Genomic DNA, 121896 nt, shown 5'->3' with positions numbered 1-121896 from the left:
CAGTCATTTTCCCTTGTAGTGAATGGCTTTCTTGGTAAGAAGAAGAGTGAAAATTTACAAAGAACTAATTGATAAGTTGGTTGAAAATTTCAGAAAAATGGGGTGCAAAATGACAATAAAGTTTCATTAATTGCACTCCCAACTAAATTTTTTCAGACCAAATCTGGGCACTGCTAGTGAATAGCATAAGGAGAGATTCCACTAGGTCTTACAGTCAATGGCAAAGCAATACCAAGGATGGTGGGATGAATCCATGATGGGCAACTATATCTGGTTCTTGGTTCAGGATAATTGCACCGATCACAAAAGATATTGAAGTATACATTTTTAAGGAATTTTTTTTGATTAGTCCAATGAGTGTTTCTATTTTTTAATTTGTTATTTTTTTTAGCCTGCTGTTTACTTGTAGCAAAGATACTCTGCTCTGTGCAGAAACTAGACAGTGTTAATATATCTGATATAGTATTATTACATATTACTAAAATTTAGCAAGTGCAGTAATGCACTGTTTTACGACAGTGATTAGAAGCAGCCAAGGCGATTAACAAATGTAGCAGATTCATAATTGTAGTAGATTAATAACAACAAAAATATGATATCATTTTAGCATTTAAAAACCTGTAATAACAAACTCCTTTCAATTGTTTTTAGTTATGTTATTTGAGATAGCTCTTCATTTCTTTTATATTTAAATATTTTTACTATAAATACATTAAAAAGCATAACTGTATGTGTGAGAGAAAAGAATGATAGAAAGTGTCCAAAACTGACATAATACCGAAACTGCAAATGAAGATTTATTTCATTAAATTTTTGTTTGATATATTTAAAGTAAATTAATTCTAAAAAAAAAAAAATCATGCAGAAAATCATCTGTGAATTGCTGATGTTCTGCATACTGCATAACCAATGAAAGTTTCCCATTTTTGTCTGTTCTATTTTACACATTGCTTTGTTAAATTTTAAAATGTTGACAGCATTGGATTCATGGTACCTGCCAGTGCACATCACTAGTACATTGTTCCATTATTCATCCCAACATCATAAAATATTTGGATAATAACAGTAGTTAACTTTTCTTAATTCTGCAAACAGCTGCATAAACCATTTCTTGTGGTCAGTGTTATTACCACAGCAGTTACTTCCTTAAATATTAGAATAAAGCATTTTGCATTGATCACTAGTAATGATATAATGGCAGGAATCATAAATCTTTTTATTTGAAAAATAACATCTATGTATGGTTTTAACTGCATAGAAGATAATTTACAGAGTATAGAATACTGTTTTTAAAGTGACTTTAAACATTTTATTGTGTTTTATATGTTTACTAGTAATAAACTACAGAATGCTTTTTTCTGCCTTATTTATTAAATTATACAATAAATTTCAACATAATAATTCTTTTCATTTATGTACAATTAAAATTTTTATTACATTGATATGTCCTAGTTACGAGGTTTCATTAAAATACTTTCACCTTCCTTCTATATTACAAAAGTAACTTTGGTTTGTACATATTTCTGAATTAGTAAAACATATAAATATAATTGGCATTATACCTATGAGGTTTTGCAGCTATGTGATCGGAAGGCATCTTGATGTTCTTTAGTAATGAAATGGATCTATTCCAAATGCAGTAGTGATATCTTGGAATAGACTGAAATGTAGAACATTTATACAGTGCTGCTTATTAAGTTGATTTGTTGGGATTGAACTATGTACAGAGAGAGAGAGAGAGAGAGAGAGAGAGAGAGAGAGAGAGCACCATGATTTCTATACAGTTGAAATTTTGTACACTAATTTCTAATATGGGTTAGGTTCCAGAACGTACAGCAACCGCTGCTACTAAAGCTGCTCCTCTTCCACTTCCATCTTCTGACAACATTAAGTCAAACTTCAAGAGAAAAAAGAAAAGTTAGTCATTTTTGCATAGACATCAAATTTGTAAATTTAGAGAGAGAGAGAGAGAGAATAAATCTTTTATTGCACAAAATTCAATTGTAGCCAGTTACAAGATCCCTTCACAGCCAAAAAGCCAGGGGTTATGACAATTCAAAGGGTGATACTTTAATGAAACAATTCTAACTATTAATTTATATGGTTAAGTTTGGTGGATTGTGGAAAGGAAGGAATTACAATAATAATGCAAAGTCATGCTTTTGTTTAATGCCTGATAACCCTTCAGAGTTCTTTAACCCAGCAGTGATCGTACCCAAAATCATAACAGAATCAGTCATGTATTACTTGGCAAGTGCCCAACATTCTTTTTTATTTCAGGAAATAGATTTCAATTGTTTGGAATTATACTTGAAATATAATACTTGATCTTTTACTATGGATTAAAATACTCATTAAATGTAATTTTTTAAATGAAAATTTCAAAATTTTAAAAAATTTTTTACACTTGCTATTTTCAGCAAAATAAAAAACTTTTATTCAACCAGCTGAAAATAAAAAAATAGATATGTTGTAAAATATTAACCTGAAACATATAGACACTTCCAATTTTCAAGTTTATAAAACTATTAAACATGTGAAATTTCAAAACTGCACATGCACACATATTTCTGCTTACATGATTTAATATAAAAAAAAAAAATTAAATAAACTTTGGACAAACATGTACTTATTATGAATAAACATTTTATTGGGTATGCATCTGTTTATGCTTATGTAATATTTTATTATTTTTTAACACTGAAAAACTCTGTAGCTATTTTTTAAAATTCAAACAGCTATAATCCCATAACCATTCAGAACCAGATGCATTTATATCAATTGTTTTCAATCCTGAAAGTAAGCCCCACAAGTTATGAAACTTCCCAATAAGACACTCTTAGTTACTACCACTTTCAAAACTGTTGAATGCTGTGAAACTATTATAAGGGCAATTAACTGTTATAAAACAGTTCAGAGCTTGAATTTTCAAATTGGAATGGCACCCAGAGATTCTTCATGAGAATAACAACAAAAATGGCCACACAGAACATAACAGATGCTCTCCACATATAATTCTAAGTAAACAATAGCTATTCACTACTGTTTTCCTGGAATTATATTTTTGGAAAACACCTGTCAGGTACCACTATAAACAGTAGCGGAACCTGAGAAGTGCTTTCCATATACAATTCCAAGTAACAATACATATTCACTTACAAAATTAATCTAATAAAACTGCCTATATCTAGTAAGGTACATAACATTACAGCCATTAATCTTAAACTAACAATTAATGTGCAATCTATATTTGGGATGTCACCCATCAGGTCATGAACAACCACTGCTGGATTAACAGTACTTTGGAATACCATGACTTAAGGTAATCAAACATTCTGAAAGTTTCATATTAGTAGTGGCAAATGATGCAAGGAAGCAAGCCTATAGAGCATCAATAAAAAAAACACTACCCACCTCACCCGTGTCCATCCCCTCCAAGAATCTGTCTTAAATTTATTCAAACTACCCACTGACTGAAAGCAAACTTCCACACATCTATCTACAATTATCCTTCCTCAATTTGAATTTATGCCTCCTCATGTGTGTGTAGTCTCAGCAAGAGGAAAAAAGCATCAACATTGTATTTATTTAATCCATTCAAGGCTTTAAACACCTTAAGTTTGGTGTCTTGTGGAAAGGAAAGAACTGAAGCATTTCTTGGCAAGAGCACTCGTTTTGCCCTTCTCTGCACCCATTCCAGCAGATCTTCATCCTTCCTAAAATGGGGTGCCTCCGTAGACAGGTGGGAAGGAGCAGCAATGCGTAGCACATGCTTCTTGATTAGACCGGGGTTCGAGTCCATCACCACCAAATACGGAGGATGCAGAAAGGTCAGGGAATGACCACCGCATATCCTGGAGCAATATGGCCTTAGTTGCTAATGCTCCTAAAAACCAACCAAACAACAACAACAACATTCCTAAAATGAGGCCTCCAGACCTGTATATGGTACTCAAGATGCAACCTAATCACAGCACTGTACAAAGGGATAATCATCTTATTCCTACTAGCAAAGTTCCTGTATATCATTTACAAAATCTCATGAGCTGTCTTTTCAGCCTGTCTGTACTGCTCAGAGAACTTCATATCTTGACTGCACAATTACACCCAGGTCTTTTTCATTTTCTACTATGCTGAATTTAGTACCACGCAGTTGGTATGTTAATATGGGATTACTGCTTCCAATATGTAGTACCTTGCATTTGTCAATGTTAAACTTCAATTGCCATTTCTCAGCCCATTGACTCAATTTTTCTAGACCTTGTTGCAGTAGCCTACCTCGATTACTGTCATTAACCACCCTGCCAAACTTTGTATCATCTGTAAATTTAGACATTAAGTGTGCTACACCTTCATCAATATGATTAATAAATATTGAAAACAACAACAGCCCAGCACTGAACCCTGGAGAAATCCACTAATAACATTAGTCCTCAAAGAGCAGTGCCCATTGATAATCACTCTGTCTTCTCCCACTCAAGCATCCCTTTATCCATAGCAGTAACTTGCCCGTAATGTCAAATTGCTCCAGTTTGTACAACAGTATCAAAATCCTTCCTGAAATCCAAGTATATGGTATCAAAATTATTTTTTGCATTCAGTTCCTTTGTTACTGCATCATAATATCTAATCAGATTGGTCACACAAAGCTGCCCTTAAATCCACACTGTGACTGCAGTATAACTGTATTCCTATGTACTATTCTTATTACTAACCTTAATTTTAGTATTGACTCCGATTTTAAAGTTTATTTTTGGAATATATATAGGATCTTTAGAAAAAACGAAACTATTCTCATGGCAATTAAGTCTTTACGCAACATGTGTATGAAATATCTGTAAACAATGTTGAATGTATGATGCTAAATACAAATACTGATTTTTAATCACATGAATCACCAATATCCATTACACTCTTAGATGAGTAGCACAGTTTTTCACAGCTATGGCACAAGCATTAGTTAATACTCTACACAGTTTTGGTTTCTGTTTTTCAAGTCTTGAATTGCATGTCGGTTTATTTCAGTACATGTGATCACTTACAAATACTATAAAAAAAAAAAAAAAAAACACTATTAAACTCCCCCTCCCCCACATTTATTCCTAATCATGTAATATAGGGTTCTATTGTTTGTGAAGAAAGAACATATACTAATCACCATACTATCAAAAAGGAAAAATCTAATAATCCTATCCTACACATTAAAACACCTAAAAGTTTACAAATTTAGATTTTGAGGAGGTGTTTCTTTTATTTCAGAGGATTTTATGAGGCCCATATTTTTATATATTTATTTATTGAAGTCAGTGAGATAGAAATGTGCCTTGTCTATGAATAAATTGATTTATCCACAGAATTTTGATTCACAGAAAATAAACATTCATACAGAACTTTAGACTTTTGCCTTTTTCATAAAGTATGTATTTCATTATATATACTAACATTAATTTTTAAATCTGTTGTTCAGAAAAAGCAAGTTACAGCAAGTTTCTTTAGGCTGCTTGCAGTACATCAACTTTTTCTTACAAAACATTCTACTTTTGTTATCTTTTACATCACCAGTTCTTGCAATTTTTTTTTAACTTGTCACTAATTTGCCTGGAGCTATAGCATGTTTGAATTCATTTCAGAATACACTGAAACAACCAACTATCCCTTAAATCCTCTCTGCACTAAGATCATTAAATTTGCTATTGTAACATATGCTTCTAACCAAGTGGTTAATTACATGAATTCTTCTTAGGTTTCCTTATTATCTTCGAAATACATTTTAAAGCTGTTAACTACTAGATTCAAGAAATTATGTCAAATAAAAATTTGTCCCTTTTTTTTCCACACTCTACGATCAGTCATTTGATGTGTTCAGTTTAATTTTCTATTGCTGCTCTTTCAAGGATAAATATTCTCCTTTAGCAGCAGAGGAAGATTTTACCAACTATAGAGAAATTACTCTTTAAAGTGTTTTTAGTAGAACTGTCAATAGTGCAAAATATTTACAAATATTTAGTTAATTTATTAAAAACATCACTTCCTTGCAAGGAAATAGTCATTTGTGGGCTATTTGATATTGTAAAATGAGCCAGCAATGTGAGTGAATTTATTTTGAATATGAAATGATAAATAAGGACTGGAGGAAAACAGCCATCGAAGTGATCACCATAAATGGCAAGCCATTGTGTCATATACAATGGTATCAAGAGTGTAACAGAAATGGCTTGCAGCTTGCATAATTAATCAATAGAGACACCAATCTGATTAACCATTATATTAACCAATAATCTCACACCAGTCTCTAGTGCCCTCAGGCATTGGCCTGGGGACATTAGAGACTGGTATAAAATTTTATTGGCATCACTGCCTTCGCTGGCTATTAATATGGTAGTACAAATTTGGACTATAGCAACAGCAATCACATGTGAAGTGTATGAGAGGAAGCAGTAAAAAGCTATATGTAAATGGTTAATTTTATATGTTTTTCATTCATTTGCATGATAAACATGTTTTTATAGATTTTTGTGTGGAGGAAAACTTCTTTTGTTGCCATGGAAGATAAAAGAAAAAAGTAAAAATAGAATAAAACTGAAATCATTAGCTATTTTTTAATAAAGTCTAGATATGCTCAAAGTTGCTTAAGGTAAGTTATCGTTATCTCACTTAAGCATATTATTATTATTAATTTCTTTATTATCATCATAAAAAATAAATACAAACACAAAGTGATATCTGAGAATGTGGGGGGGGGATTTACAAACACTGAACATTCTCACAAATGTTCATTGGTTTGTTGCATGTAAATCCTACAACAAGGTAAGACACATTTACTTATGTTTTCCTTTCTGATTTGAAGCATGTTCTTAACAGATTTTGACTTGCAGTGACTGTGTTTAATTGAGTTTAGCTAAGTATATAAATCTTATAAGATATGTTTACATATTGTGTAAACTATGCATATTAAAATATCTATGCAGAATATTTTAATTTTGCTTCCTGCATACAGGAAACTGCACAGCAGTAATTTTACCAAAAAAAGCCTCTTGCATCAGAAAAAACCATAGTATCACTTTCTTGCATGTAATGCCACTATGAGTGAGGGCATTGAAGTATACAAGAAAGTAACAATTTCTACTTATTTATTCAAGAACCAGTATACCTTAGACCTGTTCAAAAGAAAAGGGAAATCCAAATGCAAATCACATTTAATTGCACAACACAGTCACCAACTCATTATTTAGAAACTTCCAACTAATTGAGTTTCACAATTTTTAAGAGCTCACTAATTTTGGCATTTAATAAAAGCTCAACTATACAGTCTAAACCAATGAAATGAATCTCAGTCCTCAGCCATGGGTATGAATAAAACATGAAGCCACTTTTTCATTATACTTGGTTCAGATGTGCGGGTTCATGGAAAGCAGTTATGTGTGGGATGTAAATTATGGATTCCTGATAGCCACAAAATGAAGCCTAAATGCAGAGCTTACATAATCATTATTACAAGCATGATGACTTTCTACTGCTTTCCATTTTAATGGCCACATCCAGTGGGATAAAGCTCTATACTTCGCTTGTACTCTCTGTTAGGATCAGAAACATCTGTTCAGAGTTATATACCAAGTGTAGACTATAAAAAAGGTTGAGAGGCTATAGAATGACACCACAGAAAAAGGATCGCTAACATGAAAAAGTATATTTATTTTTCTAGTAGTGCTTGTTTAGAACTACATTTCATAAGTCATTTCTAATAAACTAGCAAATGGATAGGTGGATATGAGGATATGTGGAACAGGACCCGGGTATGTCTGCCCCTGGCAGACATACCCTGGTCCTGTTCCTGGTCCTGGTCCTTTTTAAAATAAAAAGGTCAAGAGACAAGTTGATGATGTTGTAGGGCAGATATCATCTTTTAAAGGCACAAAAGGTGATATTGTTGTGCACGTTGGCACTAACGACCTTAAGAGTAAGAGATCTGCAGATTTAGCATTAGCATTAGCATTAGTAGAGGCATATGATGCAAGAAAGCAAGCTTATTCAGCATCAGCCAAAAAAAAAGAAAAAAAAAAAAAAAAAACAACCACTACTCCCATTTCACCCCTCTATTCGTTCGAAATACCTGTCCAGCTGAGCCTTAAATTTGTTTAGGCTATCAACTTCAACAACAAGCGATGGAAGTCTATTCCACAAACCAACTGCCCGCTGGCTAAAGGCGAATTTCCGCACATCTATCCGACATCCGTCCTTCCTCAATTTGAATTTATGCCCTCTCAGGTGATTATTCTGAGCAAGAGGAAGAATTCCATCGGCATTGAGCATGCTCAAGCCATTCAAAGCCTTGTACACCTCTATCAGATCACCTCGGCGATTTACTTAAAAAGGACAGATCAATGCTGAAAAAGAGATGAGTTAAGAGTTAAAATTTGAAAGTGTCTGCAATTCTGCCCAGACACGATAGGAGGGAGTATATGACGAGAGCCTTGTCGATCAATTTGGCCCTGGAGAGACTGTGCAAGGCTCATGGGGTAGAATTTTTTCAGATTGGTCTCTGCTTGTTAACAGGAGAGATAGTTTCTACAGGGATGGGATACACTTAAATACAAAAAGGGTGCAAGAATATTTGCTGATGCTATCGAGGCAGCATTAGGTGGGCCAGAAAACTGCTAGCTTGGGGGGGGGGAGGATTCACACACTAATAGATTAACAGTAGTCACAGGCAGAGGTGAAAGTGATTCTTGAACTGCTTCTATTTAATGAGCAGCAGCCTAGAGGGCAAGTTGCTAGGGATTTCAAGAGCTGCTGGTGTAATCATGGAACAAGTAAATACATGGACTGTGTTAGGGTAACTAAGAGTAACAATAGGTGCATGTATACTTGCATGTACACCAATGCTAGAAGTATAGTAAATAAATTTGAAGAGTTTAAAGTGCTGATCAAGACATCAAAGGTAGATATTGTTGGTTTATCAGAGACATGGTGTCACACAGATATAAGCAGTGCAGAACTGGAATTTGGGGAGTACAATGTGTACAGAAAGAGCAGAAAGGGAGGAGGGGTTATGCTGTTAGTTAAGAAACACAAAATCTAAGGAAGGACATCCAGTTGACATGGGTGGACAGTGAAATCTTGAGTCTGTTTGGGGTGACATAAACACTGGGAAAAGTAAAATGAGAGTAGGAGTGTGTTAATAGGCCTAATGACTCTGATGAGTACAATGAACAGTCGTGCAGAGAAATAGATTGGGACAGTAAATCAGAATGTCTTGTAATGGAGGATTTTAACTTTCCAGATATTGACTGGAACTTGTGGGCTGGTCACTCGAATGCTAGCAAGACTTTTTTCGATTTTTCTATAGCAACAGGTTCAAGGAGCAACCAGAGGAAACAATACCCTTGATCTGATTATCAGCAGTGATTATTCATGCATTAAGAATTTGCAGATAAAGGAACCACTAGGTGACAGTGATCACAGTACACTGATGTGGGATTTATTTAAAGATGTAACTACAATCTTTAAGTAGACAAAAACAAAAAGGATTATTGTTTTCGTAAAGCTAAATACAGTGGTCTCAGACAGTTTTTAAATTCTATACAGTGAAATCAACTGATGATGTTACCAATGGTGAATTCTAAATGGGAAGCCTTCAAAGACTTAATCATGGAGGCTACTAGGCTTTTCATACCAACTAAGAAATACTGATCAAGGTTCAGGTCTAAATGGATATCAGATGAATTAATGAGGCTCGTGGCAGAGAAGAAAAATGCATGGCATGCATATAAATTATCAGGCGACACAGATTTCAAGAAATCTTTGGCAAAGGATGCAAAGGAAAACAGCAAAGAGTTCTTTGCTTATGTAAACTCTAGAAGGAAGAGGATGAATCAGATTGGTCCACTTAACATAGATGGTTTGACTATTGATGATCCTGCTCAAGTAGCTGATAAACTGAATGAGTATTTGGCATCTACATTCACACATGAGGAGTTATTCAAGGTGGGGAATGCCATACGTTTATCAAACTCTAACAGGGAGCTAAGTGATTTTCTAATAGCTGAGAGCAAAGTGGAGGAGAAATTGTTGAAGTTAAACATAAAAAAGGCACCTGGAGCAGATGGAATCTATCCAGTTATATTGAAGGAGGCAGCAAGGGAAGTAAGAAAACCTTTAGCCATAATTATGAGAGCATCCTTAGATTTAGGGACTGGAAATGTGCCCCATGGACTGGAGATGTGCAAATGTATCCCCAATTCACAAAGAGGTTGCAAAGGGTGACAAATAATTATAGACCTGTTAGTTTAACTTCTGTTCTGGGGAAAATAATGGAGTCACTGGTTAAAGAGGCGATACAGGATCACCTAGACAAGATTGCAGTAATAGTTCAGATACAGCATGGGTTTGTTAAGGGGAAGTCTTGTCTGACCAATTTGATTAGATACTATGATGTGGTCACAAAGGAACTGTATGCAAAAAAATAATTTTGATATATACAGTCGATTCCAGTTATTTGGGACATATCTGGACTAATACATTTTGGCCCGATTAAGCGGCTGCCCAATTATGCAAAGTTTGACAAAAATAGTTAAAAATACAGCTTTACGATTGATTTTTTTCTATACGATCAAATCACTTTATGATGAACTCACCATAGTAAAGTACCGTTCACTATACGATATGTAGTAAGTGCTGGTCATTGTGATCACGTTTGTGAATTAAAGTTTAATTCTATTAACAGCGATTCTAATTGCGAAAATAGGAGAATTATTATCCACAGGCTATAAAAGTAAACATATACTGTATTAAGTACAAATTTACACTTTATTACCAACAAAAAATTAAATGATACATGAAAATTGGAAGAATATTTTCCACAGGTTAGCAAAATAAAAATAAATTTACGCTTACGTGCATAGCTTAATTAATACATACTGTAATATGTACATACTAACTAGTTGAAATTTCTGTTCACAGACATTTGTGGGTGGGGATTAAAATTTAAAACAGTAAAAAAATAAGCAATCAGTAACAAAGAACACAGCAAACACAAATTGCAAGTAACGTGATACGCGCAAGTGAGAACGGAGTATCAAGTTATGAAACTTAAAAAATAGGAATGAAGAGCAGATTATGAAAATTAATTTTTTTATATGATTGAAGCACTAACAGAAAAGCCCAATAAACAGGGGACCGTTAATTGTTTTTATTGTTTTCTGGTTGTGACCTCCAGAAATCTGACCGAACCACGTGGTATGGTCGGAGACACTCATAGGGTAATCTCAAGTGCTGCAGTCTCCAGCCCCGATTACACAGCATGTTGTCCCAATTAAGCAAAGTAAACCCTGGCTATTTTCTCAATTTGGTTCTGTTCTTTAAGATTTGTCCCAAATAAACAGCTGCCCCGATTAACCAGTGGCCCAAATAAGTGGAATCCACTGTACATGGACTTCAGGAAAGCTTTTGATACTGTTCCACATGGAAGACTGCTGTACAAATTGGAGCTGTATGGCATTAAGGACGAGTTGCTACAATGGATAAAGGGACGGTTGAGTGAGAGATGGCAGAGTGGTTATAAATGGACATTGCTCTACGTGGACTAATGTTATTAAGTAAAGTGGAGTCCCCCAGGGTTGTGTGCTGGACCCATTATTGTTTTGTGTATTTATCAATGATATCGATGAAGGTATATCAGGCCTAATGTCCAAGTTTGCAGATGATACAAAGGTTGGCAGGGTTGTTAATGACAGTAGAAACAGTATGCTATGGCAACAGGATCTAGAAAAGTTAGGTAGATGGGCTGAGAAGTGGCAACTGAATGTTTAACATTAACAAATGCAAAGTACTGCATATGGGTAGCAGTAATCCCAACCATGTAGTACTGCTACAACCATGTAGCAGAAAAGTACCAACCATGTAGTACTACACTCAGGGAGGTGGAGAATGAAAAAGACCTGGGGGTAATTGTGTAGTGAGATATGAAGTTCTCTGAGCAGTGCAGACAGGCTGCCAGAGCAGGTCATGGAGTTTTGTCAATGATATATAGAAATTTTGCTAGCAGTGACTAGGAGGCGATTACCCTCTTGTATAAGGTAATGGTCAGGCCACACGTTGAGTATTGCATACAGGTCTGGAGGCTTCATTTTAGGAAGGATGTAGAGTTGCTAGAACAAGTACAGAGAAGGGCAACAAGATTGGTGACAGAAAAAAAGGCTTAAGTTTTGCAAATTGCAGCGCCTGAAGAGTAGGCACCTGCGAGGTGATATGACTGAGGTGTATAAGGCCTCGAATGGTTTGAGCAGGCTCAATGCTGATGGGATACTTCCGCTTGCTCAGATTAAGAACCTGAGGGGGCATAGATTAAAATTGAGGAAAGACAGTTGTAGAATAGATGTGCAGAAGTTTGCCTTTAGCCAGCAAGTAGTTGATTGCTGGAACAGACTTCCATCTGTTGTTGTGGAAGCTGACAGCTTAAATAAATTTAAGGATGAACTAGACAAACATCTAGAGTGACCAGATGTGTGAAATGGGGGTGTTTTTTTTTTTTTTTTTGGCTGATGCTGTATAAGCTTGCTTTCTTGCATCATATGCCTCAACTAATGCCAAGGATATACAATAGAGATCATTTACCATAAGTTAAAAAATATGTATATTTTTTAAAATTTTTTCACAACATGAGCATAATTAAAAAAGAACAAGAAGGCAAATGGCTTTGCCCATTTATATTGTTTGCAATTGTTATTCATTATATGCATTACGTATTAATAAAATTTCTGTGATATAAAAATTCTTACTTTGTAATCTGGAACTGCTAGCTCCTCAATTTTTTTCTCCATAAGATCATGGAAATGAGGATGATATTTGTATACTGATCCATCAACACCAACAGTTGTATGAGGCCGTTTTATTTTATTCAGAATTGTTGCAATGGCTGTAATCAAAGGTATAACAAATTAGATATTTTATTTTTGAAAATTTAAAATAAAAAAGGTCAAGGGTTGTCAGTCTAACATGAATTATAAATAAAATAGTTGCAGTTGACAAAAAATTCTTTGTGATTTTTACTCCTTATAAACTGCCTTTACTCTCTCACATGACAAATATCTTCACAATTTATTTTTAAGGTGTTCTTGCCTTTCTTGAAAACAAAATTTTAGAATACCATGTAAAAACAGGTAAAAGATCAAGATCCTTTAATTTACTGAAAATAATCATTGTATTCATTTTCTTATTAAAAAACTTTTGCTAATTTATTTTTTTAAGGGAAAGGATTTTTATTCAGCTATTTAAGCACCAGAAGCTTGAACTGTCATTGCTAAGGACTTTTAAGTAAGATTTTATTAATTTTAAAATTTGAACCACCATGTTTTATTACATATGTGATACATGGCAGTTCCAATAAATGTTGCCAGTTGTTATTGTGCTTATCAAAGGAGACATGCATTTGGGTCTTAAAAGAACAAATACATACACTCTCTAATGAACTATGAACAAGGCAAACTGAACTATGCATAATAATTCGCATTCTACAATAATTTGTAATAAACAGATATTAAAGTTTAAAAAATGAGCTGTTTAACAGCTCCTTTCTACTAAAAGTCTGAATGAATAATTATATAGGGCAAAGGTAAAGAAAGCCAACATGAGAATGACGAGAAACGTCAGATAACTTAGGTGGAAAATTAGTTTCCTGATACGGCACTCTAGCGCTGCTCGCTCAGTAAACAGTAGGTGTTGTTGTTGTTTGTTTGGTTTTTAGGAGCATTAGCAACTAAGGCCATATTGCTCCAGGATGTGCGGTGGTCATTCCCTGACCTTTCCGCATCCTCCGTATTTGGTGGTGACGGGCTCGAACCCTGGTCTAATCAAGAAGCGTGTGCTACGCACTGCTGCTCCTTCCCACCTGGCTACGGAGGCGCCTAACAGTAGGTGTTATAGTGCCGAAATTCAGGATATATTGATTGACTGGTTGGCATTATAATGGGTATTTATGAGTAAAGAACGGTGCATAATAGTTTTGTGATGAATGGTAAACAGGTAATAGCACTGATGAATCTTTTAAGAATGGAAGAAATTTGTAAGGAAAATAAAACGGTTGATTTTTTGATGAAAACTAATTTAATAAAAGTTTCGTTCCGTTCATTTTTATGTTTTTCATTATGTTTTTTTCTCATTATTAAAAGCAGATTTTTGGAGTTCATGAGTGTTTTTACTATATTGTTGATTTAGGTTTGGTTAAGAAAAAAGGAAAAGGTTTCTTTATTTTTTGTTATATTTCGAACCTGACCTTAAATGCTAGGTTAGGAAATAATAGAAAACATTTCCTTATATTTCATAACCTAACCTTAAATGTTAGGTTAGGAAATAATAGGAAAAGAAAGAAAGATTCTTTTTATATATATAGTGAATAGCTATTGAGGTGTTGATTGACGTTATGATACGTGTGTATCCGCACGAGTGTCTTTAAAAATAAAAGTACAGTAATAAAAAATTAATATTTTGTTAATAATACTAATGGCAAGTTACCATTAGTGCTACTAAAGTGATACTAAACCAATGTTATCGTGTGTTGTGTTCGCGCACCAATCAGTATATCATTTGCCATGCCTACCTGTCAATCAATATATCGTTCTCAATTTTGCTCCAGACTGATAACACCTACCATCTGTTTACCGAGCGAGCAGCACTAGAGTGCCATATCGCGAAACTAATTTTCCGCGTAAGTTATCTGACGTTTCTCATTGTTCTCGTGTTGGCTTTCTTTAACTTCACCTATATAGTTATATATGATATAATGAATAATTATTAATGTAAAACTTAAGCCCATTTGTAAAAAAATATGGGACTGCCCATAAAAAATTCGATTTCTCATATTTCCCTTTACAGAAGTCCCCAACTTACTGTAAAGACAAGTATGACAGTAGCAAGTTTTTAGGATTCTGTGATGAATAAGTTTATTCCACACTGGTATTTTGTTTAGTTTCTGATATATAGGGTGTTTCAGTTAAATGGCATTGGGGCATATCTGAACCATAAGTTTATTTTTAAGTTTAGACTAATTTTCATCTGGACCTTTTTATTGTATTAGGCTGAATTTTTGAATTTGTTGTTAAAATTGGGTTTGTTAAAATTGGGCTAAGCATTACCACTTAGTTTTTTCTAATTTCTAAATTTAAATTCTGTCTAATCAACTGCTTTTCCTTAATGAGAAAGTTGTTTCCCACCTCTGTTTAGACTAAAAATGCCATTGGTGTACTTCTGAAATGAATGCAAACCGATTTTATTTGAAGAAAAAAAATAAATAAATAAATAACTGTATTTGATATTAACCCTTCAGTGTATGTTTAGCCATGTAGAAGAGCTTACTGCAAGGACAGTTATGCAATGCATCTCCTCATACTGCAATCATTGTTTATGTTTTTCTTCAAATAAATTTTGTTTATATTCATTTAAGAAGTACACCAATGATATTTTTAGATTAAAATGAGAATAGAGAATGACTTTCCCCTTGAGCAAAAAAAAAAGCAGTTCATTAGATAATTTAGAAACTGAAAAATCCAAATCCAATTTTAATATTAAGTTCAAAAATTTCAGCCCATATAGGATAAAAAATGTCTAGACAACAAATAGCATGAACTTAAAAATAAGCTATATATGCCTCAATGCTTCTTTTTAATGAAACAACCACAGGTAAAAATATTTTTTTCCAAAATTTGCCTTCTCAAATCTCAGTGCACCTTATAATTCAAAAAAGATAGTAATTATCTTACTAATTAACTGATAATGTAAAAAAGTAGCTATTTTCACTTCACTGCATACCTAGCAACATAATACAGCAGGCCCCCATTATAACGCGGTTTGCTTTACGCTGATTCGCTATAATGCTGTTCTTATATTATAACCCATATCTGACTATAATGCTGTCACAGATCACTATAACGCTCTTTTACAGATTGCATTTTTGCATATTTAATGAAATCGTTTCATTTGATGGAATCGATAGCTTGAAAATGAATAGAAAAACAGCATTAAAACGTTTCCCACGCAGACTTGAGAAATTTTCCCATGCTCAGTGAAATTTTCTCGCACGCCAAATTAATTGCAGTACAGTGACTTGTTATGTAGTTCCGAGATAAACATTTTAAAAAATGATCAAGTATATTGCTTGTAATATTTAGCGTTATATGCATTTATCCAAAGACTAGTCGTCACTCAGTACAGTATTAGACATCGTGCATAATGGACAGTTTACTCGAACATTGTATCGTAATTAATGCAACCAACGCAGTTACATTTTCGAAGAGTTAATAATGGCCGATAAGAATGAAAAAGCAACAACATCTGGGCGCAGTATGAAGACTGTAAATGTAACAAAAAGACTGAATTTGAAAATTAAATTAGACGTTTTGAAGCGAATCGATTCCAGTCAATGACAAGCGGTTGTGTGCCATAATTTAGGACTTGCAAGTTTAACTGTAAGAACAATTATAAAAAAAATAAAGAATTAATTTTAGCAGCGGGAAAGATAGCTGTTCCACTGCAAGCAACTAGGGCTAGGTCGTCTATTAGGATTGAAATGAAAAGACTTTTAACTAATTTTATTGAAGATAATATCCAATGCAGAATTCAGTTAAGTTAAATAGTTAAGTTAAACAGTTATTAGCTGGATGATGGAGAAATATATTGCGGTAGTTAAAGGTAAAGGCTTTAATTTCAAAAAAGGAAACTATGACAGGTTAAGGCACTACATGGCATCTATTAATTGGGTGGATTGCAGAAGGAAGGAAAATACATTAGAATTATGGAATATCTTTAAAGAACTAATCACAGGAACCATGAATACATACATACTATTAAAAAAGATAGTAAGAACAGGATGCCAAGATAGATGAATACAGAATTAGCCAGTCTATCCAATAGTGCAGAAAAAGAGAGCATGGGAAAGTTAGAGAGAGAGAGAGAGAGGGAGAGAGAGAGATGAAAAGTACTGAAGTCCACAAAAGTTCATCTATAAACCATGGATAAGGTTAGGGAGGCCAAGGCTGGGTATGAGAAAACACCAGCTAAGAGAGCAAAGAATGGAGACAAGGGATTTTTCATGTATGAGAACACAGAAATGAAAAAAAATTAGATCAGACCCTTGTGTACTGGGAACGGGAAAGTTTTAGATAACCAGCTTATGTTGCTAATGAATTAAAATTACATCCAACATAATAGCAGGGTTTCCCCCCCCGCATAAAAGATCTAAAATACCCTGTTATGTGAGATTTCCCAAAATTCTCTAACCATGTTAGGGCGAAACCATATTATATAAGTACTGTGTTGTACGAAGATTGCTGCAATTTATCAATCATGTTAGAGCAAAACCATGTTGTAGAGGTATCCATGTTATACGGGGGTTGCCTGTACATGAAATAAAATAAAAATTTCCCAATTTCTTTTCATCTGATTTTAATGCAATTTCCAATGGACCAACAAATCCTTCTGAAAGAGATAAATGAAATTTTTAATTTAAAATCCATCTAATTCACAATATGTAGACAGATCGACAGAAGTAATCCATGTCGATCAACAGATCGACATGGATTATTTCTCCCTGATTGGGGGAAATAATACCACTATTATATACCACTAGTAGCAGTACCCGTCCACTCCATGACGGGTACTGCTACCAAGTACACAGGGTGGTTGTAATGTCTGGTGTTACTGTTGGTCAAGGAAATCTCTGACTATCTATCCTACAGGTGTTCAGGATTGCGACTTTCTGGAGTTCCTTGTAGGTGTTCTCTGGGAGACCTATTGCTGCTAGGCTGCTAGGTAGAGTCTTTGGCACCATACCAGTGGTTGACACGATGATCGGGATGGTCGATACGTCTTCCATATGCCACATCTACTTGACTTCATGTCTCAAGTTTGTGTCCTAATTTTTTCCTCGTGGGTTTTCTGGACATTGTTAGTGTTGGGAATCAGATAGGTAGCCTTGTCCACAAGGATTATGTCCAGTCTGTTGTGTGGGATGGTCTTATCCGTTATTATGGCGCGGTCCCAGTACAGCTTGTGGGTTCAGATCTCTAGTCTGGGGTTCGTACTTTTGGTATGGTACACTTTCTTTGGTCAACTGGTATTTCCTTGCTAGCTCCTGATGTATTATCCTGGCTACCTGGTCGTGTCTATGAGTGTACTCAGTCTGGGTGATCACCTTGCAACCCGCATTGATGTGTTGGATCGTTTCTGAGGCCAGGTGGCATTGTCGACACGTGTCATCTGACATTCCGGGCTCCTTTGCGATGTATTTTCTATAGTGTCTGGTGTTGATTACCTGGTCTTGGATGGCGAGCATGAATCCTTCAGTTCTGGGGAAGAGCATCCCGCTTGTGAGCCATGCATTGGAAGCAATGTTATCGATGTGATCTTGATGAAGGTCATTGTAGTGTTTGCCATGGAGTGTCTTCTTTGCCCATCTTTCTAACTTCATTTCTTGTACCGTCTGGGCAGGAGGGAGGGTGCCTCGCTTAGGTTGAGTGGGATATACCACTTATCTATCTTCCTTATGGCCTGGTGGAGTGGTGGTGCTGTGTTGTTCTCGAAGTAATCCTTCAGGTTAACTATTGCTATTTTCTGTTGCTCTATCAGGTCTATCAGGCCCCTTCCTCCCTCTTTCCGAGCTATTGTTAGTCTCTCCACTGCTGACTTCGGGTGGTGTTGGCGGCTCTTGGTCATCACTGTCCTTGTCTTTCGCATGATATTTTCTAGCTCGGTGTTAGTCCAATCTATGACCCCAAAGGTGTATGTTAGTACTGGAGCTGCATAGGTGTTTATGGCTTTAACTGTGTTCCCTCCATTCAATTTTACTTTCAGCAGGCTTCTGAGTCTCTGATGATATTTTTCGGTCAGGCACTTCTTGATTTCCTTGTGTTCTAACTGCTCAGTTTATCTTATCAGTCAGCAGCTGGTAGTTTTGGCCGACTAATTTTCCTTGGTGCAGTCTGTGGGTCTTGCATTTTTCTAGACCAAATTCCATCCTGATGACCTTGCTGAATTCTTTGGTGATCCGGAGTAGTTGCTGGAGTTGCTTCTCGGTTGCTGCGTAGAGCTTGATGTCATCCATGTACATCAAGTGGGTGAGGGTGTACAGGTTCTTTCCTCCTTCTTTGAGGTTATATCCATACTTGCTGCCGTTGAGCATGGTGGATAGTGGGTTCAGTGCTAGACAGAACCATAGTGGGCTCAGAGCATCTCTCTGAAAGATTCTTCTTCTAATGGGGATTGGCTTGGTTGTGATGTTCTCGACCTTAATGGTGGTACTCCAGTTCGCCATTGTTGCTCCTAGGAAGTTTGTCATTATTGAATTGACCTTGTAGATCTTCAGGGTCTCTATTAGCCAGCTATGAGGTACGGAGTCGAAGGCCTTGCGGTAATCGATGTAGGCCATGTATAAGTTGCGGTGCTTCTTGAAGGCTTGCTCCATAACTGCGGCATCTATAGTTAATTGCTCCTTGCATCCTTTGCTCTTCCACTTGCATCCTTTCTGCTGTTCGGCCATTATGTTCTGACCTTCTAAGTGGTCTGATATCTTCTTAGTTATGCAGCTGGTCAGGATCTTGTACATCATTGGGAGGCATGTGATTGGTCTGTATTTCGCCGGGTTTCTTGTATCTTCATCTTTAGGCTTCAGATATGTGACTCCTTCAGTGAGAAACTTCAGGATTGTCTCCGGGTGCCTTATCATTCAAGTGAACTGCTCTGCTAGGAGCTTGTGTGTGCAGGTGAGCTTCTTGTACCAGTAGTTGTGGATGTTATCAATTCCCGGGGTTCGCCAGTTGTGGGTGTTTCTGACCGACTGTTTTACTTCTTCTTCTCGAATCTCCCATCTCTTTTATATCCTTTGTTTTCTTCCGTTTTCCTTCTATCCAGGGTGCTCTGCTGTTATGTCTTACTTCACTGCTCCAGATATTTCCCCAGAACTCTTCGATCATCTTATTGTCGGGTGGTCCATTTCTTGCTTTCTCATGTTCATCCAGTTTCCTGTAGAAGGCTCTTTGGTCCTCAACGAAGATTCAGTTGTTTATTTTCCTCTGGGAGCTCTCTTTGTGTCAGTGTAGTCTCTTGCTGAGTGTGAGGAGGTTCTGCTTCAGCGTGTCCAAGTATTCTCCTATTCTCTGATATCTGGTCTCATGTTTGCTGTGGATGCTGTCTCTTTTGAGGATGCTCTTCACCTTTCCAATCAATTTCTTACTTTTATTACCCTGTTGGTACTGGGTCAACTGACCTATCTTGACTTAATTCTTTTATCTTCTGCTGAAGTTTTCTTTCCGCAAGCTGGCAGTTCCTTCTGTTTTCGGTTCTTCTGCTGCTGGTCTCTCGTTTCTTTTCCATTAATCCTAGTGGCTGCTATGGCAGCACAGTATACGGTTGTGTGGATAGCCTCCAGCGTTGCACCATTGTTGTCAAGGTAATGTGGCATTATTTGCCGATTGAGGTGATCTGTTACTCTTCACAATATTTTATTTGGCCTCTGCTTAGGTATCACGTGGGTTCTTGTGGGGTCCATTCCATCGAATTCTGTTAGGGCCTTCTTCCACTCTTCTATTCTGGATAGCACGACTTCATCTCTTTCCACTTCAGCTACTCTGGGTTGTATTTCTTCTTGCTGTTCCTCCTCTGGTTCCATATTGACCATATTCTTTGTGCTTTTTAGCAGATCGCTGACATCCTGCTTGATTTTTTCCAAGCTGGCAGGAGCTATTAGGTTCTTCGTGATGATGGTTCTTCTTTGGTCTGCTAATCACTGTTCGGTGAACTGAATATCCGGGTATCGTTCCAACCACTTGATATGTAGTTGCGATCTGTACATTGTCAGATAGGTCTCTAGCCTGGTTATTTCATAGTATGCTCGCATGATGTACGTATTCATTTCAATGCTCCACTTCATGCATTGGCGTTTTCTTCATTCCTGGGTGGTCACTAGCGCAGTTGCGCAGGAAACACTTCCAGTTGGTGGGTCTGGATGGTCTTGCCCTTCTCTTGTGATAGCCTTATGGGGGGACAGCGCCACTTGCTCCATTGTCTTGCTCAGGAGACAGTCTCCAACTTTTTGAACTAACCCCTCTGCCTAAGGCCTGAACGCGAGTGACTTTATCCTGCGCCACACTAAATGCAGTATGAATATTTATCTGCGACATCATCCATCTATGTAAGTAGACTTGTTTAGCCTCGGCTTATGTCCAGGGGTTTATTTATTTATTTAGTTCTCATGAGTGACACCAGATGGCACCACTATCTGCCACAGCTGTCGTTCTGACCTTGGGGAAGGTAAGTCCAATGGGGTAACTTACAGCATTGGGTAACTTTCGCGATGTTTTTTTTTTTTTCTTTTTTTTTATATATAATTTAATATAATTAATATATCGATCTCCCAGCGTAATGGAGCCACGTTCGCTTCCACCAATGTGAGATTCAAACCCTGGTCCATCAGGCTGGTAGTCCAGTGTCTTAACCACTGGGCCCTCGCTCCCATCTTTATTAGTCCAATCTATGACCTCGAAGATGTATGTTAGTACTGGAGCTGCATAGGTGTTTATGGCTTTAACTGTGTTCCTTCCGTTCAATTTTGCTTTCAGCAGGCTTCTGAGTCTCTGAATATTTTTCGGTCAGGCACTTCTTGATTTCCTTGTGCTCTAACTGCTCAGCCTGCATCATCCCTAGGCATTTGTAGGTCTCTCCTTCTGTCATAGCTTCGATCTCTTTATTAGTATTATTATTATTATTAGCTATATGGTGCAAAGAAGCCTGAGGCTTATGCTGCACCAGCCAAAAAAAAAAATTCCCGAGTTACCCTGAGAGAGAGAGAGAGAGAGAGAGAGAGAGAGAGAAGTAGAAGGGAAAGTGCATATATATGCAAATGCAAGTAATAATTTGTACCCCGAAAGACAAACAAAGCATTCTGCAAAACAAATAAAATTCAAAAACTATGGGTTGCATATAATGTTATTTATGTGCAATTCGGAGTTTTCAATTTAATGGCATGAATCTATCACTTGACTGCTATATGGTCCCTTTCTCACAATATTCTTTAATGTGACATGCTCAAAAGGATTCAGTACAGAACTGTCTTAAAGTAAGAATTAGAAGACCCATTTCTTTTCCACCTTTCTGAAAAAATCTCTAAGGTGAATACTTTTTGCAAATTACTCTTACTGAAATATTAATATCTCAATGAGATGGCCTTTGAATATAGGAATATTGATCAGCTTTATTTTAAAATGTTCTAATATATTTAAATTCAGATACAACAGTACTACAATTTCTCCTGTTTATATTAAAAGTGCCTCTCCTACCTCCTGACTACTTTTCTGCATATTTGTTTCAGATCTGTTCGCCTGGTGGCATTTTTGAAGCATACCAGTGTTTGAATTGCATTTCAAATACATGCGAGGATATTTGAAAACTGATTTTGGAAAAATATGGAATATTGTATTTCTGACCTCTCTGAGGATCCTGGAAAGACCACTGAAATGGAGATGTGCAGGAAATTAAATGCCCTGAAAAATGCTGATTAAGCCATTAATATTGCCAGGTGAGATGTTTGTATTGTGGCCCAAACTTTATGGAACTATATGCCTCTTTCATTTTGTGCATGCCCACCCCTCCATAAAAATAACCACTAAGCATATTGGTGCATCATTTACTATCAGTAGATGCACCATCACTTTCATGGTTCTAAAAGAAATATGGTCCATAAATTCTTTTGGCACTTATCCCACACCAAATTGTTATATTTAAGTGATGCACAGGCATCCCAAAAAATCTGCAGACTGTGGTAATTTACTTATTATTCATTAACTGAGGTGATAATTTAATTTTCACTGTGATAAATATGACTGAAAAAAAAAAAAAAAAAAAAACGATTTTCAGTCATCATTGAAAATTGTTTTCTATCAGTTGATTTCAGTCCAACATTTCAAGAAGCATAATACAAAAATTTGTTCAGCACTGCTAGTCACTCTTTTAATTGTTAGAACACATAGATTGCATACAGGAAATTATAAGATTTGAGTTCAGTCCTCAAAATTCATCTTATACCATTGCCACACAACAATGGTGACTTCCATGCACTGCAAATAGGTTGTAAATAAACTGGACATTCTCTGGTGTTCGGGTATTCCTTCTGGTTACCTTTTGTCTCCATCCTGGCAAAAGGTAACCAGAAGGACCCAAAACTTCTTTTGAATGCATGCTGCATCACAATTCCTGGTTGGATGTTGATATGCTACCCACTGCTCTTTGTTTTAACTTAACCAAGACATTAAATCCATGAAAAAAAAAAGTTATTTTCAAAAAAATTTAACTTTAGCCTGAACTGATTAAAACAAAACGCATTTTTATAAGCCCTTTTTCTGAAATAAAAATATATGTTTCTGTTGTTTGTTATTTGTTTATTTGGTTTTTAGGAGCATTAGCAACTAAGGCCATATTGCTCCGGGATATGCGGTGGTTATTCCCTGACCTTTCCGCATCCTCCGTATTTAGTGGTGACGGGCTCGAACCCCGGTCTAATCAAGAAGCGTGTGCTACGCACTGCTGCTCCTTCCCACCTGGCTACGGAGGCGCCTATATGTTTCTGTTAAATGTTTTAAATCTCATTATGAGATTAATAGACAACATCTCACTACTCTGTATGGTTTGATGAACTCGAAGTTTTAAAATAAATTAAAGTTAAAAATTGAAAATTAAAATTAATAAAATCCTCCTTTGGGAAAAGCACACCCTTTTCCATTGGTTCATCAGCATTGGTGAAATTAAAATTGAAGAGTTAAAAAAAAATCAGTCAGAACAATAGACTTTCATGACTGTCTTCATTGTTTTAAAAATCTGAATGAGAAATAGGTGAATAGTAAAAAACCAGCTATTCGCGGGGGTTACGTTCCTGAGAAATTTCGCGAATACTGAGTTATGGCTCCCATAGTAATAAAGGGGTTCCGTTCCAAAGTATGAAATATATAAGAAAAACTAGTCTAAAATTTTGTCTATGTATGTATTATATGTACCTTCATAATATGACTATGTACATAGACAGTACATAGTGAAATGCAAGCATATGGCATCGAAATGAAAATAAGAAACAATTTAATATTAAATGTAATATTTATTAGAAATTTCAAACCAGCGTCTTTGCTAGCTAAAAAAACTTATCCCGCCAGTGCTATCACCAGTTTCGCTAAAGTGTTGATAAAGGAGTTTTGCCTTTTCACGAATGATGAGTGAACTTAACGGAATTTTATTTTGAGTTCGGTCTTCTCTCCACAGATTTAAAGCTTTTTCCATTTTTTCTAATTTAACATCACGAGTTACAGAGCAAATTTTTGAAGTAATTAGCGCGTTTTCACAGACACTACGGTGGATTTTTCCTTCCGATTTCTTAATTGATCATACCGTTGACTCATTGATTTTATGTTTTGCCACTGAGGAGACACTTTCACCATTAGAAATTTTGTCTAATAACTCAATTTTATTCACTAATGTCATCACCTTTGATCTTTTCACATTTCCCTTGTTATTCGTAGCCATATTTTTGTACGGGTTAGAAAGAACTTGTCCACAATAAAGTCACTTTCTTCCGTTAACACACTTGAAAAAGTCTGTTTTACACTGCAAAACAGTAGATTTATCACTTTTGTAAGCATATCAATTTATGAATTTATTCAATTTATAAGCATATAAATTAAAAGCAAACGACGAAACCTTCCATGACAAGTGCATAACACATACTGAACAAGGATTAGCGAGAAACATCCACGCTCGCGATTTTGTCACCCCTCTTCCCCCCACCCACTGAGCGCTGTTTTGACCGCGAAAGATAATTTTAGCCATGCCCATGTTTTTTTTATGGCAGAAAATGTTCACGGCGCTTTAAAATTCACATTTTTTCAGGTTTCATTTTATATTAAATCAGCGACCGCGAATACTCGAAACCGCGAATACAGATACCGCGAATAGCGGGGGTTTACTGTATTTGAAGGAGATAAAGGCGAATAAAGCTTTGATACTGCAGTTCACATGTGATTTTTGAGAAAATTTGATATGATTTAGCTGCCAAACTTGCAAAAAAAAAAAAAGTTAGCAGGTAAGTGAGCTTAATTTACCCGAGGAGAACATAAATCAGGTTGTATATGTTAGCTGCATTTTTCTTTGAGGAATTATTATTAAAACTTAATTGGTGATAATATACCTGACACTGTGATGAAACTAAATCTTGTAGATGTGCTTCCAAACCTTGTTAACACTGAATTAAATATATAGTATTAATATCCTGTACATAAACAGCAAGAATAATATTTAATTAGTGAAAGAGGATCCTAGTATATTATAAGGGAAAAAAATTAATGCAATATCTGTTCTAAAATCCTAGAAAAGTTGAGCAGATAGGCTGAGAGGTGGCAAACGAAGTTTAATATTGACAAATGTAAAGTACTACATATGGGAAGCAGTAATCCCAGAGTAACGTATCAACTCTGTGGTACCACACTGACAATGATAGAGAATGAAAAGGACCTGGGGGTAATTGTGCAGGCATATATGAAGTTTTCTGAGCAGTGCAGACAGTCTGCAAGAGTAGTTCATGGTGTCTTGTCAATGATATACAGGAATTTTTCTAGCAGAGATAAGGAGGTGATTATCCCCTTGTATAAGGCAATGGTCAGGCCACACCTACTGTATATAGGTCTGGAGGCCTCATTTTAAGAAGGATGTAGAGCTGTTGGAACGAGTACAGAGAAGGGCAACAAGATTAGTGAACAGAACAGACAAGTAGCAAGTCTATCATGCTGTCACAGAGGCTGCTTGTAAATGTAACATGTTGGAACAGAAAATTTATTTTTCACTCACTTGAAAACTATTTCTGCTTATAGATAGAAAAATTATCATGTTAATTTTAATCACTTTAATATTAATACTTATTTAAATATTAATGTTTTAATCACTTTAATATTAATACTTATTTAAATATTAATGTTTTAATCACTTTAATATTAATACTTATTTAAATATTAATGTTTTAATCACTTTAATATTAATACTTATTTAAATATTAATGTTTTAATCACTTTAATCTATGATATGTACTTCAACGATCTACAACAGTGAACTAAGAATTGGTTAATAAACAAGTAATTGCTACTTTTTCAATTACCAAATACAAATAATACAAATTTATAAGGCAAGATTTGCAAAAGAGATTTCATTACACAATTTTTAGTTCGTAATAATCCAAATATTATAGTAATCATATTATAGTAATCATGTTATACTTCAGCTCAAAAATATTAAAGGAATTTTATATCTTTGGAACAAAAAATTTATTTACCTGCAGATACCAAAAATGCAGCTCGCGTAGATACTCTAGCAGACACTAATTTTACATTGACACAGTCATCATCTGTAGCATGAATTAGGCCGAGACGATTAAGGACATTTCTGGTTTCATCAAAAACATTCCTTCTGTCACTGAAAATTAAGTAATAATATACCAGTCAGCTTACTTATAAAATGAAAGATGATATACTCGTTATAATTTTAAATTATTTATTAATTGATAATATAAAAACATTATATTGTATATCAAGATGTGGTCTGCTATTTGACAATATCCAGAGCTATTTAGTTCTCCATGTGTATAATTCCTTTCAAAATGTAGCATTTGCATTTTTGAAGGGAGTGATATATACTTTCTAACTTTTTAAATTTGGTCCGACTATTTGACTATTTCAATAATTGGGTGTTTTTCAGTTTGTCAATAAGTTCAGTTTTCTTCTATTTTCTGAGAAATTTAACTTTATAGATAGAAAATTTTTCCAATTTTTAGCTACGTTTGTGTTATTTTTCAAATACAGGTAGTTCTCGTTTTGCGCTGGTCTGATTTGCGATCACTAACCACAATGCCATTTTTATTTTTGATTTATTTTTGCAATTTTTTTTTTTTTGCATTTTTTTTTCATAAATTGAAAGTTTAAAATTGTCAGACAAAATTTATTGCCATCATATTGTGCTATGTATCAGATGAACAGTGATTTAGGACAATCTGAGCCAATCAGCAATTAGCGCATTCGTATCAGAAATGAGAAAGATTCCCGCCCTCAAAGTAACCACTCGTGGATGAGGGGTAGTAAAGGTCCATGTGGTGAAGCATTCAGTTGGTTGTTGTTTATGCTATTTACACGTGTTGGAAATTTATTACACTAACATTTAATAATAATTTTTCAAAATTAAGCCAGTACTCTAAGTAGAAAAAATAAAAAAAATTCTTCATTATACACAGATAGTCTATTTTTTTATTAATTGTTCTACTAATAAATCGTGTTATAAAGTTTTTAATTTAATAGAATAAAGACACACCATGTCTGGTAAAAGTAGTTAATAGAATCCTAGTGCAATATTTGGAGGAGAGAATCTGATGAAAGCTGCCCTAATGTGTGTAGAGCTATGAATATGCCTCCATCGACTATTACTACAACTGTAAAGAATGCTAATAAAAAAATTTTAAAAAAATCGATGCAAAGTGGTAGGTAAAAATTTCGGTACCCGGAACCTAACCCTGTGATTTCCGATTGACTCCATTATATAAAGGGTTCCATTTGTGCCTGTCCCCCCAGGAACCTAACCCCGACGTAAATCGAGGGATACCTGTATACAGATAGGACATTCACATAAAATAGCATAGTACTCTAAATAGAAAAAATAAAAAAAATTCTTCATTATACACAGATAGTCTATTTTTTTCAATTATGAACCTACAAATTCAATGATATGTGCTTAAAAACTACTGTTAGGTGGCACTTCTCTTATTTGTTGTTGTTATTTGGTTTTTAGGAGCATTAGCAACTAAAGGCCATATTGCTCAGGGATATGTGGTGGTCATTCCCTAACCTTTCCGCATCCTCCCTATTTGGTGGTCACGGGCTCGAACCGTGGTCTAATCAAGAAGCGTGTGCTATGCACTGCTGCTCCTGCCCATCCGGCTACGGAGGCACCTTCCTCTTATTTAGCCTATGTACAACAACCATGTACTGTTATGTGTTGTCACCCCTTAACATTGACAACACAAAACACACATGTACTGCTATGTGTTGTCACCCCTTAACATTGACAACACAAAACACACATGTACTGCTATGTGTTGTCACCCCTTAACGTTGACAACACATAACAGTACATGTGTGTTGTTTGTTGACAACAACACAACACACATGTACTGTTATGTGTTTTCAACATTAAGGGGTGCCTCCGTAGCCAGGTGGGCAGGAGCAGCAGTGCATAGCACACGCTTCTTGATTAGACCACGGTTCGAGCCCGTGACCACCAAATATGGAGGATGCGGAAAGGTCGGGAATGATCACTGCATATCCCTGGAGCAATATGGCCTTAGTTGCTAATGCTCCTAAAAACCAAATAACAACAACATCAACATTAAGGTGAAAAAATATCTGCACTTTGTATCATATGTTTTGATTTTTATGTGTATGTTTATGTGTTTGATTTTTATAATGAAGGTTTAACTTTTAATATCTTAATTTCAATGCTCTTTTTTTTCCTATAAAATTAACATTAACTGTAGCATTGACAACTCAGATGGGGTTTAGTGCACCATCATTGTTACTGATGATAAATCAAAATACTGGACCAACTTGCAAAAGTAAACAAAATACACAAATGGGTGGATATTTGTGTATGTTGTTCAATGGGTGGAAATACAAAATCAACTTTCAATATGGACAAAACCAAACCATTTTGGAAAAAAAGCACGTTATTACCCTGTATGCACAAAAGATGATTTATGTGTAAACATCTTTGACGATAATTATAACTGTTTTAAAATCGGACTGAAGTTATTAACAATGTTAATAACTAGTGACCAAGTTAGCATCATTTAGGAAGTAGTGGATGTAAACTCACACCCACTATTTCCTAAATGACATAAATATTCGTTCAGCTTACATCGTTCACTGGGTTTACTTCAGTCTGAAATAACAATGTAATGTTTTATGCTCACGCCCACTACTTACTCTACTGAATCAAAGCTAGTGACTGCATTAACGTCATTTAGGAAGGGATGTAATTTGCGTCATTTCTGAGTCACATTTTCATGACCAACTGGTTTTACTTCAGTCCAAAATTTAGTAGGTGCCACCAAAGGTGTTTTCTCATCAAAAAAAGTCTTACAGATCACTCATAGTGCAAGTATATTAATTCTTTTGCTAGAAGGAAATGCTGCAGAATATTTTAAACTTAGGCTAATGCTAGTTTATTACTCCCAAAACCTGAGGGCATTAACACGTTGACTTGCCAAGCTAGTTTAAGAAAAAAAATTACCCAGGGCCAAAAAATATTTAGTAAATAATTTGATTAGTAATTCTAAAATAAATACTGTAATGTCAATGTTATGCCATTTTTTAGCTTAAAATATCAAAAAAAAAAAGAGTTTTTTTTGTGTCGCATAAATGTGGCTGATGTGGCCCAGTAGGTTACTTTATTTCTCGAGAAGCCATGTCAGCCACATACGTGTGCCACTATTATGGCAACATATGAAGGTCGTTTGTGATTAGTTTATTTCAAACGCAGTGCGTGCACTGCAATAAAACTAATTGCCATAAAATAAACTCTCAAATGTCGCAATATTGTTAGAGATTTTGCAAAAACAAGTTCATTAGCGAACTGTATTATCCCCATTATTACTGTGTTGTTTTCTCTGCAAGTTTGTACAAGTGTGTTGTGAAAAAAAAAAAAAAAAATCTAAAAAGCAATGGCTAAAATAAAATTACTAAAAGAAGAAGAACTGAGAAAAATTGCTGAAAATCTTAGTAGTTGTTCTGAAAATGAAAAAGAAGATTTGACTCTGATGATTCGGTAAAAGATCCTGACTGGGATATTTCTTCAAATGAAGAAGGAGATATTGAAATACCAGAAAATATTGAAGAAGTGCTTCAAGACTGGATGGCAGAAGAAAACACTGATGAGCAATTTGAAATGACCAAAGAATCTGAGATTGAAGCAACTGAAACAAATGAAGTTATTGAATGGACTGAATGAGGACACCAAAAAAGATTCGATTTTACAGCCAAATCAGGACTGCAAATAGACGTATCAAGAAACATTATTCACCTTGAGGCGTTTTCATTATTTTTTGATGAAGATGTAATAAATCTTATTGTCAGAAACAAACAGATATGCCGAACACAAAATTCAGAGTACCCGAGCTTCATGGCAGAGTTGTCTAAAAAAGTGAGTTCCAACAACTGCTGACGAGATGAGAATTTTTTGGGCTTCTTATGTGGATGGGACTAGTAAGATTGGAGAGTATTGCATAACTTAGTAACAAAAATTATGTCTCGCAACAGATTTGAATTGATGTTGCGCCTCATTCACTTTTCAGACAATGAAACTGCTATTCCAGGGGACAGGCTCGGTAAGATACAACACTTGATAGATATTTTGCAGATGAAATATCAGAAAATATTTTTTCCCGGCCAAGATTTCATCATTGACAAAACTCTTATTCCTCTTAGGGGTAGGCTGATATCCCAACAATATATACCAAATAAAGCACACAGATATGAAATCAAGCTGTTGAAGTTATGTTCCACTGAAGGATATACTTGGTCGAGCAAGATCTATTCAGGTAAATCTGAAAATTATATAAAATCCATAGGTTTAGCTGAAAAGGTCTGTGAAGAGTTATCACAAGGACTTCTAAATGAAGGTCGCACCTTGTATGTAGACAATTTTTAACCAGCTACCATCTAGCATTATTGTTTCCTCATCAAAAAACTCACGTTGTTGGTATGTTATGAGAGAGTAAAAAATTTATGCCTAAAGAAGTCATGTACTCAAAGCTAAATAAAGGGAAGATGATCGCCAAGGAAGGAAAAAATGTAATTATTGTTCTAAAGTGGCGAGATGCTCGAGATGTGAGACTAACAACAAAGCATGCCCCAGAAATGGTTGCTGGACCCTCCACCAGTAAAGGAAGATGAAAAGAAGCCAAACAAAAACCACTTCTTCTTCTAGCATATAATAAGGGAAAAAGCAGGCATTGATCTGTTGAATCAAATGGGTTCATATGCCACAACGCTAAGAAAGGGGGTAAAGTGGTACCGGAAATTAGCGATAGAATATATATATATATATATATACCATACATCAGTTGTCAATGCCTACATGGTATACAAGAGTGACACGCAAAAACAAATAAAAATAAGAAGCTTTCGGGAAGAGGTAGTCAAGGATTTGCTAAATATAGAATGAAAAGAGAAACGTGAAAAGCCAAAATGTGGTAACACTCATATACTAATGGCAAAATTCTAAGCAAACAACAGGAAAGTTAGAAGAATGTGCATTTTTTGTTACGCAAAATTGAAAGAGTCGGAAGGAAGATTAGTTGCTAGCAGAAAGGGAAAAAAGAGTTTAAAAGTATTGCCCAGATTGTATTCATCAGCCTTTCATGTGGTTGGAGTGTTTTGGACAACACCATAAATCTTTATAATTTTGTAATTATAAAATTCTTAATAATAAAGAATTTTTAAATAATGACCAGTTACTCGCTTATTTTTTCTCATAGTGCCATGCAAATTTCATCACATGTATCACCGGAGGCCACGCTTTTCAAAAATAATGTAAATTTCCAACAGTCATCAGCGCTATACAGCCGACACAGCTCCCACTGAAACAGTGGGTGTCAGCAATATATTTCCGACGCAGCGCCTGAAAAACATAATGGTGTCAGACATATACAGCCGACACGGCAGTCAACAAGTTAAAGGGATACCTAAGGCTAAGGTTCCTGTTCTTGGAAAGCAAATAAGAAAGCCTGCATTACAAAGACAGTTTTTCAAGAATGGCTTGTGGGTTGTTTTTGCCCAGCTGTTAATAAAGGCTGCATCAAAAATAACCTTGTACATAAAGTGTTGCTAGTCTTTGATAATCCGGGGCACCCACAAGCTTCAGAAAATATATCTGAAAATAAGTTAAGGGTGCCTTCCTACCAAAAAATACAAATGCATTGTTACAACTTATAGAGCAGGGTATCATCACAAATTTCAAGAAATTTCACCAATAGTGAACCAGAGCAATCAGTGAAACTGGGCGTGTAATTATTGGCATCTTGGAGGGGAGGGGAAACTCCAGCTCTAAAAAAAAATTTGCAAGAAATTCAACACCTTTAAAGAAATAAATGTAGTTGACAAGGGAGAACTGAAATTTCCTTCAACTGCATGAATGATGTATGAAAAAAAAAAAAAAAAAAAAAAAAAAACAATATGGCCAGGATGATACAAAACTTTAGAGGATTATAAGAAACTGCAGAGCAAACCCAACTGTTCGCAACTAGGCAAACAGTTAGTCTTTAGAGAACTGAAAAAAAGATCATGTTGAACGAGTGATTGCTGTATATGATGAGACTAAGCCGTATAAATTGAGACCACAAGAAGGGGATGAAATTATGCAAAAACTCCTTTGTTGAGCTCCTCTCTTAAAGCAAAGTAGTAGTTTGAATCAATTTTCAAGCATTTAAAGGCATTAAAAAAGATTATCCCCACAAATGATATAGTCACTGAATGAAATGGCAAAGTAAGCAGAAATTTGCAAGTTTCTGTAAAATGTCACAAGAAGCAATATGCTAAAAAGATAAAGGATTCCATTCAACTATCATTGAGCAAATTTGGTACCCTCACAGTCCTGTTGGCATGGCTTCAGAAGATACAGAAACTCTACAGATGAGTACTTACGAAGACTGAACAAATGAAAACTAGTTCGTCTGAATAATTTTTAAATACTATTCATAAAACAAAAACTTCAAGTGAAGGTAATCCTTAAGCTTTAACAGTTTCATTGAATATTTTAATATTCTTCTATTGATCTACATACTACATTTAAATGGAACTGAGGATTGTATGGACGGTACTGTATTTATGGTGCCAATAACTGCTTAAAATAGGGTAATATCAAAATTTGTCTTAATTTTGGATGTTCAGGAATGAATTACTTATTGTATTTATGGGAAAAGAACTCTTAATATATATATATATATATCTTTTCTTCATGGAACCAATTAATGATGTATATAAAGGGATGCTTGTAACTGCATTGTGGTGGCCGATTCACATAAGTTGGCATGGTGCACTTTAGTAATCTTCAAACACATTGCGGAATGAGAAGATCAATACTACATAATTGAACAGAATGAAAAAAATAAATGAAGCAAAGAACTTTAAAATGTTACTTTATCTGTGCAATGTGTTGTATTGATTAATTTGGAAAAAAAATTCATCAAAATCATTCATCTGGCACTGTTCAAATGCTGACAGAATGCAGTTCTAGCTTCAGTTGGATTTCTATTTCCAAAAAGTTGGCGAGTATAATTATGTATAAACATGAAGTAATTATGTACTAACCTTTCAATCATGGAGATGTACTGTGTTTGAAAAGCATAAGGAGTGAAAAGTTGTTTTGATCCTATGCCTTGAAATAAAAGTCCTTTATTGGTCAGGGAGACTAATACTTGTCTCATTAGTTCTCCCATATACATTCCTGAAATCATTTTCTCAAACCTGAAATAAAGAATAACAGTATTTTATAACTTTATTTACAAGCTAAAATGGAATAAAAATACAGTAGAGTGTCTGTTATCCAGAATAACTGATGTCTTCTGGATAGCCAAATTTTATGGATAATCGAACATAAGGTAAAGTTAAATAAATTTAATCTTACCTTACAATTAAGTTAAATAATTAAGATTAATTAAATAAAAAAAATTATAACCAATCTCAGAAACAAGAAACATCCATCAAGTCATTTTTATACAAAACAGGAAAATTAGAAAGATTTTTAAATGCTCTTGGTTTTTTCAACTTACTGATAGTGAGTACGGACAATCTGTGCAAGTAGCACTGGCACACTAGCAATTATAACTTGCTCTTTTGTCATCTTAAAACCTGGTACAGGCATTTCTCTTTTAGTGGCTATGGCATTTCTTGACAATGCTTTCCATAATAAGCCTGTCTCATCAACATTATAAATATTTTCTTTCTCATAATTTGCTATAACTGAAGCAAACTTACAAGGACATTGCTGCCAATTCATCTGCAGAAAGTTTCTTGCCTTGAATATCTAGTTCATGTATACTGTGCCTCAGTTTAAGTTTTTCAGCCAACCTGTGCTTGCCTTAAAATCTTCATTACCTTTTTTGGTTAAAATCCAATGCTTTTTCAGACAAAATTGGGCCAGACACAATTTAGGTGAACCAGACTGGTTCACCTAAACTTTGCTTCTGAAGAAGCTACAAATTAAGTGCACTCTTTAAAGTGGCATTTTCAGATTTTGGCATTGTCTGTTTCCTGCTAGATCCTCCTTCACTATCCATAATCTACACAAATTCTGTTACAGCATTGGAAATCTTCTTGATGTCATAAATTGTTGAAGTCCCCACATTTAACTCTTTGGAAAGATTTCCTAAATTTTCTTAAGATTTCCTTTTTTAATTCTATTAATAATTTCCGTTTTTTGTTACAGTGTTAAAAACTATGCATTTTCTTTTCGTTCATATATTTTACCTTAAAAAAATGAGAAAAACAATAAATCGCACAGTTTCGGGCCGATATTATTCTTACTGAATCTGGAACTAAACTAATCTGAAATTCACTCATGGTTTCAGAGAAAACCCAGTAGTCTCTGTGATATTTTTCTAAAGCACATTTCTGAAGGTCACAACTACACAACAATAAAAACAATTTGCTGTTTTCGGTTTATTGGGCTTTGTTTATACAATCTGTTATAACCGGGTAGTAAACTCAATCTTTCGTTTATTAGAATCAAAATTCAATTTGCAAATGTGATCACTATACTTCCGTTAATAAAAAACAAAAAGATGAAAGATCAGCATTTCAAATTATTCCAGATAACCGACATTCTACTGTAAATTTATTTAGTATAAAGGATTAATACTTTAGAGTGCATCAATTATTCTCATCGTTTGTTATACACACTTTTGAAATAAAATAATTCACCAGATATAAATAATTCATAATATAGACATAAACAAGTCATATGTATTCAAATGAGCCATTTAATAGCTCATTTGAATGAGCTATTAAATTCTACCTACTGAGGTCAAGTTAGCAATTAAACTGCAGGACATCATTCTTAAACAGCTTCTTTATATTACTTTATGAGAAATGCTGTTTGCTTGCAGGGAAAGTCATGGCAATAAAATTACATCTTGAAACATCAGTGCCTACTAAGGGATGATTTTATTCATTGAACAAGTTAACTTCCATATACTTTATAATTCCTATAGTCTTAGAATTCAAAGTTTTAAATATTCTAGGTACATATTTGGCAATTTTAAAAGTGCCTCATTCTAATCTCAAATATCATAGTGGCCTACATTACCATAGAAAGTTTTCATTATGAAAGAATTTCCATTACATAAGGTACCAACAAAAGATACTACATGGTGTTTAGTTAAGCAGCTTGAAGAAACTGGTTGCCTTCTTGATCAAGAAAGCAGGTGCTGTGCTGGATGAAGCCAGACAAGATTTCTTCATATTAAGGAGTCCTAAGAAAAGCTTATGAGAGTTCTCACAAAACAAATAAACTCTACCGTTGTGAATTACCACCACATCCTTACCAACTCTACCGTTGTGAATTACCACCACATCCTTACCAACTCTACCGTTCTGAATTACCACCACATCCTTACCAACTCTACCGTTCTGAATTACCACCACATCCTTACCAACTCTACCGTTCTGAATTACCACCACATCCTTACCAACTCTACCGTTCTGAATTACTAGCACATTCAAGATATTTTGCTAAAATCAAGAAAGAAACACAAATGCATAGTGTTTTACAACAAGATTTCTAGGATTCTTGAAAATGAGCCACATTTTAAATGCAGTGTTGGATTTCTGAAGTCCAGTAACAAAATGCTTGTTACTGAGCTTTAGAAAATCCTTTTACCTTTATTAACAATTTTTTGCATTCTCAACAAGTTACAGTATTCCATACATTTTTCATTATTGGCATTTTTGGACTTAAGTTCATTGAAGGTACTTCCATTTCTGAACATTATATGGATGTTTTGCAGAAAGACTATTCCTTTTTTCGTGGGTTACTGAGTTGACACCACTGAAATGTGGTTCCAACAAGGTAGTGCAAAGCTTCACCCCACAGGTATTGTTAATCAATCTCAATAGATTTTAGATTTTTCAAAGGAATCTTTTGTAAGCAAAGCTCTCTTTCTCTCTCAGATTTCTTGATGTTCATGTGGGAGGTTTCACTCAGCCATCTATATTGCTCATTTTAAACCCACATGACTATTTTCAGTGGGAATATCTGAAACACATGTTCAAAACAAATCTTTTTTCAGTTTGTGATTTTCGATCTTAACAGAAGTTTGCAAAGCTGCACTGACTGTGAAATTTCATTATTTGACTTAGGCATGCCATTTCATAAAGAGGATATATCAAATGTTCTGCTTTAAGTACAATTACTTTAAATAAATAATTAACAAATTATGTTATGGTTTTTTAAAGAAATAACTGAAATAGTTTGAATTAAAAAAAAAAAAAAAAAAACTCTACACAACAACTCTGTCCTTTGTTTTAGTGAATATATTTATTTATCAAAAATTCCATTATATTTGCAAATAGACAAAAGCCCTTGCAGTTTGTCTATTTAGCCTCAATGTTCAGAAACTATTAAGTAGCTTTTTTTTTAAGTATATTGTGACTCTCTCTCATACCAGTTGGCATCTCTCACCGTGATTCAAAATGTCACCAAGTTGTGACTGCTGAACTAATGGATATGGTTATCTGCTGATAAAGTGTAATAACTATCACAACAGCCACCTAGGTAGAGGCACTGCATTTAAATAAATAGCACTGTACTTCTCTTATGAAAGTGTTGCCTATTTAGAGTGTAACACCAAGAAAATCTTGTAACAATAGCATCCCTAACTAGCTCTGCTTGAAAAAGCTTTAAGTTTCTCCCATCCAAATGGCAAGCAAGTACTGTAAATCTCCATGTAAATAGAGAAAATTGATATTACATTGTGTTAAAATAAATGATATGAGTACACTGCAAATTTGAAAAAGGCTAAATATACAAAGATTATATTTCTAGATATGAAACCAACACCTTCAGAATTATATCTGCAATAAGGCCTCTAAGGTTGGGATTATTCATACCACAAATTTAAACATATACACCAACTGTTTATAACTGATTTAATAATTTTGCTGAGGAAGGAGGTAGACACCTCCAAAAGCTTTAATAGTGTTTTTATCGATTTTAAATTTATATTTTAATGCATTTTAACTTATTTACTTATTTTATTTTATTTTTGTTGTTAATTAGTTTTTTGTAAATAATCATATTTTTTGTAAATATTATTTTACAGTCTTTTGTATCATTTTATTTTATTATTAAATCAGTTATAAACGGTTGGTGTATATGTTTAAATTTGTGGTACCTTCAGAATTACTTCTTGAGTGTTTTAGGTAAAAGATATATAAAACTGTTTTAGTTGTTTTCATTCTTCGGAAATAACTTTAAAGTATATTCAAGAAAATTTTTAAACAAATAAATACTAAACACAATTTTTATTGTAGTCTAAAAATAATTTTCTATAATATGACTTTTCCTACTTATTTATTCATCTCTCTCTCTCTCTCTCTCTCTCTCTCTCTCTCTCTCTCTCTCTCTCTCAATACAACTTTTTAATTACTATAAATAAGTAAATATTTAATGAATATTATAATGTTAGAACACATGATTAATACTAACAGCTGCTTTCTAGGATTAAGTGATCCATTATCAACTTCTTCGTCATATATGGTACGTATGAAATTTAGGCATCCATTATCACCAAATGCACCCCATTCTGTATTTACGATAACTTGTGCAGGTTCATAATGATCAGAATCCCAGAGATCCACATTTGTGTCTACTTTTTCCATATAAGAATAGTTTGGACGATTTTCTTGGTTAACGTATACAGTTTCCATGTAACTGGCATTGGTGCCAGTTCCTAAAAAAATAGTAAAAATATGCAATATTATGATAGATAATAGCATTTTCTGTTACACTGATTCCATTGTTAATATTTTAATGTAGTTTTCATTATATGTCTCTAAGGCTAATAACTGAATTTCAATTCCAGATTATCTTCATTTCTAACAATAAAAATTATCAATATTTAAAATAACTGAGCAAACAGAGCCCAAAAACATGGTAGTAGAATACTGGTTTCTTCAGTGGGCTGATATTAAAGCTAGTCTTGAACAAATTTAATTCCTTTAAATCTCAAGCAATATTCTTGAACTCCATGACAAATTTATGCATGTCAAAATTTGCACAAGTACTACCTCTATATTGCAGAGGTGACACTTGTGCAAATTTTAATTTCTTCTGCACAACAAAAATACAGCAAAAGAAATTAAACTTAAAAATTAAAAAATATATAAAAATTAAGTTAATGGAAAATTTGGTATTCCTCCAGCATGGTGGATGTTCAGTCTTCCTCAATGACTATTGGAATTTATGATCATAAAAAATCAAATCTTTACACATTGATGTATAAAATACACTGAGCGCTAGTTCATATAACTAAGTATGAAGCAGTGACCTGTAACATTCACTTTTGTACCACTCTTAAAATAGTTTTTATTTCAATTAGTATCACTGTTTGTGTTGAAGGAGGGAGGGAGACAGATGATAATTTTCTGGATAAACAAGACTGCTGTTGCTAAATATATTATCTGTTTGTGCAACGGTAATGTCAAAATAAAGAATATCATTACAAAACACTTAATTTTAAATATTTTGCTTTTATTCCAAGCACATTAAATGCATACAAAGTGCAACATGTGCCTGTGTGATTTTGTTGGCGCACCTGCTACAAGGTTAATCTCTACCACTAAAGGCAAGGTTAGCTTCACTTCCATTCCTTTCCCCAGTTCTTTAGTGAAGCAGTGGCCTCTCCTTTCATTATGAATTTGTTATTCAGTGATACATTGCACAGTTGTCCTGCAAACAGACTCTATCCCTCATGTTAAACTTCAATAAACTTAAAAAGCTGGATAATTACTTCTCAATCTGTGCTAAATCCTAAAGGAATGATACAGATTTTTCTCAACTTCTGTCACATAACAATTAGAGATGCCCACTTTTAAACTACTGTTATACAATCTGATTGCATAATCTTCCTTCTCTTAGGACACAGAATCTATGGGTATCCTTTTCATAATCACTTTCACTTAGGTAATATTTTATTTTATCTTGATATTGAAGGGGATGGATAGGTGAAATGGGATTTTTTTTTTTTTTTTTTTGGCTGATTCTGTATAAGCTTCCTTTCTTGCATTATTTGCCACTACTAATATTAATACAGTCCATTCCGGTTATTTGGGACACATCGGGACTAGTGCATTTTGGTCCGATTAAGCGGCTGCCCCAATTATCCGAAGTTTCACGTAAATAGTTAAAAATACAATGTACCCCCCCCCCCTCCCCTTTTTACAATTGGTTCAGTGTACCATCAAATCACATTACGATGAACTCAACATAGTAAAGTACGGTTCACTATACGATGTGCAGTAAGTGCCGGTCATTGTGATCACATTTGTGAATTGAATTTTAATTCTAATTAGTGAAAATAGGAGGAATATTATCCACAGGCTATAAAAGTAAAGATATATTAAGCACAAATTTAGCCTTTATTACCTTACCAATTAAAAACATTAAACAATATGTGAAAATCGGAAGAATATACGTGATAATCGGAATAATTAATACGTACTGTAATATATACATACGAACTAGTTGACAGTTCTGTTCACTGACATTTGTGGGTGGGGGTTAAAATTTAAAACTAAAAAGATAAGCAATCAATAACAAAGAACACGGCACACACAAATTGCAAGTAACAAGATACGCGCAAGTGAGAACAGAGTAACAAAGCTTTAAAAATAGGAATGAAGAGAAGATCTGAAAATTAATTTTTTATATGATTGAAGATTTCATGGAAGTGTAAACACATTTCACCATAATAACCCACAGAATTCCAGCTGTCGGTATTATCGCAAATTCAGTAAGATCGAGTTTACTGTCTGTTTATGATAGATTTCACTAACAGAAAAGCCCAATAAACAGGTGACTGCTAATTGTTTTATGGTTGTGACCTCCAGAAATCTGACCGAACTATGTGGTATGGTTGGAGACAATCGTAGGGTAATCTCCAGTGCTGCGGTCTCCTGCCCCAATTAAACGGAATTTTGTCCCAATTAAGCGAAGTAAACCCTGGCTATTTTCTCAATTGGGTTCTGTTTTTTTAAGATTTGTCCCAAATAAACGGCTGCCCCGATTAAGCGGTGGCCCAAATAACCGGAATCCACTGTATAATATACAGTGCAACCTCAATATAATGCATCTCTTATTAAGATTTCAGATATACCACAGGTATAAACATGTCTTCCAAAATGAATTATGAAAAAAAATTAGTGTATTCAAAGAACTAACAATTTCATATTAGAAACCAGAAAAAGTGACTACTCTATATACAGGCAGTTCTCACTTTATGAGTTCCCAGGTTTACGAGTTTTTTTTCCCAAGTAAAAAAAAAAAAAAAAGTAAAGTGCAGCCATTATCAACCCACTGCAGGATGGAAGCCTCCTCAACAATTCATGTTGAGGGAAATGGACCATAATCTGCCACGCTGGTCCAGTGCGGGTTGGCAGATCGACCGTATTCAGCAGTCAGGGGCTTGAACCCCGGTCTACTCAAAGAGTGTGTGCTACTGCACTCCCGCTCCTGCCCACTCGGCTACGGAGGCCGTCCAAGTATCAAGTATCAACAAAATCGAAAATATGAACATTAATTGCAAAAAATGAATGTTAAACATTCATAAATACCGCATTAAAAACCATGTGCATAGATATACAATACAGTGTACCCCGCTTTATGATATTAATCAGTTCCAGAGACACCATCGTATCATTAAAATATCGTAATGTGAATCCAATAACACATTGTGTTTTTTGGTAATTCGTTTCAAGATCTCAGTTGAAATTTTTGCTGTATAACTAAGCTATTTATCTCTCTAAAATGTTTTAAGGTCACGAGTATGACCTCAAGGCCATATAAAAGGTCATGAGCATGGTTTGTAAATTGTATTAGTTACAAATTCAAATCATTAAAATGCACTACCCTTTCATCGTTATCATATGTTCCATTATAAGAATAAATTTTAAACACCTTTCTGATATTTTTCTAAAGCACATTTCTGGAGGTCACGACCATAAAACAATAAAAAAAAATTGCACTTTCCAGTTTATTGTGCTTTTCTGTTACTGCAAGCAATAATAAATGGGTAGTAAACTCGATCTTCTTGCATTTGCGAAAATACTGATAGCTGGAATTGTGTGGGTTTTTATGTTATATCCAGGCATTTTTATGATTTTTATACAAAACAGGAAAATTAGAAAGATTTTTAAATGCTCTTGGTGTTTTCGACTTACCGATAACGAGCACAGATAATCTGTGCATCCCAGTAGCATTTGCACACATAGTAATTGTAACTCATTTTTTTCTCACCTTAAAACTTAGTGCAGCATTTCTCTTTTAGTGGCTAGGGTTTTTCTTGGCAATGCTTTCCATAATAAATGTTTACGAGAGGACATTGTGCACTTCACACAACACTGAACAAAACTGAAACTCAAACGACAAAAGGCCGACCAAATCCCCCCCTGCACACACCGAATTCATCAGAAGTTTTACACGTGCCTTAAAATTCTTGAAAAAGGGTTTAGAACCGCGATGTAAACCTTGATAAAATTCAGAGAATCGGAAATAGAAAATAAACACACGATTGAGGCAATACGTGGAAGAAACGTTCCTAGAAAAGGGGCTGTGAGCTCGCCCGCTGTCCATTATGGGGAGATCAAATTAAGTGCTAATCTAAACAAAACAGTGCAGATTGCCTGTCCGCGTCCGTTACAGAGAATGTCCGCTAGACAGAAGCTGAAAACACATTAAAACCAATAGAGGAGAGTTGGGGAATTTGAAAGTGTCCGTTGTAGAGAGGTGTCCATTAAAGAGAGGTGTCTGTTAGAAGAAGTTTCACTGTATTATATTTCAGTTTAGAAGTTCTTCATACAACAGTTATTTGTTTTAATAAAAGTCGAAAATTAAAAGAATTTGAAAAGAAACTATACCAATGATAAGTCCAATTCTGCATTCTCTGTTCTTATGAGCACATGACATCAGAGTACCAGTTGTGTCATTAAGTATAGCTACTACATCCACTTCAATATCCTGGAAAATTAAATATAATTGTTTTAAAAAAATGAAATAAAAAGAAAAGTACTGGCATATTTGAAACTGCTGGGCAAAACAAGTATACAGTAAAACTAAAATACACATTGTAATACGTGCAAAGCTGTTTCTACCAAATTGGTTGCTCTCAATAACCCTAACACCGCTCGTATCTATTTAAACATGAGGTGGCCAAGATAAGGAAAAGCAATAGAAGTGGTCTGTTTTAATTTTTAAGAGCAGACCAAGTTTAATTTTAATATAATATTTTATTTTTCTGTATCCGAACACCAGTCACTGATTTGGAGAAGTGTGGGCTTGAATTACATCAGAGACCGAAGGAATTCTTAAAGGACTTTTCGATCGGGATTGTAGTTATCTGACCTCAGGAAAAGGCAGTATAGTTTTTTCTTGGAAATCATTCCAGGATTTTAGTGCACACAACATGCAAGTCAGCCTTTTCTTGTACAGGCATACTACACTCAGCAGAATATGGCCTTAGCTGCCATTGTGCTATATATCACATTGGCAACATTGTAATAAAATAAAAAAATTTGCATCGAGTATTAAAATTTTTGAAGTTGACTACTAGACATAAGTAAGGAAAGTGTGTGGGGGGGGTGATGGCTCTTTGTTTTTAACAGACAGCCATATTTCTAGGAACTAGCTAAACTTTCAACTTAAAATCAGCTATTGCTGGGCTATTTTTACTATTACTCATTTTAACTGCTTTAAGGGTTGTAAATTAAATCTCCTGTAATGGAGAAGCATGCTATATGAGTGTCAAACAAATTTGGCAGTTATATAATATGCATGACTTTCATTAGAAAGAAATCAAGCTTACAAAACAAAATAAAATGTTTATCAATATATGGCTTTAACATATTTACTGCCGTTTATATATGAGAGAGTGCATTTCATGTGCCTTTAGTGTAACTTGCAATATTTTTTCTAGATTTTGATTGGATATCATTCTTCAGCCAGTATTTTTAAAAGTATTTTTCCACACAAAAAAGTGTCACATATTTGCATTACCAGCACAGGCAATGAACTTTGCTGAATGCACATTCAGTAACATGCATTCAGCAAAGTAATGATTAGTTATAGTGTTTGTCTTTCCACTTCATGTGAGATGGTTCACATTTTATGGACTTTTTTAACACCATGGTTGAATCATGCAGGGAAAAAACCATGTGACCTTTGGCCACTGCCATGGGTTGCATAGTTTTACCTTGAGGGTACTCAGATTTATCATCTGGCAAATAGGCAAAGAGGCCAAAGAATAATATGCAATTTACAGACAATACACTGATGTACTGTAGCCTTAATTGCTTTGGCAAAATAACAAACATACAAACATCTTGAATAAAATCACCATAGGTTTTGCATGTAAATATTTCTAGTTTATATCAGTTATACTACATATTCAACTTCACATTATATTTCACTGTAGCTCTTTATGATAATTCCCAAAGCAGTCAAAACAAAATGCTGGCTTTTCCATGAGACACTTCTTGTTAATAGTATGTCGTATTTTTCCTGCTGCCAGACTGAAGGCATGGACAACATCTTTTTCACATTACATGTCCCTTCATGTTTAGAGGGAATTTCACAAATGCACAAGAAATGTTCTTCAGCATTCTTCTAGTGACAGCAACCTATGAAAGAGTAGCAGGGTACTCCTGACCTTGTGAGACTAGCTTTCTTTTGACAGCAAGGCAAAAGTCATATAAATTAATTTTTTTTCCTGAGCTTACTAAAGTTTTTAAATGAATTCAGAAGCATAATTTGAAAAATATGAATTGCCAATTTTTTCTACCAATGAATTTCCTTTCTTTCACATTGATAGAAAAACGTCATTTGGTCTTTATGATCTACTCCAGACATATATTTGTTATATTCAGTAATGGCACTGAGCATCATTTTTGTTTGGCCTCTCTTATTTTTGACTTCTAACATTTTGTATCCAAACTCAGCAGAAATTATTAGAACTTCTCTCTTGTCTTTCCATTTTGAAACAGCTACACCATTGGCATTCCTGCATATACTTTCACCAATTTTTACTTTTGATATTGAGACATTCTTTGTAATGTACCAGAACAGTAAGTTTTGGCCTCAAGTACAGGGCCACTGCAAAGGTGAGGTAGGTGTCACCAAAATGTTTTATTACATATATTTTTTTTACTATTGATTTTTAAACATATGGATAGGAAAACATTTTTAATAATAAAGGTGAAAATTTTTCAAATATACCATAAACATAAACAGTGATATTGCACACTTGCACAGAACAGCCCCATCTGTACCACCTTAAAATTTCAATTATTTCTATTGTAGTTATAAATTTTCTCACTAGATGCTAGTGAGACATGAACATGTAACACATGGTATGCAAGTCAGTTGAATCTGATTGGCTAACATTTATCAGTATTCAACATGGTAGATGGTAGGCAAATAATTTATTTGAAATAAATAAGTGAAATTGCAGACCTATGTTAATTTGTTCATTATCCATATCAGTGTTTCATATTTATATTTCACAGTTACAAAATAATTTGTTACTGCTTCATATTTTACTTTTTGATGTGTAAACATCTTTGGCGGCACCTACTAAATTTCAGACTGTAGTAAAACCAATTTGTCGTGATTTTATGAAACGGAAATGGTGTCAGTTACTTTCCGGATAGGGTTTGACATAACTCAGACACTTTCTGGAAATTACGTTATTGACGTCACTTCCTGAAAGTAAATATTGAACAAAATAAAAGAGCATCTCTGACAGTATCTCTGTTTTCTCATTGCGAAATGAATGTGTAGCATTACCATCACATGCTTGTACTTTCTGAGATCCTGAGCCAAGTCACAGGATAGCGTATTATGAGTGGATACTGTCGGATCTCATCAGTACTACATGTGTAGCAGATCTCATCAGCATTGCATGTGTAATTTGTGACAAAGCATGACAGCGTAACATGATCCAAGTGGTATGGTCTCTTGTATTTGTCAAAACAATTCTCTTTCCATCATGTTAACTGAAACAGGCACATTGATCACTTGGCTCAGAATGCTGTATTGTCCATATGCATGTCTCAGATGCCTTATTTACATGAATGGTAAGCAAGGAGAAATAACCCTCTCTATCACTAAATCCAACTTCAGTAAATGCAATGGAATTTCTGGGTAGACAAAACCATTTAACTTACATAGCACTGGAATGGTGTTGTTCTTAAGCAATCCTCTGCAACTATTACACACAAGAATCCCATCGATGTCAACATCAGGAAATGCAGTGCATATCAATGGTACGTCTTTAGCAGCTGGTTTCTTTGTGTCATTTTCAAACCATAGACAATCACAAATGTAGCATATAGAACAGAAATCATTTCTCATAAATATCCTTTCAAACTCTCGATGGATGTTCTTATGTAAATAGTAGTTTGTCTAAATAAAAGGAGCTTGATCATTTAAATTCATCTGCTCCGCAATTAGAGAACTGTTCTGCTGTGCACAATTAACACTCACTTCGGGTACATTGTTGTTAGATAGAGCAGCATTGCTGGTTGAAGGCACTGCTAAATCCAATGCTTGATTTTCTGTTTGCCTTTTATGCAATCTCAATAGCCTTTGTTGTTCTCGCACACTCATTACTGTCTCCATGTTGATACTCTCGACAATGCTCTGTACTTGACTTCAGCATCATTGAACACAAATGTAATAGCAGTGTGGCATTCAGTCCCTTTCACTGCTCAGAAAATTATTGATGTGAAAACATCTATGGAATGTAATGAAAATGCAGATTGTAACAATACAAATACTTGTATTGTTGCAATCATACTATTCAACAAATGGCTACAATGAAATGGGTAATTAGGGTATTGGCCTAACTTCTTCCAAACGTTGATTCAGTAGAGTAAGCAGCGGACATGTGCATAAAACATTACATCATTCATACTAAATATTTCGGACTGAAGTATGCTGCTAATGTCACTACCATTGATTCGGTAGAGTAAGTAGAGAGAGTGAGCATAAAACGTTACATCATTCATGATTTCAGTTCTAGCTGTTCGATTTTAAAATGGTTCTGATTTTCATCAAAGATGTTTACACAAAAAACATCTTTCTTACATATAGGTTGATTGGTGGAACAAACTTCCACCTGTTGTTGTGGAAGTGGGCAGTTTGAATAAATTTAAGAACTAGACAAATTATTGGTGGGGATAGACAGGCAATGTGGGAGGTTTTTTTTTTTTTTTTTTTGGCTGACGCTTTATAAGTTTGTTTTCTTGTATCTTTTACCCCTAATAATACTAATAGTGAAAATAAACACAAATAAATCACATTTAATAACTGAACTGTACTTACTGCTCTTCTTTCTACTGCTTCTTGCAGGAGTCGTACAACATCTTCTCCTTCAACTCCACTACATTTAAATCCTTTGGTCCAGTTAGTAAGGCGAGCACTGTTCAAAGCTTCTTGTTTGCATGGAAAGCTAAATGTGAAACCAAGGGGTAATCGTTGATCTTTAATGTCCAGTTTCTCCATAAATTTTGCCAGGCATTCCGCAATATGATCAAATAACTGTTAAAAACAAACACTGAGATGCTGTCATGTGTTTCAAAATTACTCTCATCTATACAATGGTATAATACATTAGAACCTCACTAATTTAAACTAAAGGGGAAAGGAGTAATCTAAATAACTAAAAAAGTCCAAATTATAAAATATAACTATACGTAAATTTAAGTTTTCAAGTCATATTTCATAAAAACAAATAAATTTATTCACAATTCAGCAACATATGTTAATTTTGATAGTAATTAGTACACAAAAATAAAAAGAAAATTGTATGAAAATGTTTAAAATTAAACATTGCATGAAAAACGGAATGGAATAAAGAGTTCAAATTAAATAATACAATTTTTTAACAATGCATGCTGTTGTTGTTTTTTAGAGCATTAGCAACTAAGGCCATATTGCTCCGGGATATGCGGTGGTCATTACCTGACCTTTCCGCATCTTCCATATTTGGTGGTGACGGGCTCGAACCCCGGTCTAATCAAGAAGCATGTGATACGCACTACTGCTCCTTCCCACCTGGCTACGGAGGCGCGCCAACAATGCATGCCCCACCCCAATCATTCATTTTTGAAGAAATTGAAAATTTTCTCTTGAGAAAAGGTCCTATTGTTTTGCCATTTCATAAAGTTGTTCTTCATTTCTCTTAGAATGTATAAATATTTTTTGAATTACTCCTCAGCAGATAACTTTATTATTGATATTCTTATTAAAAATTTAATAATAATATCAAGGCAACTTCTGCCTTTGTGTTACTTAACGTTTTCTTCTTCACTTTATTCTTCTTTTCCTTCACTTCACTGGAAGATTCTTCCCCTTGAAACTTCTAGCCACCCTCTTACATCTTCCAAATTAAAATAATTTTTGCCACTGTTATGCACCATACTTCTGACACTCTTTATCTTTGATTCCAAATAAATAAATAAATAAGAATATTGCTATCATTCAACAACTTTTCCCATGCATTTACTGCAGTACTTTATTCCAACTTGCAGGCCAACTGTAAACAGCATATTTGATGTTATAATTTCATTTCATACATTTTTCTTTGACTAATACACTTTTCTCCATTCAATGCTAACATTCTTATGGGAATCTGGAGGACTTGACCACTTCTAACCACAAAAAATTTGATCAAAGCACGTTGTTTGCTAATATTGCAACTGGAAAGCGGAGCAGACATGATTACACCCCAAATATATAAAACAGACGCAGGCAACTGGCAATACACATGTAGACTTGTCTAATAACATAGTAGATATGATGACTTTGAGAATGTATTTTGACATGTGGTGTTGGTATTACACACAAATTGCCTTTTGCCTTTCAATTTACTCTCCTATATATATTTTGCTAAAAATGGTGTTTATTTTACTACAAATAGTACTGTAGTCTTATGCTGTATAGTTTGTAGACTAGTATGTTTTGACATGTACATATTAATCTACAAACAATAAAACATCATAATAACCAAGTTTTATTGCAGAGCTTCAAAGGACAAGGAAAATAAGAAAATACTGAATGATGTTATGGAAAATAACTTGCACATATATACAGTCTAACCTCTCAAATATAGGCAACCCTGGACTCAATTCTTGAAAATCTTGAAGTTTTCCAGATTTGGGTGGTTATATTATTATTATCTTTGGAAAATTAAATGCACTAGGCATAATCCTTATGGGTTTTGATAATTAACTATATAATATCGGTGTAAATACACCATAGTTAACCCATATATTAGAGCTACGATTGTAGCGTAGAAGGCATCGTTTTAATTGTATCTCATAATGTGGTTGCCTTCACAACAAGATAGCTACTATTGAATTACTTCAAATAAATAACACTTCTCTAGTAGAGAAGGCTACTGTTATTTATTTTCAGCGGTACCACCACCCAGACGATTGTTTCGAAGCTGTTTGGCTTCGTCATCAGTGGGCGGGCAGGTACCTAGGTAATACAACAAGCCATCTCAGTTGCGAAGTTATATCCACATTATGAGAGATGCCAAAAGGGTGTGGTGGTAATGTATTTGGAAAATTAAATGCACTAGGCATAATCCTTATGGGTTTTGATAATTAACTATATAATATCGGATGTGTTATTTATTTGAAGTAATTCAATAGTAGCTATCTTATTGTGAAGGCAACCACATTATGAGATACAATTAAAATGATGCCTTCTACGCTACAATTGTAGCTCAAATATATGGATTAACTATGGTGTATTTACACCGATATTATATAGTTAATTATCAAAACCCATAAGGATTATGCCTAGTGCATTTAATTTTCCAAATACATTACCAAAACACCCTTTTTGGCATCTCTCATAATGTGGATATAACTTTGCAACTGAGATGGCTTGTTGTATTAGCATTAGTAGAGGCATATGATGCAAGAAAGCAAGCTTATTCAGCATCAGCCAAAAAAAAAAAGAAAAACCCCACTCCCATTTCACCCCTCTGTTCGTTCGAAATACCTGTCCAGTTGAGCTTTAAATTTGTTTAGGCTATCAACTTCTACAACAAGTGATGGAAGTCGGTTCCACCAACCAACCAACCACCCGCTGGCCAAAGGCAAATTTCCGCACATCTATCCAACATCCGTCCTTCCTCAATTTGAATTTATGCCCTCTGAGGTGATTATTCTGAGCAAGATGAAGAATCCCATTGGCATTGAGCATGCTCAAACCATTCAAAGCCTTATACACCTCTATCAGATCACCTCGCCGGTGCCTAGTCTCCAGACTCTGTAATTTGCAAAACTATAAGCCTTCCTTCGTAAGAGCAACCCTTTGTTCCATTCACTAATCTTGTTGCCCTTCTCTGTACCCGTTCCAGCAGTTCTACATCCTTCTTGAAATGAGGCCTCCAGACCTGTATACAGTACTCAAGATGTGGCCTGACCACTCAAGATGTGGCTAGAAAAATTCCTGTATATCATTGACAAGACACCATGAGCTACTCTTGCAGCTCGTCTGCACTGCTCAGAGAACTTCATATCTGCCTGCACAATTACCCCCAGGTCCTTTTCATTCTCCACCACTGTCAGTGTAGTACCGCAGAGTTGATACGTTGCTCTGGGGTTACTGTTTCCCATATGTAGTACTTTACATTTGTCAATGTTAAACTTCATTTGCCACCTCTCAGCCCATCTGTTCAACCTTTCCAGATCCTGTTGCAGCAGCATAGCGTCAGTAGTGTCCTTAACAACCCTGCCAACCTTTGTATCATCTGCAAACTTGGACATTAAACTTGATATCCCATCATCAATATCATTCATAAACACCGAAAACAACAACGGACCCAACACTGAACCTTGAGGAACTCCACTAATAACATTAGTCCACGTTGAGCAGTGTCCATTGATTACCACTCTCTGTCTTCTGCCACTCAACCAACCCCTTATCCATAGCAGCAATTTGCCTCCAATGCCACACTGCTCCAATTTGTGCAGCAGTCTTCCATGTGCAACAGTATCAAAAGCCTTTCTAAGATCCAAATATATAATATCAAAGTTATTCCCTGCATCCAGTTCTTTTGTGACTACATCATAGTATCCAATCAAATTGGTCAGGCAAGACCTGCCCTTAACAAAACCATGCTGCGTCTGAGCTATAACTGAATTCTTGTCTAGATGATCCTGCAGTGCTTCTTTAACCAGTGCCTCCATTAATTTACCTGGAACAGAAGTTAAACTAACAGGTCTATAATTACTTGTGTCAGCCTTTGATCCTCCTTATTACCTGAGTACCTGCCCGCCCACTGATGACGAAGCCAAACAGCTTCGAAACGATCGTCTGGGTGGTGGTACCGCTAAAAATAAATAACAGTAGCCTTCTCTACTAGAGAAGCGTTATTTATTTGAAGTAATTCAATAGTAGCTATCTTGTTGTGAAGGCAACCACATTATGAGATACAATTAAAACGATGCCTTCTACGCTACAATCGTAGCTCAAATATATGGGTTAACTATGGTGTATTTACACCGATATTATATAATTATTATTATCATAAAAGAAGATGAAAAAATATTGCATTTACCACAAACAGTACTATCAAAGTGTAGCTTTTTTTTCTTTGAGAAAGATAACAAACAATATAGTGAAATATATTTCACATTTCGCATTCAAAAAGTACCATACTGTGTAGAGTATATATATTATAATAATAAAATTAATAATAGCCACATAGTGCAAGGACTCGAGTAAATAATACAAAGGTCTTTGAGATAACAGAGGAGGAGAAAAAGCAGTATGTACTGGAACTTAAGAACAAGTTTGAGCTTCTGCAGACTGCTGAGGACCAAGATATCGACGAGGAATATTACAACTTTCTGAAAGTGATAAAGCCCAAGAATCCTATAGGGAAAAAGAAATCCCCAGAAGAAAAAATTAACCAAGAAACACTTGTCATGATGAACCAAAGACGACAAATGAAGAGCAAGAAAAACACTGACAGGGAAAAAATTGAGTATACTGAGTTATGCAAAGCCTTTAAAAAGAGACTCAGAGAGGACATAAGAAGATTTAACACAAGAAAAGTAGAACAAGCATTAAGGGAAAACAAAGGATTTAAATCAGCAGCCATGAGCAGTAATACACAAAGACAAATGATACTCAAACAGAAGAATAGCGATGGTGTACTTATAAACAGCAGAGAAGGCATAATTCAAATAGCAGAAGACTACTATAGAGAATTATACAAGGAGCGAGGGAATGATACCAGCAGTTGGGAAGATGGATTGCAAAGTAGCAACACATACGACATACCCGATATTCTTCCTGATGAGGTAGAACATACATTGAAGAAAATGAAGAATCAGAAAGCCCCGGGGGAAGATGAAGTTACTGTAGAGTTGTTAAAATTGGGAGGAAGAGACATAACACAAAAACTGGCAAGGCTCTTCACAAAGTGCATTAGAAAAGGTGTGATGCCTAAGCATGGAATAATGCAATCATAGTTTTGCTGCATAAGAAAGGAGATAAACCAAAAATTGGAAATTATAGACCAATTAGCTTGTTATCCCACATCTACAAGTTGTTCACAAGGGTCATTACTAACAGATTAGAAAGAATACTTGATGAGAATCAACCGAAAGAGCAAGCTGGCTTTAGGACAGGATTCTCAACTATGGATCACCTTCACGTGATATCACAGCTAATGGAGAAAGCAAATGAATAAAAAACACCATTATGCCTGGCATTTGTGGATTATGAAAAGGCATTTGACTCCATACAGCATAAGGCAATGTTTCGGGCACTGGAAAGACAAGGCATAGATACCCCATATATTATGATTTTGAAGAAAATATATGAGAGTGCTACCTCCTTTATTAGACTAGACAAAGACAGTAGGAAATTTAAAATCGAGAAAGGAGTTCGACAAGGAGACACAATATCTCTGAAGCTGTTTACTGTTGCCCTTGAGGAAGCTTTCAGAAGATTAGACTAAACCATTTACAATTTGCAGATGACATTGTGGTCATAAGCCACGATCCCAAAGAATTAGAGGAAAATCTTAATCAGTTATGCACAGTTAGTAAGGATTTTGGACTAAAGATGAATATGGCTAAAACAAAAGTAATGATGAACAAGTATGCCACAGAAAGGGAAATAATGATTGAAGGAGCAGTAATTGAAAAGGTGGAATCATTGGCATTGAACATGCTCAAACCATTCAAAGCCTTATACACCTCTATCAGATCACCTCGCCGGTGCCTAGTCTCCAGACTCTGTAATTTGCAAAACTTAAACCTTTCTTCGTAAGAGCAACCCTTTGTTCCATTCACTAATCTTGTTGCCCTTCTCTGTACCCGTTCCAGCAGCTCTACATCCTTCTTGAAATGAGACCAGACCTCATTTAAGTTTGCAAATTACAGAGTCTGGAGACTAGGCACCGGCGAGGTGATCTGATAGAGGTGTATAAGGCTTTGAATGGTTTGAGCATGCTCAATGCCAATGGGATTCTTCATCTTGCTCAGAATAATCATCTCAGAGGGCATAAATTCAAATTGAGGAAGGACGGATGTCGGATAGATGTGTGGAAATTTGCCTTTGGCCAGCGGGTGGTTGGTCGGTGGAACCGACTTCCATCACTTGTTGTTGAAGTTGATAGCCTAAACAAATTTAAGGCTCAACTGGACAGGTATTTCGAACAAACGGAGGGGTGAAATGGAGTGGTGTGTTTTTTTTTTTTTTTTTTGGCTGATGCTGAATAAGCTTGCTTTCTTGCATCATATGCCTCTACTAATGCTAATACTTATCTGGGACAAGTTATTAGCTGTAATAATGATAAATGGCTGGAAGTCAAGAGAAGAATAAATTTTGGTTGGATAGCATTCAGGAAATATAGTCACATACTGAAGAGCAATATCCCAGTTTGTCTGAAACGTAAAATAATGAACCAATGTATACTCCCCACCATGACTTATGGAAGTGAAACTTGGGCACTCACCAAAAGAATGGAACAGAAGCTGAGAACTACACAGCAAAGAATGGAACGAATTATATTGGGAATCAGACTGTTAGATAAGAAGAGAAACACATAGATTAGGCAGCAAACTCAAGTAAAGGACATTCTTATCAAAACTAAAGAACTAAAATGGTCTTGGGCAGGACACATAGCTCAAAGACATGATGACAGATGGACTAAGAAAATAACAGAATGGTACCCAAGAGGAGCTAGAAGAAAACCTGGAAGACAAAGGCGGAGATGGATAGATGAAATTCATGAGTTTTTGGGTAGTAAATGGATGGCCAGTGCTCAAAACAGAAGGAACTGGAAAGTTGCTGGAGAGGCCTTCATCCTGCAGTGGATTGAAAATGGCTGATGATGATGATGAGGAGTGCAAGGAAGCCACAGGCTTTTGCTGCTCTGGCCAAGAAAAAAAAGAGTAAATAAGAAAATACAAATTATTTGCTTCCCTCCTCACACAGGTAACTGTCCAGATGACCTTTGAATTAATTAAAATTGTCAGCCTCATCTACCTGTAAAGGCAACCTGTTCCAGCAATCAATGACTCATTGGCTAAAAGGAAACTTCCTGCAATCTAGTCTCCACCTCTTCCCCTGTAATTTGAATTTATGCCCTCGAGTTCTGGAATTCTCTATAACAGTGAAAATTCCACCTTCATTCATTTTACTAACCTTTCTCAGAGCTTTATAAACCTCAATCAGGTCACTTCTGAGGTGCCTAGTTCCAAGCCTCGTACCCCCGTACCAAAAGGTCACCCTTTTGCTGATCTCACCATGTGAGTTGCCTGTCTTTGGACCCTTTCAAGAAGTTCAATGCCTTTTTTCAGATGAGGTCTCCATATACTGGAACAAAGTATTCGAGCCTTATACAGCAAGATTATGACCTCTATATCCCTATAGGATAATGTTTGATAAATCATCAATAGTCAGGACAACATTCATTTTCCTTGCTGCCTGTTTACACTGCTCAGAAAACTTCATATCTGCCCATACTATAAATATCCCGGATCCCTTTCTTCCTCTATTGTTTTTAATTCAACCCCACTAAAGGTATAATTTATTTTGGGGTTGCTATTCTCCAGGTGTAGGACCTTGCATTTGCTGCATTAAAACACAGTGCCACTTTTCTGACCATTCTGGCAGCCTGTTCAATTCATCCTGAAAGAGCACTGCTTGGTACTGATCATTAACTACTCTATCAATCTTGACATTGGCTGTGAATTTTGACATCATGCCTTCTATCCCATCATCAATTTCATTTGTGAAAAACAGAAACAATAGTTTTCCAAGAACCGATCCTTGGGGGATCCCCACTTGCGACTTTACACCAATCGGGTCCTTGAGGTTGTCACAGACATTCTCTCAGATAGGCCAGACAAGCTGTACTTGCTAACTGGGAGTCTAAAACGCTGATGGAACTGATATTCGGGTGACACTCAAGTCAAGTGGACCCAATTTCAGCGAAGTCCAGATGGTCTGTGACAGCCAAATCCTCTGCATGCACCTTCACGATGGTGGAACTGTTAGTAATCCTGGGTATAACCTCCATGCACAAGCACACTGTGGGTGACTACCCAGGTATGAACCAATGTAAGCAGCGGTCGAGGTGTGGCACCCACACCACACGGAGGAATGCTGCACCTCTGTGTTACCAGGCAATACTAGGTGGTAGATGACTCTCATCAACCGGTACAATACCACCACTTTGCTTATTGGAGGCTTGAAGTGGTGAAGCCAATGTTTAGTCTCCAGAGCTAAGTTCCGGTCAACTCTTCCATCATGCAGTATGATTGTGACTTTTGAGGTTATGATGAACATCATGGCAAGATCCAATATTCCTTACATTTCGAGGGTACAGCTCTAAAACGGTGTTTGCAGGCCGGCCGCTAGTTAGTACACCGGACCGAACCTATTGGTAACTCTCTAGGAGGCTTCCGGATCAGCTAGTGTATAATCTTGATACCACTACTCTGCCCAGATAGCGAATGGAGGGAGTCCGAGTAGTGTGTATGCCGGGAGCATTGTCGAGGCCATGCTATGTCAAGGATCTGGGTATATTCTTACCATGTGTTCGCCACATCCAAAAATTTCATTACTTCATACAGCATGTCCCACCCACTATCCACCTACTATTGAATACACCATAAATTGTCAAACTAATAGAGCAAGCTTATCTGTGAAAAGATCTAAACCTCCCAAACACTTCTTAATTCATTTCACAAATATACGTGGTGTCAATTCTAATCTGAACTATGTTCATTTCCACTTGCAGTCTGCCAAACTTCATGTACTTTTTCTGACAGAATCTCAGTTATCGGTTGATTCAAATACTGCTCATCTCAGATGCCCAAATTATTCGCTGTATGATTCCTTTCGCTTCAAAGGTGGTACATGTGCATATGTCCATTCTGATATTCCCTGTCAGAGACTTAGCAATTTAGAATCTCCTCTCTTTGATCTTCTCTGGCTTAAACTCTCTCTACCTCATTGTGTCAAATTCATCTGTTGTCTCTACCGTACTCCCAACTCCACTAATCACTTGGAGCTCTTTGACGTCCTCTCTATGCAACTTGACTTTCTCCAGTCCAACTTTCCTAACAGTGAGATAGGTAATTTTCCTTGGTGATTTTAATGTTCACAACTCCAGCTGGCTTCCATTTTCTAGTCACACCGACCCAGCTGGTTGAGATGCTGAAGCTTTTGCAATTACTAATGACCTTGCACGGATTGTTAATTTTACTACAAGAATACCGGACAATCCTAATCATACAGCCAACACGCTTGATCTTTTTCTCACAAACAACCCTTCTAAGTACACGGCCGAAATGAAAGGTCCTTTAGGTCTTTTCTCCAATGGAGGCTTTATCTCATGGCTATTCCCAACCTCATGTTGTTTGGCATTACAAGAATGCAAAATGGGATGACCTGCAAGATTTCTTTTCCTTGGTCGGATTACTGTTTCAAAACTTCTGATGTCAACATTTACTCAGATCGTGTCAGTGAAATTATTCTTATAGGAATGGAATCCTTTATCCCACACTCCACTTTAAAATCTCGTCCTTTATCTAAACCTTGGTTTTCCAATACATGTGCTATGGTTGCTCAACAAAAGAATGTTGCATATCATAATTGGCTTGTTTCTAATTCTTCAGTTTCATTGTCTACCTACACCAAAGATTGCAACAATTGTAAAGCAGTTATTAATCAGTCTAAACTAGAGTTTGAACAGGCTAAGAGTAGAAAACTTGCTTCTTGCCCTAATAATGGCAGCCGAGCATTCTGGTCCCTTGCCAAAGCTATTGGCCGCAACTTTTGCCCATCTCTGCTTCCACCTCTGTCCAAACCAGATGGTTCTGTTGTCACTTCAGCCAAGGATAAAGCTGACAGGCTAGCATCCCATTTTTCTTCCAACTCATGTATTAATGATCTTGGTAAAACACCTCCCACCATTCTCCATTCAATGCGTCCTGTGGTCTTCCATCAAAAGGATGTCAGAAGGATTTTGACGAATCTTGATGCTAAGAAAGCTCCAGGTCCTGATGGTATTTCTCCACTTGTTCTGAAAACCTGTGCTCCTGAACTTACTCCTATTCTTTGCCGCCTTTTTTCACTTTCTTATTCCAAAGGTGTTTTTCCTTCTGCTTGGAAATTTGCTCATATTCAGCCAGTTACTAAAAAGGGTGACAAATCTCTCCCATCCAATTATCGTCCCATTGCAATTACTTCTACTCTTTCTAAAGTAATGGAGAAATCAATTAACCACCAACTCCTAAACTACCTAGAAACATTCCATCTGATCAATGATCGCCAGTAGATTCCATCAGTGTCGATGCACTGGTAATATTCTGGCTTATGTTACCCATTTATGGACTAATGCAGTGGAAAAGTTCGGTGAAACACAAGCAGTTGCTCTTGACATCTCAAAGGCTTTCGATCGTGTTTGGCATAAAGGTCTTCTAAACAAGCTTCCATCTTATGGTTTGCCAACTGTTTTTTTAATTGGTTATCCAGTTTTCTATTTGATCGCTCACTGAGGGTGATGGCTCTCTGTCTTCTAACTTCTCCACTAATGCCGGTGTACCCCAAGGTTCAGTTCTTTCCCCCACTCTTTTCCTCTCGTATATTAATGACCTTCTTCCATTGACTGGAAATCCTATCCATAGTTTTGCTGATGATAGCACATTGCATTCCACTTTCCATTTTGAGAAACCTTGCCCTGCTCAATCAGCTTCAACTTCTCGAAAATCTGCTACCAATTCCTTAAATGCCGACCAGGTAATTCTCCAGCGGGGCAAAGACAACTTAGTTGATTTCAACCTTCTAAAACTCAGTCTTGTCTTATATCTCGCAAAAAGGAGTCTTCTGCTCCTATGCTTATCTTCGGTGACACTCTGATTACTAGGCAAAATCATATATCTCTTTTTGGGATTACCCTGACTTCTAATCTCTCTTGGCACAAGCACATTGCAAATATTGCTTCCTCTGCATCTAAAAACTTGGTTTTCTCTTTTGTTCTCAGCGTTACTTTTCTTCCAAACAGCTGTTCACTCTGTACAAATCGCAAATCCACCTTACCATGGAATATTGTTCCCACGTCTGGGGCGGTGATCCAAAACCTCTCTCAGGCTTCTAGATTCCATTCAGAAGAGGGCAGTTAGGTTAATTAATGACTCCTCTATAACAGTCTCTCCACTTGCTGTCTCATAGACGTACTGTTTCTGCTGCATGCCTCTTCTACAGATACTTCCATGGGCACTGTTCTTCTGAATTGGCTTCTATAATTCCTACTCTCTCTCTCTCTCTCTCTTTCAAAACAGTCCGTACACGGTGCAGCCAACATCCATTTACTGTCCAACTTCAAACTCACAGAACCAACTTTTCATCTTCCTCGTTTATTCATTCAACTGCCGTTTTCTGGAACAACCTTCCTTTATATGTATTTCCTGATAATTACAGTCTACAGAAGTTCAAGTCCAATGTCAACAAATATCATCTTTCATCTCCTCAACTTTCAACCCAAGCACGGTACTAAGTACTATAGGTTCTAATACCTCTTGTGTTTTGGGATTTACATAAAAAAAAAAAAAAAAAATCTGAAGAATGTCCATTAATCACAACCATGTCTTCTGCTCTGCAGCCAACCAGCAATCCATCTTAGAATTTTTTCTGTAATCCTAACATGTTCCAGCTTATACAATAACCTTTCATGAGGGACTGTGTAAAATGCCTTGATGAAATCAAAATAAACTATGTCGAAATTGTTCCCTACATCCAACTCATGAGTAACTCTGTCAAAATAACTTACTACGTTAGATAAACATGGTTTTCCTTTAACAAAACTATGTTGTATATTATTCAGATATATCTATCTAAATGCCCCTGGATTGTTATCTTAATCATTCTTTCTAAGATTTTCCCTACCACTGAAGTCAGACTAATTCATCTGTACTTACCAACTTTGCTCTTAGATTGTTTGTTTGTTTGTTTGTTTGTATTTTATTAGCGCATCAGCAACTGAGGCTATATTGTGCCAAGAACAATTGCTCTTAGAACTGACTTTATGTATTGGTGATACGATGACACTTTTCCAATCCAAAGGAATCTCTCCTAGGTCCAAAGATGACCTCATAATTAACTTCACTGGTTCAATACACTCCCTGGTGGCTGCCCTCAAAATTACTGGGTATTTGCCATCAACTCTAGAAGCCTTATTTGCCTTTATGCCTGTTATGTTTTACTAATAAACAGTCATCTGTAATTTTGAAATCACTAATTTCATATGACTGAGTCTCACTTGCACAGCCTCTTCTCAGCATGAAGGGTCTTTGCTCGGTAAAGGCAGATGCAAAATACTTGTTCATTTCATCTGCAATCAGCTGGGTTGTCTAAGCTTTCGCGTACCCAGTGCACAAAGGGCCCAATCTGATTCGCTTTTTTCTTCCTTGTATTTGCATACATGAAAAATTCCTTGTCCCCATTCTTTGCTCTCTTAGCCAATGCTTTTGCATATGCAGCCTTGGCCTCTCTAACGTTATCTGTGGGTTTTTTTGTTTTTTTTTTTTGTTAGTTGTTGGCACATCGGCTTCATTGGCCATAATGCACCTCCCAAAGTTTTTGCATTTTACTCTGATCCAAGCCCGAGGCAGGATTCAAACCCACAATCTTTGGGTTGCCCGACAGGCACTTTACCCACCTGGCTAGCCCAGTCGGCATTATCTGTGGTACTATTACAAATTAACTTGTAGCTGTTATAGGCGTCAGTACCTTTCATCAGTCTGCAACTGTCCCATGCTATCTTTTTTCTGCTCTATTTGACTAGCCAGTTCCGCATTCATTCATTTTGGCATTCTCCCCCTGCAGTATTTTCTTAATGGTATGTACACATACATATCTTCTGCAATTTTTGCTTTAAAGGTATTTCATAATTCAAGTGTATTCACCCTCACTCTGCCCAAATAATAGATGCCATATAGCACTTTAAACTGTCAAAGTCTCCTCTTCTGAAATTAAAACCCCATGTCTTTACCCCTAACTACTGCAACATCTTCCAACTGGTGACTGCATAATCAATACCTGCCAATGGTTCTTGTATTTTAAGTCCTGTGATGTCATCATGTATGACATGAGTAACAATGAGGTCAAGAATAATCTCACCCAGTATTATCTCTGATATACTGGTACAAATAATAATTATCTAGCTTATTTAGAAAAATTTCCCTCCCACTTATTCCAATCAATCTGAAACAGATTGAAGTCACCCATAATAAGACATTGGAGCTCGCTTGCTTGCCCATTCAGTTTGCATTTAAAGACTCTCATCTTCTGGTCTGTAAATTACTCCCACTCTCATTATACCTTTGCTTCCAACTAACTTGCACCACACAGATTCTATGCTGGCAGATGCACCCTCGTACTCAGCTAAAGCTCTTTTTGCACTCAAGCTGCTTTTGATAAGAAGCATGATATCACCACCCCTCCTATCTTCCCTAAATATATTATATTTGAACTAGTGGAACTAGTCATCCCCAATTTTTGGGCAGCACCACATTTCTGTTAGCCCTATTATGTCAGCATTAGTTGTCCTAACCAGGAGTTCAAATTCAGCCATTTTATTTACAATACTCCTAACATTACTAGAGACACAGTTGAGACTAAGTATTCTTCTATAGTTTTACTACCCTGATACATACCCCTCGAAGTTATTTAGGTTTGTTTCCCTATCTTTCTCATCCCACTCATTTCAAATGTTTCTACCTCAGAATATCTTGCCAACATTAGTTCAAGAATTTTGTTGCCACAAACAAGACTAATAAGTGAGTGCAAGCATTACTTTGACCCATATTATCAGATAAACACAGAGCTACATTACCCTGAGACTGAGTAGAGCTCAGTGGTTACCAAAAAACATTCTAACAACATCTTCAATTATTTAATTATTAAAGTGACATGAAAAAATACATTTGTGAAGAGTCACTGTTTGTCACTTAAAATCATTGAAGTTAGTCAGTTTTCTAGAATTGCATTACCAAATAAATTTAGTAATTCTCTCATAACCATCTTTTAATTTTTAACAGGAAGAAAGAAAAAGAGAGAAAGAAATGTAAAAAAATCAGATAACAAACCTGAGTTCCTGGTCCCAACATGATATCTTGAGGAATTCCAAATACTTCGTTTTCCATATGAAAGTTATCTCCATCTAAATCAATCAGTAACACCCTAAAATTTGTACCTCCAAGGTCTAATGCTAGATATTTTCCTTGTTCTGTTTAGGAGGGAAAAAAGGGTAAGCCATAATTCATAAACTGTCAAAGCATATGAATTTCTTACTAAATAAATAAATCCAAAAAAATAACATCATTAGTGTATTTACATATGTGGCTATGAATATTACTGCTATATAATTCTAATCAAACAAGAACTGAAATGAAATTAAACTGAACATAAAATCAGAAATAATATAACTGCATGAAAATCCACGGATGTTGGTTTTTTTCACAGTGAACTACATTCTCAGGTTTCAAAGAACTTTAGGAAGGACCAATGAAAAGACACCATACCCATAAGATATTAAAAAACTCAGTTTACATTTAATTATGTTTTAGAGAAGAGAAGAGGATCCATGGAAGGCGCCTCCATAGCCAGGTGGGAAGGAGAGCAGTGCATAGCACACGCTTCTTGATTAGACTGGGATTCGAGCCCATCACCACCAAATACGGAGGATGCAGAAAGGTCAGGGAATGACCACCGCATATTCCAGAGCAATAGGGCCTTAGTTGCTAATGCTCCTAAAAAAAAGGATCCATGGATTTTTTCTAAATTATTACAAGTTTAGGGAAGACATAGACTTCTGTAGCTGCTGCAAGTTGATAAGAATTCATTGAAATTTTAGCATTAACATTAGTAGAGGCATTTGATGCAAGAAAGCAAGCTTATGCAGCATCAGCCAAAAAATAAAATAAAATAATAAAATAAATAAAAAATAACCACTTCCACTTCACCCCTCTGTTCGTTCGAAATACCTGTCCAGCTGAGCCTTAAACTTATTTAGGCTATCAACTTCCACGACAAGGGATGGAAGTCTGTTCCACCAACCAACCAACCCCCCGCTGGCTAAAGGCAAATTTCCGCACGTCTATCCTACATCTGTCTCCTCAATTTTAATTTATGCCCTCTCAGGTGATTATTCTGAGCAAGAGGAAGAATCCCATCAGCACTGAGCATGCTCAAACCATTCAAGGCTTTATACACCTCTATCAGATCACCTCGCTGGTGCCTAGTCTCCAGACACTGTAATTTGCAAAACTTAAGCCTTTCTTCGTAAGAGCACCCCTTTGTTCCATTCACTAATCTTGTTGCCCTTCTCTGTACTCGTTCCAGCAGCTCTACATCCTTCTTGAAATGAGGCCTCCAGACCTGTATACAGTACTCTAGGTGCGGCCTGACCATTACCTTATACAAGGGAATAATCACCTCCCTATCCCTGCTAGAAAAATTCCTGTATATCATTGACAATACTCCATGAGCTACCCTTGCAGCCCATCTGCACTGCTCAGAGAACTTCATATCTGCCTGCACAACCACCCCCAGGTCCCTTTCATTCTCTACCACTGTCAGTGTAGCACCACAGAGTTGATACGTTGCTCTGGGGTTGCTGTTTCCCATATGTAGTACTTTACATTTGTCAATGTTATACTTCATTTGCCACCTCTCAGCCCATCTGCTCAACCTTTCCAGATCCTGTTGCAGCAGCATAGTGTCAGTAGTGTCCTTGACAACCCCGCCAACCTTCATATCGTCTGCAAACTTGGACATTAAGCTTGATATACCATCATCAATATCATTTATAAATACAGAAAACAATAATGGACCCAATACTGAACCCTGAGGGACTCCACTAATAACATTAGTCCACGCTGAGCAGTGTCCATTGATTACCACTCTCTGTCTTCTCCCCCTCAACCACCCCTTTATCCATAGCAGCAATTTGCCTCCAATGCCACACTGCTCCAATTTGTGCAGCAGTCTTCCAGGTGCAACAGTATCAAAAGCCTTTTTAAGATCCAAGTGTATAATATCAAAGTTATTCCCTGCATCCAGTTCTTTGACTGCATCATAGTATCCAATCAAGGCAAGACTTCCCCTTAACAAAACCATGCTGTGTCCGAGCTATAACTGAAGTCTTGTCTAGATGATCCTGCAGTGCTTCTTTAACCAGTGCCTCCATTAATTTTCCGGGAACCGAAGTTAAACTCACAGGTCTCTAATTACTTGTGTCAGCTTTTGATCCTCCTTTGTGAATTGGGGTCACATTTGCACATCTCCAGTCCATGGGTACCTCCCCTAAGTCCAAGGAAGATCTCATAATTATGGCTAAGGGTTTGCTTACTTCCTTTGCTGCCTCCTTTAATATAACTGGATAGATCCCATCCACCCCAGGTGCCTTTCTTGTGTTTATCTTCAACAATTTCTCCTCCACTTTACTCTCAGTTATTACAAGATTCTCTAGCTTACTGCCAGAGTTGAATACACCTCTGGCATTCCCCTCGCTGGATAACTCCTCATGTGTGAATGTCGATGCAAAATATTCATTTAGTTTGTTAGCTACCTGAGCAGGATCATCAACAGTTGACCAATCGATATCAAGTGGACCAATCTGGTTCATCCCCTTCCTTCTAGAGTTTACATAAGTAAAGAACTCTTTGCTGTTTTTCTTTGCATCCCTTGCCAAAGATTTCTCGTAATCTGCCTTCGCCTGCCTAACCTCCTTTGTAACTTGGTTACAGATCAACTTGTATCTATCATAGGCTTCTGTGTCACGTGTTAATTTGTATGTATCCCATGCATTTTTCTTCTCTGCCATAAGTCTCATTAGTTCATCTGACATCCATTTAGGCCTAAACCTTGAACAATATTTCTTAGTTGGTATGTAAAGCCTAGTAGCTTCCAAGATAAGTTCTTTGAATGCTTCCCATTTTGAATTTGCTGTTGGTAACATCATCAGTTGGTCCCACTGTATAGAATTTAAACTGTCTCAGTCCATCGTAGTCGCCTTTACGAAAGCAATAACCCTTCCCTTTACCCCTAATGGTAGTTACCTCTTTGTGTAAATCCCACTTCAGCACACTGTGATCACTGCCACTTAGTGGTTCATTTATCTGCAGATTCCTAATGCATGAAGAATCACTACTGATAATCACATCAAGAGTATTACTCCCTCTAGTTGCCGAGAGTATTACTCCCTCTAGTTGCCGCCCGAACATGCTGATGTAGAAAACAATGATCCAATAAATCCACAATAGCCTTGCTAGTGTGTGAGTGACCAGCTCCCAAATTCCAGTCAATATCTGGGAAATTAAAATCCCCCATTATAAGACTCTCTGATTTACTGGCCCACTCTATTTCCCTGTGCAGTTTCTTATTATACTCATCAGAGTCATTAGGCCTATAGCACACTCCTACTCTCAATTTTGATCTCCCAATGCTTAGGTCACACCAAACTGACTCGACACTGCACTGTCCAGCAATGTCGACTGGCTTCACTTCTTTGGATTTTATGTATTTCTTAACTAACAGCATAACCCCTCCTCCCTTCCTATCCTATCCTATCTATCCTTTCTGTAGACATTGTACTCCCCAAATTCCAGTTCTGCATTCCTTATATCTGTGTGACACCACGTCTCTGAAATCCCAACAATATCTCCCTTTGATGTTTTGAGCAATACCTCAAATTCATCAAATTTATTTACTCAACTCCTAGCATTGGTGTACATGCAAGTATACATGCACCTGTTCTTTTTCTTAGCTATCCCAACACAACCCATGTGTTTACTTGTACCCCAATGATTCCCAGCAGTCTCTGAAATATCCTGCATCTTATTTTCCAGGCTCATTCCAATAGAAGCAGTGCAAGAATCACTTTCACCTCTGATAGTGGCTACTGTTAATCCATTAGTCCTTGTATCCCCCCCAATCTAGCAGTTTTCCGACCCACCTAACACTGCCTCGATAGCATCAGCAAACATTCTTGCACCCTTTCTATTTAAGTGTATCCCATCCCTGTAGAAGCAGTTTCTCCTGTTAACAAGTACAGACCAGGATGAAAAAAATTCTACCCCTGGAGCCTTGCACAATCTTTCCAGGCCGAATTGATCAACAGGGCTCTCATCATATACTCCCTCCTATCGTGTCTGGGCAGAATTGCAGACACTTTCAAATTCAACCCTAATTCACGGCTTTTTTTCAACAGTGACCTGTACTTGTTAAGTAATTCCGCCGGTCTCCTACTTTTAATATCATTAGTGCAACGTGTACAACTATATCACCTTTTGTGCCCTTAAAAGATGATATCCGCTCTACAATGTCATCAACCTTTGCCCCTGGCAGACATACCTTGGTCCTGTTCCACCTATCCTTTTTACAAACCATGTTTCCCGTTTCCCTGACAATAGAGTCACCAACAACTACTAGTTCCTTTGGGACCAGCGCATTCTGCCTTGGGAGCTGCCGCTGTGTTGCGTGATGACCAAGTGCACGCTCTGGCATTTTATCGTATTTTTGATTAGTTAGCATATTAATTTGTGTTTTACAAATGGATTAAATAGGCTTGGTGAAGTTCATTAGCTTATTTTTTTTATTTAGCTAGTGATTTTGTAAGTTACAACTCACTACTTCTACCGCTATTGTAGCAGTGTTTTTGGCAGGAATATTGTAGCATAACCAGTAGCTCAGAAGAACAGTAAGGTTTAAATTGTAATAAATAAGTATTTTGAAGGGCTTAATCAACTTTTTTTTTTTGGACATATATCTGTTGTATTTTTGATTAGTCAATGTATTAATTTGTGTTTTACAAATAGATTAAATAGGCTTAGTGTTGTTCGTTTGCGTATTTTTTTAAATTTAGCTAGTGACTTTGTATGTTACAACTTGCTACTCTTACCGATACCGTATTGGTGTTTTAGCTGGAATATCGTAGCATAATCAGTAGCGTAGAAGAATAGTAGGGTTTTAATTGTAATAAATAAGTATTTTAAAGGTTTTAATCACTTTTTTTGGCATACATCTTTTGTATTTAGCTAAGGATATAACTAATTTAGCATAGTGATTGTTACGGTATAGCGTAATTTGATAACATACTTCGTGATGTTTGTTATTTGGTTTTTAGGAGCATTAGCAACTAAGGCCATATTGCTCCGGGGATATGCGGTGGTCATTTCCTGACCTTTCCGCATCCTCCGTATTTGGTGGTCACGGGCTCGAACCCCGGTCTAATCAAGAAGCGTGTGCTATGCACTGCTGCTCCTGCCCACCTGACTACGGAGGCACCTATACATCTTGAATTTGATAGCTAAGGTATAACATAAAACTATATAGCAGATGTATTGCTGCAGCTTAGTATAGTATTGTATAGTCAAGTATAGTATAGTAAATTTATCAACCTTATTACTTTTCATTGTTAATTAATTAAATCATATTTAAATGGAAATCATGCCCCAGACTAGAGCAGCAAAGCAACGTGCACAAAGTAGCAGGAATGCTTTGGCTCGTGAGAGAACCGAAGGGGGCGATTCTCCAATGCATCACAGCCTAAAGAAATGTGCAACTTGTGAAATGTTTGGAGACCTCTCTGGGACAGGACATGATGTTGTGTGTGCTTTGTGTCTTTGTGTGTGCTCGATGTAGCAGTGTGAAGAAGTTAGGTGCCAATTCAGTATTGTTATGGGCCTTTATGAGAGCTTGAAGGACTTAAATTGGGGGACCCATCAAGCTCTCAGCTGCCCACATCAATGCCAGAGCTTGCACTTGATCATCAGGCAACACAGCGGAAACCTTCAGGGCAGAATGCGTTGGTCCCACAGGAGCTAGTCATTGTCGGTAACTCTATTGTCAGGGAGACGGGAAATATATTGTGCAAAAAGGATAGGTGGAATAGGACCAGGGTTGTAGAGCATTGACGTTGTAGAGCAGATATCATCTTTTAAGGATATAAAGACTGATACTGTTGTACCATGTTGGCACTAATGACATTAAGAGTAGGAGAACTGCAGACTTACTTAACAAGTACAGATCAATGTTGAAAACAAGCTGGGAGTTAGGGTTAAATTTGAGTCTGCAATTCTGCCCAGACATGATAGGAGGGAGTATATTATGAAAACCTTGTCAATAACAGTCCTGGAGAGACTGTGCAAGGCTCATGGGGTAGAATTTTTCTCAGCGTGGTCTGTGCTTGTTAACAGGAGAGATGGGCTGAGAGGTGACAACTGAAGTTTAACATTGACAAATGTAAAGTATTGCATGTGGGTAGCAGTAACCCCAGAGTAACGTATCAACTGGGTGGTATTACCCTCAGAGTAGTGGAGAATAAAAAGAACCTGGGGGTAATTGTGCAGTAAGATATGAAGTTTTCTGAACAGTGAAAAAAGGCTGCAAGAGACCACACCTTGAATATACAGATCTGGAGGCCTCATTTTAGGAAAAATGTAGAGCTACTGGAATGAGTACAGAGAAGGGCAATGAGATTAGCGAGTGGAACAAAGGGTTGGTGTTACCAAGAAAGGCTTAAGTTCTGCAAATTGCAGCTTCTGGAGACTAGGCACCTGCAAGGTGATCTAACTGGGGTGTATAAGGCCTTGAATGGATTGAGCAAGCTCGATGCTAATGGGATTCTTCCTCTTGCTCAGATTATTCACCTGAGGGGGCATAAATTCAAACTGAGGATATACAATTATAGAATAGATGTGCGGAAATTCGCCTTTAGCCAGCGGATGGCTGATAGTTGGAACAAACTTTCATTTGTTGTAGTGGAGGTCAGCAACTTAAATAAGTTCAATGCAGAACTAGACAAACATTTGGAGTGAATGGATGGGTGAAATGGGAAGGGTGTTTTTTTTTTTTTTTTTTTGGCTGATGCTATATAAGCATGCTTTCTTGCATCATATGCCCTACTAATGCTAATGCTAAGTTCAAGAGCAGGAATTACAAATGTCTCTTGTTTAAACTGCGCTGTATTTCTACCTAATTTTGAAAAGCAGCAAAAAAAAATACACAGTATTTTCATATGCAAATTTTCTTTATATTAATGTATAAGTATTTTTTTTTGTTCTGTTTGAGAAAGGAGAAAAAAAAATGAGCCTCACTGCAAAGTAGCTGAGGTTACCAAGGTCTTCTGTTGGCTAAATATGAAGAGGGGGAAGGCAGTTGAAAAGGTTTTAGCCCAATATGGATTATAAAGGTTTTTGTGAAAGACAATATTGCCAATCTGTGCTGTAACTCTTCTTGTGTTTACAGAAAATTTCAAGTCTGTAACTATATTCTTCTTTACAGAGAACACTGAAGTGTAGAAGGTGAATGAAGATAGCAACTGTTCAGGGAATCAAGCACTGTGCAGTTGTTAAGTACCTTCATTTAAAGGGAATGTTACTGAAAGAAATTCACAAAGACATGCAGCATATATATTAGAAGAATCTTGTCCTTCCTTCGTACACCACAATCAAAAACTAGGCTACAGAATTTAAGTGTGGAACACAGTGTTGATGATGCATCTTGCAGTGGGAGGCCTGTCACCATGTCAACACCTGCAAATGTGAAGCATATTGAGACAACAATCAATCTCCCATGAGCATGCTCATGATATTATGGTGAATGTTTTAGGCATGAAGAAGATTTCTTTGAGGTGAGTTCCTAAATCACTGAATGCAGATCAGAAGTGGGAAAAAAGATCCTGTCATGAAATTGTGCAGCATTTTGAAGCTAATGAAGCTCAGTTTTGAGAAAGATACGACACTTTGGACAAAACATGGGTGCACCACTTCAGCCCTGAAACAAAAAAAAAAAAACAATTGAAACAGTGGAAGCATTCCTCCTCTCTCCCTGCCTAAAAAGTTTCCAGTGCACAAGTCAGCTGGGAAAGTCATGACATCCATCTGGAATGCAGAAGGAATCATCATGATTGATTTCCTGGAACGAGGTGCCACTATCAATGCTGAGCATTATTCTAGCCCATTGAGACATTTGCAAAAGAGCTGAGGCTCAAACAGCATGAGAAATTGACCAAAGGAGTCATCTTGAATCAAAACTGCACTGCCACACACAACATTTATGACTCAGACAACACTGCATGACTGTGGGTTTGAGCTATTACAGCATCCATCCTACTCACTGGATTTGGCTCCATCAGACTACTTTCTATTTCTAAATCTCAAAAAGGACTTGAAAGAACAGAAATTCAACAGTGACAATGCTGTGATGAATGCAGTTAACAAGTGGTCTGAACCAAAATCTTCTGAATTTTATTTGAGCAGGTTATAAAAGCTAGTGTATCATTCCAGAAAGTGTGTTCACTTAAGGGGAAGCTATGTTTTAAAATAAATGGGTTTCACATCTTTCCAGCATTCCTTCTATGAGAGATTAGAAAGAAACTTTTCAACCTCCCCTTGTACATTCATAGTTCAGATATTTGTAAAATAAAGTGAAAAACAGTTACAGAATATTCTACATATTTGCTGAGATAAGCTTCATCTCCTTTGCCAGTTACTTAGAAAGCATTCACATTATTTTGAGTGCTTTCACATTTATGTGAAATCCAAAGCTAAATGCCAAACTTAATCAAAAACAAAATATTAGCCAAACAAATCACAAAAATAAAATTTAATTCACTGGAGCCCCATCTCATTAAAAGCATGGGTTCTCTGAACAAAACCTTCCTACTGGAAGATGTGGAGATTAAGGAGCTGGTGCTGAAATAACCTGAAAAATGGAGTAACTATCTGGGAAAAGACTGAAAACCAAAAGAAAGTAAAGCACTGAAATATACCATTATATACCCATTGATAATTCTCTGGATAGAAACTTAATTTGAAAATGTTGGAAAACAAAAATATTTTGTTAGAATTCACTATTTGTATGGCAAAAATTGAATGAATAATCTACAATGAATGAATAACTAAATTATCTATTGTAAAAGACTTTGAAACCTGTATATCACCTTGGAACCAGCTTACTGGAGACACTTAATAGTAATTGAAAATAATCCAGACCCATTATTGGCAGTATTAAATTATACAGAAAACTATTACCAACTTTTCAGCACATGTTTCTCTACTAAATAAACACTTCTTGAATTTTTAAGAGCAACTGTGGCAAAAAAAAAAAAAAAAAAATCTGGGAAGCAGTAGGATAAAATTTCAGTGGCCTTACCAGTTAGAGTACACAAAGCATTAGAATAAAGGATTAAAGCACCCATTTGTTGCTTGGTTTAGGTACGTCAACGACATAGGCCATGTTGTATCTTATGTCAGTAAGAGTGTGTGTGTGTGTGGGAGAGCCGTGCTGAGGGTGAGGCGAATGAGGCTCACGCCTCAGACTAAAAGCTGAAAGGTGCACCAAAAGAAAGATTAAATAATTGTCAATGTTGCCATGATTAATAGTATGGTGCAATTTTTCATTCTTGCCTCAGATACTAAAATGGCTTGGCACAGCCCTGGCTTGTGGTCTTGGGCTGATTATATTGTGTAGGTTACAAAGCCATGAATAACATGATAGGGGGGACTTATTCCACCTGAGATCAGCTAAGTACATCCCTGACTGAAGAAGCCTTCTGGGCTTCTACCTTCTAACAACTACATACATGTATTATTCTATGATGGTAGAGCCCCTGTAAGTGGCACACACTATATAGGTTTAAAAAGCCTATGTTTGTTTCAATTCTATGCCTGTCATAGTTGAGAGAAATACTTTCTTTCAAGATGTCAGGAATTTTAATGAGCTTTTTTTTTTCAAGATCATTAAAATTGTGATTAAATTAATGAAGTAGGAGGTAAACATTTTTTTCCCTCTGGGAAACTTGCATTCTTCATCCCAAAAAACAGGCAAACTGACCATAGAATATCTGCAACTCCTAGTCATAATATACTGACATCTTGTGGTCTTAATGCCTCTACATAAAATTTCCAAACAATTCTATGTTAGAAATGTAATTATTTTTGCTTATAAAAAATATTTTGTTTTTCCCCCTTTTCCAGAAAGCTAATGGTTAGGATAAGTTGTATACAATAAGCACTGAGGCTGACAAAGCAATGAAGTATCAATATATTGTTACATGTCAGTTTGCCTGTTTTTGCTAATTTCATTGAAAACTTAAAAAGGGGGAAGGGAATTTGCCTGAGCAACTAACTCAGCCATGGTGTGAAAAACTAATACAATGTAGTAGTAAATGTGCTTGCCACAGAGGCATAAATTAAGTGAACAACTAAAGGGAAATGTCTAGCAAATATTTCAAATAATATTTAGGTAATCCTCCAAGTATAATGAAATGTACCTGTTCCATTGGGTACATCTTGCACAAAAGTTGGGAACATCTTTACAGACGCCTGGTCGTGCGTCTCTGGTGAAAGCCCTTTGCGGAATTCACTGAGAAGTAAGGAGGACACTTTCTCCAGCTGATCATTAGTTAGCACCAGCTCACGAGTAATGGTTTCAATCTATTGTAAAAATAAAATTTCTTATTTAATGTGAAACTGATTCATGCTTTGAAACAATATAAGTTGCTAATAATGTAAGAAAAGTCAAATCCTTAAGGCCAAAACAGCATTCTTGTATTCTCAAATATGTCTGTTTATAACAAAGAATTCTTAAACTACTCTAATAATGACATACATGGACTTTTCTTTTCAAAAAAACTGTTCGTAGTTATTAATAAACTATTTAGTTTATCTAGATAACATGGCTCACTGTTCATTATTTTGGGCTTTTCTGCCATTAAATTTGTCCCCAACCTCCACTTAACCACACACAGGAGCATAAATTTAAATTTAAAAAGGAGAATTGCAGATTAGAAATACAGAAAATAATAAAATATTAATATCATTATAGGAACAAGAACATGAGTCATAACTACAAACTTAAACATTAGCTTTTCAAAACATAATCCTTTTAACATTTTGTATTGTGGAACATGTGTTAATCTAGAGACAAAAATATCAGGTACAATTATAACTATAGCAGAAAGAGATTCTATAGTTGACTGAAGGGCATTCATTAGCTGCCCTTTTCTCTCTCTCTCTCTCATTCCTTATTTATACCTTTCGCCCACATAATTCGTGGTACATCATGGAATAACTAGTGAATAACTTTGACCCATACAGAGAAATTCTCTCAACTATAAAAAAATACTTCATGGATAAGGTCATATGTTTTACATTGGTGCCTAAGAATTTACTCTTGGCTTTTATCACAAATAGGGGACTAAGTGTGGTGCACCTCTTACACGCACCTGGAGCCTATACAGTTTTCTTGGCCAGTCAGATGGTGATTCAACTATCATGTCACCCTCAACCTTCCATTTTTTTACACCCTTCCAAATGCTTAAACAAAATTAGTGATATTAACAAACAGTCATATTTCCTTGAACTGTACTTGCATCTTACAACTTATACTAGCTGCTACTGATATCTATTGTCTTTCTTCCATAATTTTCATGCCTGTTTCTTTCTATATGCATGCTTCTGATTCACATTCATTATATTCAGAAGTGTGTCAAAATACTTTAGATCAACCTGATTAGATCAATATACATTGATCTAATCAGGTTAACTTTTTATTTTAAGAGAAGTTTATGTAAATGAAACATAGTGGAAAAGCAGGAAAAGTCCCCATGGACTGGAGATGTGCTGAATTACTGTACAGTGATTTTGTTTATCTATAATTAGTGCTGTCACAAAAAGTGACCATGCAGGCATTTCACCCAGGACTTCACTTAGAGGATGAGGAGGAGGAGGAACTCAAAATCTGAAGGAGAAAAATGGATTTTGATTTTTCCACTATTTATTTATACTCTGTCATCCACCCACTAAATAGCACAATATTGCATATTGCAATTCTCTAAAAACTCAGCTAAGTAGTAACCATCATAGAATTTTACAATAGATGCCAAATTTTGATAAGATGTGCTCTGAATATTGGAAAGGGCCTCCATAAAGTGAATGCACATGGTATTCAAATCCTTTGTAAGATAGCCCTGTCTGTAATGTATGGGTATCTAATTTTTTTCAATGTATATTTAATCATGAAATATACATTGATCTAATCAGGTTAACTTTTTATTTTAAGAGAAGTTTATGTAAATGAAACATAGTGGTAAAGCAGGAAAAGTCCCCATGGACTGGAGATGTGCAAAGGTATCACCAATTCACAAAGGGGATCTAAGAGTAATTACAGACCAGTTAGTTTAACTTCTGTTGTGGAGAAAACAATGGAGTCACTGGTTAAAGATGCATTGCAGGATTATCTAGACAAGGCTGCAGTAATAAATCAGACACAGCATGGGTTTGTTAAGGGAATGTCTTGTCTGACAAATTTGATTAGATACCATGATGTGGGGTTACAAAGGAACTGGATGCAAAAAATTATTTTGATATCATATACTTGGATTTCAGGAAAGCTTTTGACACTGTTGCACATGGAAGACTACTGTACTAACTGGAGCAGTATGGTATTAAGGGCAAGTTGCTACAATGGATAAAAGGATGGTTGAGTGGAAGAAGACAGAGTGTCAGTGGACACTTCGTGGACTAATATTATTAGTGGAGTATCCAGGATTCAGTGTTGGGCTCACTGTTGCTTTGTATATTTATCAACGATATTGATGAAGATATATCAGGCTTAATGTTGAAGTTTGCTAATGATACAAAGGTTAGCAGGGTTATTAATACAGTAATGGCAGTGTGCTGCTGCACAGGATGTAGAAAAGTTGGGCAGATGGGCTGAGAAGTGGCAACTGATGTTTTAACATTGACAAATGCAAAGTACTGCACGTAGGTAGAACCCCAGAGAACGTAGGGTGGTAGAAAAAGACCTGGAAGTAACTGTGCAATCAGATATGAAATTTCCAGAGTAGTGAAGACAGGCTGCCAGAGAAGGTCAATGATATAGAGGAATTTTGCTAGTAGGGAAAAGGGGGTGATTATTCCTTTGTATAAGGCAATGGTCAGGCCACACCTTGAGTACTGCATACAGGTCTGGAGGCCTCATTTTAGGAAGGATATAGAGTTGCTTAAGTGAATACAGAGAACCGGAACAAGATTTATGAGGGGAACGAAAGGTGGTCTTATAAACAAAGGCTTAAGTTCTGCAAATTGCAGCATTTGGAGACTAGGCACCTGTGAAATGATCTGACTGAGGTGTAACAAACATGAGAGAGCATTAATTCAAATTGAGGAAAGACAGTTATAGAATAGATGTGCAGAAATTTGCCTTTAGCTAGTGGGTAGTTGATTACTGGAACAAACTTCCATCTGTTGTTGTGGAAGTTGATAGGTTAAATCAGTGTTTCTCAAACTTTTTTTAGTCCCGGAACACTTTTCATCTCACAATATATTTATGAAACACAAGTTTAGCGGGAGTGAAAGAACTGTTTGCTAATATTTTATTATTACAATGCACTGTGCATCAGGAGCATCTTTATTTCCAACAAATGTAAAGCCGAAATTCAAATAACTGTCATCATACTTTTGTTTTGGTCTGTTATTAGTTTGTTCTTGTTTTTTCACTTCGGATTTTTGGGGAACAAAAGGCTGCAATTGTTCATCCTCACTTTGAAGTGTGACAAAACTGTGTTCGTTTTCATCGACCACAATTTCAATACTTAGAAGTACTTGCTTCTCATTTTAAAGTTCCTTTTTTCAACCACAAATCCATGATCATTTATTTTAATAATAATATTTCAAAATACTGATAATTATCAAAAAATTTTATTCAAGGAAGTGAGTTTAGTTATGATATCAGTTCGGTTCCGTCTCTCCTTCAACCCTGTGTACTCAGGCTAAATCGCATACGAATGGCATATTAGATCACTACATTGCTACTTTTTCATAGCTGTCATTACCTCTAAGCATACTTCTCTATACAAGAGCCTGCCAAAATAAAGTGTTCCATGGTCTATTTGATTATTAGTCTATGCCAGTATATTAATAACCAAAAAATAATAATAATGTTAAAAATTATAATGATACAAGTGCTGTACACTACAAACCGGCAATATTTATTTATTATTATTTTTTAATTATTAATTACGATTTTTCACGGAATACTAGTGTTCCATGGAACACAGTTTGGGAAATGCTGGCTTAAATAAATTCAAGGAGGAACTGGACAAACATTTAGAGGGAATGGATGTGTGAAATTTTTTTTTGGCCGATACTACATAAGCGTGCTTTCTTACATTACATGCCTCTGCTGCTACCACTACTATTACTATATACACACATTGCAAAAAAATAGGCTTTCAGCTAGAATGGGTAGTGGATTGTTAGAACAAGCTACCATCTTGTAACTCTCATCCATATTCTAATACAAGTACTGTATATACAAATGTAATATAATGTGGCCATAGGTGCTGGCAGGTTATTTTTCAAGGTGGTGCATGTGGGAATAAATTTTTTGTTCACCAAATTTTCTTCAAAACAAATTAATGAAAATACTGTATTAAAAATTGTGTATTACTTCGAAATCCAAAGATGGTGCACTTGTACCATGCTGCCAGTGCCCATGAATGTGAGAATTCACTTGTAAAAAAAAAAAAAAAAAAAAAAAAAAAGGCAGTTTTAAAAGATGCACCAAAAGAGAATTCATTATCACTTCCTTTACTACTACATTTTCAACCTTTTGAATGATTACGCATCTTTTTTTTTTCTTTTCTCCCTCAATACTCGCATTGTGCTCAGGTTCCATATATACAAAAATAATAAATTGTATGTATATACTGCAAGGGTAGGCGGAAAAAATGCCCATGGTAAATACAGACAAATTTTTATTGTATGGTTTTGAATTTTTTTTACTGGTCACCTGCTACGATGCTTATCCATAGTAACTCATCATCATTAACTTGGTCCGGCTTAGGTCTTTTAAGACCTGTTCCATTGTAGCCCTTGGAAGTGGTCTTGATCTCGCCATCGTTGTCTTGGTTGACCAACATCTCTCTTGCCTGTAGGTTTGTAGTTAAAGGCTAATTTTGGAATCCGGTCTGGGTTCATTCTTTCTATGTGGCTGATCCATTTTTCCTGATACCGTTTTATGTCATTTACTATGTTATCTACTTTTAATTTCTCGCGGATACTTAAATTTCTTTGGTCGTCTAGTCTTGTAAAGGCTAATAATGCTCTTAAAATCTCATTTGCGCTTATTTCTGTTTGTGTGCATATTTCTTATTTATGACCCAAGTCTCACAGCTGTAGAAGAGGGCTGGTTTTGAAGTGATGTTGTGCAGTCGTAATTTTGTTTCAGTTGTCATTTGTTTTCCAAAGTGGCATTTAATTGTTCCATTCATTTTATTATATTTTTGTAGTTTAGTGTGGATGACTTTCCCTTCATTTGATATTAAATTTCCCAAATAGGTGAAGTCAGATATTTGTTCTATTATTTTATCATCAATAACAATTTTGACTCTTTTATGTTTTTTCCACATAATCCCATTTATTTTGTTTTTGAGGTGGAGATTTTCATCTCGTACTGTTTACCTATTTTATTAAGTTCATTTGCTGCTATCTGTAGTTCATCTTCAGATTTTGCAATTATAACTTGATCATCAGCATATAGGCCTCCGTAGCCGAGTGGTCAGGAGTGGGAGTGCAGTAGCACACGCTCTTTGAGTAGACTGGGGTTCAAGCCCCTGACTGCTGAATACGGTCGATCTGCCAACCCGCACTGGACCAGCGTGGCAGATTATGGTCCAGTTCCCTCAGCATGAATTGTTGAGGAGGCTTCCACCCTGCAGTGGGTTGATGATGGCTGCACTTTACCTTTTTTTTACCATCAGCATATAACATAGTTTGGATTTTATTCCTGTTGTTCAACTGTATTCCGTTGTTAATTATTTGTTTCCATTCTTTAAGAATTTTATTAATGTAGATATTAAATACATTTGGTGATAGTCCACATCCTTGTTTCACTCCTTTATTGGTGTTAATTGGGTCTGATAGTTGGCCATTAGAATATTTTATACAGACTTTTCAGTTTTTATATAGGCTTTGGATCGCTTTCAGGAGTTGGGTTGGGATATTCTCTTCCCTAGAATCTGCCAAAGTTTTTCCCATTGTAACTCTAACGCTGTAAATACTGAGGCTAAACACCCAGTAATAAAATACTACTCTGTGAGGCTAAGCTTGGAATCACGTGTTGGCTTCTAGTCTATAGTTATTTATGGCACTCTCCATGTGATCATAGCTACCAATGATTAGATCAAAACAAAATATGATTTTGAAATAGTCGTTTTTGAATAATTACAAAAAAAACATGGATGATGATAAGTATTGCAATCTATAAGCAAGCAGAATTAAAAAAAAAAAAAAAAACTTTTCGAGAAATAAAAAAGAAAATTGTCACCTGTCAGATTCAATTTGTTACATTTGGGGGCGCTACCACAGCAGTGTTAATATCGATATTCAAAATAAAACTAAAGGGAGGTCTCCTCAGTACAAGTAAAGAGAATTAGATGTATCAAGCCAGGACCTTTCAACTGTCATATCGACCCTGGTTTCGTTTATTCACATTTTAATAATAAATGCCTGTTCCCGGCTCTATAAGCTTGAGAATAGGCTACTTGTTTATATCTTTCTGTATCATATTTTAGAATATATTCGTTTATATATATATTTTTCGTTTATTATTATATTATTAATTTATATTATTCGATTGAAAATCACCCAGTTTTTTTAACAACTCTTAAAGTTTAGACATCGTTTTCCCAGCGCATCCCGTTTATATTATTATAATTATACTGTATATATATATATATTTTTTTTTTTTTCATTCATGTGTTATTTTTAATATAATACACCCATATTCTCGTGGACATTTTTGTGGCTGTCCCGGAGTATAGTCAGAAAATTTAATTATACGTATGTAGACTGCTGAAATAATTAGAGAGGTGTTTATGAAAGCCTTTATTATTCATTTCTTTTGTGCCACTGTTTTGAAAATTCGGACTTGAGATTATTACAAAACTATTAACTAGTTTGTAAGTTTACGATTAATTAAAGTTCCGCTAGTACTGCGTTTTCAGAGCAGAAGTAGCGGAATTTTTATTTACTCGACAAATGAAGAGTTATAAAAATTCCCTAAAAATATCCGAGTGTTTTAAAACGATTATCAAAGTTGAATCCGGACAGTAATCTGTACGCAACGACAAAAATGTTCAACCGCTGTAACAATGAAGTTGTTCTCTTCTTGGCATTGAGTGACTGTTCTGGAGCACAAAAGAGAAACTATTCTTTTAAGGCTTAAAAAGTAAATTGGTATAAGTAGGAGCAACTTAGTGATGAGAATTACTGGAATCCCAGGGATTGCAGTGAAAGTGTTGCATTCCCATTAATGTTGAGGACAGATTAGTAGGCCACTCCAGGCTCTTGGAGTTTTAGAAACAATAAAAAAAAAAAAGGAGTTTTTATTTATTAAAGAGTACCATCTTCTTTGTAATTTCTTTTTTTCTTATTCCGTTCCTCCAGAGGTGAGCAATATATTTTATACATGGATCCCGGGGTCAGATGCCTCTTTAATCGTAATAATAATAATAATAATAATAAAAAATAATAATAATAATGAAAACACTATAAATAAAAAAGAAGTTCGTAAAATATGCTGATGTGATTTATTTTAAAGTTATTTTTCGTGAAAAGATTTTTTTTTTTTTTTTTTGTTCAAATGGTATTTACGCTTTGGTTTTATAAGCATATTTAGGAAAGTCACATTTATCTTATTATGGTTTTATTACTTGTTATGATTTTGTTTTTCTAATCTGAAATAAAAATTTATTTATTTTTCAAATACAGTTGAAACCTCCCGAATCCGGCGATACATTATCCGGCATCACATTTTCCGTTATTCTTAAGAAAGTGGGGAACCCGAAAATATTTAAACCCCTGCCCCTTCACACGAGAATCGACAAGTTTAGTTTTAGGGGTCTACAGCCAATTTGCTAAAAAGAGGCTCGCTCGAGAAGAATTTTAGCTAATGGTCATCCCCGGTTAAAATAATTTGTTGAATTTTAACAAACTTTTTTTTTTTTATTTTTAACAAGAGGCTTGCGCGATTCCCTCCAGCAGATCTCTGGGTATTTGCCCAAGTGGGAGTTAGATGATTGTGTAAGGTTGATATTTTGTCTCAAAGCCATAAAAGTCTTTACCATGCCCCACACCACATGGGAAAATTATTTCGAAGTGATGGGACTATTTGCTGCTGGTCATGAACAAGGTAAGACATTCGTCTGTAATTAGTGATGACTGGATTTCACGATTCGTAGATGAAGCATTAGTTGACGTGATTCATTCAATGAACAAAGTTGGACTGCCGTGTTTGTAAACAACATTGACACAGAAACTTTCATTCATCTGTATTCTTAAGTCGGTAGTATTAAAAAAACAGCAGGTGGCACAAAGTATTACGGTGGTTCAAAACTCAAACACAAGTGATTAATTTATTATGGAAAGGTTTGCATTTTTAAAAGAAACTGGAGAGTGAGATATCGTGAAACTTTTATTATTATTATCCATATGGTGCAAGGAAGCCTGAGGCTTATGCTGCACCGGCCAAAAAAAAAAAAAAAAATTTCTCTATTACCCTGAGAGAGAGAGAGAGAGAGAGAGAGAGAGAGAGAGAGAGAGAGAGAGAGAGAGAGAGAGAGAGAGAAGTAGAAAGGAATTACCAAGAAAGAAAAATGATGATATCCAGCTCAGGACCCTGGGTGTGCCAAGCCCATACTCATCAGATGTGAGCCCCTGTTGGTTTCCTAACTGTGTACGTATATTTTATTATTATTAGCTATATGGTGCAATGAAGTCTGAGGCTTTAAAAAAAAAAAATTCCCAAGTTACCCTGAGAGAGAGGGAAAGAGAGTCAAAAGTAGAAGGAAATCACCAAGAAAAAGAAGAATGATGATATCCAGCTAAGGACCCTGGGTATGCCAAGCCCATACTCACCAGATGTGAGCCAGAAGCGAAAATAATAGTTTTATCGTAATGCACTCTATAATATATTTTATTCCATATACTCCATGATACCTTTCTCTCGATGAAGAATATTCTTATACAGTACTAAATAACAGGCTGTGGTATCTTTCTTCTTTTTTTTTCTTTTTTTTTTTTTTTTGAATGATCATATGATTACCCGAAGTCTCGGAAATCTCAAGATCCGGGAAAAAAGTCATCAGATTTGGGAGGTTCGATAATCTCAGATATTTACAATCTTTAGCTTTGTCTGGTATACGAATTGTTGATGGGCCGATAGAAAAAGTTTCCTTTAAGAATTTCTTTTCAACTAGTCCCTACTGCATACCCAGAGAAATGCAGCAAACATAATGTTACTGTCACAAGCATTTTCTCCAGCGCGCACGGACACACAAAAGTGAGAAACGACACGAAAATCTATAGTTGTCACAACGCCAACATCTGAAAGTGTGGCTATCCTTGTTGAGCAGTTTCATTTGCCACTATAAGTTTAAGCTAACTGGCCTTAGGCAGATGTTGCAAGGTTTGAGTATTTTCATCCCACAATTAGATAAACTAGTTATTACGAGTTAAAACAGCATTAGCGCTCACCCAAAACAACCCAACCTCCACTAATTAACAACATTTCTTATGAAATTTCCTTGTGCTAATGTCATGAAAATGCATTTAAAATTCTTAAAATTTAGAAAAATCAAGAAATTAATATCGAAAATCTCCAAGATAAGATGACTAATTACCGATTAGTGCCCCAGTCAGTCTAGGAATGTTGGAAACCTAAATTACATTTTATGTGTATGTGTTTTGGTTTCCTAAAACGATATACGAGAAAGCTCTAAGGCACATAGTCCTTTTAAAGTACGTGTCTTCTCTAAAATAAATTCTCTATTTGTACTCCTGGGCGACCACATCGGAGTTTACAAGATAAAAAAAATAAAAACCATTACCTACCGACTCATTCATCTGGCCGAAGTTAACTGATATAATCAACAAAAAAGTTATCGTTTTACTCTGATCGTTCTTAGCTTAATGCGGACAACTAATATTTTATTGTTCAAGACTCCACTGTCGAAATTCTTCATATACTGCCTCTGTGAGCTTGCTCTTCTATGTATTCATTACGGTATTTGTCCTTTCGAGACACACACACGTAACAAAAAAAACAGAGTAACATTTATACTTGGTAGGATCTTTGCCAAACATCACACTCTGCCAAGGAAGTGTGGGACGACCTAACGTTATGTGCAGTAAGCATAACATTACGAGTTATTTCGTAAATGTGAACCCAACACATAAAGTTAACTATTTTGGACTCAAGACAAATCTCTCTCTCTCTCTCTCTCTCTCTCTCTCTCTCTCTCTCTCTTTCTCTTTCTGGGTCTAAATGTTTGAACTTTCTGGTTGACTGTATGTTTTACTTTAATTTTATTTGCGATTCCTAAATGAAAATTAATCCTGCAGTGTAGTGTTAAATCCTAATAATAAATGAATAGTGACTCTTTATTATATGTGTAAGAAGGCACTGTTAAATAACTGCAAAAGTAAACAAATACCAATAAAAAAGGAAGAAAGTTATCCGAGCAAGCAAGCTTTCATTATTTTATACGAAAATCTATAATGAAGCTATCCAGAAGTATGTTTAAACAATTAAAGCGTTTTAGTTAAAATATTTTTAAACTGAGTATTAGGATTGTGTTTAGAGGAGCGTCAGCGTATTTTATGGCTGCCGGATGAAACCACAGCTTCGGAAGAGGAAGAACCCTCACCTAAGACCGACTAACTCGGTCTTAAGTGAGAATAAGGCCCTTTATGGCCTCTATCCATGATGTGAATAAGGACCATAAAAATTCATTCTGTCTTGACGGGATTCGAATACAGGCCTTTACTATACTGCGTGGGAAAACAACGATTTTAACCATTATGCTACACACGAGGGTCGGTGCAACAGTACCAACAGATACTCATTGAATCATGTACTTCATACTTCACTTCCGACCCTCAAAGTGAATAAATAAAGGTGCTACGCATTTCCTCAAAAGGTAAAAGAATGTCTGTTTTAAAACATAGTTAAGAAGTAGGAAATACTTGTTGTCCTTGATAAAATAGGCACTTTAACAAGATTGACCAGTTAGCTCTCTCTCTCTCTCTCTCTCTCTCTCTCTCCACTGGATGCTTATATTTATAACTCTTTTGTAGGCTGTATTATTTAGTTGTGTTATTTTAAACCAGGCATGGACAACCTCTCCTAGTTCGGAGGCCAAATTATCATTCTATCTCCAAGTCAAGGGCCGGACCAAATTATTAAATAAAATAAATTAATATTCAATGAATTAAAACAAGTTGCTACTTCATATTTCATTTAATTATAATATAATGCTTTGGTATAAAGCTCTACATAAATTTTATAATATAATGAACGACATAACAATTTAATGTGAAGATTGGCCTTGACTTAACTACGAGACTATCAATATTGACGTTAATATTACTTAAGGATAATCGCATAGAATTTTCGAGGTTTTCGTCCGTTATTCTTGTCCGAATTTTTGATTTATTGTATTTCATCCTCGAAAAAAAAAAAACTGTTCACACATATATGTGTTGCCGAAAAGACAAATGATTTTTCTTGAAAAGGCGCGTAAATTTGTATGTTTTTCTTCCACAAAATAAAATTTATAAAAATCCGTCAAAGCAATGTTGTTAAATTGTGATTTTAGAACTAAATACGCCTGAAGCTCAATAAGTTCCATCTGTAAGTTTTCTGGCACATTATTTACATCAGCATCCATCGGACGAGCAAATATAGCGAATGTGGAGTCTATGTTTTGGAAGTCGGCAAACCTTGTATCAAATTGCTCTATTAGTGCCTTCTTCAGTTCTCCATAACAATTATAAGGGATATTTTTATGAGTTGCTAGAGTAGGAAAATTATAACAATTTTTAGCTCTTATCTGACTTTCCAACAATCTTAGTTTATTACAAAAAGCTTTGACATGTCCATGCAGTTCATGAACCAATTGTTCTTGTTTTTGCAATTTGAGATTCAGTTCGTTTAGGTATCCGGTGACATCTACAAGAAATGCTAAATCACACACCCACTCATCATCTTTTACTTGGTTAATTGTGTTTCCTTTTATGTCCATAAAATCTGCAATGTCTTGTCTCGGATCATAAAATCGTTTTAACATTTTACCTTTTCTCAACCGCCTCACTTCACAATAAGACACATCTTCATAATCCGAAAATAGGTCTGCCAAATACTCCTTAAATTTGGTGGTGATTAAGTGCACGTGACTTAATAAAGTTAATACTGGCTACTACAACTTCCGTAACATTTGTGAATTTAATCAATTTTGCACACAGATTTTGTTGGTGGATAATGCAGTGAAAATTTATTAAATTTACCTGATGGATCTGTAGTTCTATTGCTCTTTCATGAACTATTCCAATAAATCCCTTCCGTGCACCAACCATTGCAGGGGCTCCATCAGTGCATATGGCAGATAGCGAACTCCATTTAAGCCCAAATTTCTCGAAGACTGTGTTGACTGTTTCAAATATATCTTCACCGGTAGTTGTTCCTTTTAACGGCCAAAGCGCCAATAATTCTTCTGTGATGTTTAAATCCGCATCAACTCCTCGAATAAATATTGCTAGTTGTGCTGTATCGGAGGCATCGGTGCTGTCATCCAAAGAAATTGAAAATGCTTTCAATCTAGCAATTTTCTCTTTTAAACTTTTTTTTTTTTATATCATCAGCCATAATTTCTATCCGTCGGACAACGGTACGTCTCGACAAACGAATATTCTCGAAGTCTTTTCTTTTCAGGACATTATACTTGCAACATCCAGCAGACATTCTTTGATAAATTCTCCTTCACCAAATGACTTAGAATGCTTAGCGATTTTTTCGCTTACCACAAAGCTGTGGTACTGCGTTCTTTTGAACATTTGCTGCTGGGTATCCAAGTTCTTCTTCAACTTCTGTATTTCATCTTTTCGTAGTTGTCCATCAATTTTTTGGTGATCCGCATGTCTCGAAGTAAAGTGTCTCTTCAAGTTGTATTCTTTGTTGACAGATACGGATTCCTTGCACAGCAAACATACAGGAAATCCTTTATTCAGAATAAAATAATAATCCTCTGTCCAGTTGTCTTGAAATTGACGATTCTGTGCATCTACTTTTCTTTTTTTTTTTTTTTTGACATAACCCCTGACATTGTCCCAAATTTATAAGCGATATTCAGAACTGTCTTCTATACCGCGGGCACTGAATAGAACACATCAACGCAGGCACCGAACAGAACACAACATCAGTGCAGGCACCGAACTGACACGTTGTAACACGTTCACACATGCCGCTAGTCAAAATGAGAAAGAGACCTTGGTGGGAGAAAACATAGTGTGTTTTGCGCAAGTCATATGACATCAGCTTAACGTGAGTTAGTAGAACACACCATGTTTTTTCCCACCATGAATCAGACAAACTTCGCTGAAATAGATTAAGGCCGGATGAAAAGAAGAAGAGGACCGGATACGGCCTGCGGGCCGGGGGTTGCCCATACGTGTTTTAAAATAAGAAAACTAGATGAGACAGTATCATTCTATTAATACCTCTTTGCTCCTCTTCTTGGGAAAAATAGGTCAAAAAAATTTAAGATTGGCAGTATAATATTGTATTAGTATTATTGTATTGTAATATTGTATTAGTATTATTGTATTGTAATATTGTATTAGTATTATTGTATTGTAATATTGTATTAGTATTATTGTATTGTAATATTGTATTAGTATTATTGTATTGTAATATTGTATTAGTATTATTGTATAGTATAATATTGAGAGTATAAGAGGAATTCAGTCAGAAAAAAAAAAATAATAATTGTATAATTGTAAGCCATGTAGCCATCCATTAAAAGTTTTTATTTTGCTTAAGCATTCATGTAGCGTTCCTTCCGTAAAATAAAGAAATAAAAGACACGATCTGGCAGAAGTTGTAAATCTGGTTACTACCAAAGCTGTACTGCTGGATACTACCAAATAATTCAAACTAGAATCGCGGACGGGAGAAACTGGAAGTCTAATTCTTTAGGTTCTTTTTTTTTTTTTTTTTTTTTTTGCAAAAAATGTATTTCCCTAAAAGATGTCGCTGGGTATTTATTGATACCGCACTCTGAGTCTTACAAACTGCAGGTTCCTCCAGTGATACTATCAAAGTTAATGTTGTTCTTCTTTTTATCGTTTTCCACCAAATCCAACCTTCCTGAAATGTAATTTCCAAACTGGATGCAAAATTCAAGATCCTGACCATGTTGCTATACAACGGAATAGTCATCCATTTCAGTCTTCTGGAAGACTTCAAATCTCCGCACATATAAATTGTTCACGATGTTCTTGGCTTTCGAAAGGTGTGCTGCCGCTGGGTGCCCCGACAATTGTCAGAGAAAGACAAAACAAAACGCATGCGGATCTGTCTGGAGAACCTGTTGAGATACAGTGACGAAGGAGAGGATTTTCTCGCTCGCATAGTCACAGCGACGAAACGTGGGTTCATCACTTTACCCCGGAGAGCAAACAAGACTCCGTGACCTGGAAACATCCACAATCTCCTGTGCGCAAAACATTCAAAACTGTACCCAGTGTCCGAAAAGTCATGGCCACAGTGTTCTGGGATCGCCAAGGCGTTCTGTTGGTGGATTTCTTGCCGAAGGGAGAAAAAAATCAATGCACAGCTTTACTGTGCAACGTTGGAAAAACTGAAAGCCAACATTCGACGCAAACGACCAGGACTCCTGACAAGCGGCGTGATTTTGTTGCACGACATGTCCCCCCACAGCCCAGACTTAGCGCCTTCAGACTTCCATTTGTTCAACCTCTGAAAAAACACCTTTCAGGAAAGCATTTCACCACGGATGAGGAAGTTCATCAGGCGGTGCGATGTTGGTTACTGCGTGTGGGCACGGACTTCAGTACTGATATTGATAAACTGATCCATCGTTGGGACAAGTGCATCAATAAAACTGGAAACTTTGTGGAGAAGTAGTGCATGTTCACTTATTTCTTGGTGTGTAATTTCAACTTCGTATTATTAAACATCATCGAGAGAGGAAATGTGTTATCTTACTTTTCGGAAACCCCTCGTATATTTAACGTCGAATTTTGTTTTGTTATTTGTCGATATAATTACTTTTTCAGTTAAACTGGGACCATTTACTCATCACACACAACTGTCTCAACAACGAGCTGGGCAAACCATCGTCAACAATACTCATTCGGACTCGGCTGAACTCTCGGTGGTACACTCCATTTTCAAGTACTGTATTTGTTATGGAGATATAGTATTACCAATTTTGTGAGTTTTGTCTAGTGGCGTGAACCCCTGTATAACAACTAGTTTGTATCACTAAAAGTTAGTTACATTAAATAATGTATTAATATACTCATATTAATATAAAAACTTGTGCCAGTAGTGCATAGCGTCACTTGCTCTGTCATATCAAGTGGAAATGACCTAGTTCAGTATTCCTGCCCCGAGTGTCGACGCCCTTTCGTATCTCCCAGTTAAACGCAGATTTAATATAATGATATACTGTACAGTACATAAATCAAATACATTACTTCGCTAAAACGAGCAAAAAAAAAAAACAAACTATTATTTTGAGGCCACCCGAATCTGCCGTGCTGTCTTATGTCTGTTAATTGCGTGTGTTCTGTGGTCGATTTGTCTGTTTTGCTGGAGGAAAACCCCAGTTGCTGGGGGGGGGGGGGAAGACCTTGCTATCTTCGCCTGAGACCGACTATCTCAGCCATGGAGTGAAAAAAAACCCATTAAAGTTCCTCGCGTGATCGACGGGATTCGAACCCGGCCTTTTCCACCCCGTGTGAGGAGGACGGTGATGGTACCACTGTGCTACCGCGCAGACTCTAAAACGAACATTTTTTTTTTTTCATTCATTTATTTACACACACAAATTTTTTGTACATTCCCAAGATAAATATACATGGTTAAGAAAAATAATAAATATACAATTAATTTATACACATTAAATATATCCATCTTAAGGGGGTGTGTGTGTGAGCAAAAAAAATAAAATAAATAAATTGAATCACATGGGATCGTTTTTATCTTTACGTTCCCTGAGGAGCTAGGGACCTCAGCTGAAGCCGCTTTTTAAAGATATTAGAAGCGAAGTCTTGCAAGGCTCTGAAATTGCCAGCATGTATTCTTTATAATACACAGTCTGGTTCCAGAATTATCGGAAGAGATAATTCTGATTATTTCGGAACCAGATTATTTCTGATTATTCCGGAACCAGAATTATTTTCCGATAATTCTGGAACCAGACTCAATAGTGTGTGCCTGAATTGTACGTACTCTGGGCAATGCAGGAGAACATGTTCTCAGGTCTCAAAACCACGAGTACAAAACAGGTCCGGCTCTAACACACGCTCAAAAAGCTTAGCCCTCAAGGAGCCCTGCCTCTTTAATAAATTGGAGGTATACATTTTAGGCGTGAACCATTAATTTATGTCTGGAGAAGTTAAGTAATCAGCTTGTATATATCTCTTTGTGGTTAGGCCATGCTAAAACGAGCAAAGGAAAAACTGATACCAAGAAAAAGAAGAATGATGATATCTAGCTCAGGACCCTGAGTGTGCCAAGCCCATACTCACTAGATGTGAGCTCCTGGGACATAGTCCCAATCCAAAATACATTTTGTAATTGGGAGCATAGAGCACTCATCAATTATTGCGAGTCACTTATTAATTGCTTATTTTTCGGAACATTATCGACTTTCTTGATATCCTTTATAAATCAAAGCCTATCCGTTTACGGTTTACCAATCAATTTTTGGAACAAATTATTACACTGTATTATTTAACTCTTAAATACAATATAGGTATCTGAGTGTATTACAGATTCATAGCTATAGGGTCAAAGTAATTAATTAAATTATGGTAGACGCATCATCCTTTATCTGTGTATCCCTATCTTTTCCTTTCTTTTTCTTAATTTTTGTATTGATAACGGACACCCAAATCCGGATCCGAAATTTCGACATAAGTGCAATACTATTTAGTATAATAAACGTGATTGTCAATAAATTGCAAATCAAATGCGAAGCCAAGTGTTTAATTTATATAAATTTGAGAACCTCCTTTTTTTTTTCCTTACTTTTTTACCAATGAATTCGAGCCGTTTGATCCTAACAGATAACTTCGGGAATATTGTAAAACTGTTACTCAAAATTTAGAAATAATCAAAATTATAACAGCGTTAGCTATTTTATAATTTTGAACAGCTAAATTTTAGGTATTGATCCGATATCAGAACAAAAAAATAAAATAAAATAAAATAAATGTATAAATCAATTTAATTAATTTCAAAAGACGTAAATGAAAGAAACGAAATTATTATACTGTACCTCAAAAATTCTTCATATAATTCTGGATTGCAAAACTGCTGTTGTTATTAATATCACATTTTATAACCCAAAAACTCCTTAAAATCGCCAAAACACTGTGAATAGTTTTTCTAATTCAATAAGTATCGTACTTCTTTTTTTTCTTAAATTCAATGGTAGGAATTAATGACACTCTGAACAAATACTTTGACCTCTACAATAAGTGCATAAAATAATATTGTGAAGGCCAGACAATTCTATCCTGTAGTTAAAAACCTGTCTCGTACTCCAGGGTGATCATAAATCTAGTGCCGTAGGTTACATTCCATTTATTTATCAAGATCTACCAGTGTCTGGTCCAGTTTTTCCTCTTCCACATGCTAAAAGTTCCACAAGACACATCTAGTGAAACACGTAATAACCAAGGTATTTAATCCCAAGAGCATGTTATAATGTGTCTCTTCCTAATTTAATAACCGTAATCAGGGAGAAGGGAAGGAATCTGAATTTAGTGAGCAACAGTCTAATTTATTCCAGGATTTTGCTCTGGGCCACGAAAATTAACAGTGTACTTTTGAATATATTCGCATCCATCTCTATTTTACCATTTCAGTTCCCCGAAATTCCATTCTAAAATTAAGACAGATAAACAGTAAGAAAGTTTTTAATTTTCTTATCTGTTTATAATAAACATTAATATTTTGTGAGTCTATATAAGTTTGAAACACGTATTCACACAGTAGCGACTTTTAGAGCCTCAGTAACGTGCAGCTGGTAATGAAGTCAGGAAATGTCCCATCCGGGGAAGGACAAGGTTCCGGTGACAAGAGCAGTGGTATGACTTCTACAGAAGTGACGACTGTCCGATGACAATTTTCTTTTATTTTCCTTTTTTTTTTTTTTTTTTTCGTGGTGAGAGGGCTGGGGGGAGCTCTAACTATATCAATATACAGAAAGGGAGTAATTAAATTAAAGTGGGTATTGATAAGAATGTTTAGTATCTGTAACGAGGGAATAACATAGACGTATGAAGACACGTGATTACATCAGGCGCCTCTAGACGTACGGAAAGCTCTTCATCAGGGTGCTTGGCTACGTGCCATGTTTTCATCCAAGGTCATTAATAGTGCTGCTTCCACGTGTTTGTACATGACCTTTAGGTCAGATGGATTGATTTTGCGTAACTGCACTTGAAAACATGCTAGTGATGGATCAATAAATTTGCTTGCATATGTGGACTGGTAGTTTAAAACGATTTGTATATCTTGAAGGAAGATTTTGATAAACATATGAGAAACTGCGCTCATTTTTTCACAGACAGTTTTGGTATTCTTCCGCTGAAAAATAATCCTCGTGAGAGTCAGTGGTTTCGCCACTTGTTACCCATTTTGAGAGGTCTTTTCACCTTGGGTTATTCCGGGTTTATCATCCCACACATAACATGAAGATCGGGCCGTGGACATAATACACAACAAACTCTATGAACTACCATAGCACAAGAAGTGGCTACAGGAGTCAGCGTATCAAAAAGTTCCTAAAAACAATAAAAAGCTGAACTTTTACTTGTTAAAAATAATGAAATACGTGAGTGACGTTGTGGTTATACGTATACACAGAGAATTTCTTTGGCTAAAACAATAACAACAACAAAAGAGAAACTTTTGTGCAGTGCGCTGTCTTTTGAAACGATCAGAAATTAGTAGCCTCATCCATCAGGAAACAAGAAAACAAACGGGTCTTGCCCTGGGCAGCGAAGCGCGGTGCAAATTATACCTTACTGAAATCTGAGTTGTAAACAGTTTGAAAGTCAACTAAAAGAAATGGCTTCGGAATGTCAACGTTGGCATATGGTATTTCCATTCAGGTAAGTCCCAAGTGTCACCTTTGGCGCAACGCCGCAGGTTTCTGAAGTTTAATTTTCGACATAATTATGTAATGGATAGTCACTCAATCGTCAAAAAAATTGCCTCCAAATTATTGTGTGTGTGTGTGGTGAAAAAGACCAAACAAGCGTGTGGTCTTTTTTACATTTCTAGAACATTCCTGAATTGCGGAGCACCCTTTCCCCACACCCCATTGGGACATGACCTGTTAAGAATGAAATAAAACAGATTAACCAATTTTTAATAATTGCACTTTTCACTGGAAGCTTTTAAAACACAATATATTTGAATTCACATAATACACATATTCACATAATTTGAATACAAATAATAGCTGTACAGCGCAGGATGCCGCGACTCCCTAAAATAATAAATAAATTGGTTCGAATACCGATGAATAAACCTGATGATTTCATTTGGATTAGAGTTGGGCAAGAAATATAGTATCACTTACTTTTAATAATTACATTTTAATTTATGTATCAAAACTGTTTTATTAGCAATAAACAAAACACGCACACACATAAACAATCGCAGGTTTAAATCTGAGGCAAAATTGAAAAAAAAAAAGACACTTCCTGGGTAGGGACAATTCCCCGTTCCAGAGGTGTCACGACCCAGTCTGAGAATACCTGATATCGCATATTAGCATGTAAGGCCATGCTGCGCCCTGTGTATAGTTCACTGGCCGATTTGAATATTGTACCGGCTGAAAACTAAATATTTCTCCACACAAGTGGCAGAACCAGTGAGGGCTCCTTATTTGCAATTATAAATCGAAAGGATGGAATTTTAAAATTAGACACCTTGCTTCTGTACACTTGGATAAATTTTACATAATATTAATTATATTAGTAATTGCAACGTTACTTGGTTGGTGTAAGTAGTAATTCGCAGGAATTGGTGTGGCAGTGTTATGGTGATCATAGGGAGGGGATCTTTTTGAAAATGCATTTTTCCAGACCAATGGTCAACAGATGGGTGTTAGTTTGCAAACAGAGTAGAGACCTCAGGAAATTTTATTGTATCAGCAAGGACTGATATTGAAATTATATTTAAAAATATGTTTGATCATAACTTCCGACTCCTCCTCCTTAGACAGCCGTAGTGGAATTCGTCCACGTTGCCTGCAACTTGAGTTGGCCCTGTCTGTTGGATCACGACAATTTGAGAATGAAAGTTTGAATGCCTAATGGAAATTAACTATAATCTCTGCTGAAATATTATATATAACAGAGAGACAAAAAAAAAATTTAAGTAATTATTAATAAGAATTTCGTTTACGAATAGTACAGGGTGGCGAAAAATCTAATAGCTTCTGTTAGGTACGTTTTAAACAGTAGTTTGTGGGCGTTGTGTGTGGCGGCTGCTCGGCAGAGATGCTGTGATCCACGCTCACTCCATCGACAGTCCCTGTGAACCAAATGAGAATGGAGCACATCTTGTTGACGCCAAATAATTTCTGTTTTATTTTTGGAGCAGTTTCGGCACCATACCGATCCTAAATATGTCCTTTTAAGTTATCCGTTAATTGGCTCATGAAAAATGTAGAGACCAAATAAACGTAATTCAAGCGGGAGTGATAATGATGACGGCATCACAATATGTAGGATTGTAGCCTAAAGAAAAATTCCCGCCACGAACTCGGGGGGGAGGTCCTAATATGTCTTGAGCTTTGAAGCAAGGAATAATCTACTGTATTTGACAATGCAACCTCTGTATTTGTACACGCCAATTACATACACATTTGCCCAAGAACCTCTGCTATTTAATATCCATAAATGACGTCTTATGTTCTTTACTAATTGCTTTGCTTGTCTTACTGTTGTAATTTTTTGCTCTTCCAAGACCTGCATGGTCTTGGAAGAGCCAAATGGAAGAGCTCACATGTGGAAATGCCACATGTCAACCATCTTAGGACCAACAATTGTTTTTTTTTTTTTTTGCATCTAGGTAGCTGCTACCCTTAGCATAAATGTCTTGAATTACATGAATGTTTGTTTGTGGATTTATTAGGTGCATAGCTGCATGAGTAAATCTGAAATCACTCACTTCCAGCATGCTGCTTTCATATTATTTTTCCTATTTTGGTTTGTGAGTTTCTGTAATTATAATGAGTAATAATTATAATTAGGAAGCAAGGAATAATCTATTGTATTTTCACACGTCAAATTACACAGAAACCCATATTTTTAATACAACAGTCATAAATATATTTCTATTAATTTGACAAACGTGTCTTTTTAAGACAATTTTTTAAAATCAGTAAGGAGGAGATTATTTCTCATCTAGGTCAGAGCTACAAGTTTCATTATTGATCTGGCGATAGTGCAGAACTACATTACTTTCTATCGTACAATTTATAGGTTATATTATTGTAAACGATTTCAGCGAAACCTTAAAGTAGATACAAGGCAGATTAAGATTTTGAATTCCGAGGAAATTGTTGCGCTGGTAGTGCTAAATAAAAACTTGCTTTTCTGTTGTTGCTTTTTTTTTTTTTTTTTAATGAAAACCTATATTGCTGAAATAAATTTATTTATTTCAATAAAGAAGTAAAAATGAATTAATTTAATTTGTAATAACTCTATTTTTATGTTGTTCACAGAATTATGTACCAGATTCGCCTTATTCACCAAGACTTCATCATTTTCGGAATCAAAATTCCCCTTTCAAATTTCGCAAGAAATATGAATGAATTAGGTTGCTGTGAAGCTAACAGAAATAAAATCTCAATGTCGATAAAAATGTGCAAGTGAAAACAAAACACGTCAAAAAATTATTTGCAATAGTGATAACTTGTAAACATAGTCATTACTATTAAATTAATTCTTTAACGAATAGAACCAAACTGAGTTTATTGTTTGACAATGCATCCAAGCACTCACAGGCCTGAAGATGGGACTGAGTTAAGTCTCGAAATATAAATATTATATTAAAATTATGCATTGAGGTGGACAATTATTTTGTCGCATTTCGGTAAATATATCATACACGATTTACGGGTTCACCCACTATCTTGGTAATGTACCATCTATTCTTTTAATCAATTCTCTTAAGATGGGCATCCATATAATTATCGTCCTCCCGACCCCTTTCAGCTTACTAAAACTAAGAGAATCAAAGTGTGCTGGGTATTGAAGTCACACCGCCATTATAAATTCCCATAGCAGAGGAAAATTCAAATTTTCCCCTGCTATGGGAATTCAGAAAAGCCTTTCATGTGATATTTTTTGATTTATTATAAATTTCTAATTAGGAAGTAAAAATTCCAACCACGAACTTGAAACGAGAGTTTCTCCTTTCTAATCATAACTACAATATCTTCTTTAAAGTACAGTATATTCCAATATTTTGATGATGTAAAATATGATAATTTGAATCCAGCCAGTTCAGACAATGATAACCAACACTGAAAGTAAATTTAATGAAGACTTCCTCATTTTATACACACTTTTCGCTTTTTTTTTTTAACATTTTTTTCGAATGTAATTGTTATGTGTATATATATATATACAGTATATATATATTATTTTTCCCCCCAGAATGCGCAGATGGGAAATTTAATCCATTCGACCTTCTGTCTGAAAGAATCGGGTTGATGAGGCGAGCTAAAAACACCCTCAGAACAAAGAGGACTGTAATATCGACTCCTGAAAGTGTGCTAAGGGTGGAATGTTTGAGCTTGAACTTTTAATGCGGTATTAATCAGCTTGTTCTGAACGAACTGCAGCAATTTGCCGACATTTCCGGTCATAGCATCGACCGTAAAGCAGGACAAGGATTACGGGTTACTGGACAGGAAACACGAAGTCACTTAATTTCGATGCTGCTCATGTAGTGCTTTTGTAAGGATTTCTGGGAAGAGAGTTTCCATTCACCAACTATCTTGGTAATGTTTTATTATTATTAGAAGGAATGTCACGGAAGCTAGCTTAAAGTTACTTTACGAATTGGACTGTAAGATAATTCAAAATCTTACTCAGGCTCAGCTGGACATATTTCGATATGTATATTAACCAAATAAATATATATATGTACTGACCTGTCTTCTGTTTCCAACAACCATCTTAAAGTATTAGACGAATCCTGAATTACTAAAGGAGAAATATGTCACACACGACCAGCGCCAGGAATGTTAACGGAACTGTTAGTTGCGAAAAGACTGAAAGCTCCCTATAAAGACCGAAACCATACATGGAAACAGCGTTTGCTCCGCCTCGCGGGAGTGTATGAGAACAACAAATCTTATTGGCTAATGGAACAGCGAAACGCCACATGTCAAGTTTCATTGTGCAACACGTACTTAAATGTTAATAAGGATAAACAGCAGAAATTTCCTGGAGAAATGTAACATTCGGGAAGGAAACCAACGTATAGTAAATATAAACAAAGAAAGAACTTAAATGGAAGCATTGTGAAAGTATATCATCTTAGGATTTTGCCCTCGGAAAACCCCAGATTAATTTATTGGAAATATACGTTTATGTGTGTAAGCTAGCCACAAACCGCATGATTCTCGCTTTTCTGTTATATATATTCTGAATATGGAGTTGCACGACTGAACCAGTGGCGTAACTACCGGGATTTATTCATCTTGTCTGAAGTACAAGAGGGACGCAAGTTTCGCCTAGAATGGGGGAAGTGGGGTCGTTAAAATAATATTGAAATAAGAAAAAATAATTAAATAAAACTAAAAATGTATAAAAAATCAAATAATAATCAAATCAACACTTTTTAATTGCTGAGCAGAGGCCAACGTAGTGATTTAGCGAAAGGCACTAGACTGAACATTAAAAAATTATTAGGATTAGTATTAAAACGGCTGAATGATACAAAGAAGAGAACGTTTATTGCATTTAATCTATTCCCCCCCCCCCCCAAAATGTATTCTTACTATTAAAAATTAAGCATACAATTCCGTTTAGAACTTTACAAAACTCTCCGTCTAGGTCAACTTAGCATGTAGTTTATCCTGTAATTTATAATATACTGTAAGATGTTCACGAGATCTAGATTTTTTATTCATAAAAGCTTTTACATTTGTTTTCCCTGCTTCCTATCTTACTTACTATTGAGAACATGTACCATCCCCACAGTTCATTTTATTTGTTCCCCTGAGGCAACCCGAAATGGAAAATTTTATGAACGGGACAAGATACTACAAATATATAGTACAGTATAACTAAGGTAAAAATTAAATTGAAATTCCCCATGAGCACCAAAGTTAATTTTGATATTTAACTAGACCATCTAATTCCATCCGCATGTAATAACTCTATTCCCTGCGGATGGATATTCATAAAATTTTAAATTTGACTCTTTTAGAACAATATGCAGTTTTGTTCCAAATTTCAAGACCAATAAAAATCCGGAAAGTATTATCTCTCTTAATGTATATTAAATGTATACACTTTAATGTATATTAATTAAAGTGTATAATATACATTAAAAAAGTTTTCCTACTAGTGATATTTATTCGAGCCAATGGGAGAAGAGGGCGGGGCAATTACGTCACTGCAAATGCGCGGGTAAATAATTACATTGTTGTCCTCCATTGAAAGACAACTGCCTTGCCTCCATAACGTTCACCAACCTCGTGCACGTGCTTCACTATCTAATACATGACTATGCACAGCATCATTTGATGTTCCATTGTAATGTCAGCTGATGAAGGGATCCGATATAGTTTGTATATTTGTAAATATTTGTATAGTTTGTAAATATTTTAGTCTTGCTCTTTCGGATGCAACAATATTCTTCATACATTATGGAACCCGAAGCAAAAGGCCTTTTCCTAAGTAAACGCAGGTAAATAATTACATAGTGATATTTATTACACCTTGAGGATGCCGCGTGGTGGGGGGGTGAGACAGCCAATGGGAAAAGTGGAGTGCGGTCACGTGGTATAAGTGGGCGGGGAAGTTACGTCAGTACAAATGCACAGGTAAATAATTACATAGGTTATTTCCAGATTAGATCAGTGTGTTTCGACAGGTGTGTCTTTTACGTAGAAAAGATTTGACTCACTCCGTCATACCTCGACATTTTACGTAGAAAAGCGTGCGCGGAGGTTCGCGAGCAAAACGAGCAGGTGGCGAAGCCCCTAGTTATTATTATTATTATTATTTTATTCGTATCACATTGGTCAGTGGTTCTCAACTATTTTGGCCGAGGTGTTCCCTGGAAGATCGGTAATGTCCTCAAGTACCCCCTAATTTTTATTGTAGGTATAGAACGCTAAGAAAGGGACATTTTTCGGTTTTTTTTCATGCGTTCTGTATTATAGTGGAACCAAAAAATAATCGCTAAAATTTTAAACTAAAAAAAAAGTATTATTAAGACTCCAAATTAATTCCAATTAATTGGAAATTAGGTGTCAAAGCTGATGAATGACAGAACGTCTGATGAAGCGTCAAGTTGGTTTCTCTTTTTTGATTTTGTGTCGCAATATGGTCAGGCCACACCTTGAGTACTGTATACAGGTCTGGAGACCTCATTTCAAGAAGGATGTAGAGCTGCTGGAACGAGTACAGAGAAGGGCAACAAGATTAGTGAATGGAACAAAGGGTTGTTCCATTCACTAGGCACCGGCGAGGTGAACTGATAGAGGTGTATAAAGCCTTGAATGGTTTGAGCATGCTCAATGCCAATGGGATTCGTCCTGTAGCTCAGAATAATCACCTGAGAGGACATAAATTCAAATTGAGGAAAGACAGATGTAGGATAGATGTGCGGAAATTTGCCTTTAGCCGGCGGGTAGTTGGTTGGTGGAATAGACTTCCATCTCTTGTCGTGGAAGTTGATAGTCTAAATAAATTTAAGGCTCAGCTGGACAGGTATTTCGAACAAACGGAGGGTTGAAGTGGAAGGGTTTTTTTTTTTTTTTTTTGGCTGATGCTGCATAAGCTTGCTTTCTTGCATCATATGCCTCTACTAATGCTAATGCTAATATTTGGCACACCCATGTTTACGTAAATAAGTCGTCACAAATGGTAAGAGTTTACGACTTCTTTGTCTGCTATATGTATTAGGGAAAGAGTCCAACAAACAGAACTGACTGATATCACAAGAGATATCAGTCAGTTCTTCTTTTGTGGATATGACAGAGTAATTTCGGTTTTTCAAGAAAGAATTAGCTATCCGCCTGTAATTTTAAATGTCTGTATTGACAGGAAAATATTCTTCAAAGGAGATTGACAACTGTGTGAGATGGTCAATTATTGCTTTCTATGTGACTGTGGATATATATCAACCCCAGATTTTCTTGCTTCAGCTCTCTTTGTCTAAAGAATAATTTTATCTCTGAATGCAGAGATTTTATCGTTTTAGCCATGAAAAGTGTCGCGTTTTTATCTTGAAGTGATAGATTGAGTGCGCTCAGTTTGTCAAATACATCGGCAAGGTATGCAACCCTCTAGTTTTTTTTTTTTTTTTTGTTTTTTTTTTCTTGTGGCTTCAGCTTTACGATCTCTAAGAAACATCACAATTTCAGAGCGTAATTCAGAGAATCTCATCAACACTTTAACTCGACTCAGCCAACGTGCTTCGATGTAAAAAAAATAAGCAGTCGTAGTCTCTGCCCATTTCGTCGCAAATCTGCCGGAAAAATCTGCCACTAGATTTCACATAATTGACGATTTTTATCAGTATCTTAAAAATATCTTTCAGTTTTGCAGGAATGTTTTTCGCAGCAAAATTTTCCCTGTGAAATACACAGTGATTATTTCAACAGGAAGGGTGTGCTACTGCCTTGATTCTCGTAACAACACCTGAAATGAGACGTCTGCATTGCTTTAGCGCCAGCAGTACAGACGTCAATACGTTTCTTCCAGTCGAGTTCATTGAGCACAAAAAAAGCTGTCAATTTTTCCCAAAATATCAGTTCCTGTTGTAGTGGTTTTCAAATTTTCATAGATAAGAATGTCTTCGCACAGCTCACCATTATACAGGTATCGAAGAAATACTGACAGTACAGCGAGGCTACTGACATCAGTGCTCTCATCGAGTTGCAAGGTAAAATAAGGCGACAACTTTAGTCTACAAATGAGTTCATTGAGAATATCGGTTGAGCAAAGTAAAATTCCTCTCTTTACAGTATCATTAGAGAGCGGTACTTGTTTTATTTTTGCTGATTTGTCGGATTGGAATATTGTATTGCGCATGGCATTATCAAATTTCTACCAATAGTGAGGGCCTCTCCTTAACAAGCAATGCGATAGATAGCTACCGTTCATAATAATTCTTTTTTTACGACTCGCAAATATAGATTTCACCAACAAAGTCTTTTTTTATGTAATACTTATTTTTCTCTTCGAAGTAAGCAATGGACTTAGTTCAAGTCTCCGTTATTTCTTTTAAAATGTCTCATCAACGCAGTGGGTTTCAAGCAGTTATTGCTGACTTTCTGTTCATATAGAGGTAGATTTGATTCTGCTTATCACCACAATAACAGAAGCCATATTTCAAATATTCGTTTTGATAATATCGTCAGTTTTTTTTTGTTTTTTTTTTTTGTGCTTATCTGGAGTTGATCTGCTCATAGACGGACTTGATGAATGGTCATGATTACACTCGCCATTTGGTCTATCAAAATGAGGTGTTCTCGACTTGCCTTCGCACCTTTTCTCTGGAATTTATGTTCTTTCCGTACAATATAACTTTCTCTTACTAAAAATTTATCCATCACGGTGTGAAATAAAAATTAAAAATAGTTACACGGAAAAACTGCCATGTCGCTCCAGCACAAACTCACAACTCGAAGCATTTCTGGGACTCGTATCTACTGTACATCCGTATTTCTAAGAGGGAAAAATAGCTAAAAATTGGCTATATATTCGCTTCGACATATTGAGTATTCAATTCCCTAGTTATTTTTGTAAACAACAGGGCTCAGTGAATAATTACTGTAAACGCCCAGTTTCTTTCCTCAGCTGGAGATAAAAAGAGTATTTCAGTGGAACGCTAACGAACAGTTACCTCTGGAGGGGAATACTGCTACCGTTCGTCACGTGCTGTACGTTAGTTACTAAGTAAATTTTTGTAACTAACAGCAGATGACATCGTTTTTCGTCGACTAGAAGTTAACACTTAGGACAGAAAAACTGCTAAGGGCAAAACTAGACAAAAATATACATGGAAGTGACAAGTGATTTATGGAGAAATCACGTGACTTCACTTTGCAACTATGATAGGCGGGACAATTTGGTTTTGTCAAAACACGATAAATTCTAGGGCATCAGAAATAAATACACGATAACATCAGTAAAATTTCGCAATTAGCTAATAAATATTTTACTAAAAACTAAGCACATGAAAATCCGCAATTTTGGATGCAACGCCCAAGGAAACCCTTGGTGCCGCTCGTGGCACCTCCAGAGGTACTCGTATCCCCGTTGAGAACCACGGGTATAGGTTATCCATATACCGTATATTGGGGCTGAAGTACTGGATATTATATTTGTTGCGTTGATTGGAGGAAGGAATAAGCAATATGGCGGATGCGCAGAAATGAAATAGTAGTAGTAGTAGTAGTAGTGGCACATGATGCAAGAAAGCAAGTGTAGGAGCTTATGCAGCATCAGTCAAAAAAAAAAAAAAAAAAAAAAATCACACCATTCCCTCCAAATGCCTGTCCAGTTCCTCCTTAAATTTATTTAACCTATCAACTTCCACAACGACAGATGGAAGTTTGTTCCAGCAATTAACCACCCGCTGGCTAAAGGCAAATTTCCGCACATCTATTCTACATCTGTCCTTTCTTAATTTGAACTTATGTCCCCGTAGGTTAGTAATCTGAACAAGTGGAAGGATCCCATCAGAATTCAGCGTGCTCAAACCATTCAATGCCTTATAGACCTCAATCAGATCACCGCGCAGGTGCCTAGTCTCCAGCCACTGCAATTTGCAGAACTTAAGCCTCTCTTGGTAAGAGAATCCCTTCATTCCCCTCACCAATCGTGTTGCTCTTCTCTGTACACGTTCAAGCAAATCTACATCCTTCCTAAAATGAGGCCTCCAGACCTGTACGCAGTACTCAAGGCGTGGCCTGACCATTGCCTTATACAGAGGGACAATCACCTCCTTTTCCCTGCTAGCAAAATTCCTATATATCATTGACAAAACCCCATGACCCGCCCTAGCAGCCTGTCTGCACTGCTCAGAAAACTTCATATCTGACTGCACAATTACTCCCAGGTCTTTTTCATTTTCTACCACCTTAAGTGTAGTACCACACAGTTGGTACGTTTCTCTGGGGTTACTTCTACCCATATGCAGTACTTGGCATTTGTCAAGGTTGAACTTCAGTTGCCACTTCTTAGCCCATCTGCCCAAATTATCTAGATCCTGTTGCAGTAGCACACTGCCATTACTGTCATTAACAACCCTGCCAACCTTTGTGTCATCTGCAAACTTCGACATTAAGCCTGATATACCTTCATCAATATCATTGATAAATACACAAAACAACAGTGGACCCAACACCGAACCCTGTGGGACTCCACTAATAACATTAGTCCACGAAGAGCAGCACCCATTGATTACCACCCTCTGTCTTCTCCCACTTAACCATCCTTTTATCCATTGTAGCAACTTACCCTTAATACCATTCTGCTCCAATTTGTACAATAGTCTTCCATGCATGTTCTCGGTTCGCTCACAAAAGTGGTTGCTTTTTGCTATTTTATTTTTATTAGCTTACTAAATACATAAATCATGAATTATTAGTATTTGCTTATTATATTAATCACAGTAGAAATGTGAAAAACGTATTATAATTTTAATTGCTATTAAAACCCAGAAATCGTTCTTTGAGATCTTCTCTTTAATAATACACTTAGCATTTCCTTGACTATATTATATTAAGCACAGCAGGAACGTTAACTACATTACGAAAGCGTTGACAGTATATTACGATTGTTTAATTTATTAAATCAAAACATGGAATGAGTGTTGCATTTCACGAGCTATTGATTACGAAGTAATATTATTACAATGTGTGGAAGGAATATCGCGCTGGGAGGTATCTACTGCGAAGTGAAAACAAGTACTTTTATATATTATTAGATGAATTAATTAGTAATTAATTGGTAACAAGATAATTAGTAATTTACTTTTCGCTTCTATTAATCGCAGAAAAGAAAAAAAAAACCCAATTAATTTAAGAAATAAAAATCTAACCCGTTTGAAACGTAACGTACTGCATACATTAATTACTTGTTTATAATATTATTGTAGAAACTGAAGGTGTCCATCCGCAGGCTATTAATTGCTATTAAAATTTTAATATTAATTGCTATTAAAATTTGCATAAGTCGAATGTACTCGTGCGTTATGCAGAACGTGTGAAATGCAATCCATATTTGTAAATTTAGTTCTATGGAGACGGCTGGGATAGATAACATATGACTTAAAATTTTAATTTTAGCTAAGGTAATAATAAACCTTAATGGGATTATATATAAAAGAGTGATCTAGAGATGATAAATGGATTGCTAGCTACTCTGTTTAACCTCCTCATTGGTCTACATTCGATTCAAAAAAATATGAAAAAAAAATTAGTTTTAAGATTAGTAAGATGATGGTTAAACCTTAATTACGATCCCAAATCAGACCCGGAACCTCGAATCTAGATACTTTCGTAATTGGAGAACCCTCAAGAGACATTGGTACAATCGTTCTTTTTAAGATCTTCTCTTTAATAATACACTTAGCATGTTCCCTTGACTATATTATATTAAGCAGAGCAGAAACGTTAAACACGTATTATGTTTTAATTTTTATTAAAATCCAGTAATAATAGTCTAATAATATCTTAATAATGTATTAGTAGGGGTCGGCAAACTTTCTCTGTAAAGGGCCAGATAGTAAATATTTTAGGCTTTGGGGGCTAAGTGGCAAAATCGAGGATATTATTAAGAGAAAACAAATTTCCATAAATTTTTCATCGACGCAATTCAAAATATAATTGTAATAATTGAGTACGTAATTATAATTATTTATATTCTAATTTAGCAGTGCCAATCTATAATAAACACAATGTTTTGGCATTTAATTCGACAACAAAATAATCAACATTCCACAGAGCATTAAAAGTGCCACATTCAAAGTCCATTTTTCTCTTCTTTTCTTAATTTGACATGATGGGTACGCACTGGTAATAAAATAAAAAAAAATGTCGCGGTACGGCGAAACGCTGTAAAGTTATCACTGCGAATGGTACTGCGCCGAGTACAGTTCAAAGCGATGAGAGCGCCCCATACGGTCTCTGTCGCAACTACTCAACTTTGTCGTTGTAGCTCGAAAGCAGCCATAGACAATGCGTAAACGAATGAGCGTGGCTGTGTTGCAATAAAACTTTATTCATGGACACTGAAATTTGAATTTCATAAAATTTTCACGTTGTCACGAAATATTATTCTTCTTTTGATTTTTTTCAAACCATTTAAAAAGATGCAAAAACCATCCTTAGCTCGCGATCCGTACAAAAACAGGAAAAGGGCCGGATTTGGCCCGCGGGCCATAGTTTGCTGGGCCCTGGTCTAATATAGCAGTATGTAAGAGGGAACGAATATCAATCTAGGAAGATGATAAAAGTATCCTGTGTTTTAATAACGTTTAAAGCAGGTTTGTGACTATTAACTTGAATTACATTATTTAAAAAGCCTGTGACCGAAATAGTGGTCAGTCCAGTCAGTAGATCAGTGAATTGCATTCCAATTTTTTTTTTTTTTTTAGTAATGAACGTCCAATGTATATTGGTTTGTGGTCTTCGGATGCTTCGTGTCCGGACGGTCTGTGGTTTGTGGACACTTCAGCATTCGGGTTCTTAATACACTGCTTCAGCAATAAGCGCTAAACTTTAGAGAATAGTTTCCTTTAAATATCTACTTGGAGGGAAGCCGAACGAGTTCGACAACTCTTTCAATCATTAATGGGCGTCTACACTTCGCCGTATAATAGAAAGTTCAGTAACTTTCCTATACCATTATCTAATGACCATGACCATTTCGGGGCTGCAAAGAAAAGGATATATGCATGGAAATTTTCCATTGCAAACGCATTGATTTGTTTTATTTTCTTTAATAATCTGAATTTATTTATTTTCTTTCCACTCTAAATAAATTCGTCCCTTAAAAAAAAATCGAATTCGTTCTTCATGAATTAGAAAAAATCTGAGCTTACCTTGATAAAAACGTCACTTTACACTATATACAGATCGCTGTAGCCGAGTTGTTAGGTGAGAGGGTATGTAAGTACACGTGCTTTTGAGTGACCGGGGTTCAAGCATGTAACTGCTAAATACGGTGCTGTTTCTTGTATTCACTCGATTCTGTGAACTCCTCTAACCATGTGGTCGTCCTGGAGTATAAAGAGAAAATTTACTTATTTTATTTATTTATAAATAGAAAAAATAATAGGCGGCTTAAGATCTTCACTAGGCCTACCTACAACATATTCACCGTATGAAGTGAGAGGGAAAAGAAGCTTAGTGAGTAGGGTGGCCAGTCGGCCGGATTGTCCCGATTTAGAACTTTAAGTCCCGCTTCCCGATTATACCATTATTATCATTATTATTATTAGCCATATGGTGAAAGGAAGCCTAAGGCTTATGCTGCACCAGCCAAAAATAAATAATAATAATAATATAAACATAAAATAATAAAATTAAAATAATAATCATAAGAACAAAATTAAAAAAATAATAATAAGAAGAAGAAAAAGAAAATTAAACTAAACAAAATAATAATAATAATTAATAAGAGAAAAACCTATGCGTTTCCCTCCTCCCTCCTGGATAATAGGTAATTATCCAGCTGACCTTTAAATTTTCCCAAACTGTCAGCCTCTACCACCCAAGTAGGTAACTTATTCCAGTAATTTATAACTCGATGGCTAAAATAAACTTCCTGCAATCCAGTATAAACATTTTCCCCCTAAGGGAGGGGGGATTATGGAAATTATGGCCCCTAGTTCTAGAATCATTTATAACCGTGAAAATTTCGTCCTCATTCATTTTACTTATGCTGCGCAGAGCCTTGAACACCTCTATTAAGTCTTCTCTAAGGTGCCTAGTTTCCAAGCTGTGCAATCCACATATTCGAAGTCTTTCCTCATAGAGACGCTCTTTGGCCGATCTCACCAGCCGAGGTACCCGTCTTGGACCCTTTCAAAAAGTACGTCTTTCTTTAGGTGCGGTCTTCATACTTGAACACAGTATTCCAAGTGTGGTCTAACAATAGCTTTATATAATGGGACTATGACGTCCTTATCTCTACTAACAATTGTTCGATAAATCATCAATAGGACACCATGGACCTTCCTTTCAACCAAAGTTCAAAGTATTTTATTATTTTTTTTTTTTTGGCGGGCTCCAGGGTTTCCCCCTATTCACCGCTGAAAGTAATCTATACATTGGGTACAATTTATAATGATTAATTGTACATAAAAGTACAATGATTAGTTATACATAAAGAGTACAATGATTAATTATACATAAAAAGACTATTTACAATGGTGGTACATAAAAAGACTATATACAGTGGTGGTACATAAAAAGACTATATACAGTGGTGGCACATAAAAAGACTATATACAATGATGGTACATAAAAGACTATATACAATGATGGTACATAACTAAATACTGGGCTTCGGAGTCCAGCAGACTGATCAATACATCAGGTAAGAGTAATTCAAAGAAGCAGTCTAGCATTTTACTGAACCTCAGGAGCAAGAATTCTTTTCCTCCTTTTAAACAATTTCTCTGCATAGGTGGAGAAGGCAGTATAATATTCGGAACAGTTAACCAATCTTGGCAGTTCGGAGCAGTCAAATACATTTGTGAGAAGTTGAAAGTCCAGTCTTAAATCATCGTACAGAGGACAATGAAACACGAGGTGCTCGACAGTTTCTTGAGCACCACAACTACAGAGAGGAGTGTTACTTAATCCTAGTGAGAACAATTTAAAGTTAAGACTTCCATGACCGGTATATAAAAACGTAACGTATAAACCAGGATTGAACCAGTCCATTTTCTTGTCGTAATCAACAACCTCGGGAAAAAACTTAAAGGTCTCCCTACCCAAAGCAGAGGTAGACCAGGTATTTTGCCACGCTGTACAACATTCATTTCTCATTCTTTTAATGTCTACCTTTTCTTGCAAGTCAGTATTATATGTTATACCATTTACAATCGCAGGAACATTTTTTCTTCTACAATATAAAAGATAGTGTAACATTACTTCATATTGGATTGGCAGTCGATGACTGAGGACTTGGAGAGCAGCTGTAGAGACAGTTCGACAAGCTCTACTTACAGCGAGAAGAAAGAATCTTTGTGCTTGGGTAAGATATTTTTGAATAAGGGAGTTACCGATTCTGTATCCCCAGGCCCCAGCAGCATAACACACAATTGGTATAAATATACAACTGTAGTATAATTTAATGGAAGATTTCTTTACACCAAAAGTACTCCTGGTAATCTTAATAATTTTATAGGTCATAGCTTTTATTTTCTGAAGTACATATTTTGCGTGGTAATTAAAATTAAGACGGTCATCGAGATAAATTCCTAAGTATTTATGCTGCCGAGTACTCCTAATCATTACTCCATTCAACTTAATAACAGGTGGTCTATTCACATCAAGAGAGCCCTTTAGCAACATTTGTTTTGTTTTATTAGTCGAGATTTGAAGTTTATGTGTTTGACACCAGATATCCAAGTCCTCCAGAACTTCATTTGCTCTGCACTCTAGCTCCCGGCGGGAATTACCAAAAATCAGAACAGCAACGTCGTCTGCATAAGCTATCTGAAGGATGTTGTCTCGATCAACCGCGAGCCACCCATCAAGGACCATATTCCAACACACAGGGCCAAGAACAGAGCCCTGAGGGCAGCCCCTAGAAACAGATCTGGAGACAGAGCAGAATCCTGAGGAAACTGTGATGCTGCGAGAATCAAAGTAATTCGAAAGGAGACGGTAAATAGGAGCAGAGACCCCGGCCTCTCTGGACCTCGCCAGGACACTTGGCCACCAAACAGTGTCAAATGCCCCTTGGAAATCAACAAAGAGACCGAGGACATATTTAGAATTGGAATTTTGAACAGAACTCAAGATCTGACAAATAGCATCAACAGAAGACCTTCCACGTGTAAAGCCAACCAATTCCTTTCAACCAATCTACAATGCTCAGAGAACTTCATGTCTGACCGTATCGTAATACCCAAGTCCGTTTCCTCCACTACCAGCTTAAGTTCAACTCCGCCAAGTGTATAAGTTATTTTGGGGTTACTGTTCCCCAGGTGTAATACCTTACACTTTGCTGGATTAAAACATAGCTGCCATTCTTCTGACCATCTCCGAAGTCTATCTAGGTCATTCTGAAGAAGCTCTGCTTGGAGGCAATCATTGACTACTCTATCAATGTTTACATCATTTGCAAATTTCATAAATGATATCGATGAAGGGATAGAGGGCGTGATGCCCTCTATCCCTTCATCGATATCATTTATGAAAATCAAAAACAGCAATGGTCCTAATAGTGATACTTGGGGAATCCCACTTCTTACATCAACCCAATCTGAGGAATGACCATTTGTCACAACCCTCTGCCTCCTGCCCTGAAGCCACCCTGCTATTCAACTAAGGATTTTCCGTGATCCCAACCTCTTCGAGCTTATAAAGTAACCGCTCATGTGGGACTGAGTCAAATGCTTTACTGAAATCCAAATAAACAACGTCGAAATTATTCCCTAAGTCTAGCTCTTGAGTGACCCCTGTCAAAATAGCTAACCAGATTAGTTAAACATGATTTTCCCTTTACAAAAACATGCTGAGTATCCTTCAGAATTCCATTTCTATCTAAATTATCCTGAATTTTACCCTTGATCATTGCCTCCATGATTTTCCCTACTACTGAAGTTAGACTGACCGGCCGGTTATTTCCCACTTCACTCTTAGAACCGCCCTTATGTAATGGAGATACATTGTCACTTTTCCAATCCAACGGAATCATTCCCGAGTCCAGTGATGTCTCAAAAATTAGCCTCAATGGTTCAATGCACTCACTTGCAGCCTCCATTAAGATTATAGGGTATATGCCATCAATCCCAGGAGCCTTACTGGCCTGTAGGCTGGAAAGTTTTTTCATTAAATAAATATGTGAAATTTCAACGTCATTAATTACATTTTTTTCAACTTCATTCCCATAATTTCTCATTGGCGTAAAGGGTTTTTCTTCTGTAAATATCGACGCAAAGTAACTGTTGAGTTCATCTGAAACTTCAGCTGGGGGTATCTATTACTATCCCACGTCCACTACATAACGGTCCGATCTGGTTTGCCCGTCTCTTCTTTGCATTTATATATGTGAAGAATTCCATATCCCCCCCTCCCCCCCCCCCTTTCTCTCTTTGCCAGCGATTTCTCATAATCTGCCTTTGCCAGTCTAAACATTTCAGTGGCATTAGTACAGATCAATTTGTAGCTGTTATAGGCTTCAGTACTTTTTATTGCTCTGAAACGTTTTCTGCTCAAGTAATCTGGGAACTTCATCATCCGTCCAACTTGGAATCATCCTCGTAGAGTATTTTTTAATGGTGTATATACGCCTTCAAGGCTTCTGTGATTAATGTTTTAACGGTATGCCATAATTCAATTGTATTCGCTCTCTGTGCGATATCTATCCAGTTAATAGAGGCCATGTAGCACCTTAAGCCGTCATAATTCCCTCTCCTGAAATTATAACCCATTCCTTTGCCTTTAACTACTGCTACCGCTCTCTTCATCGTCCACTGTAGAACTTCGTGATCACTTCCTGCTACTGGTTGCTGTACTGTCAGTCCTATTATGTCATCTGGTTCATGGGTGATGATGAGGTCTAGAGTATTCTTTTCCCTAGTATTTTCCCTGACATGTTGATACAAATAGCAATCATCTAGTTGATTTAAAAATTTTGCTCCCCCATGTAGAGTTTCCTTCCCATTTTCTCCAATAGATTAAAGACATATTATTAAGATAATCACGCTTACTTGCCCGTTCCATTTGCATGTACAGGCTCTCATCATAATCTTCAAAATCGACTGGCCTGTAGATTGCTCCCACACTCATTATACATTTGCTTCCAACTAGTATCAAGAATGTATTGGGAATACGCCATTTCCAGAATAGCATCTCATTGTGGACAGCGCTGTGGGAGAAGAAAGGTGGTAGATGAACGTAGCCATTGACGTCTGCCTCGCATTGTTTCAGCCAACCGAAGAGCGACAGTAGCACAAATCACCGCCGACTTCAACGAGGGAGGTGCCAGAAACGTCTCGGGCAAGACCATCAGGCAGTCATTAGCCGCAATAGGCTATGGGAGCCGCCGACCCACCAGAGTCCCATTGCTAACACGACGACACAGGACTATACGCCTCGGCTTGGCGAAAAAACATCGGCACTGTACCTTAGATGATTGGAGGTGGGTCTCCTGGTCCGATAAGTACTCGTTCCAGTTATTTCGAGCGACGGGAGGGTGCGTATCTGGCGGTAACTGCACGAAGCTATGTACCCGTCATGTCAACAAGGAACTGTTCAGGCAGGTGGACGGTCGGTAATGGTCTGAGGCATGTTCAACTGGCACACTTTGAGCGCTCTGGAACGTCTAGACGAATCTCTTCATGGTCATCGTGCATCCACAGAGCAATGGCCTCTTCCAGCAGGACAAAGCATCTTCCCACAGAACCGTGATGACCAGAACATGGTTCGAAGAGTATTCCGCAGATTTTGTCTCCATGGAATGGTCTCCCCGTTCATCGGACATGAACTCTGTGGAGCATCTTTGGAATGCTGTCTAAAAGTCTGTTCGAGCATTGAGTCCTCCACCCAGGAATGCGACGGAAATATGGACAGCGGTGCAGCAAGCGTGGATGGGAATACCTGTGGAACGCTCTCGTGTACTAGTCGATTCGATGCCTCGTCGTGTGACTGCCCTTATCTGTGTGAAAGATGGGCCTACCAGTTACTAGACAGGTATCCCATGATTTCTGTCCACTCAGTGTAATGTGTCGCAAAATTTTAGCGTCTTTAGAAGTGTGTCGCAGCAACAAAAAGTTGAGAAACATTGGCCTAGAATAATAATATAGGTTACCACATTCTCATCCTACTACGCCTATGATTTATTCTATTATTAATTCCCTTATAATTTTTTCTTCTGTCCCAGGAAGGGACAAAGCAACAGCTACACTAGACTACGCGTGCTATCGCTGATAAAATAGGCTGCCACCAGTCAACAGTATCCTGGGCGCTGAAATTAAAGCGTGAAACCGTGAGACAGTGACTATGCCTTTCCAAGTTCGGTATTCGAAACGGCTATGCCTCCATAATCGCCATGCTAGTGCTCCTGACCTAAAACTGGACTTTGAGATGGCCTCTGGTGTTGAAACAAGTGCACGAACTATCCAAAGACGGCTTTCGGAATGTGGTCTGCATGCATGCCTATCGGCCCAAGAAGATGCTTTTATTGACCCAACAATTAAAGGCTAAAACGCATGTTTCAATGACAAAAGAGCAATGGGACACCGTCATCTTTTTCTGATAATCCAAATTCAATCTGCATGGCTCGAATGGGAAGCGATATGTCAGAAGACGAACGGAGGCATGCCATCCTGACTGCATAACATCGACTGTAAAGTTCCCCGCCGGTCAAATGGTCTGGGGATGCATAACAAGCAAAGGGGTGAGGCGAATTAAGTTTATAAACGGAACGGTGAATGCAGAAACCTACACTGCTATCTTGGAAGAGTGCCTGAAACCCGTTATTAGGGATCACCACACAGAAGTTCAAAACGGCATTTTTCAACAGGACTCAGCACCTTTCCACACAGAAAAATTGGTAAGTTTTATGCTATTTAGATTTAATGATGAGTTTGTCTTCTTGTCTCAGCTTAAAACATACTCACACCAATGTTTTCCCTCTTTTTTCCTCCCTTAAGATGCAGTCATACCTCAGAAATGCTGGCATTACAGTGTTGGACTGGCCCAGCAATAGTCCAGATTTGAACTCTATTGAAAATTGCTGGTACATAATGTCGTCTAAAATTGCTCAGAAGAAGCCAACAAGTAAGATTCAGCTGAAGGAGAGCACTGTAAGGGTGTGGTACCACGAAATTGGGCAACCGTATATCCAGAAGTTGATTAATTGTATGCCAGATCGTTGCAAGGCTGTAATTGCAGCTCGAAGAGGAACAACAAAATATTGAGGACTTATTTTGCTGATTTACAGTACATAATAATATTACGCTAACTTGGCATTTAGTTTGTACACGTAAATGCAATAAAATATTTGTTTGGTTGTTATGATTGCCATTTGCATGATTTCTCATATTTCCATTAATTATTCATTTTTTTAATATACCTGATATACCTAATTGCCATAAAGATATTTATGGAAATTAGGTATATCAAGTGGAGTCTTTTTATTGGATTTCATTCACAGAGATATATATTCCATCTAACAAATGCATTTCGAACATTTCCAACACACAATGCAGCGCAAAACAAATTATTTGCAAAATTCACAAGTGATGCAGGTTTTTTGTCCGCCACTGTATATATAAAGCAACTGAAAATGAGCTAAGAAACAAATAAATAACGAAGACAGAAGTAGAAATGGAAAGGAAGTGGAAGCAATAATGGTCTAAAATATTTTTAAAAATATGAAGTATGAAGCAAATATAGCTAATGTTAAAAGCCAATAAATAATAAATTTGGACCCGCGCCACTTGACCTCGCTGAGGCCAAAAAGGTGTGAAATATCACTACAATGACAGATAAACCAACCACAAAAGAAAAATAGATATAAGACAAACAAAGCAAGGAACAAAAAATGCAGACGAACGTTGCACCCAATCTTGTCAGAGGCCTGTGTCATTTTAGTGATATATCACACTATTTTGGCTTCGGCGCGGTCAACTGGCGCCGGTCTAAATTTATTAATTATTGGCTTTTGACATTCGCTATATTTGCCGCATAATTAATATATTTTTTAAAAAATTTAGACAACACATTCCTTCCACTTTCTTTACATTTCTATTCTGTCTTCGTTATTTATTTGCTTCGCTCATTTTCAGCTGCATTTTTTTTTATTTATTTATACATATATTGTTTCTATATGTTACGCGACACGTTAGATATTGCTTATAGCAGCCACTTACGTTCACCCTCTTTCTTTCCCTTTTTTTCTTTCTTTCTCCAGACGTATTAGTATTTTTATAGTTATACAGTATATATATCGTGTCACAAGCACACATCAATCCTGTAGTTTAATTCATTTCAGACCCTTTTTAGCTTATCATCGTCGATGGTTGAAATGGCCGCCACGATGCGTTCCTTCATTTCTGCTGCGACGATGAGGTGATAGAAACACGAAGTTCTTGACGTATCCCACACAAACAGAATTCCCGTGGCGTGATATCCGGAGATCTGGGTGGCCACTGTTCCAGAGGCAAGTCAATGTTTGAACAGAATGTTCAATCTAGCGCCATGGAAGATGTTCATTAAGGAACCTCCGGTCCGTGCGATGGAAGTGAGGCGGAGCCCCATCCAACTGGAAAATGAAGTTTTCAGAGACTTCCTGTAGCTATGGGAAAAGCCACTTCGTCAGCATGTCCAGATACGTGATCCCTGTCACTGTGTTCTCACCAAAAATTAATGGGCTGAATACCCATGTGCGTGATACCGTACAAAAGACATTAACTTTTGGCGAATCCTTTACATGTCCAATCGCGACATGTTGACATTCAGTGACACATATGCAGACATTATGGCGATTTACTTTTCGTCTTAAATGAAACGTAGTCTCGTCACTGAACCTGAGGCGACTTGCAGTCATCCTCATCTTCCATTTGACTCTGAAAACTGCAGAAGTATCGTTTCGCCTTATTTGCTTCCGTTAGAGCTGTGCAGCAGGTGCAAGCGGTAAGGTTTCATCTTTAGCCGCTTATGGAGAATGCGCCAGACGGTGGGCTGAGGGATGCCTAGCTCACGGTTTGTCGATTTCCTGGAACTTCGCGGAATGGTGACACGAATGCGATTCACAGCTTTCTCAGACACAAGTGGTCGCCCTGTGCTCTGTTCTTTACAGATGCACTTTTTCTGCTCTATCTGTTTGTACCAGTGGTAAATGTTGTTACGACCTGGTGGAGGTTTGTTATATTGTACACGCAGGGTGGCCAACCGTTCCGACATGGACGTGATTGTCCCGATTTAGAACTTCAAGTCCCGCTTCCCGATAATACCATCATTTGTCCCGATAAGAGAGGAAAAAACTGTTAATTTATTGATTTTACGTATTTTTAATTAATTCTTATAGAAATCTAACGGATGTCTTAAAAATTAATTCTTATTACAAGAGAAAAATGAGAAAGTGTAAAGGCGTCACTAAGTTGGTCATGGAGTAATGAAGAAAAGAAAATGCGTATTCATAAAAAATGGTGCAATTTTTCTCAAAATTTCTGGATGCAAATAATTTGTCTCAAATCGTAAGTTCCATACTAAACATTCCACATTCAAATACTTCATCAGAAAACTGCTTGGCGGAAAGAAAGAAAGCGTCTTTTATTAGAAAATTTAGAAGCCGAACTTTTTGTGAAAGAAAACTATAACATGTACTGTACAGAATTTAAAATCTTCGGAAGGAGAAGAAATTTTAAAACTAGCGAAATCTAAAGAAAAATATATAAAGTAAAAGTAGTCCCTCGCTATTTTTAAAAATAACTGTTATAAATATTATAGTTTATATAGGACAAATACATATTAACAATAATCATATAACAAATAAATACTATGATTGATTGATAAAAATATGTACATGTATGTACATATTTTTATCAATCAATCATAGTATTGATTTATCAATACTATGATTGATTTATCAATCAATCATATTTTATATTTTTCTTTTACTTTTGAAGGAAAAAATGTTATACAGTACTACACATTTCGTTTCAAGTTGTCCCGCTTACCAATTTTTAAAATATGGTCATCTTGTGTCAGGGGCGGGCCGTCCCGAGGGTATCAGGAGTGCATGCACCCGGGCGCAAACATTCAAAGGGTGCCTGAAAACCTGAAACTTACATACACATAAGAAGAAAATTTTAAAGGGAGGTGCCATATTTCAATTGGCATCCGGGCGCAAAATTTCGATTGGCACTCGGGCGTCACATATACCCTAGGAACGCCCCTGCCCTGTGTACACGCAATGATCTCTGCACTGCAGTTGCAGAACCATGTTTAGCAAATTTTCTCCTGTTGCGTCAACATATAGGGCTCACATCTGGTGAGTATGGGCTTGGCACACCCAGCGTCCTGAGCTGGATATCATCATTCTTCTCTTCCTTGGTGATTCCCTTCTACTTCTCTCTCTCTTAGGATAACTTAGAATTTTTTTTTTTTTTTTTTTTTTTTGGCCGGTGCAGTAAAAGCCTCAGGCTTCCTTGCACCATATGACTAATAATAATAATGGCATAATGGCTACCTGAACTGTGAAATGTATATAATTATTCTAGTAATTTTTTTATTCTGTGGTCCTTGTCATCTTTGGTGACGCTGGGCTGCTGTAAGTAGTCACGGGACACTCTTTTGACTACAATCTCGTACTGGCAGTTTTAATTTTTAAAAAATTTAGCGTCACGAGGTGGAATCCCCAATCAGGGAGTTCCACCTTGTGACGGTTATTGCTACCAAGTACACAGGTTGGAAATCATATAATAATAATAATATAATGATGAACACTGGAGTGCCCCTAGTGGTGGAAAGACGTACAACTTTCAAGCGCCGAAATCTGGAAGAAAATTGAGAAATGGAAGGGTAACTACAATTTGGTGCATACTACATGTTCATATATAACCATTTGGACTCGCCCGTTGCTGATTAGCTATCTTAGTTAGCTCTTGGATATTCATTTTAATATTGTGTTTCTTCACCATCCCTCCATCTACAAATGTGTTCATCTTCACCATGAGTCTCGGGAGTTATTTTTGAGGTTGACATTTCGGGATTCTCCAAGATGTAAGTGTTTCATAAAATTGTATTTTAACTCCTTTTTCTTTCTATGTACGTATATGCCATAATGGCTACCTAAACTGTGAACTGTATATAATTATTCTTGTATTTTTTTTTTTTTTTTTTTTGTTCTGTGGTCTTTGTCATTTTTGGTGACGCTGGGCTGCTGTAAGTTGTCTCGGGACACGTTTTTGACTACAATCTCGTACTGGCAGTTTTTATTTTAAAAAAATTTAGCATGTAGTGGTTTCCAATATAAAGTTACATTAATACTTAGCCATCTTGTCTTCTCCCAGAACAGTGTTTTGGAGGGAACATTGCTGTGGGCAGTTGCTATTATTTGTTATTTGGTTTTTTTTTAGGAGCATTAGCAACTAAGACCATATTGCTCCGGGGATATGCGGTGGTCATTCCTTGACCTTTCCGCATCCTCCGTATTTGGTGGAATCACGGGCTCGAACCCCCGTCTAATCAAGAAGGGTGTGCTATGCACTGCTGTTCCCGCCCACCTGGCTACGGAGGCGCCATGTGGGCAGTTGCCATTTTGTTTTTAATTTGGTACTCCTAGTGGTTATTATTGTAACTAGTCAAATGGTAAAAAATGTTAAAAATTATATTTTGTGTATATATTAGTGGTTCTTCTATATTATTAGCCATATGGTGCAAGGAAGCCTGAGGCTTATATGCTGCATCAGCCAAAAAAAAATTTCCGAGTTGCCCTGAGAGAGAGAGAGAGAGAGAGAGAGAGAGAGAGAGAGAGAGAGAGAAGAGTAGAAAGGAATCAAGAAAGAGAAGAATGATGAAATTCAGCTCAGGGTGCCAATCCCATACTCACCAGATGTGAGCCCCTGAGGTTGTATGGTTTTTTTATAGAGTAAATAGACGCTTGTAAAAACATTTTATTTGCTATTCTCTAGTTTTGTAAAAATGCCTTCAAGTCCGATTTGGGCTAGTTTTGGGCTACACTTTGAAGCTTTTCAACTCCTTAACCATCCCTCTGTTGTATATGGAAATAATTTAATTTTAATTAGGAACTAATTACTTCAATTATCAATATTTTTAATAAGCCGTCTACCTATATTCAGTATTTTTAAAATATTGCCAAAAACTGGTCTACTTTGGTGAATTTTGCTTGGAAAAGTGGGCCACAGTTGGTTAATTGTGTCCCTGCTCTATTACATTTAACTGCTGTAGATATTTGATTACTTTAAGTGTTTTTGATTGTCTGCGCCCTCTAGTGGCGGAGTATTATAGTTCTAGCGCCACTGGTAGACGTTTTCGTCAGTTGCTACTAGTTCTTCAAATAAACTGTTATTTTTCTACTGTTTATTTTGTTTTAGACCGACACTAATCACATTTGGTTAAGTCTTATTATTTATGTCTAAGATGGAAAATAACCCATCTTCGGATGGGTTTTTTTCCATCTTAGGAAAAAAGGAATTTCCCGCTTTACCTATTCCATGGCTGAGGGGTTTCAGCCTGAACTGAGAGTTTCTCTGGTGAGACTTGATGAGGGTACTATGGCTCCTGTAGAGTTGGATTCTCTGTCTCAACAAACAGCTCACAATAATTCAGTATTGGATGCTTTTTTAGCATTGAATAGTGCTAGTGCCGCTGGGCTTTGGTTGAGTGACAAATCAAGTCTCACTAAAGCTGCAGCTTCAAGTGCAACTTTAGATAATTTTATCGCCATTGGGCTTTCTTCGAGTGCCAAGGTATTTCTGGCCCCCAGAGTTCGAATTCTGTTGATTGTTTGCCTGAGATTGTTCCAGCTGAAGTTACTTCTATTTATCAGGCTATCTGAAATCTTAAGTTCGAGATTACATGTTTTGTAAATTGTGATGCTAATCATTTCACTAAAACTGTTAGACAAGTGCTCTAATTTGGAAATAGTAACAATTACGATACTTGTTGACAATGAACGACTGCAGTTAATGAATTCGTGCAGTTAATGATGAATTTAAAGTTAGAGTAACAGTTCTTAATAAGGTTGTTGACACTTTCACAACTCTTTCTTCAACAAACCGTGGATTAATACTTCAAGAACCAGTGAATCTCGGTTCCCTACCAAGACCTTTGCTAGTGTTGTTCGCTCTGGACAATCTGCTCCAACTCTGAAGTGCGTGTCTCTCCACCTCTGACTTCTACCAGTTCTGATCCGCAAAGTGTCCTACTTAGGGCATGTGAAAATTCTGAATTGAAAACCAGTAACGACTTTAAGGATGTTGTAACTAAAACCGTAAAGAGAAATTATAAGTGCCAAAATTAAATCCTTGCGTCCAATAAGAAATCGCGGTTTAATACTTGAGACTGCTTGCAAGACGGACTTGGAAAACATCTCTTCTTCCAATTCTCTTTCTACAGCTGGTGTTACGGTAAGTCTTCCGAAACGTACAATCCTTCTGTACTAATTCATGACATTTTGAAAGATTATATTGATGAAGAAATTTTAGATGATCTGTTTCACAAAAAGCTGAGTGATTCTGTTCTCTTCGCTCAAGAGGAAGTTGCTAGCGAAACAACTTTTAGATTTGCGACGAAGACCAAGTCAAATAACACTGTTCATCGTGTGATCAGCTTTTCTCCCAAGCTTTATAAGTTTATACGGTATATACTGTAAAGTATATACCGTAATTGGGTTGTTTAAAGTTTGAGGTAGGGCCATGATTTTTATTATATCGCATCTATAAATTGCATGTAATTCTGTTCTTCTTTTTTAGGAATTCGAAAATCTAAATTTTTGGGGAAAAAAAACCATACAGGCCTCACCCGAGACTGATAACTTAGCCAAGAAGTATGGGGGGGGGGGGGAAATAATATTAATAATAGAAAGAAGGAAAGTTGCTGTCCGCAGGGCAGCGATATAATAAAATACTTCTTTTGAAGATGCTATATCTTTGCAAATATATAGCGCAATATCAGAAAACTACTTTAACGGTTGATTGGCCCTAATTGCGAGAATTGACAAAAAGCCATGTTATAAAGACTGTTCTCTTTTCATAGAAATGCGTTAAAGAGTTTTATCGAGAGTTATATCTAAGATACTAACCCCTTTTAACAACCAAATGTAGTAATTTTATCTCTTTATTTTACTGCGGTTAACTGAATTTTGCACAGTTGCAGTTTCGAAATCGCTTATAGCCTGCATATCGTCATATTTTTGTATAATTTCGATACTATTTTTCTTATAAAAATAAAGAAAAAATATTACTTGTAGAAATTCAAAAATACAAGTAATTCTACTTGTATTTCTGAATAACATGTATTTCTTTTATTACCGAACTCGTCGCTTAAAACCTTTTAGCATATGGTGTGTCATTTACAGTTCAGCTGAAAAGATCTACGTTCGCTTCTTGTTAGACAGGAAGGGTCTACAGTTAAAGACACCTTTTCTGTATAACAATTTTTTTTTATTTTATTTATTTTTTTTAATTTTTGATAAGTCAGTTCCATTTTCAAACTGGACACAGCTTCTCTAAAATGTTAATGCTCTGTCATTTATAGACATACCTTTTTATGGAAAGAACCTTGAAGATTTTCAAACCACGGGACCATAATGCTCATTTTTTCTCTTTATTAGGCTTTTACTATCTCAAAAAATTACAAATACAAGTAGCAGAGCATTAGATGATAATATTCATTTTAATTTAATGGAAACAAAGTTTAAAAACTCAAAAATCACAACATTTTATTTTACTGTCGGCAAAAAATCTTAATTTGTTCAATTGCATTGAACAAATTCTGTCTGCAGCAGAGATGCATTTGATTCTTTTTTCTTTTAAAAAGTAAAAAGGTGAGCTAAAATCAGATGTTAAAAAGTTTTTTAACAGATCGTTAAATAAAAAAAAATTGCTGATTACATATTATAATGTATTTTATCTCCGACTTACATATTTTTCATTAATTTAGAAATGCTGTAGCTAAATTGACTGCCCAAGCTCTATTCTATTCATATAAATTAGTTCAGCGTAATACACAAAGATCGTTTGTACATAAAAGCAAAGTGACTCCAAGCGATGACAGATATGTGTATCTCTAAGGTGATGCTTATCAAGTTCCTCGTGCTCATCAATGTGCTGTAATCCCCTCTTCCCGTATCAACCGTGCCATGTGGCTCCTCAGAAACCCATTGACCAATGAATACACATTGACGCAATATAAAAATGACCTCACGGGTATTTTTGCGTTGCTTAATATGTTCTAGAGTAAAATTCAGAAGCACTTAAAGTTTCACCCTCAGTAAATAATGACTGTTTACATAAACGTAATCAGGTGAATGGAAAAGAGCTGCATTTTACAAAAAAAAAAAGGACGGAGGGAAAGCTTACAATTCGGAGAGACGTTTAATAATTCGAGGAGACGCTTGGGACTCCCAACCTTGGCCACGAGGAGGCGCGCCAGGGTCCACTTTCTAGCTGAGACTCTTACTGGAGCTATCAGGCAAGCCTGGGAGCCCCAAGGGAAAGGAAGTGGGGATAAGAATTGAAGTATGGGGGATTGGAAGGGATGGGGAGGTTGGATAGAAGATAAGGGGAAGAGATAGACCTCCCATGAAATAGAAGAGAGAAGTGTACAATAGTGTATAGAGTGGGGAAAAAAAAAAAATATATATCCTTCAAAGAATCAATAGCTGTGCCAATTTCAAGATTAGTGAACGGGTCCTCATCAGGTAATCCAGAATACATCAAGTGCTCCATCCTTAAATTTGTTTGTTCCATACTCTCTGGTACACAAATGTCTTGGCAAATAATGCCATCCAATATTGCATTCATCGAATCTGTCCAAGGAAGCGTCTCTTGCCCATCAGCTAAGATAGACGAAACGATCTCACAAGGTGTAATTTCTCCGCTACAATTTTGTAAGCAAGTTCCCACGGTTCATCCTTTAGTGTCAATTTAACCAGTTGTTCCCAAGCATTCTTATTTTCTCAATAAATTTGATTAAAGTAGTCCACCTGGCCAGCTTGTAAAGGTCACCCAGACGGTCCACCTCAACCCTTTCCCTATTATTTCTCTTGGCACGCTGGTAGTTACGCCGAGCAGTTTTCAATTCATTTCTCATATTTGTGAGATCCTGAGACTACCAGGGCACATGGTTCTGTTTTCTCTTTTTCTTTGTGAGAGAGGCATCACAGACCAACCTTATTAGGTCATTTACGGCTTCCACCTGCTCCATTGCTGGCAGTTGCCCAATTCTCTCGATGTTATCAGCCGTGGCTTCTACGCACAGCCTGTTCTCAAAAGTTTCCCAGTTTGCACCCTGAGTCCTGTACCTTGGAAAATCGTATGAGTTCCTTCTTGCCGTACAGCCTGAATCCATAACAACTTCAAATGTTATAGGGTTATGGTAACCTGACCATGCAATTCTAACTTGCTAGTTTCTTATGTTTTGTCCAAACGTAGAGTTGGACACCGTGATATCTATGAAGGATTGACCAGATGCTGAGACAAAAGTAGGGGGGGTGCCCTACAGTGTTCCAAAGATGTAAGTTCTTAGTTAGGATTAACTCCTCTAATAACTCGCCTTTTTGATCTGTAAAGTGACTGTTCCATAATGTAGATGCAGCATTTGCATCCATACACATAATAACTCTTCTACCCGCCAATCTTTGGAGAATATCCTCTACGTAATTTAGGTAAGGCTCGATCTGTTGATGTTGTTGAGAGTATTGAAAATACAATGAAACAAAATACACCTGCCCAAACGTACCCCTCCAGACAGGCACAGGCAGAATGTGTGGAGTACAAGCTTTTTATCTTTGTGACAATTATGCCTGGATCAGCTATAACCAGGGCTGCCCAAACCCTGGCCACAGGGTTTCCTGTCACTTCCAGTAGTTTCAGTATTAGATTGTACAATTTTTGATGATAATGATAATCCCTTTACAACTCCTTTATATGAATACACTTCCTGAAGGGCCAAGGTTTGATATCGTGGTCAGAGATTATTCTAGTTAAGTCATTAGAGACCACGATCGACATTTGACAGTTCAATTGCAAAACTTTAATGGTTTGCTAATGTTATGACTTATATTGCAATTAAATGTAATTAGTACGAGACGTGGTCACCTCTTGCACGCGTATGTACTCAGGACAGCCGTTGTCACAGTAGGAATGATCTGCTTTCTTGTGATCCTTAAACTTACTACACTTTTTAGTTTCTCAAGATCATTATTAGAGGCAGCCTCAATTACAATACCTCTATCTCTAGCCTCTAACCTTTCTTATTGATCTTATCTTAATTCTCTTCAATTCTGATTTAAACTCCTTTGTTACCATTTATTTTATCTCGTCACTTGTTTTGAGTTCACTTTTGTCATCAGCATGCACTAATACCGCGTGTCTGGTTTGTGTCCCGGAGGGGATCGCACTCACATTAAGCTGTTTGTCTACACCATAAGCAGCTTTACCAGCATATCAAGCTGCTGAAATTTGAGCAGGCAATGTTTTACATGCAATTTCAGTTTTTAGCTTTCCATTCTCAATGGTTAGTTCAAGTAACATGCGTTCCATGGAATTCCATACCTTGCCAACCTCGGCAATCATGGAAGCGGTAAACTTAGTCCCATTCTTAAGAAAGTCAAATAAACTATTCTTCAGAGCAAAAACGTAATCAAGAACAGCAGAGTCATCTAAATGGACTGTCTCATTATTCTCACCATTATCAGTTACTTTTGTCCTTTCTTGGACCAGTGCAAGTGGGGGAAAATGTTGCCCTAAAATATCAACACTATTGATAGAAGGGTCCTGGAAATCTGCCAGTCCAGCCTCCGCCAGTTCCGGGGAAACGGTCAAATCCCCTGGCATGGAAGTTGAGCAATTTTCGTCCGACGTAGTTACTAAAGTTATTGAGATGTACAATAATTATATATAAGTTAGACAACTCTTAAAACAATCTTCAATAGACAATAATACAGCTGATTCCAATTATATAACACTTAAGGCATTTATGACGCCATCAGCTAGATCACAACAATATTGTATCCAATTGTTATTTGAGATTAGAGTTAGTAATAAAGTGGCTTACTGCATCAAGTTGATAGCCTAATAAGTTTAGGGCTCAGCTGGACAGGTATTTCGAACGAACAGAGGGGTGAAGTGGAAGTGGTTATTTTTTATTTATTTATTTTACTTTTTTTTTTTTTTTTTTTTGGCTGATGCTGCATAAGCTTGCTTTCTTGCATCAAATGCCTCTACTAATGCTAATGCTAATGCTAATGGTCACGTGATCAACGATGGCAAACAAAGGCCTTTGTTTACTACCACGGGGGAGAAGCAATGGCTGCCTCCATAGGTACATAATTATAGGACACAAAATGTACAGCTACGCAAAAACTAGTTTGTAGTGAGCCAATCATCTAAATAATAACATGAATCACTATTGCTATTCAAGAATAGTTCACTGCGCCACTCAAGTTTTAAAATAAGCAATATCAAGGTGATCCACAACAGAAAATTGCAATGTTAATAACAGCCAAACCTATATGGCATTTCAGAGCTGTATTCTTGAAAGCAACGACGCACAGCCCGAAATTAAAATTACTCATATTTTCGAAATGCCTTAGAAGTTGGGCACAAATAAACCATCAACAGACTCACCAACACCTATAGAACTTGATGGGCACAATTTTAATCCAAAGAGAAGACTTTGAACCACTTTGAAGACACAAAATATCAGAGCAC

General features: G+C 36.4%; 1 protein-coding gene across 2 annotated transcripts; it reads right to left on the bottom strand.

Annotated features, from left to right (window-relative positions):
* Positions 1-1410: 1410 nt before the first annotated feature.
* LOC150078216 (hexokinase-2-like) lies at positions 1411-94345 on the bottom strand. 2 transcript variants are annotated; one of them, XM_090385220.1, is made up of 10 exons: positions 80832-80955; positions 71207-71369; positions 61017-61156; positions 46708-46923; positions 42246-42345; positions 37819-38062; positions 33423-33578; positions 26345-26484; positions 12777-12913; positions 1411-1897 (listed from the first exon to the last, which is right to left on the bottom strand). In XM_090385220.1, the coding sequence occupies exons 1-10, from the start codon at positions 80841-80843 to the stop codon at positions 1817-1819; spliced, it is 1389 nt and encodes a 462-aa protein (XP_090241346.1). In that variant the 5' UTR covers positions 80844-80955; the 3' UTR covers positions 1411-1816. The 2 variants fall into 2 exon arrangements, with proteins under 2 accessions (XP_090241346.1, XP_090241345.1); XM_090385219.1 differs by lacking the exon at positions 80832-80955 and adding an exon at positions 94214-94345 and having other exon boundaries at positions 1413-1897.
* Between the last annotated feature and the right edge of the window lie 27551 nt (positions 94346-121896).

Source organism: Mastigoproctus giganteus, chromosome 11, assembly GCF_048544385.1.
Source record: "Mastigoproctus giganteus isolate SK-2022 chromosome 11, ASM4854438v1, whole genome shotgun sequence".
NCBI classification, from domain to species: Eukaryota; Metazoa; Arthropoda; class Arachnida; order Uropygi; family Thelyphonidae; genus Mastigoproctus; species Mastigoproctus giganteus.
This window is presented reverse-complemented; position numbering and strand designations above follow the sequence as displayed.

Excerpts from the sequence above, each read along its gene's own strand:
- LOC150078216 (XM_090385219.1), bottom strand. The coding sequence starts at position 94,237 with ATGGTTGTTGGAAACAGAAGACAG. Across the intron at positions 42,346-46,707 it reads AAGCAGTAGAAAGAAGAGCA|GATATTGAAGTGGATGTAGT; the intron begins GTAAGTACAGTT and ends TTAATTTTCCAG. Across the intron at positions 1,898-12,776 it reads TAGCAGTTCCAGATTACAAA|TTTGACTTAATGTTGTCAGA; the intron begins GTAAGAATTTTT and ends TTTCTCTTGAAG.